Here is a 144179-nt window from a genome sequence, read left to right as displayed (position 1 = left end):
TTTCCCAAGAAAACTCAATGGGCTTTTAGGAGGCTGAAAAGTAGGTTGGGCCTGAAACGTGCGGAACAGCTCACGGCCCGGCAGCAGGCCGAAATAGACCTCGGCCCATGATTGTGCCAATCAAATCATGGGCTTATAACAGGCCAAAATTGTCTTGGTCCTTGTTTGTCCCAATCAGATTATCGGCTGTGAGCAGGCCGGATGCAAACGGGGCCGTAGTTAGGCCCAACTATATGACGGGCTTTTAACAGGCCGAAATATATATAGGGCCGAAATGTTAAACGGGCCTTTAACAGGCCGAAACTAATATCAGGCCAAATTACTAAATGGCCCTTTATCAAGTGGGCCCAAAAGCATAGCGTCCAGTTGACGGGCCGAATCTGATATCGGCCATAATTTAGCTCAAAGCCTCTCAAAGGGCCGGACCTGATTTGGGCCGTAATTTGGCCCAGAACATGGTAGGCTTTTAATGGGCCGGATCTCATATGGGCCTTTATTAGGGACGGAACGTGGCAGGCTGTTAATGGACCGGATCAAATATGGGCCGGCATTTGGCCCAAAACATGGCAGCCTGTTAATGGGCTGGCCTACTAGTGTCATCAAAATCTTTTGGGCCTTCAGCTGGGCCGGCCCATTATGGTCGGCGGAATCTCATGGGCCTTTAGCTGGGCCGGCCCATTATGGTCCGCAAAGTCTTGGGGCCTTTAGCTGGGCCGGCCCATTATGGCCCGCAAAATCTTGCGGGCCTTTAGCTGGGGCGGCCCATTACGGCCCGCAAAAACTTGTGGGCCTTTAGCTGGGCCGGCCCATTATGGCCCGCAAAATCTCGTGGGCCTTTTGCTGGGCCGGCCCATTATGGACCGCAAAATCTTGTGGGCCTTTAGTTGGGCCGACCCATTTAAACTTTATGGGCCACTTTTGGGCCGGTCCATGTGTCAACATTTCATAAGCGCATCTCGCCCATTGGATGAGTGACACCTGTGCCAACGGGGAGCTGACGCGTGTTTCCCCCAGCCAATGATGATTTTACACGTGGAAAATCCCCATTGGTCCGGGCTGTTAACGGGTTATCGGATCCAAAACCGGACCCGATAGCTTAACGGCGTTCCGTTACGATGGATGCCACGTGTCGGTCACCCTTGACGAAAGCACTTCTGTGACGCGCGATTTATCGTCATGGAAGTGGACACTTCTGTGATGATAATTTTGGTAATGTCATGGAACACTTCTACGACAGCACAGGTATGACTATCTTGATTCTGTCATAAAATCGTCATGGATGTACATACATGACAAAAAATGCGACCTACTGTGACAAACAGCTATCATCACGGATATTTTTTTGTAGTGAATATGTCATTCACATATACTTATTAGAAAGGCTGTAATGCTCCCACTCACTTTCTTGTAAATACAGGCTTCACCGCAAGTCTGTATAAAACTATATGCTTTGATCAACTCATCAAAGCGTATATTCCAACTCCGAGATGCTTGCACCAGTCCATAGATGGATCGCTGGAGCTTTGCACACTTTGTTAGCACCTTTAGGATCGACAAAACCTTCTGGTTGCATCATATACAACTCTTCTTTAAGAAATCTATTTAAGGAATGCAGGTTTGACATCCATTTGCCAAATTTCATAAAATGTGGCAACTGCTAACATGATTCAGACAGACTTTTAAGCTTCGATACAAGTGAGAAAATCTCATTGTAGTCAACACCTTGAACTTGTCGAAAACCTTTTGCGACAATTCGAGCTTTGTAGATAGTAACACTACTATCAGTGTCCTCCTCTTGAAGATCCATTTATTCTGAATGGCTTGCCGATCATTGGACAAGTCCACCAAAGTCCATACTTTGTTCTCATATATGGATCCTATCTCAGATTTCACGGCCTCAAGCCATTTTGCGGAATCTGGGCCCATCATCACTTCCTCATAGTTTGTAGGTTCGTCATGGTCTAGTAACATGACTTCCAGAACCGGATTACCGTACCACTCTGGTGCGGACCGTACTCTGGTTGACCTACGAGGTTCGGTAGTAACTTGATCTGAAGTTTCATGATCATCATCATTAACTTCCTCACTAATTGGTGCAGGCATCACTGGAACTGATTTCTGTGATGAACTACTTTCCAATTCGGGAGAAGGTACACTTGCCTCATCAAGTTCTATTTTCCTCCCACTCACTTCTTTCGAGAGAAACTCCTTCTCTAGAAAGGATCCATTCTTAGCAACAAAGATATTGCCTTTGGATCTGTGATAGAAGGTGTACCCAACATTCTCTTTTGGGTATCCTATGAAGACGCACTTCTCCGATTTGGGTTTGATCTTATCAGGTTGAATTTTTTTCACATAAGTATTGCAACCTCAAACTTTAAGAAATGACAACTTAGGTTTATTGCCAAACCATAGTTCATACGGTGTCATCTCAACGGATTTAGACGATGCCCTATTTAATGCGAATGTAGCTGTCTCTAATGAATAACCCCAAAACGATAGTGGTAAATCGGTAAGAGACATCATAGATTGCACTATATCCAATAAAGTATGGTTATGAAGTTCAGACACACCATTATGCTGTGGTGTTCCAGGTGGCATGAGTTTGTGAAACTATTCCACATTGTTTTAATTGAAGGAAAAACTCGTAACTCAAATATTTGCCTCTGCGATCAGATCGTAGAAACTTTATTTTCTTGTTACGATGATTCTCTACTTCACTCTGAAAATCTTTGAACTTTTCAAGTGTTTCAGACCTGTGTTTCATCAAGTAGATATACACATATCTGCTCAAATCATCTGTGAAGGTCAGAAAACAATGATACCCGCCGTGAGCCTCAACACTCATTGGGCCGCATACATCGGTATGTATTATTTCCAATAAGTCAGTGGCTCGCTCCATTGTTTCGGAGAACGGAGTCTTAGTCATCTTGCCCATGAGGCATGGTTCGCAAGCATCAAGTGATTCCAAAAGCCCATCAGCATTGAGTTTCTTCATGCGCTTTACATCAATATGACCTAAACGACAGTGCCACAAATATGTTGCACTATCATTATCAATTTTGCATCTTCTGGCATCAATATTATGAATATGTGTATCAACACGATCGAGATTCAATAAACCATTTATTTTGAGTGTATGACCATAGAAGGTTTTATTCATATAAACAGAACAACAATTATTCTTTGACATAAATGAATAACCATATTGCAATAAACATGATCTAATCATATTCATGCTCAACGCAAACACCAAATAACATTTATTTTAGGTTCAACACTAATCCCGAAGGTAAAGGGAGTGTGCGATGGTGATCTTATCATCCTTGGAATCATTTCCAACACACATCGTCACCTCGCCCTTAACTAGTCTCTGTTTATTTTGCAACTCTTGTTTCGAGTTACTACTCTTAGCAACTGAACTAGTATCAAATACCGAGGGGTTGCTATAAACACTAGTAAAGTACACATCAATAACATGTATATCAAATATACCTTTGTTCACTTTTCCATCCTTCTTATCCGCCAAGTATCTAGGGGTAGTTCCACTTCCAGTGGCCATTTTCTTTGCAGTAGAAGCACTCAGTTTCAGGCTTGAGTCTAGCTTTGGGTTTCTTCATGGGAGTGACATCTTGTTTGTCATTATTTTCTTGAAGTTCCCTTTCTATTCCTTTACCCTTTTCTTGAAACTAGTGGTCTTGTAAACCATCAACATTTGATGCTTTTTTTTTCTGATTTCTACCTTCGCCGATTTCAGCATCGCGAAGAGCTCGGGAATTACTTTCGTCATCCCTTGCATATTATAGTTCATCACGAAGTTCTAGTAACTTGGTGATAGTGACTAGAGAACTTTGTCAATTACTATCTTATCTGGAAGATTAACTCACACTTGATTCAAGCAATTGTAGTACCCAGACAATCTGAGCACATGCTCACTAGTTGAGCTATTCTCCTCCATCTTGTAGGCAAAGTACTGTCAGAGGCATCATACCTCTCGACACGGGCATGAGTATGAAATACCAATTTCAACTCTTGGAACATCTTATATGCTCCATGGCATTCAAAACATTTTTGAAGTCCCGGTTCTAAGCTGTAAAGCATGGAGCACTTAAACTATCAAGTATTCATCATACCAAGCTTTGTCCAACGTTCATAATGTCTGCATCTGCTCCTGCAACAGGTCTATCACCTAGCGGTGCATCAAGGACATAATTCTTCTGTGCAGCAATGAGGATAATCCTCAGATCATGGACCAAGTCCGCATCATTGCTACTATCATCTTTCAACTTATTTTTCTCTAGGAACATATCAAAAATAAACGGGGAGCTACATCACGAGCTATTGATCTACAACATAGTTATGCAAATACTATCAGGACTAAGTTCATGATAAATTGAAGTTCAATTAATCATATTACTTAAGAACTCCCACTTAGATAGACATCCCTCTAATCTTCTAAGTGATCACGTGATCCAAATCAACTAAACCATGCCCGATCATCACGTGAGATGGAGTAGTTTTCAATGGTGAACATCACTATGTTGATCATATCTATTATATGATTCACGCTCGACCTTTCGGTCTTAGTGTTCCGAGGCCATATCTGCATATGCTAGGCTCGTCAAGTTTAACCCGAGTATTCTGCGTGTGCGAAACTGGCTTGCACCCGTTATATGTGATCATAGATCTTATCACACCCGATCATCACGTGGTGTCTCGGCATGAAGAACTGTCGCAATGGTGCATACTCAGGGAGAACACTTATACCTTGAAATTTTAGTAAGGGAACATCTTATAAAGCTACCGCCGAACTAAGCAAAATAAGATGTATAAAAGATAAACATCACATGCAAATAAAATATGTGACATGATATGGCCATCTTCATCTTGTGCTTTTGATCTCCATCTCCAAAGTACTGTCATGATCTCCATTGTTACCGGCATGACACCATGATCTCCATCATCTTGATCTTTTATCAACATGTCGTCACATGGTCGTCTCACCAGCTATTGCTTTTGCAACTATTGCTATCGCATAGCGATAAAGTAAAGCAATTACATGGCACTTGCATCTTATGCAATAAAGAGACAACCATAAGGCTCCTTCCAGTTGCCGATAACTTTAACAAAAACATGATCATCTCATACAACAATTTATATCTCATCACGTCTTGACCATATCACATCACAACATGCCCTGCAAAAACAAGTTAGACGTCCTCTACTTTGTTGTTGCAAGTTTTACGTGGCTGCTACGGGCTGAGCAAGAACTGTTCTTACCTACGCATCAAAACCACAATGGTTTTTCGTCAAGTATGTGTTGTTTTAACCTTCAACAAGGACCGGGCGTAGTCACACTCGATACAGCTAAAGTTGGAGAAACTGACACCCGCCAGCCACCTGTGTGCAAAGCACGTCGGTAGAACCAGTCTCGCATAAGCGTACGCGTAATGTCGGTCCGGGCCGCTTCATCCAACAATACCGCTGAATCAAAGTATGACATGCTGGTAAGCAGTATGACTATTATCGCCCACAACTCTTTGTGTTCTACTCGTGCATATAACATCTACGCATAAACCTGGCTCAGATGCCACTGTTGCGGAACGCAGTAATTTCAAAAAAATTCCTACGATCACGCAAGATCTTTGTGATGCATAGCAACAGGAGGAGAGAGTGTTGTCTATGTACCCTCGTAGACTGTAAGCGGAAGCGTCAAGTGACGCAGTTGATGTAGTCGAACGTCTTCGCGATCCAACTGATCAAGTACCGAAAGCACGACACCTCCGCGATCTGCACACGTTCAGCTCGGTGACGTCCCTCGTACTCTTGATCCAGTTGAGGCCGAGGGAGAGTTCCGTCAGCACGACAGCGTGGTGACAGTGATGATGATGTTACCGGCGTAGGGCTTCACCTAAGCACTACGACGATATGACCGAGGTGTGTAACTGTGGAGGGGGGCACCACACACGGCTAAGAAATCAAATTGTGTGTCTATGGGGTGCCCCCTGGCCACGTATATAAAGGATGGAGGGAGGAGGAGGCCGACCCTCATAGGGCGCGCCCAAAGTGTGGATTCCACCTCCCACATGGAATAAGAAAAGGGGAAGGGAGAAGGAGAAGGAAGGAAGGGGGCGCCCCCTTTCCCTAGTCCAATTCGGACCAATCCATGGGGAAGGGGCGCAGCCACCCTTGAGGCCTTTCTGTCCTTTCCCGTATGGCCCATTAAGGCCCAATACGAATTCCCGTAACTCTCCGGTACTCCGAAAAATACCCGAATCACTCGGAACCTTTCCGATGTCCTAATATAGCCTTCCAATATAATGATCTGTACGTCTCGACCATTTCGAGACTCCTCGTCATGTCCATGATCTCATCCGGGACTCCGAACTATCTTCGGTCATCAAATCACATAACTCTTTAATACAAATCGTCATCAAACGTTAAGCATGCGGACCCTACAGGTTCGAGAACTATTTAGACATGACCAAGACACATCTCTGGTCAATAACCAATAGGGGAACCTGGATGCTCATATTGGCTCCTACATATTCTATGAAGATGTTTATCGGTCAAACCGCATAACAACATATGTTGTTCCCTTTGTCATCAGTATGTTACTTGCCCGAGATTCGATCGTCGGTGTTACCATACCTAGTTCAATCTCGTTACCGGCAAGTCTCTTTACTCGTTTCATAATGCATCATCCCGCAACTAAGTCATTAGTCACATTGCTTGCAAGGCTTATAGTGATGTGCATAACCGAGAGGGCCCAGAGATACCTCTCCGACAATCGGAGTGACAAATCCTAATCTTGATCTATGCCAACTCAACAAAAATCATCGGAGACACCTGTAGAGCATCTTTATAATCACCCAGTTACGTTGTGACGTTTGATAGCACACAAAGTGTTCCTTTGGTATTCGGGAGTTGCATAATCTCATAGTCATAGGAACATGTATAAGTCATGAAGAAAGCAGTAGCAATGAAACTGTAACGATCATAATGCTAAGCTAACGAATGGGTCTTGTCCATCACATCATTCTCCTAATGATGTGATCCCGTTCATCAAATGACAACACATGTCTATGGCTAGGAAACTTAACCATCTTTGATTAACGAGCTAGTCAAGTAGAGGCATAGTAGGGACATTTTGTTTGTCTATGTATTCACACATGTACTAAGTTTCCGGTTAATACAATTCTAGCATGAATAATAAACATTTATCATGATATAAGGAAATATAAATAACAACTTTATTATTGCCTCTAGGGCATATTTCCTTCAGTCTCCCACTTGCACTAGAGTCAATAATCTAGTTCACATCACCATGTGATTTAACACCAATAGTTCACATCATCATGTGATATAACACTCTATAGTTCACATCGCCATGTGACCAATACCCAAAGGGTTTACTAGAGTCAATAATCTAGTTCACATCGCCATGTGATTAACACCCAAACAGTACTAAGGTGTGATCATGTTTTGCTTGTGAGAGAGGTTTAGACAATGGGTCTGCCACATTCAGATCCTTATGTATTTTGCAAATTTCTATGTCTACAATGCTCCGCACGGAGCTACTCTAGCTAAATGCTCCCACTTTCAATATGTATGCAGATCGAGACTCAGAGTCATCCAGATCGGTGTCAAAGCTTGCATCGAGGTAACTCTTTATGACGAACTCTTTATCACCTCCATAATCGAGAAATATTTCTTTAGTCCTCTAAGGATAATTTTGACCAATGCCCAGTGATCTACTCCTAGATCACTATTGTACTCCCTTGCCAAACTCAGGGCAGGGTATACAATAGGTCTGGTACATAGCATGACATACTTTATAGAACCTATGGCTGAGGCATCGGGAATGACTTTCATTCTCTCTCTATCTTCTGCCGTGGTCGGGCTTTTAGTCTTACTCAACTTCACACCTTGCACCACATGCAAGAACTCCTTCTTTGACTGTTCTATTTTGAACCACTTCAAAAACCTGTCAAGGTATGTACTAATTGAAAAAACTTATCAAGCGTCTTGATCTATCTCTATAGATCTTGATGCCCAATATGTAAGCAGCTTCACCGAGGTCCTTCTTTGAAAAACTCCTTTCAAACACTCCTTTATGCTTTCCAGAAAAATTCTACATCATTTCCGATCAACAATATGTCATTCACATATACTTATCAGAAAGGCTGTAGTGCTCCCACTCACTTTCTTGTAAATACAGGCTTCACTGCAAGTCTGTATAAAACTATATGCTTTCATCAACTCATCAAACCGTATATTCCAACTCCGAGATGCTTGCACCAGTCCATAGCTGGATCGGGAGTCGCATAATCTCATAGTCATATGAACATGTATAAGTCATGAAGAAAGAAGTAGCAATGAAACTGTAATGATCATAATGCTAAGCTAACGAATGGGTCTTGTCCATCACATCATTCTCCTAATGATGTGATCCCGTTCATCAAATGACAACACATGTCTATGGCTAGGAAACTTAACCATCTTTGATTAACGAGCTAGTCAAGTAGAGGCATACTAGGGACATTCTGTTTGTCTATGTATTCACACATGTACTAATTTTCCGGTTAATACAATTCTAGCATGAATAATAAACATTTATCATGATATAAGGAAATATAAATAACAACTTTATTATTGCCTCTAGGGCATATTTCCTTCAAATGCAACAAACACAAGAAACACACGGTAACAACAAAATACATGGAGGGCTTCTGGAGCATCGGTCTCGGGTCGTCACAACACTCCCCCACTTACAAAAGATCTCACCCCGAGATCTGAGGATGGCACCGGAGAGAAGCGGAAGAGGAAGAGGTAAAACAAAGTTGCTTCTTTGACAAACGAGTAAAACCAAAGAACCTTAAAGTTTGCAAGGGCATGAAAAGAACACAAGGGACAAGAAAGAATTTGAAGACCAGTCAGGTGTAAACGAGATAGACAACGAATGAGAAGGATAGAATTTGAGCAGCACTCCAATTGAAAATAGAAGGAATAGAACATGAACTTCGCAAAATTAAAGCACTTGAGACTCCGGTTAAAAGAGGAATGATAGACACAACACTCCGGTGAAATGGATAAGCAATAAAAGAACATGACCTTGACAAAACAAGATGATGGGTCGAAGAGAGCAACATCGCAATGCCTCCAGAAGAAATGAAAGAATGGAATGGAATGAACGGAGGAAAACAAGATCTTGAAAGAGCACGCTTACAGGAAATGCTAGAACGGAGTTGTTGGATTATCGACAACGAAAGGATATGTTGTGGGCTTACGGAAAACATCTCAAAATTATGAGGTGACAACCTACCACTCACGGGAAAAAAGATTTGATTGTGACCAACAAAGGGATTAAAACTTCTTTCTCCAAGAGGATAAAGAGAAAACTCAAATCAGAGATACGCACCACAAATAGCAGCATTCCCAATGGAAGGCTTTAGGTGAAATATAACCCAAGATAACTCCAACAAAGAAATTGTTGGGTTGAAAAGATCTCATGAACGAAGAAAAAATGACGGGTTTAAATATCTCATTCTTAATAACTTGTGAATCATGAAACACGAAAGGAAATTGTCAAGAATGACATATCACCATCTCAAAAGATAAGGTAGACAGAATTGCACTTCAAAATGCAAGAAGAAGAATACTTGAACTCCTCAAAACAAAACATGTGTTGAGCACCATGTTTAACTTTGAGTATAGCTTGGCAGATCATAACTTCGAGAGAAATCTTGAAGAACAATTGAAGAATGAAAGGAATCCTTGACGAACCACCATGTAGAGCCTCCATGAAGAACTCCGGTAATAAAAGGATGATAGAAAGAAAGAGAAGTTGAAAACACAAGGTGAAGCCTTGCACTGATTTAGATGGAGCTCCGCGATGATATAACCGAGAAAACTTGGAACTCCGGAAAAAAGGAAAAGATGAAACACTAGAACCGAGAATTACTTCATCATGAATAAACTCCGAATAAGGAATTAAATCACCATGAGGTGCAAGAATAAGGATTATGTTATGCTTATCCTTCACTAATTTAAATTGATGAGAAGCAACAGATTTGGCATACTACTTATTCTCGTTGAGAAGGGAGAGATATAGCGCAAACTTGGAGAAGGTCTTCAACGAACCACCGGTAGGATTTGGGAAGAATGAATGAATTGATATGAAAACAAAGGAAGAGGAATCTTGAACGAACCACCGTAAGGATTTGAAAACGAACAAAGAAAAGAGCCCGAATCACCAGGATGCATTAGAGAGCGAATGAAGATACTTGAGTTAATTTAATGCAAGAGAACGAGGAGATGACAAGCTGACTAGAGAATACTTGAACGATGCACCGGAAGAATATGGAGACGAACAAAGAGGCATGAATTGAGAAGAATTGCGGAAATGAAGTTGAAAGATGAGAATGAAGAAATCTTCTGAAATGATGGCCTTTGGATGATCAAGAAATGAAAACAACTCCTGAAATGCTCCGGATGGGTATGAAAAGAATTCTTGATGATTGGAATAATTTGAAAGGATGGCATCAAGCTAGAACCACAAACTTCAAGAGAGTGGACCAAGATTTAGGAAAAATTCTTCTTCGGTCTTCGAATGTTGAGAATGACGATGAGAAACACCACCATGAATTGTTGAGGCACTCCGGAATGAAGAATAGAAAGGTTGAACCAACGATGAAAAGAATTTGAAAGATCTTGGAGAAAGACATATGACTGATGATAATTCATTCTTACGTCAAACTTTGAAAAGAGAATTTGAGAATAACTCCAAAAAAACTAGAAGAGTCACGTAAGATCCTGGGAAAAGACCTGTGGGTTAGGGCCCACTCAAAAGAAACACCGTTGGAAATGTTGCTTGAAAGAGAGATTGCACCCGTTGAATTAAATGGCTTGAATTAGATAGTAACTTCAAAATAGCTTGAATGGATTAAGAATGGAAGCACGAATCTTTTGAGATATCTTCAGCACTCTAGAACAAATGAATAGCGAGAGGTGGATGATTAAGAGGTGCACCGGCATGGGAAAGCATTTGAAACTATGAAAGGGATATGATCAACACTGAAAGCTTGAATTGAATCCACCAGAGAAGAAAAAAGAACGAAGAATGATGAACTTGAAACTCCAGACCATCTTCATGATCATTGCCGGATAAGAACATTGAAGGAAAGAATGAAGAAAATTCACATCCATAAGATGGATACTTGATTAAGAAATCTGAGTCCTTAAAGAAAAAGGGTGGGAGGGCGGGAAAAACAAAGGCAACTTGGGATGGATGAAACGGGCACCAGTTGGAAAAGAATTGACATGACAATCTGGATGATCAAGAAGAATTAGCACTCCCATAGAAATATGAGAACACAGCTTAGGAAAGGTATGGAATCCACATTTGACATTTAAGCAACTCGAATACCACAACTCAAAACAAACAAAGGATTTGGCTTGCAGAATAAGCCGGAAACAAACATATGATAGAGATTTCGCCCAAAGTATTCGTGATGAGGTCCCATGGGCACGATGTACAGCGGGCATCATGAATGACAAACGAGACGTCCCCGAATCAGCATAGCCAAAGATTCTTTAAGATGCCTCGCGACCACTATAAATCGATCGTGGAAAACGAACCACTAGACGTTGGACCCCAATCTCAAATCATAAATCTGTGGAAAAGAAATCCTAGGTCACTACTTGAATTCCCACCTATGAACTCCCGAAACTTTATGATTATGCAATCTGGTGTTGGGGATACAGGGAGGCACAAATATCTCACACAACTAACAAGCCCTACGCTCCAACTGTATCCATCCGTCAACACATAACCAAGAAAACCTCGGAAATCGTGTACCTTAGACCTTCAAAAACATCCGGTATACTAGCTGTGGCAATACATCTGATCGCTCTCCCCAGTATTGGGTGTCGTCAAACTACTCTCACCACAAAGATTATAGAAGCATTTTCGATGTCGGCAACCTCTGGTATTCCAAAACTGAAACGATAAGCACCGTGACAAAAACACCTTGGAGCTCAACTCCCCGGGACACTGCCACAACCCCTAAATGTCAGGAGGCACCAAGACAGAATCCCATCACAATGATATCGCAATGATCCAACAATACCCGCGTGATCCTAAATTTTTTTGAGTGATCTATCATTGTAATCGTGTGCAAGTTAAATAATAAAGTTAGTTTGAGTTTTTACTTTTGTTACTTTCATGTTGCAAATAAAGAAAAGTAATAAGAAAAGAAAAAGAGAAAGAACGCAAATAAAAGAAAGGAAATAAATCAATAAGATCATATACTAATCCTATGGTAGGTGATAGCACCACATAAGGAAAGTATAAGTATGAAATTTTATTAGAGATTGACAAACATAGCATTAGTCAATGATGCAACTCATGAAAGAATTAATAAGGGAAGAGAAGGTTCACATATAAATATACAATCCTAGAAATCTTTTGTGATTGTGAGCCCTCATCAAAATATTATATGCCAAAATTGTTGACGTTGGACAAGGAAGACAACGTAATGGTTTATGTTTGTTTATATTCACATAGAAGTCATATTGTCATAGATCCTTCAACATGTGGTGCTTGCCCCTTATCTTTGCTAGCCAAAAAATTCCGCACTAATTAGAGATACTACTTGTGCATCCAAAAACCCTTAAAGCCAAATCCTTTTCACGTGTCCACCATACCTACCTAGGGATTGAGCAAGATCCCTCAAGTAAGTTGTCATCGGTGCAAAAAGGCAACAAAAATTGCTTCTAAAAGTGTGAGATTGTTTAGTGTAAGAGAAAATTGAGCGTTGCACGAACTTGGATGACAAAGAATAAAAGCGACAAACTGCATAATAAAGGTTGTCATCTTAAGGGGCATTGTAACGAGACGTTCTTTTGCACTAAGGGATTGAGCATACAAACAAATAAGCGCATGGAAACCTCTGCTTCCCTCTGCGAAGGGCCTATCTTTTACTTTTATGTATTTACTTTTATGCAAAGAGTCAAAGTTTTCCTTCTATTCCTTTTATTTTTCTCTTTTGGCAAGCATCATGTGGTGAGGAAAGATCTAGGCACATATGTCCAGTTGAATATAGATAGCATGAGTTATTATTGTTGACATCACCCTTGAGGTGAGTATGTTGGGAGGCGAAACTATAAGCCCCTATCTTTCTATGTGTCCGGTTGAAACGTTTTGCTCATGCGTACGCGGTGAGTGTTAGCAATCATAGAAGACTATATGATGGTTGAGTATGTGGACTTTCCTAAAGGCTCCGACACGTGACCCTTCCTGAAAAGATGATGAATTGTAGTTGCAAAGTTGGCTGAGAACATATTTTGTTAGTTTCTAATAGAGTTTTTGCTTTATACTTTGATTGTGTGATGAACTATTACTTATTCATGGGAAGTGTATGATAAAAGTTCTATGATAAAAATTTTATGTTTAAATTTGTTGCTGTTATAAGAATCAACATGATGCTTCTATGTCCGTATTTTTTTATCGACACCTCTCTCTCAAAGCATGTGGACTTGTTTTTTGATTTCGGTTTTCGCTTGAGGACAAGCGAGGTCTAAGCTTGGGGGAGTTGATACGTCCATTTTGCATCATGTTTTCTTACTATTATTTACAAAGTTTTTATCCATAATAATGCTTTTTGGAGTAATTCTAATGCCTTTTCTCTCATAATTTGCAAGGCATACACCAAGAGGGAGAATTCCGGCAGCTGGAAATCTGGACCTGAGAAAGCTACGTCAGGTCACCTATTCTGCACAACTCCAAACAAGCTGAAACTTTACGGAGATTTTTTATGGAATGTATAAGAATTATTGGAGCCAATAAATACCAGAGGGGGGCCACCAGGTGGGCACCACCCACCTGGGCGCGGCAGGCAGCCCAGGCGCGCCCTGGTGGGTTGTAGCCCCCTCGGCCCACCTCCGGTGCCCATCTTCTGGTATATAAGTCATTTTTACCTAGAAAAATAAGGAGAAGACTTTCGGGGCGGAGTGTCGCCGTCTCAAGGCGGAACTAGGGCAGGAGCACTTTTGCCCTCCGGCGGAGCGATTCTGCCGGGGGAACTTCCCTCCAGGAGGGGGAAATCATCGTCATCATCATCACCTACTACTTTCCCATCTTGGGGAGGGTAATCTCCATCAACATCTTCAACAGCACCATCTCATCTCAAACCCTAGTTCATATCTTGTATTCAATCTTGTTACCGGAACTATAGATTGGTGCCTGTAGGTGACTAGTAGTGTTGATTACATCTTGTAGTTGATTACTATATGGTTTATTTGGTGGAAGATTATATGTTCGGATCCATGATGCTATTTAGTACTGCTCTGATCATGAGCATGTTTATTATTTCACTACTAGGGAAAACCTTATACACAAAATCTTAGCAGCAGCGTGGATTAAAAACAAACGCTACTGCTAATTAGCAGCAGCGAGCTCCAGGAAACCGCGCTACTAACACCCCGATAGCAGTAGCGCTCTAGGTGAAACAAGCGCTACTACTATAATTGCTACGGCGTTACCTCCAGGCTAGGTATAGTAGTAGCACCCTTCCCCTGGACGCGCTACTGCTAAAGTACTCAGTAGCAGCGTTTTTCTTCAAAACTCGCTGCTGCTAAGTATCACCGCAACTAATTAAGTTTTGTCCCATACTGCTAAGCGAACAAGGTGTTTACCACCTTAAATATGTTACTTCTCAAACTATCTCGAGCACTAGGTCTTCATTGAACTATATGTGTAGGATTTGTGGCTGCAATATGAATCCTCACCTGTACCTATACAGGTACGATGAGGATTCATGTTGACAATTTAGATTCTACACAAAAAGATCAATGATGACCAATGTATATTTTTCATGTTTTTTCATGCTTAGACTTATAGCGTTTTTCCAGGACAAAGCGGTACTGATATTGGGATAAACAAAACAAATAACTGCTTCCTTTAGCAGTAGCTTTTTTTCTAAAATGCGCTATAGCTAAATTAGCTGTAGCGCGTTTCCTTAAGAGCGCTACTGCTAGTTCGACTTAACCACCCGCGGGCTCAAAATTTTGCTAACTCCTCCTTCCCCCCTGTTCCCCTACTCATCTGTCGCCGCCGCTCGAGCCCGAGCCTGCCCTCACCGCCGCCGCCCGAGGCCACCCTCAACCTCACCGCCGCCGCCTGCCGCCGCTCTCGACCTCACCGTCGCCGCCCTCGACCTCACCGCCGCCGCCCGAGCCCGCCCAGGACCGCCGCCTCCCGATCCCAAGCCCGCCCTCGCCGCCCCTACCTCCGTCGCCGAGCACCTCCACGCCACCGTCTCTCCCCTCTCTGTGTAAGTCCCCACCCCTCCCCCACCCCCTCTCCCTCTGCTTAGTTAGTAGATGTTTTTTAGTAGTAGTAGATGTTAATTTAGGGTTCATAGATACTGATTTTTAGTAGTATTAGATGTTAATTAGTAGTAGTGATGGTACTAGTTAACTAGGGCAGTATGGTTAATAGTAGATGTTTTTTACTATTGTATAATGTAGTTTTTTTTTACTGTTTTTAGTAAGTGTTTAAAATAATTAGTAAGTAAATTAATAAACTAGTTGAACTAGTTTAGTTTTAGTTGAACTAGTTTAGTAAGTAAATTAATAAACTAGTTGAATTAATAGAACTAATGTATTTTTATTAAGGAAATTAATATAACTAATTGAACTACTTTATTTTTAGAAAGAACTAGTTTTTTTCTATTTATAGTAAGTTTATACTTAGTAAGAACTAGTTGAATTAATAGAACTAGTTGAACATGTCATATTTGTTGTTATTTTTTTAGTTTAAGCAATTATTCGGGATGTATTAGTGATAACTTATAGGGTTTTTGTTTTTGCAGAAATCAAGGAGCCCCTCCATCATCCCCGCCGTCGTCCCCGTCACGGACCCCCTCCGACCTCGAGGTGAGACCAGCCAAATCTCCATGTCAATATGAGTCCTATAAGATATGATGTAGATAAAAACATGTATATCTTGTGTTGCTCAAATAGGATATGTGGTTGCCCAAGTGGCCGGTCATGTTCAGGTTACACCTTCGAGTGGCCTATGTTTTGCCGGAGTGTTGATTAATTTCCGTTCCGGCAAATTTCAGGCGCTCGATATGTCCTGTTTTAGCAAAGGTCATGCCGGAATTTTCTGTGAATTTTGGCATGACTTGTGCTAGAATATGTAGGAAATATCGAGTGGTCTGGATTTTCTAGAAAGATAATTAAACAATATTCGGGTTGACTTTAAGTCTGTCGAGGCCGAAGAATCCCGACCGGGGGGTCGTTTCTCCTTCTTCTCCGGGTGCTAGACAATTTGGTTCAAGAAAAGACTCGACAGACCGATAGTCAACCCATGATGAATAATAATGTTCTAATTTAGTTTTTGTGTACATATATTTAATTGTACAAGTTTAATCTTTGAATTATCAACATAGGAAATGTCGTACTCAGACGACGAAAGTCTCCCGGGGGAGTGCGACTGGTGCCACGACGACCGAGGTCAGTGCGACAGGTTTGTTGACCTGGACGAAGATCGGTGCTTCAGCATTAAGATCGAGGAGACCTTCGATGTTGAAACGGTACGCAATGACGACAAGTGTTTTTTCGTAATTAAGCACTACTTCAACTATTTCAACGTGTACTTTTCATCTTTTGCAATTCGACTAGCTTATCCCATGCTATGCAAGACGCTATGTCTTGGAGAGGATGGGTTTTGAAGACCATGAAAGTATGGAAACAAAGAAAATTCACCTAAGGACACATCATGGTATGGATTTTGAAGTAAATCTGTACAATTCTGAAAGCGTAACCCATTTTGGTTGCAAGAATTGGGAAGCACTTTGCGAGATGTATGGTTTTTATGAGGGTATGCTTGTCACCATGGATCTTGGTGATCCTAACACCGCCGAAGACAATTTGGACATTTGGGTCCTTGTTGATACGCTTCCAATCCTTCCCCTATGTGAGCTTCTCAAACATAGTTATTAAGTAATTTATATTGTTTATTTCAAAATAGTTGACAGCTTATTTCCATTGATAGCTTACTTTCATTCTTCAAAGAATGTGCAGAAGATGGTAGACAGAACCAACTACACCGAAGGCTCTAAGTTAACTTATCAGGAGAAAAGTCATCTGGTCGCATATTGTACTGATCTTGAGAATTACAATGCCTTTTATCGAACTCCTCCAAATTATGGTGAATACGTGCCACTAGTGCACGTGTTGAACCACTATAACTTCCATGAGATATCCTGGTAAGATTTTTACTATTACGACATCCGTGCATCTTTTGCATACTTCTAAAACTGAACTACATTTCTAACTATGAAGTTATTACTATGTTTTTCAACAGAAAATCCCAATGGATTGTGTGCCTCATTTGATGTATCAGAATGGTCGCCTTGATGTTTTGAACATACAGCCAGGTCATCCTACGAGTCTCACCTGTCCATATCGGATTTCCAAAACCGGTGAACACATGGTAATCAAAGAATGGAAAAAATGTATGGACAATCATAAGGAGGTTCTTGGAAGCGTTGTGCGAAAGGCAAGAATTGGAGACAGGATAATCTCCATTCTCCATAATGGAGAGTCAGGGGCTATCTTGTTTTATGCTATTTTACCTAGGAGAAGGTAGTAGGTCCTAGCTAATACTCATGATCATGTGCTAAAGGTACTAGGTCCTAAGATAATGTAGTAGGTCCTATGAGGTACAATATGTTTATGAGAGTTGATGATGATGAGTAGTTGTGATTATGTCTAGTGACCAACTTGTATGTGATGTCTCATTGATGAAAACGATGATCATGAGGAGGTGTTATGTGACAATGATGTATTATGATGATAAGTTGTTAATGATATGATGATGATGATATATTATATCATTGGGTGAAAGAACCGTGGATTAGTTTCAAGTGGATGTCCATCCACTTGAAACTAGTCCACGGTTCTTTCTCCCAGTGATGTAATAACTCATTATGATGTAAAATCATTATCTAAATTGCTGCGGTATGAAAACTTGTATAAAGGTGTATGAATACAACATGAAATAAAAAAGAAATACATAATAATAGTAGCAGCGCGTTCTAGGAGAAGCGCTGCTACTAATTACCACTAGCGCTCATACCACAAAGCGCTGCTACTAAGTCGATGTAGCAGTAGCGCGGTCCAACCCACGCTACTGCTAACCTTTAGCTGTAGCGCCTTACTAGTAGCGCCACACCCCGCGCTACTGATAGGCTTTAAACACGCGCTACTACTAGGGTTTTCCCTAGTAGTGTTTGTGAGTAGTCACTTTCGTTCTTGAGGTCACGGGATAAATCATGTTGCAAGTAATCATGTGAATTTGATTTGTGTTCGATATTTTGATGGCATGTATGTTGTGATTCCCTTAGTGGTGTCATCTGAACGTCGACTACATGACACTTCACCATATTTGTGCCTAAGGGAATGCATTGTGGAGTAGTAAATAGATGGTGAGTTGCGAGAGTGACAGAATCTTAAACCCCAGTTTATGCGCTATTCCGTAAGGGACCGATTGGACCCAAAAGTTTAATGCTATGGTTAGAATTTATTCTTAATACTTTTCTCGTAGTTGCGGATGCTTGCGGGAGGGTTAATCATAAGTAGCAGGTTTGTTCAAGTAAGAACGGCACCTAAGCTTGCAAGGTGTGAAATTGAGTCAGACTCAATGCCCGACCACTGCAGAAGATAGAGAGAAAATGAAAGTCATTCCCCATGCCTCAGCCATAGGTTCTATCATGTATGTCAGCCATAGGTCTAGTTCCAAGCAGAGCGTCGTGGCGGGATCTACGTGTGAAGTGGAGTACATAGCTACTTCAGAAGCAGCAAATGAAGGAGTCTGGATGAGGGAGTTCATATCCAATCTAGGTGTAATACCTAGTGCATCGGGTCCAATGAATTTTTTTGTGACAATACTGGAGCAATTGGCTTAGCGAAGGAATCCATATTTCACAAGAGAACCAAACACATCAAGAGACGCTTCAACTCCATCCGTGATCAAGTCAAGGAGGGAGACATAGAGATTTGCAAAATACATACGGATCTGAATGTAGCAGACCCGTTGACTAAGCCTCTTCCACGAGCAAAACATGATCAGCACCAAGACTCCATGGGTGTTAGAATCATTACAATGTAATCTAGATTATTGGCTCTAGTGCAAATGGGAGACTAAAGGAAATATGCCCTAGAGGCAATAATAAAGTTGTTATTTTATATTTCCTTATTCATGATAAATGTTTATTATTCATGCTAGAATTGTATTGATCGGAAACCCAAATATGTGTGAATACATAGACAAACACTGTGTCCCTAGTGAGCCTCTACTTTACTAGCTCGTTGATCAAAGATGCATAAGGATTCCTAACCATGGACATGAGTTGTCATTTGATAACGGGATCAGATCATTAGGAGAATTATGTGATGGACAAGACACATCCGTTAGCTTAGCATATTGACCGTTCAGTTTTACTGCTATTGCTTTCTTCATGTCAAATACATATTCCTTCGACTATGAGATTATGCAACTCCCGGATACCGGTGGAATACTATCAAACGTCACAACGCAATTGGGTGATTATAAAGATGCTCTACAGGTATCTCCGAAGGTGTTTGTTGGGTTGGCATAGATCGAGATTAGGATTTGTCACTCCGAGTATCGGAGAGGTATCTCTAGGCCCTCTCGGTAATGCACGTCATAAGAAGCCTTGCAAGCAAAGTGACTAATGAGTTAGTTACAGGATGATGTATTACGGAACGAGTAAAGAGACTTGCCGGTAACGAGATTTAACTAGGTATGTAGATACCGACGATCGAATCTCGGGCAAGTAACATACCGATGGACAAAGGGAATAACGTATGTTGTCATAATAGTTTGACTGATAAAGATCTTCGTAGAATATGTAGGAGCCAATATGAGCATCCAGGTTCCACTATTGGTTATTGGCCGGAGAGGTGCCTCGGTCATGTCTACATAGTTCTCGAACCCGTAGGGTCCGCATGCTTAACGTTCGATGACGATATTGTATTATATGAGTTAAGTGATTGGTGACCGAATGTTGTTCGGAGTCCCGGATGAGATCACGGATATGACGAGGAGTCTCGAAATGGTCAAGAGGTAAAGATTGATATATAGGACGATAGTATTCGGACACCGGAAGTGTTCCAGATTGTATCGGGTATCTATCGGAGTACCGGAGGGGTTACCGAAACCCCCATGGGAGGTAGGGCCATATGGGCCATAAGAGGGGAGCACACCAGCCCACAAGGGCTGGCACGTCCCCCCTTGGCATGTGGCCGATTTGGAGAAGGAACAAGGGGGGTTCGCCCCCCTTCCTTTCTCTCTTCCCCCTTCCTTTCTTCTCCGGTGGAAAAAGGAAAGGGGGGCGCCACTTGGGGAAACCCCAAGTAGGATTCACATCCTACTTGGGGTGCCCCCTGGCTGCCTCTCCTCCCCTCCCACCTATATATATGTGGGGAGGGGGTGCCTAGAACACACAACATCAATTGTTAGCCGTGTGCGGCGCCCCCCTCCATAATTTACACACCCGGTCATATTCTCGCGGTGCTTAGGCGAAGCCCTGCGCGGATCACTTCACCATCACCGTCACCACGCCATTGTGCTGATGAAACTCATCTACTACCTCGACACTTTGCTAGATCAAGAAGGCGAGTGACGTCACCGAGCTGAACGTGTGCAGAACTCGGAGGTGCCGTACGTTCGGTACTCGATCGGTGGAGCGCGAAGAAAGTTTGACTACATCAACCGCGTTGTGAAACGCTTCCGCTTACGGTCTACAAGGGTACATGGACACACTCTCCCCCTCATTGCTATGCATCTCCATGGATAGATCATTGCGTGTGTGTAGAATTTTTTTGTTTTCCATGCAACGTTTCCCAACACAGGAAACCGCAAGCTGCAGGACAGTATGTATTGTGCCCGGCTTGACAACGGGGGCGAAGGTGTCGTTGAAGTCCATTCCAGCGTGTTGCTGGAAACCACGAACTACCCAACGAGCCTTGTACCCCTCAAGGGTACTGTCAGGATGCGTCTTGTGGAGAAAGACCCACTTCCCGCTAATGATATTAGCATGACAGGGACATGGGACAAGCTGCCATGTGCAGTTGCACTGCAGCGCATCAAACTCCTCTTGCATAGCGGCGAGCCAGTTAGGGTCGCAAAGGGCAGCACAGGCGGACGACGAAACCGGTGATGGAGAGGACGTCGAAGCCGCGTGGAGGTACTGCTTGGAACGGTACCGGCTGCTCGAATGGAGGACCCCGGTGCGGGCCCGAGTCGTGACCCTGAGCGGAGGTGCCGTGGCGGGCGACTGTTTGGTAGGCACGTAAAGAGGTGCCGTGCCATGCCATGCCGTGAAGATGTGCGCAGACCCGACAAGGCTGATGAGGGAGGGTCCGGTGTGGAGGCCCGGGAGGCCGCACCCGAGGCTACCGAGGCGGGGACCGTGTCCAAGGCCTCGTCCGAGGCTGCTGAAGCCGTGTCCGAGGGAGACGAGCTCGCCGTGGCAGTGGGGGAGGCGGCTGCTTGGCTACCGAGTCTGAAGACGGCGTCGGGGAGCCATGAGAGGTCCGCGGGCGCCCTCTATGGGGCCGCAGCAACATCGCTGAAGACCCGCCAAGGGGAGGCGGTGGTGACGATGTCGGTCTGTCAGCGGATGGTACCTGCTGAAAAGAGAACACTTTCTTGTCAAAGTACACGTGTCTCGAGGTTATCACATGGTGAGAGACATGATCATAGCACCGGTAGCCCTTGGTATTGGATGGCTAATCGAGGAAGATGCATGGGAGCGACCGCGGAGCGAGCTTGTGCGGGGCGGTGGATGCGATGCTAGGATTACAGAGACACCGAAAGACTCGAAGTCCATCGTAGGATGGAGGAGTGCCGAAGAGCAAATGGTGCGGTGCATAATTCTAGCGAGTGCGAAATGGCCGGATTTGATCAAGACAGATGTCGTGGCAAGTGCATTTGGCCAGAAACGGGGTGGTACGTTGGCATGAAATAAGAGGGTGCGAACGCAATTGTTTAGAGTGCGGAGGACCTATTCAGCCCACTTGTTTTGTTGCGAGGTGTATGCACATGTTAGATGAAATATGGTATCATGTGTGGTGAGTAAATTTCGAATGACAAGATTATCAAACTCTTTCCTATTGTCCATTCAAAATACAAGAATGGGATGCCCAAAGTGCGTGGTGACATATGAGTAAAAAGTTGAAAGAGTGAAAATAACATCAGATTTTTGCCGAAGAGTAAAAGTCCACACATAATGAGAAAAGTTGTCTAAAATGACAAGGTAATAAAGATAGATTGAATTACTTGCAAGGAGAGAAGTCCAAATATCGCTATGAATTAACTGAAATGGTTATGAAGCAACTGTGGAAGATATGCTAAAGGGAAGACGAACGTGTTTGCCGACACGACAAGAATTACAAGTGTGTTCGGCGACCTTATTACAAGTGAAAGAATATGAAGAAATGTGGTGGGCTTGGGATGACCCAAACGAGCATGCCAGAGGTCCACACCGGTGGAGAGGGCGTGGTGGTTGAGGATGGTGGGTTAACCGGGTAGAGCTCGTCAGGGTTGTCTGATGCGAACGTCGACAGAAACTCGATGCGCAAATAATTTTCTCAATCTTTCATGGTACAGTGTCACCTGAAACGACGTGGTGCTCGGGACCTTGTAGATGCAATCACCACGGAAATAATGCACACACCCGAGAGAAGAAGTACGTGGACGATCTTCAGCAGACCAGCGGAAATTGAATTTCTAGAATCAATCTCACATCAAAATCACAAAGCCTCAAGAGCTATTAAACTATCAAACGGCTTCTCGAAGATACCCCGAGTTCCCGATCTGGTCATCTCTGGAAAATAACCTAAAACAAAACGCTGTTCTCGTACATGGCCGATCTGGCCTTTAGTAATGCTCGCAGGCACGTGGGCTAAACCAAGTTTGTTTCCGAGATCGGCTGCGACCTAGACCAGAAAAATACTAGTAGGACTCTCTCTCCTCTATCTTAACTAATCACTTAATTAACTAATTTAAAAATCCGGCAAGTTGATGACAAAATGCCAAAACAAACTAGGACGTGAGTCGATGGCGCCCGTGCGCTCGTACGCGGGAGCGAGCGCTCTCCCATATAAAGAAGAACATTCCGCACGCCAACTCCCACCTGCATTTATTAGGGGATTAAAAACTTTAAAACTTGTAACTTTTGATTAGAATGTCAAAATTCAAATCCGTTTTCACCGTTGGGTTTCTCGCGACGAGTTCTTCAAAACTAGGGTTCGACGAACCTTTTTTTCCGAGCAACTTTGTGTGCTATAAAGGCAACTTTAGTGCTATAAAAAAGCAACTCTTTTTTCCCAGTATGACTACCTATCAACAGAGGATCCTTATAAGTCAGTTACCATGACTATCATTTGACTAGTTTCACCTCTAAATCTCCTACCATAAAGACAACTCCAACATGGATCACCAAAACGGCCCAAATATCAGAATCGGCCTCTCTAGACACTTTTAAGCATCCAATGAATCCAACTACTATCAGGCATGTAAAAAAGGTCTACTGCCCCATATGAGCTCCTTGCAGTAAAAAATAACATGCATCCTCTATGCAAAAGTAAAAAAGATGCAGCAACTTTGCTATGATTTCAGACAACTCATATAAAATTTGAAGCAACTAGTATCATACAGTAAAAGAGGGGTTGTTGCCCCATCAGCTCCTTGCAGTAATATCAGGCAACCCTTGTGCAAAAAAAGAACCACAAAAACAACAAGTAGAGACATATATAGGTGGCACAAATGCATATATATTATCTAACATAGGCAACTATAATGTGATTCCTGGGAAACTATTTAAAAAACAAAAATATGTTCCAGACATTTTTATGCTACTATTGATGTGAACTGAGTAGCTCCATATATATTCTGATGCAACTTAATCTACTAATACTGTATTTTTTGTAGAATTACTTCCTATCCACCTCTCTTCGCCCGTTCCGGTTGCCTTCCTTCTTCATCTTCATTGTTTCATCAAAAAAAAAATGAAAAAACCACGGGTACCTCCTGTTGATCCACCATTTCACCCTGTGAAGCATCAGGTTGAGCGGCCCTTTTACTTGTAACTCAATAAAAAAATAAAAAATGCAAAACCGTTCTAGGAAAAAAACAAGCAACTGCCCTAGCAAAACCAAGCAATTATCCTAGCAAAACCAAGCACCTCCCCTAGCATCTACTTTAGGCAGAGAAAAAAATGTATGAGTAACTTGAATAGCCTTTTATGAAGAAATATGTCCTAGCAAAACCAAGCAACTCCCCTCTCATCCACCTTCTCGTATGTTGTAGGAGAAGATAAAAGCAACTCAATTACAAATAAACGCAAAAAGTGGGAAACTGTTGAAGCAGAAACAAGAAAATGTCCCTGGCACTACTACTTAGATTGTCTATTTTAGGCAGAAAAAACATATGAGTAAGTTTAATAACCTTTGTGGACAACTATCTTACCCCCTCCCCCATGTAACTTCTCATCTGTTCTAGCAAGAATCCAAACTGAAGGAAATATGCCCTAGAGGCAATAATAAAGTTGTTATTTTATATTTCCTTATTCATGATAAAGGTTTATTATTCATGCTAGAATTGTATTGACCGGAAACCTAAATACATGTGTGAATACATAAACCAATACTGTGTCCCTAAGCCTCTACTAGCCTAGCTCGTTGATCAAAGATGGTTAAGGTTTCCTAACCATGGACATGTGTTGTCATTGATAACGGGATCACATCATTAGGAGAATGATGTGATGGACATGACCCATCCGTTAGCTTAGCATTATGATCGTTCAGTTTATTGCTATTGCTTTCTTCATGTCAAATACATATTCCTTCGAGTATGAGATTACGCAACTCCCGGATACCAGAGGAATACCTTGTGTGCTATCAAACGTCACAACATAACTGGGTGATCATAAAGATGCTCTACAAGTATCTCCGAAGGTGTTTGTTGAGTTGGCATAGATCAAGATTTGGATTTGTCACTCCGAGTATCAGAGAGGTATTTCTGGGCCCTCTCGATAATACACATCATAAGAAGCCTTGCAAGCAAACTGACTAAATGAGTTAGTTATAGGATGACGTATTACGGAACAAGTAAAGAGACTTGCTGGTAACGAGATTGAACTAGGTATGAAGATACCGACGATCGTATCTCGGGCAAGTAACATACCGATGGACAAAGGGAATTACGTATGTTGTCACAATGGTTCGACCGATAAAGATCTTCGTAGAATATGTAGGAGACAATATGGGCATCCAGGTTCCACTATTAGTTATTGACCGAAGAGGTGTCTGGGTCATGTGTACATAGTTCTCGAACCCGTAGGGTCCGCATGCTTAACGTTCGTTGACGATAAGTATTATATGATTTATGTGATTTGGTGACCGAATGTTGTTCGGTGTCCCCGATGATATTACGGACATGACGAGGAGTCTCGAAATGGTCGAGAGGTAAAGAATGATATATAGGACGATGGTATTCGGACACCGGAAGTGTTTTGGAGGGTACCAGGTACTTATCGGGTCACGGGAAAGGAGTTTCGGGCACCCCCAGCAAAGATATGGGCCTTATGGGCCAAGAGAGGGAACACACCAGCCCACAAGGGGCTGGTGCGCCCCTATACAGGCCCGCCCTATGAGGAGGAGAATGAAAGAGGGGAGGGAAAGGAAAGTGTGGAGTAGGACTCCCCCTTCCTTCCCTCTCCCCCCTCTTTCCTTCTCCCTTCTTCTTACAAGGAAAGTGGGGCGCAGGGTGAGGCAGCAGCCCTAGGGCTGCCACCAGGTCTCTTGGGGCACCCTAGGGGCTGCCTCCTCGCCTCCCACCTATATATACATGGGTAGGGGGCGCCACAAAAGGACATAACATTGTCTTAGCCGTGTGCGGCGCCCCCGTCCACCGTTTACTCCCTCGATCATATTTTCGTAGTGGTTAGGTGAAGCCTTGCGGAGATCACTTCACCATCACCGTCACCACACCGTAGTGCTGACGGAACTCATCTACTACCACGACATCTTGCTGGATCAAGAAGGCGAGGGATGTCACCGAGCTGAACGTGTGCTGAACGCGGAGGTGTCGTGCGTTCGGTACATGATCGGTTGAAGCACGAAGAAGTTTGACTACATCAACCACATTGAGAAACGCTTCCGCTTATGGTCTACGATGGTACGTAGACACACTCTCCCCCCTTGTTGCTATGAATCTCCATGGATAGATCATTGCGTGTGCGTAGAAAATTTATGTTTTCCATGCAACATTTCCCAAGAGTGGCATTGTGGGATGAAGTGGCCCGGACCAACCTTACATGTCCACTCACATGAGACCGGTTCCAACGGTATACATGCAACTAGTTTTGCATAAAGGTGGCTAGCAGGTGTCTATTTCTCCTACTTAGAGGACGACTAACTTGTTTTTGCAGGGTATGTTGTGATGTGATATGGTCAAGACATGATGTGATATACGTTATTGTATCAGACGATCATGTTTTGTAAGTTATCGACAACCGGCATGAGCCTTATGGTTGTCTCTTTATTGTATGAAATGCAAACGCCATGTAATTGCTTTACTTTATCACTATGCATTAGCGATAGTTGTAGAAGAAATAGTTGGCGAGACAACCATGATGCAACAATGGAGATCAAGGTGTCGAGCCGGTGACGATGGAGATATGACGATGCTTTGGAGAAGGAGATCAAAAGCACAAGATGATGATGGCCATATCATATCACATATTTTGATTGCATGTGGTGCTTATCTTTTATGCATCTTATTTTGCTTAGTAAGGCGGTAGCATTATAAGATGCTCCCTTCACTAAATTTCAAGGTAAAAGTGTTCTCCCTGAGTATGCACCGTTGCTACAGTTCGTCGTGTTGAGACACCATGTGATGACCGGGTGTGATAGACTATACGTTCACATACAACGGGTGCAAGACAGTTTTGCACATGCGGAATACTTGGGTAAAACTTGATGAGCCTAGCATGTACAGATATGGCCTCGGAACACTGGAGACCGAAAGGTTGAACGTGAGTCATATAGTAGATATGATCAACATAGAGATGTTCACCACTGATGACTACCCCATCTCACATGATGATCGGACATGGGTTAGTTGATTTGGATCACGTATCACTGAGATGACTCGAGGGATGTCTATTTAAGTGGGAGTTCTTAAGTAATTTGATTAATTGGACTTAATTTATCATGAACTTAGTCCTGATAGTATTTGTATATCTATGTTGTAGATCAATAGCTCGCGATATAGCTCCTATATATTTTTGATATGTTTCTAGAGAAAAGTTGAAAGATGATAGTAGCAATGATGCGGACTGAGTCCGTTATATGAGGATTATCCTCATTGCTGCACAGAAGAATTATGTCCTTGATGCACCGCTAGGTGACAGACCTATTGCAGGAGCAGATGCAGATGTTATGAATGTTTGACAAGCTTGGTATGATGACTACTTGATAGTTTAGTGCGCCATGCTTTACATCTTAGAATCGGGACTTGAAAAATGTTTCGAACGCCATTGAGCATATGAGATGTTCCAAGAGTTGAAATTTGTATTTTAGACTCATGCCCATGTCGAGAGGTATGAGACATCTGACAAGTACTTTGCCTACAAGATGGAGGAGAATAGCTCAGCCAGTGAGCATGTACTCAGAATTTCTGGGTACTACAATCGCTTGAATCAAGTGGGAGTTAATCTTCCAGATAAGATAGTGATTGGCAGAGTTCTCTAGTCACTATCACCAAGCTACTAGAACTTCATGATGAACTGTAATATGCAAGGGATGATGAAAACAATTCCCAAGCTCTTCGCGATGCTGAAATCGACGAAGATAGAAATCAAGAAAGAGCATCAAGTGTTGATGGTTAACAAAACCACTAGTTTCAAGAGAAAGGGCAAGGGACAGTGATGCGTCTCCAACGTATCTATATTTTTTTATTGTTCCATGCTATTATATTATCTATTTTGGATGTTTTAATGCATTAATATGCTATTTTATATTATTTTTGGGACTAACCTATTAACCCAGAGCCCAGTGCCAATTTCTGTTTTTTCCTTGTTTTAGAGTTTCGCAGAAAAGGAATACCAAACGGAATGAAACCATCGCGATGATTTTTCTTGGACCAGAAGATACCTAGGAGACTTGGAGATCAGGTCGGAGGAGCCACGAGGCGGCCAGAAGGGTGGAGGGCGCTCCCAGGGGGGTAGGGCACGCCCCCCTGTCTTGTGGGCCCCCCGTGACTCTCCTGACATAATTCCTTCGCCATATATTCACATATATTTCCAAACCACCAGAAGTATACACGAAAACACTTTTCCACCGCCGCAATATTCTGTTCCCATGAGATCCCATCTAGGGACCTTTTCCGCACTACAAAAAAAGACACATCCGTGACATTTTGGGCCGAACAATTTTTTTTCCTATCATGCTTAAGACACTTCTATGATGATGATTGTGACAAAACCCGGTATCATCATAGATGTGGTGGGCTCCTACTTCTATGACAAAAAATCATGATAGAAAATGGGCTTTTCGTCCTGGGCGGGCCGGAGACGCAGCTGCACGACATTCTTTGGGCCGTCCATGATGGAAAAACCATGGTAGAAGCGAGGGCGAGGAAAATATCGGGGAGTTCCCGGTTACGGTGGGTGGTCGGGGGCCGAGCGATGCGTGTTTCTCTCGTACACGTACGCGCATGGGTGCGAGGCGTTGGGCTCTAACTGAACCCGAGCAAGGTGTTCGCCTACTGAACCCAAGCGATTGCACTGCAGGCTACGCGTTAATGAACCCGAGCAATCGATCGATGGCTGTTAACTGAACCCGATCGAGCGATTCCTTCGCTACTGCTGCTAACTGAAGCCGATCGAACCTGCTTCCTCTTGATGAACAGTGAGCGTTGTTGGCGGGGTTTGGATGAACAGTTCCCGGTGAGGGGTTGGATGAATAGGACCGCGTGGTAGTAGAGGCCGTTGCCGCTGGATGAACAGGACCCCGATCGATCGAGCTGGTTGGGGTGGATGAACAGGACCCCGTGGAGGGTTGGTTGAACAGTAGCCGGTGGAGGGCTAAATGAATAGTAGCCCATGGAGGGGTGGTTGAACAGGACCCCGTCGAGAGGGCTGGTTGAACAGTAGCCGGTGGAGGAGCGGTGGAGGCTGGATGAACATGACCCCATGGATGAACAGTCACAGGTGGAGTGTCAGAGTAAATGACCACGGGTAGCCTCATCAGCCTTCCCTGGTATTTCAAGACATCAGGGCCAGTTGCGCCCCTCAAGCATCAAAGGCAAAGGGCCGCCTTCTTGGGGCCGGCTGGTCCAAGCGGCTGGCTGTTAGAAGGCGGCGAGATCTAGAGGATGGCCCTGAAGCGGGCCGACTCGTAGCAGGCGGCCGCCAGAGCGGCTGACTCCTACCAGGCGGCCCCCTCGCACCCTCAAAGTCTGCGCCCACATAAACACGACGAGACGGGGCGTGGCTACAGTGCAGCCTGCCAGCCCCAAATCCGAGGATGATCGTGGCTACAGTTCAGCGTACCTGGCGGACATCCCTCGCCCGACGCGGCACTGTTGCCATGCTACCCGTGACATCATCCGTGGCAGGGGAAGCCATGCTCCCATGACGGCCTGTCTGTATGGCCCGCAGGCGGCGGGCCCCACTTGTCCGTGAGAAGCCAGAAGGCGGCGGGCCTTGACCAGATGGCTTAGGGGGGGACTCCTAGCAGGCAGCCCTCCCCCTTCCTTGGAGTTTGCGCGCCATTAACAAGAAGAGACGGGGAATGGCTACAGTGAACGCCCACCAGGCGGCGGGACTGTAGCCACATCCACCCCGACAAAGCATACATCATCAGTGGCATGGCTATAGTGCTAAGCAGCCGACAAGACCCACCAGCGGCGGGCGCGACCGGTCTGCCAAGTACAAGACAGCCGGCGGGACCCACCAGGCGGCGGGCCCCAGCTGCCGGTGGAGAAGCCGGCCACCAAAGACACTGACAGCCGGGACCTACACCCGGCCTGATTACCGTTGTACCCCTGGGGGTAGGCCTATATAAACCCCCAGGGCACCCATGCAAAGGGTTCAGCCCTTGAGAAATCACCCACACCTCATAGAGAGAGGAGTAGAGCAAGCCTTGCCCTTCTTCCTCCTCTAGCAAAACAGCTCAAGGAGCAACTTGTAGCTACTTGTCGATCTAGTGATCATGCGGAGACCCCACAGAGCAGGACTAGGGGTGTTATCTCCTAGGGGAGCCCCGTACCTGGGTAAAGTGCGCCGGCGTTCGTGTCTACGCCTCACCCCGTTTCCAGGCACCGGCGACGTCTTACTAGCTCCCACCATGATAAGCCATCCTTTGGCATATGTCGCACCAAACCCCCGACATTTGGCACCCACCGTGGGGCTAGGTGCACCGTCGTCCGAAGATCTGTTCTGGACGGGAACCTTGTTCCTTCCCGGCGAGCGCAGCCAGCCCGACACGCCAGATGGCGTTTGCGCCAATGCGCTGCATGGCACTGAAGCCGCCTGCGTGGCGAGCAGCCTCGCTGACCTTGTCGGTGAGATCCGCCTCTCCGTTGAGCCCGTGCCCGACACAGGAGCAGTCAGCTCCGAGAGCTGCCTCATCGACCTCCTTGGCAAGCTTCTCATCACCAACGAGCTTGCCTCCGACCTGGAGTCGATCGGCTCCACCGACCCGATGCTTGTCGACTCCGACACGGCATCACTCGACGCCTTCCCCACAAACGTGATAGTCATCGACGACCCGCTCCCTCGCGCGGACAGTGGTGGCAGCACCGTCACGGAGGTGCTGGTCATCAGTCATGGCGGAGCCTCCGACGGGGCCGCCCACGACCCGCTGCAAGCGACGCTGCGGGACCTATCCACACCCATCGCGGAAGACGTCAATGCCGAGACGCTAGAAGCCTGCCGCGTCTCCCTCGCCGAGAGCGCCAAGAAGCTGGCTACCATGAAATGCCTCTCCAAAGCCTACCAGCGCGAGATCGTCCGCGCTGTCGGCGGCACGCGGGCTGCTGGCGAGCCTAGCCGACTAGGCGCCGTCCGACAGCGCGGCGCAGTCATTGCCAGCATGTTCGGGGCAGACCGCCCTGTCTATGCCACGCCCACGGAGAAGATACGAGCTGCCCAGGCGACAACAGACGAGTTGGACCACCTTGAGGGTGATGAGCGTCGCTGCATGATGGAGCGTATGCAGCAGCTCCTCGACGCGGACGCCGCGCAGCAAGAAGCCGGCCGCCACGTAGTGGAACCCGGCGCACACGCCGAGAACCCTCCCCCCGCCGAGACCAAGGAGCGACCTCCCGGACGCCGACTTCAGGCGACGCCCGTGACCGAAGAGACAAAGAGCCGGCTACGAGGCGCAGCCGGACGCGCATCACCATCGAGCGCGACCAAGACGTCCGCCCACGAGCCATGGAGCAGCGGAACGATCGTCCGCCTCCTCCTCCTTCTCCTCGGAAGGAGAGGTATGCCTCCCCGCCGCCTGTTGAGCACCCGACGCTCAGCGGCCGGCTGGGCCGCCGTGAAGGAATTGGAGAAAATGACGCCCGCCACCGGATCGACCGACTAAATCGCTCCCTGGCGCTAGAAGAAGAAGATGCAATCGACCCGCCTTGTTTCGGCCCCCGCATCCGCGACGAGCCCTTCCCCAAAGGGTTCTCGCTCCCAAGAGACACGCCCAAGTACAACGGCTTCGTGAAGCCGGAGGACTGGCTGGTGGACAACTCCACCGCAGTCAACATAGCCAATGGCAACAAAGCGCGTTGCCGTGAAGTACGTCCCGCTCATGCTTCAGGGCACGGCCCGAACTTGGCTGAACAGCCTCAAGCCCTACATCGTTAACAGCTGGGTAGATTTCACCGAAGTCTTCATCCGCAACTTCACCAGCACCTACAAGCGGCTGCCCAAGCCCCGCCAAATTTCTTTGTGCGTCCAAGGCCCTACCGAATCCACTCGCGACTACCTGACGCGATGGGCCGAGCTGCGCAACTCCTGCGAAGGGGTGCACGAGGTGAAAGCCATAGAATACTTCACCGCCGGGTGCAGAGAAGGCACCCTACTCAAGCACCAACTCCTCTGCGACGAGCCGGCCACACTCGACGAGTTGCTGATCATAGCAGACAAGTATGCTACTGCCGACTCCTCCATGAAGTCGGAGCTTCGGTGGATGCTTCCGGGAGAGTGCTCCCTCCGGCTCCTCGTACGCCGGCTGGTGATAACAGTCGGCGCCAGCAGCAGTATGACAACAAGCGCAAAGCCCCGCAGCCGCCTTCTACTAGTCGGAAGGTGGCAACAGTTGAGAACCAGCAGCCGGAGGGGCAGCCCTTACCCAAGCGTCAGAAGGGCGGTAAGCCGGCTTGGTTGCCCGCCTTCTCCTATGAGCAAACCCTTGATGCACCTTGCAAGTTCCACAGCGGCGCGAAGCCGTCTAACCACATCACTCGAAAGTGCCACTGGCTCAGTCAAATCTCCAAAGGTGAGGGACTGCTGCCTCCTCCGCCTGCTGGCCAGCCGCCGCCACCTCCCCAGCAGCCGGCGGCCTGCCCAGCAGTCGGAGCCATCCAAGATGAATTCCCTGAAGAGCACGGAGCCTACGTCGTCTTCACCATCCTGGCGGATGACAAGCACAACCGACGACAACAGCACCGAGAGGTGAATGCTGTCGCCTCAGAAGCGCCAGAATTCATGCACTGGTCCGAGAAGTCCATCAGTTGGAGCCGAGCCGATCACCCGGAAATAATGCCTTCTCCGGGTTCCTATGCCTTGGTGTTGGATGCCACCTTTGCAACAGAGAGGCGAGCTGATCATTTCTCCCGAGTTCTGATAGACGGCGGTAGCAGCATCAACATCCTATACCGCGACACTATGGAGAAGTTGTGCATCAAGGAGAAGCATCTTCAACCCAGTCGGACTGTCTTCCATGGCATCGTGCCCAGCCTTTCCTGCTTACCAGTCGGCAAGATCAAGATAGATGTCCTTTTCGGAGACAAGGATCACTTCCACCGCGAAGTAATTTGGTTCGAGGTGGTTGACCTGGAGAGCCCTTATCACGCGCTCCTAGGCCGGCCAGCTCTGGCCAAGTTCATGGCAGTGCCACACTATGCCTACCTCAAGATGAAGATGCCAGGAACCAAGGGCATTATCATCGTGTCTGGAGACTACAAGAAGTCGGCCACCTGTGCTGTAGCCAGCAGCCGGCTGGCCGAGTCCCTTGTGATTGCTGCCGAGAAGAAGCTCCTGGACCGGGTGGTGGCCATGGCCAGCAAGCAGCCGGACCTGTCCCCAGATCCCAAAGAGTCAGAGACCCAGGGCTCCTTCCAGCTGGCCAAAGAAACCAAGAAGATTCCCCTGGACCCGAACCACCCGGAGAAGTTTGCTGTCATAGGCGCTCACCTCAACAGCAAATAGGAAGGCGAGCTCATCGATTTCCTCCGTGAGAATCGGGACATCTTTGCATGGTCTCTCAAGGACATGCTGGGTGTTTTGACGGATTTCGCCGAGCACAAGCTACATGTCCGAGCAGATGCCAAACCAGTCAAACAACCCTTCCGCCGCCTGTCAGAGGAGAAGAGAAGAATTGTTGGTGAAGAGATAGCCCGGCTCCTAGCAGCCGGCTTCATTATGGAAGTGTTCTTTCCAGAGTGGCTTGCCAACCCAGTCCTTGTATTGAAGAAGAACAACAAATGGCGCATGTGTATCAATTATACCAGCCTCAACAAAGCTTGCCCCAAAGATCCGTTTGCCTTGCCTCGGATTGACCAAGTGATATACTCCACAGCCGGATGCGAGCTGTTGAGTTTTTTGGATGCTTACTCAGGGTACCACCAGATCAAATTGAACCCGGCCGACCGCCTGAAGACCGCCTTCATGACACCATTCGGAGCCTTCTGCTACCTAACCATAACATTCGGCTTGAGAAATGCCGGTGCCACATTTCAGCATTGCATGCAGAAGTGCCTCCTCAAGCAACTCGACAGGAACACCCACGTCTATGTAGACGATATTGTGGTGAAGACCGAGAAGCGCGGCACACTCTTGGAAGATCTCAAGGAAACTTTTGGCAATATGCGCCGGTTTCAGATCAAGCTCAACCCAGAAAAGTGCGTCTTTGGGGTACCACCCGGCCAACTTCTTGGCTTCCTGGTCTCAGAGCGCGGCATTGAGTGCAACCCTGTGAAGATCAAAGCCATCGAGAGGATGGAGAGGCCCACCCGACTGCGAGACGTCCAGAAGTTCACCGGCTGCTTGGCATCCATCAACCGCTTCATCAGTCGGCTGGGCGAGAAGGCTCTTCCTCTATACCAACTCATGAAGAAAACCAATCACTTTGAGTGGAATGACAAGGCGGACGAAGCTTTTCTCTAGCTAAAGAAGATGTTGACCACACCGCCTGTTCTGGCTGCTAAGGAGCCCATGCTCCTCTACATCGCCGCCACCAGTCGGGTGGTCAGCACAGTCACAGTGGTGGAGCGCAAAGAAGATGGCAAAGCACTGCCAGTCCAGAGGCCTGTGTACTACTTAAGCGAGGTGCTGTCAGCCTCCAAGCAGAATTACCCACACTACCGGAAGATGTGCTACGGCATGCACTTTGCCGCCAAGAAGCTCAAGCCATACTTTTAAGAGCACCCCATCCCGGCTGTCTACACGGCTCCGCTGGCCAAGATCATTGGAAGCCGAGATGCATCAGGCTGAGTGGCCAAATGGGCCATTGAGTTGGCCCCCTATACCATCTTCTACAAGCCTCGCACCACCATCAAGTACCTGCCGCCAGCGCCGGATTCCACCCATTGGGATGGCTCAAAGATGCGCACCGGTCTGGGAGCTGGCATCGTCCTTACCTCTCCCAAAGGCGACAAGCTCAGATATACATTGCAAATTCACTTTGCCGCCTCCAACAATGTGGCCGAGTACGAGGCACTCGTACACGGACTCCGGCTGGCCAAAGAGCTCGGCATCCGCCGGATCTTGTGCTATGGCGACTTGGACTTGGTGGTCCAACAGTCGTCTAGTGACTGGGATGCCAAGGATACAAACATGGCAAGCTACCGCTTCCTCGTCCAGCAACTCAGCGGATATTTTGAAGGGTGCGAGTTCCTTCACGTGCCATGAAATGACAACGAGCAAGCAGATGCCCTGGCACTGATCGGCTCCACCCGGCAAGCCATTCCAGCCGGCATTTCCCTTCAATGCCTCCGCAAGCCATCTATCAAGCCTTCGCCGGAATCAGAGTCCATCTCCGTGCCGGCTGCTCCCGGAACAGTAGGATCCGACTCGGGGGCTGCAGCAGTCGGCCCGGGGACTTCGGCAGGCGGCTCGGGGACTGCAGCAATCGCACCCAGCCTGGGGACTTCAGAACCTGGCCTGGGGGCTGCGGCAGTCGACCCGGGGACTTCAACGACACAGCAGGCGGCGGCCGACTCCAACCCGCCACCTCCCAACCCAACCACCCTAGTCACAGTGGCAGTACTGACTGTGGTAGAAGTCGCATCACCATCATGGGCGCAGCCCATCCTCAACTTTCTAGTGAACAGAGAGCTGCCGGCTGATGAGATCTTGGCCCGACAAGTTTAGCGCCGAGCAAGAGCCTACACCATAGTAAGCAAAGAGCTTGTCAGACGCAGCGTGACTGGCGTTTTCCAGCGCTGCGTAGAACAAGAGAGGGCCAAGCAATCCTCAAAGACATCCACCAAGGCGAGTGCGGCCAGTGCGCGGCCTCCAGATCCCTTGTCACCAAAGCCTTCCGCCATGGTTTCTTCTGGCCGACTGCTTTGGAAGACGCCAAGGACTTGGTCAAGCATTGCAAGGGATGCCAGAAATTCAGCTCCAAGCAACATCTGTCGGCTTCTGCACTCAAGACCACCCCCCTTATATGGCCCTTTGCCATTTGGGGGCTGAACATGGTGGGACCATTCAAGACAGCACGCGGTGGCATGACTCATTTGCTTGTCGCCGTGGACAAGTTCACCAAGTGGATTGAAGCAAAGCCAATCAAGAAGCTCAACGGTCCGACTGCTCTGAATTTCATCGCAGACATCACCGTCCGGTACGGCATACCACACAGCATCATCACCGACAACGGCACAAACTTTGCCAAAGGTGCCTTGGCCCGTTTCTTTGCAACGCAGGGCATCCGACTGGACTTAGTGTCCGTTCCCATCCGCAGTCAAACGGCCAAGTCGAAAGAGAAAATAGCCTCATTTTGTCCAGCATCAAGCCCCAACTGATCATGCCTCTAGAGCATTCGGCCGGCTGTTGGATCGACGAGCTGCCGACCGTCCTCTATAATCTGCGCACCACTCCAAACAAGTCAACCAGCTTCACGCCTTTCTTCCTCGTGTACGGGGCCGAGGCTGTCATCCCAACTGACATTGAGTTCGACTCACCTCCTGTCACAATGTACACGGAGGCGGAAGCGAAGGAAGCATGAGAAGACGGTGTCATTCTGCTGGAAGAGGGCCGGCTGTTGGCACTCAGTCGGTTCGCCATCTACCAGCAGTCTCCGCCGTTAGCACAGTCGGAAGGTCAAGCCAAGATCTTTCCAAGAGGGCGACCTTGTGCTCCGACTGATCTAGCGAACAGCGGGCCAGCACAAGCTCTCGGCCCCTTGGGAAGGCCCCTTCATCATCAGCAAAGCCTTGGGCAACGACTCCTACTATTTGATTGACGCACAGAAGCCCAAGGCACGCAAGAGAGATGACTCTAGCAAGGAATCATAGCGCCCATGGAATGCAAATCTCCTTCGGAGATTTTACAGTTGATGCAGTATGTACCACGCTATCTTTTGTATTAAGTGCTAAGACATCGGGTCCCTCGAGGAGCACTCGGGGGCTACCCTTTTTATCTATATGATAAGCTCTATGCCTATGAATGTGTTATTTCATTCTTTTGCCTGGGTGTAACGCCCCGGATCCGATGCGCCAGGTGTCTGCCAGTTATTCGCCGTCCTTGCCTTGTCATCTGCTTGCGTGTTGCATTTTTGTTCTTGTCATGCATCCCATATCATGTCATCATGTGCATTGCATTTGCATACGTGTTCGTCTCATGCATCCGAGCATTTTCCCCGTTGTCCGTTTTGCAATCCGGCACTCCCACCTCCTCCGGCGCACCCCTCTTGTTTCTTTTCGTGAGCGGGTGTTGATCGTTCTCGGAATGGACCGAGTCTTGCCAAGTGGCCTTGGTATACCACCGGTAGACCACCTGTCAAGTTTCGTTCCATTTGGAGGTCGTTTGGTACTCCAACGGTTAACCGGGCATCCGCAAAGTCCGTTCGTGTGTTGCAGCAAAACCCCCTTCAAACAGCCCCAAAAACCCCTCTAAGTCTCCACCATGCTCTCGGTCGTTCGATCACGATCGCGTGGGCGAAAACCGCACCCCGTTTGGACTCTCCTAGCTCCCTCTGCCTATATATTTGCACCTCCCCCCCGAAATTTCGCGGTACAAACCCTAGCTCCTTCCACCTCGCGCCACCGGACAAAGATCCCCGCCGCCGGACATGTCCACGCCGCCGCTCTCAACCATTCCCGGCGTGCCATGTGGCACCCGCCGCCGTTCTCCGCCGCCGGCCCGCGAGCCCGCAGCGGGCCCGCGAGGCCCATCCGCCGCTGCTCGCGCGCCCCTGTTCCGCTCGACCTGGATCGGGAGGAGCCGGTCCCGAGCTTCCTCCGGCCCCCGCCGTTTCTTCGTCTTCGCCGGACCCCGCCGCCGGCGACGAACTCCGGCGTCCAGGCCAGGCCTCGCCGCCCCTCTCCTTCCCGTTCTTCTTCCGCCTCGCCCTCTTCTTCCTCCCCCTTTTCCTCATGACGTCTCTCTCCCGCACGGATTCACACGAGCTCGCCGCCGCTGCTCGGATCTCGTCGCCGGAGCCCCTCCGACCTCCTCCCGTGGCCGGATCCGGCACCGCGCCGCCCGGATCCGTCCATTCCCGCCGCCCCGCGCTGTTTCTCCCCTGGCTCACCGTCCAAGGCTCGCCGGAAGCGCCGCCGGCGCACCCTCCCTCGCATGCGCGTGCGTGTGAGCGCCCGCTCGGGCTGGGCCTTGTGCCCGCGTGGGCCCCGCAAACCCAGGCCCAGCCGCGGCCAGCGGCCGGCCCAGCCAGCTCCGCCTCTGCCCGGCCTGCCTCCTCAACCGACCGGCCCAAGTGGCCCAACGTGAGCACCCCCTTTTTTCTCAGCGCATGTGTGACTCACGGCCGTCTGTTTTTTTTTCTTCTGAAAATCGGCCAAGTCCCTGAATTTTGACAGTATGTGTGCTTGTTCAACTATGTGTAACATCACGTGTGCTGCTCCGATTCATGCATATTATATATTAAAATGTTCATCATGAGGTGCTCTTAATTTTGTTCCATTATGGCATGCTTGTTCGAGTCCATCTTGATGCCCAAACCATCGTTGCAAGAATGCTATATGATGTTAACTGCTGTTACTTATCAGAACTTGGTGATTTGTTATTTTTGTTGCATTTAATCTGTGCATCTCATGAGTATGAGCTCTACAGGTGTTTTTTTGTATGCCATGCCATCTTTCCAATGGTGTATGCCATGTATTTTTTGTGATCTCTTTGGTGACTAGCACAAGCATGCAAACTAGGCTTCGTAATGTTTCTGATTTCAGGGACTTAGTAATTTCTCTGTCTTTGTCTGCTGTTATTTTGTTGCCATGTAAACTTGATGCTACAGAGAGATCCATGCATATTTTGGAGATCTTCAGTAAGGATGTTTTGTAGATATTGTTGTAATTGATCCAGTCCTGCGCTTGTTTGCAATTATGGAGTTCCATAGCATGACACAATCTTGCTCTACTTTTGCTATAAAATGTTCCTGGCAGATTGTTTACGTGTTATTCAATTTTGCCAAGCTTATTGTACTTGTTTCATACATGCTATGTACTTGCTCTTGCCATGGATAGATTCATAAACATTCCATCTTGCTGTAGGTATGCTTGTTTTGTCATGCGTCGCTTTGTGGTGAGTGCATCAAGCTCACCGAAATGCCTTCATATTATAGTTTCTGCCATGCTCTGTTTTCTGTTAAGTCTGAAACCTGTTAACGAAACTTGCTCTTTTACATGGTTGCCATCATATCTTCTGGTCCTTTTTGGCTTATGGTCAGTAAGAGACTTTTGTTATATGCATTTATTAAATTCATGTCATGCCTTGTTTTGCCATGTTAAGGTTCTGTAGCATGTTGATTTCGTGCTCTGAACATTGCTACCGCATGTTATTTCTGTCATGCCCAGTAATTTCTGCCAAGTCCGTGAACCTATTATTATTTGTAATTTTGCCATGTCCTTTTGAGCATGTTCTAGTGATTTCTGGAGATAGCTCAGTGTCCATGTTTTGTTGTGCTTTACCTATACATCATGTCCATGCCTTTTGTTTTCGTGCCGAGCTGCTGTAGCATATTGTTTTGATGCTTGCTAATTGCATAGTTGCTGTTTTGTGCAGTTTGTTGCTATGTCTTGATTGGAGTGTATGTGTTGCACCGTTGCTCCGTTTTGAGCATACTCTATATGAAACTTGCTTAGTTTTGCATGCAGTCTCATATTATCATGTTGCATCCTTGTTTTGAGGTGTTTGCTTGATGGTTGTATGCATTTTGCATCAATGCCATGTTTAACTTGTTTTGCTCATATCTTCTAGGCCGTAGCTCCGAATCAAATGATCTTTATATGTAACTTGACTAGAATTTCGTGTAGATCATCATGGTGCTTTTTAACCTGTTGTTTAACAACTTCAACTTATTGCTTGTTCAGTTCTGGACCAATTTCGAAATTTGCATATGAGGACTTACCAGAATTGTTATGTGTTGTTTCCGGCCTCATTTAAACTTGCCTTGATGTGTTGTTCTTGTATGCATCATCTCTTGCCGTGTGTAGCTACATATAGCCTTGTCATGCATCATTCTTGATTGAGCATCATGCCTTGTTCATGTGTGGTGTGTTTACCTTGTTGTGTGCTTCTTCTCGATAGTTCCCGTGTCGTTGCGATCGTGAGGATTCGTTCGTCTTCGTGGCTTCATCCTCTTCATGGATTCGTTCTTCTTCCTAGCGGGATTTCAGGCAAGATGACCGTCACCTTGGATCTCATTACTATCATTGCTATGCTAGTTACTTCGTTCTATCGCTATGCTGCGCTACCTATTCACTTGCTCTTCAAGCCTCCCAAATTGCCATGAACCTCTAACCTTTGTCACCATTCCTAGCAAACCGTTGTTTGGCTATGTTACCGCTTTGCTCAGCCCCTCTTATAGCGTTGCTAGTTGCAGGTGAAGATGAAGATTGCTCCATGTTGGATTATGTTTATGTTGGGATATCACAATATCTCTTATATTTTTTAATGCATCTATATACTTGGTAAAGGGTGGAAGGCTCGGCCTTATGCCTGGTGTTTTGTTCCACTCTTGCCGCCCTAGTTTCCGTCATACCGGTGTTATGTTCCTGGATTTTGCGTTCCTTACACGGTTGAGTGATTTATGGGACCCCCTTGACAGTTCGCTTTGAATAAAACTCCTCCTGCAAGGCCCAACCTTGGTTTTACCTTTTGCCTCACCACCACCTACTTTTCCCTTGGGAGTCGCTCTCTCGAGGGTCATCTTTATTTAGCCCCCCTGGGCCAATGCTTGTCTAAGTGTTGGTCCGAACTAGAGCCCCTTGCAGAGCCACCTCGAGGAAGCTTGAGGGCTGGTTTTAGTTGTACGGATTGCTCATCCGGTGTTGCCCTGAGAACGAGATATGTGCAGCTCCTATCGGGATGTCGGCGCATCGGGCGGTCTTGCTGGACTTGTTTTACCATTGTCGAAATGTCTTGTAACCGGGATTCCGAGACTGATCGGGTCTTCCCTAGAGAAGGAATATCCTTCGTTGACCGTGAGAGCTTATAATGGGCTAAGTTGGGACACCCCTGCAGGGTATTATCTTTCGAAAGCCGTGCCCGCGGTTATGTGGCAGATGGGAATTTTGTTAATATCTGGTTGTAGAGAACTTGACACTTGACCTTAATTAAAACGCATCAACCGCGTGTGTAGCCGTGATGGTCTCTTCTCGGCGGACTCCGGGAAGTGAACGCGGTTTCTGGGTTATGTTTGACGTAAGTAGGAGTTCAGGATCACTTCTTGATCATTGCTAGCTCACGACCGTTCCTTTGCTTCTCTCCTCGCTCTCATATGCGTAAGTTAGCCACCATACATGCTTAGTCGCTGCTGCAACCTCACCACTTATCCTTTCCATACCCTTTAAGCTTTGCTAGTCTTGATACCCATGGTAATGGGATTGCTGAGTCCTCGTGGCTCACAGATTACTACAACACCACTTGCAGGTACAGGTTTTGCGATGATCTTGACGCGAGAGCGATGTTTACCTGTTTTGGAGTTCTTCTTCTGCTTCGATCAGGGGATAGGCTCCAGGTCGGCAGCCTGGGCTAGCAGGGTGGATGTCGTTGGAGTTTCTGTTTGTGTTTCATCCGTAGTCGGATGTTGATCTCATGTATGATGTATTGATGTATTCTTGCGGCATTTGTATGCCTTGTATGTATCCCCAAATATTATGTAATGTTGATGTAATGATATCCACCTTGCAAAAGCGTCTTCAAGATGCGCTTCTATCCTTGGTGGGACCTTCGTGTTCCTTTAGGATAGGGTCGCATCCTGGGCGTGACAAGTTGGTATCAGAGTCTCGACCGACCCTAGGAGCCCCCCTTGATTGATCGCGTAGTTTGGCCGTTGTTGAGTCTAGAAGAAATAAATTTCTGAGTCTAGCTATATCGGAGAGTAGGAATTCTTTTTACTCCTCTGCCCCTTCGTCGCTCTGGTGAGAAATCTTGACGTAGGTGTTTTGAACTATTCCTGTTCCCTTTCAAATTTTCTTAGGATCACGTGGTTAGTTTTCGTTCGTTGTCCATCCTTTTTCAATCCGGCGCATTTCTCTTCGAGTGTTTTGGTCCTCGTCATCTTTTGCGAGATCAGTCCTCAGTTATTTCTCTTCCGATGTTGTTTCCTTGTCCGGAGTTGTCCTTGTTTCCCAACCGCCCACCCTTCTTCTTCTCGGACTCGGAGTCTGTAATTGAGTATCCATTCTACTCGTGCGAAATCTTTGCATTCTCTCCTCAATTATTTCAACCGATGCTTTTCCCTTCAAAGCTATTCGTCGTTTTCCCCTTCCAAGTTGCCGTTGTTTTCCCGCCCTCCCACCCTTTTATTCCCGGAGTCTGAGCCGCTATTCAAGTATCTATTTCATTCGTGCGGAGTATCTTCAGTCTTTCCTCAATTAGTTCAACCGGTGAATTCTTGTCAAGTTCATCACTGATTCATCTTGTTTTCTTCTCCGGTGGATTCAATTCCAATTTTTTTCGGTAGTGATTATATTCTTTTCCTTGGATCAAGTGTTTCCCATTGCTCGTTCCCCCCTCGTCATTTAATCGTTCTAGAGTGATGAAGACGTCTCAAGAGATTTGTTTGTGTTCGAATTAATTCGAGGTTATCACCTCATTCAAATATCTCAATTGTTCCGGTGCATCATTTCCCTTTCAACAATCCTTTTTCAACGGTGTTTTCTTTTCAATGGGCCCTAACCCACAGGTCTTTTCCCAGGATCTTACCTGACTCGTCTAATTTTCCTGGAGTTATTCTCAAATCCTTTTCGAAGTTTGACGTAAGTATGAATTTCATCAGTCAGACGCTTTCCAATTTCAAATTATTTTCATTGTTGGCTCAACCTCTTCGCTTTTCATTCTCCCGGAGTATGTCAACAAGTTTGGTGTTCTTTCTCGTCGTCATTCTCAACATTTGAAGTCCGAGGAAGAGTTTCTTTTAAATCTTGGCCGTTCTCTCGGAGATTCGCGGTGCTAGCTCGATGTTATCCTATCAAATTGTTACAAGTCGTGCAATTATTTTCACCCATCCGGAGTATTTCAGGAGTTGTTTTCCGTCTCAATTATCCGGAGGCCATCTGTTCAGAAGATTTCTTCGTCCCAAGTTTTCTAATCCGTTCTCCGGTCATTCTATATTCATGCCTTTTCGTTCGTCTCCATATTCTTCCGGTGCTTTGCTCTTTAATTAGTTTGCGATCTCTTCGTTCTCTTGTCTCTAGATTCCCTCAAGTATCTTCGTGCTTTTCTAATTCTTTTCGGTGAGTCGTCCTCCTTCGTCAGTCAATTTTTGAATTCTAACGGTGGTTCGTTCAAGATTCTTTCTGTTGTTATCATATCAATTAACTCGTTCTTTCCAAATCCTACCGGTGGTTCATGAAGACTTTTGCAAGTTTTGCGCTATATCTTCCCCTTAATCTTTCCAACGAGATTAAGTAGTATGCGAAATCCATTGCCAGTCATCAATTTATTTGATGAAGGATAAGCATACAATAAATCTTATTCTTATTTCCTCTAAGTGATTAATCCCCTTCTTCGGAGTTTGTTCTTGATGAATAAATTCTGGTTCAAAGTGTTTTCATCTTTTCTTTTCCGGAGTTCAATTTCCTCTGCCATTTCGTCGGAACCTCCATCTAAATCATCGCAAGGATTTGAATCTTATCCCTTTCATCCTTCAATTTTTCTCGGCATTCTTTTGGTACCGGAGTTCTTACGGTGGTTCATCATGATTTAATTCATTCCTCAAGTGTTCATCAAGATTCTTATCGAAGGAGCTCAAGTACCTTTCCTTCTTGCTTTTCTAAGTGCAATTAAACCTCCGTATTCTTTGAAGTGGAGTTTTGCATTCCTTCGTTCTTCTCAGCTATCCAATCATTTCCGTTTGTGGCCGGTTATCACCTTGTGATTTTGAGATGTTATCCATAAGTCCACAACAAGCTTATTCTTTTCATTGTTGATTTTCTCAACAATTCCGGTCAATGTTTCCTTATTTCTTGAGCTTTTGCTTCTTGTCTCATTCAACATTCCTCTTTTTCTTCTCGGGTATTCTCGACTTTGTTCATCCTCTCTCTTTTGTTCTTATTTCACCTCATCCCTTTTTTTCCTTCCGTCTCGGTCCTAAGATCTCGGGACGAGATCTCTTGTTAGTGGAGGAGTGTTGTAACGCCCCGGATCCGATGCGCCAGGTGTCTGCCAGTTATTCGCCGTCCTTGCCTTGTCATCTGCTTGCTTGTTGCATTTTTGTTCTTGTCATGCATCCCATATCATGTCATCATGTGCATTGCATTTGCATACGTGTAAGTCTCATGCATCCGAGCATTTTCCCCGTTGTCCGTTTTGCAATCCGGCACTCCCACCTCCTCCGGCGCATCCCTCTTGTTTCTTTTCGTGAGCAGGTGTTGATCGTTCTCGGAATGGACAGAGTCTTGCCAAGTGGCCTTGGCATACCACTGGTAGACCACCTGTGAAGTTTCGTTCCATTTGGAGGTCGTTTGGTACTCCAACAGTTAACTAGGCATCCGCAAAGTCCATTCGTGTGTTGCAGCAAAACCCCCTTCAAACAGCCCCAAAAACCACTCTAAGTCTCCGCCATGCTCTCGGTCGTTCGATCACGATCGCGTGGGCGAAAACCGCACCCCGTTTGGACTCTCCTAGCTCCCTCTGCCTATATATTTGCACCTCCCCCCCGAAATTTCGCGGTACAAACCCTAGCTCCTTCCACCTCGCGCCACCGGACAAAGATCCCCGCCGCCGGACATGTCCGCGCCGCCGCTCTCGACCAATCCGGGCGTGCCATGTGGCACCCGCCGCCGTTCTCCGCCGCCGGCCCGCGAGCCCGCAGCGGGCCCGCGAGGCCCATCTGCCGCCGCTCGCGCGCCCCTGTTCCGCTCGATCTGGATCGGGAGGAGCCGGTCCCGAGCTTCCTCCGGCCCCCGCCGTTTCGTCGTCTTCGCCGGACCCCGCCGCCGGCGACGAACTCCGGCGTCCAGGCCAGGCCTCGCCGCCCCTCTCCTTCCCGTTCTTCTTCCGCCTCGCCCTCTTCTTCCTCCCCCTTTTCCTCATGACCTCTCTCTCCCGCTGGGATTCACAGGAGCTCGCCGCCGCCGCTCGGATCTCGTCGCCGGAGCCCCTCCGACCTCCTCCCGTGGCCGGATCCGGCACCGCGCCGCCCGGATCCGTCCATTCCCGCCGCCCCGCGCCGTTTCTCCCCTGGCTCGCCGTCCAAGGCTCGTCGGAAGCGCCGCCGGCGCACCCTCCCTCGCCTGCGCGTGCGTGTGAGCGCCCGCTCGGGCTGGGCCTTGTGCCCGCGTGGGCCCCGCAAACCTAGGCCCAGCCGCGGCCAGCGGCCGGCCCAGCCAGCTCCGCCTCTGCCCGGCCTGCCTCCTCAACCGACCGGCCCAAGTGGCCCAACGTGAGCACCCCCCTTTTTTTCAGCGCATGTGCGACTTATAGCTAAGTCACGCCCGTCTGTTTTTTTCTTCTGAAAATCGGCTAAGTCCCTGAATTTTGACAGTGTGTGTGCTTGTTCAACTGTGTGTAACATCACGTGTGTTGCTCCGATTCATGAATATTATATATCAAAATGTTCATCATGAGGTGCTCTTCATTTTGTTCCATTGTGGCATGCTTGTTTGAGTCCATCTTGATGCCCAAACCATCGTTGCAAGAGTGCTATATGATGTTAACTGCTGTTACTTATCAGAACTTGGTGATTTGTTATTTTTGTTGCATTTAATCTGTGCATCTCATGAGTATGAGGTCTACAGGTGTTTTGTTCTATGCCATGCCATCTTTTCAGTGGTGTATGCCATGTATTTTTTGTGATCTCTGTGGTGACTAGCATAAGCATGCAAACTAGGCTTCGTAATGTTTCTGATTTCAGGGACTTCGTAATTTTCAAAGTCTTTGTCTGCTGTTATTTTGTTGCCATGTAAACTTGATGCTACAGAGAGATCCATGCATATTTTGGAGATGTTTAGTAAGTATGTTTTGTAGATATTGTTGTAATTGATCCATTCCAGCCCTTCTTTGCAATTATGGATTTCCATAGCATGCCTCAATCTTGCTCTACTTTTGCTAAAAATGTTCCTGGCAGATTGTTTACGTGTTATTCAATTTTGCCAAGCTTATTGTACTTGTTTCATACATGCTATGTACTTGCTCTTGCCATGGATAGATTCATAAACATTCCATCTTGCTGTAAGTATGCTTGTTTTGTCATGCGTCGCTTTGTGGTGAGTGCATCAAGCTCACCAACATGCCTTCATATTATAGTTTCTGCCATGCTCTGTTTTCTGTCAAGTCTGAAACCTGGTAACGAAACTTGCTAAGTTTACATGGTTGCCATCATATCTTCTGGTCCTTTTTGGCTTATGGTCAGTAAGAGACTTTTGTTATATGCATTTAGCAGATTCATGCCATGCCTTGTATTGCCATGTGAAGGTATTTTAGCATGTTGATTTCGTGCTCTGAACATTGCTACCTGATGATATTTCTCTGAACCTGTTATTATTTGCAATCTTGCCATGTCCTTTTGAGCATGTTCTAGCGATTTCTGGAGATAGCTCAGTGTTCATGTTTTGTTGTGTTTTACCTGTACATCATGTACATGGCTTTTGTTTTCGTTTTGAGCTGCTGTAGCATATTGTTTTGATGCTTGCTAGTTGCATAGTTGCTGTTCTGGGCAGTTTGTTGCTATGTCTGGATTGGAGTGTATGTGTTGCACCGTTGCTCCGTTTTGAGCATGCTCTATATGAAACTTGCTTAGTTTTGCATGTAGTCCCATATTATCATGTTGCATCCTTGTTTTGAGGTGTTTGCTTGATGGTTGTATGCATTTTGCATCAATGCCATGTTTAACTTGTTTTGCTCATATCTTTTAGGCCGTAGCTCCGAATCAAATGATCTTTATATGTAACTTGACTAGAATTTCGTGTAGATCATCATGGTGCTTTTTAACCTGCTGTTTAACAACTTCAACTTATTGCTTGTTCAGTTCTGGACCAATTTCGAAATTTGCATATGAGGACTTACCGGAATTGTTATGTGTTGTTTCCGGCCTCATTTAAACTTGCCTTGATGTGTTGTTCTTGTATGCATCGGCTCTTGCCATGTGTAGCTACATATAGCCTTGTCATGCATCATTCTTGATTGAGCATCATGCCTTGTTCATGTGTGGTGTGTTTACCTTGTTGTGTGCTTCTTCTCGATAGTTCCCGTGTCGTTGCGATCGTGAGGATTCGTTCGTCTTCTTGGCTTCATCTTCTTCATGGATTCGTTCTTCTTCCTAGCGGGATTTTAGGCAAGATGACCGTCACCTTGGATCTCATTACTATCATTGCTATGCTAGTTGCTTCGTTCTATCGCTATGCTGCGCTACCTATTCACTTGCTCTTCAAGCCTCCCAAATTGCCATGAACCTCTAACCTTTGTCACCCTTCCTAGCAAACCGTTGTTTGGCTATGTTACCGCTTTGCTCAGCCCCTCTTATAGCGTTGCTAGTTGCAGGTGAAGATGAAGATTGCTCCATGTTGGATTATGTTTATGTTGGGATATCACAATATCTCTTATATTTTTTAATGCATCTATATACTTGGTAAAGGGTGGACGGCTCGGCCTTATGCCTGGTGTTTTGTTCCACTCTTGCCGCCCTAGTTTCCGTCATACCGGTGTTATGTTCCTGGATTTTGCGTTCCTTACACGGTTGGGTGATTTATGGGACCCCCTTGACAGTTCGCTTTGAATAAAACTCCTCCAGCAAGGCCCAACCTTGGTTTTACCTTTTGCCTCACCACCACCTATTTTTCCCTTGGGAGTCGCTCTCTCGAGGGTCATCTTTATTTAGCCCCCCCGGGCCAATGCTTGTCTAAGTGTTGGTCTGAACTAGAGCCCCTTGCAGCGCCACCTCGGGGAAGCTTGAGGGCTGGTTTTAGTTGTACGGATTGCTCATCCGGTGTTACCCTGAGAACGAGATATGTGCAGCTCCTATCGGGATGTCGGCGCATCGGGCGGTCTTGCTGGACTTGTTTTACCATTGTCGAAATGTCTTGTAACCGGGATTCCGAGACTGATCGGGTCTTCCCGGGAGAAGGAATATCCTTCATTGACCGTGAGAGCTTATAATGGGCTAAGTTGGGACACCCCTGCAGGGTATTATCTTTCGAAAGCCGTGCCCGCGGTTATGTGGCAGATGGGAATTTTGTTAATATCCGGTTGTAGAGAACTTGACACTTGACCTTAATTAAAACGCACCAACCGCGTGTGTAGCCATGATGGTCTCTTCTCGGCGGAGTCCGGGAAGTGAACACGGTTTCTGGGTTATGTTTGACGTAAGTAGGAGTTCAGGATCACTTCTTGATCATTGCTAGCTCACGACCGTTCCTTTGCTTCTCTCCTCGCTCTCATATGCGTAAGTTAGCCACCATACATGCTTAGTCGCTGCTGAAACCTCACCACTTGTTCTTTCCATACCCTTTAAGCTTTGCTAGTCTTGATACCCATGGTAATGGGATTGTTGAGTCCTCGTGGCTCACAGATTACTACAACACCACTTGCAGGTACATGTTTTGCGATGATCTTGACGCGAGAGCGATGTTTACCTGTTTTGGAGTTCTTCTTCTGCTTCGATCAGGGGATAGGTTCCAGGTCGGCAGCCTGGGCTAGCAGGGTGGATGTCGTTGGAGTTTCTGTTTGTGTTTCATCCGTAGTCGGATGTTGATCTCATGTATGATGTATTGATGTATTCTTGCGGCATTTGTATGCCTTGTATGTATCCCCAAATATTATGTAATGTTGATGTAATGATATCCACCTTGCAAAAGCGTCTTCAAGATGCGCGTCTATCCTTGGTGGGCCTTCGTGCTCCTTTAGGATAGGGTCGCATCTTGGGCGTGACACTGGGGGCTTGCCACCTTGTACTATGTCGGTGCTACCTGTAGTCGGACAAGTAATGTGCCAGCATCTAAGCCCTCTCTTGCCACAAGCCGCAATTCGCAGAGCGACTGTTCGGCTGGCAAGAGCTAAAGGCAAGAAACGATGCCCACATGAAAAATGGCTAAGGACCAAAGCACTCACATAGGCCAAGCCGGCTCCTCGCCCCGCCGACCGGCTGCTGATCAGCCGGCCGGCCGGCTTCCTACTTAGCTAACTATGTTCTAATCGGCAAAGTACTTGCTGTAACGCCCACGATGCGGCTATATCTCCCATGTGTCGAGGCACGACTTAGAGGCATAACCGCATTGTAGGTATTGTCACAAGAAGGGTCATCTTCACACAATCCCATGTAATGAACAAGAATGGGATAAAGAGAGTTGGCTTACAATCGCCACTTCACACAATACATAAATAAATTCATACATCATCCAAAATACACACATGGACCGACTACAGTCAAATCCAAATGAAAAGAAGATAACCCCAGAAGCTAGATCCCCGATCGTCCCAACTGGGCTCCACTACTGATCATTAGGAAACGAAACATAGTAACAACCAAGGTCCTCGTTGAACTCCCACTTGAGCTCGGTTGCGTCACCTGCACGGGTATCCTCGGCACCTACAACTGTTTTGGTAGAATCTGTGAGTCACGAGGACTCAGCAATCTCACACCCGCGAGATCAAGACTATTTAAGCTTGTAGGTAGGGAAGATGTAATGTGGTGGAGCTGCGGCAAGCACTAAGCATATATGGTGGCTAAAATACGCAAATGAGAGCGAGAAGAGAAGCAACACATCGGTCGAGAACCTAGAAGTGATCCTGAAACTACTTACGTTCACGTATAACCCAAACCGTGTTCACTTCCCGGACTCGGCCGAAAAGGGACCATCACGGCTACACACGCGGTTAATGTTTTTTTAATTAAGTCAAGTGTCAAGTTCTCTACAACCGGACATCAACAAATTCCCATCTGCCTCACAACCGCAGGCACGGCTTTCGAAAGATAATACCCTGCAGGGGTGTCCCAACTTATTCTTTCTCCCGGGAAGACCCGATCAGTCTCGGAATCCCGGTTACAAGACATTTCGAAATGGTAAAACAAGACCAGCAAAGCAGCCCGATGTGCCGACAAATCCTGATAGGAGTCGCACGTATCTCGTTCTCAGGGCACACCGGATGGCCAAGACGTCGGGTTGGCATAGACCCTGGTTGCCCAGGGGGTGCCGGACATCGCCCAGGTTGGGCCAGCACTCGGAGGAGCACTGGCCCGGGGGTTAAAATAAAGATGATCCTCGGGCTCGCGAAAACCGAAGGGAAAAAGGCTTAGCTGGCAAATGGTAAAACCAAGGTTGGGCCTTGCTGGAGGAGTTTTATTCAAAGCGAACTGTCAAGGGGGTCCCATAAATTCCCAACCGCGTAAGGAACGCAAAATCAAGGAACATAACACCGGTATGACGGAAACTGGGGCGGCACAAGTGGAACAAAACACCAGGCATAAGGCCGAGCCTTCCACCCTTTATGAAGTATATAGATGCATTAATTAAATAAGAGATATTGTGATATCTCAAAATATCCATGTTCCAACATGGAACCAACTCCATCTTCACCTGCAACTAGCAACGCTATAAGAAGGGCTGAGCAAAAGCGATAACTTAGCCAAACAACGGTTTGCTAGGAAAGGATGGTTAGAGGCTTGACATGGCAATATGGGAGGCATGATAGAAAAGTGGTAGGTAGCGCAAGCATAGCGATAGAGCGAACAACTAGCAAAGCAAAGATAGAAGTGATATCGAGGGTATGGTCATCTTGCCTGCAATGTTCTCGGAGTTGTCGAAAGCTTGATATTCGTTAGCATACACAACAGGTTCCTCGTTCATGTACTCGTCTCCCGGCTCTACCCAAAGCAAGAACACAAGCAATGGAACCACAATCAATCATGGTGCAATGCACAAGCAACATGATGCAATACATGGCATGATATGCGAGATGTGTTATGCAATGCATATGCGTGCTCCGGAAGGAAAATGATGAACAAGGCATCAACTTGGCATACCAAGTATGCCGCTGGAAAGATGAGATGATTTCGGTTGAAATCGATATAAAGATCACCGGAAACGGACGCACGGTTTGCAAATGACAAGCAAAACAAGATACGATGCAAACTGCTGAAAACAGCAGCATGGCCACTTAGAAGCAAGGTTTAAGTATGCTACAGCACACAAACATGAGAACAAAAAACATGGCAGTGAAGTACATGTGAAGCTCTACAAAACATTAACTTTGAGCTACTGCTATAACTCGCTAGAACAGGTTCAAACAAGAATGGAAAAAGTGCAAAAGATATCAGCTTCACAGACTTGGTGAAAATACTGAACATGGCTTAAACAGCATCAGGTAGCAATGTTTCGAGCAAGCAATCAACATGCTACAGGAACACATCATAGCAAAATAAGGCATGACATGAATCTACTAAATGCATTGAACAAAAGTCCCTTACTTATCATGAGACAAAATGGCAGAGAAGATATAATAGTGCCCATGTAAACATAGCAAGTTTTATTAACGGTTTCAGACTTGACAGAAAAACAGATCATGGCATAAACAGAATTATGAAGGCATATTTGCGAGCTCAAACCACTCATCACAAAGCATTGCATGACAAAACAAGCATACCAACAGCAAGATGACATGTTCATGAAGCTAACCATGGCAAGAGAAAGTTCATAGCATGCATGGATCACTAGCAACATCCATGGCAAAATTGATTAACATGTTAAGATTCTGCTAGGAACATTTTATAGCAAAAGTAGAGCAAGAACAAGACATGCTAGAGCACTCCGTAATTGCAAGTAGTGGCATGGATGGATAGAGCATAACCACATGTTCAAAAAATCCTTACTGAAGTATCTAAAAAAAGCATGGATCTCACTGTAGCATCAAGTTTACATGGCATCAAAAAACAGCAGGTAAAGGACTTGGCAAAATCCTGAGTCCCTGAAAACAGCAATATTGTGGAGGCTACTATGCATGCTTGTGTTAGTCGCCACATAGATCACAAAAATACATGGAAAGGACCTCTGTAAAGATGGCATGACATAGTTCAAAACACATGTATATCTCATGCTCATAGGCCGTACACACAAAATGCAATGAAAAAGACAAATCACCAAGTTCTGTTAACAGACAGCAGTTTACATCCTATAGCACTCTTGCAACGATGATTAAGGCATCAAGATGAACTCAAACAAGCATGGAACAATAGAACAAAATGAAGAGCATCTCAGGGTGAACATTTTGATATATGATGCACGCAAAACGGAGCAGTGTGCGAAGAGATATGACATGATGAATAGGAGCACATGATGTGAGAATTTCGGGAATTAGAAGAAAACGGGGTCAACCTCAGAATTAGTGTTCTTCGTGCACGCGAACCGAGGCGGGGCGGGGAACGCCGGCGACGATGCGGTGGTGGCCGGATCTTGAGGAGGAGGTCGCCGGCGGGGACGGGGGTGCCGGATCCGGGCGGCGCCGGCCCGGATCTGGCCGGAGCTTGAGCCGGCGGCGATGGGTGAGGCGCGGGGCGGTCGGGCGCCGGTGCGGGGCGGTCGGCGGCGGGGTCGGCGAGGCGAGGTGGTGGCCGGAGCGATGGGCGGCGGGGGGGCCGGCGGCGGGGTCGACGAGGCGAGGCGGGCGGACGCGGGGGCCTGGGAGGCGGCGCGGGCGGCGGCAGCGTTGTACCAAGGCCACTTGGCAAATCTCGGTTCATTCCAAGAACCTTTAACACCCGCTCACGAAAAGATACAAGAGGGGTGCGCCGGTGCATGTGGGCGTGTCGGATTGCAAAATGGACAACGGGAAAATGCTCGGATGCATGAGACGAACACGTATGAAAATGCGATGCACATGATGACATGGAATGAAATGCATGACATGAACAAAATGCAAAACGAAGACAAAAACCCAACCACGGAGGGAATATCATAACACATAGCCGAAAATGGCAAGAGTTGGAGTTACAAATATGGCAAGTTACATCCGGGGTGTTACAACACTCCAGCACTACGAGAGGATCTCGTCCCGAGATCTAGGACTAAAAGAACTCCGGATATTCAGAACGGAGGTGATCCTCACGCTCCCAGGTGGCTTCTCGGTCGGAATGGTGTGACCACTTCACTTTCAGGAATTTGATTGACTTGTTGCGAGTCTTGCGCTCAGTTTCTTCAAGAATAGCAACGGGGTGCTCATGATAAGATAGATATTCTTGGAGGTCAATATCTTCGAAGTTGATAGTACGCTCAGGCATCTTGAAGCACTTGCGAAGCTGTGACACGTGGAACACATCATGCACATTCGCGAAGTTGGAGGGAAGCTCAAGTTGATAGGCGAGGTCGCCTCTTTTGCCAATGATCTTGAAGGGACCTACATATCTAGGGGCAAGCTTCCCTTTGATACTGAAGCGACGAGTGCCTTTCATTGGAGAGACGCGGAGGTAGACATGGTCTCCGATTTCAAAAGCCACATCACGGTGCTTGTCATCATAATAGCTCTTCTGGCGCGATTGCGTGGCTTTGAGATTCTCACGAATGACTTTGCACATTTCTTCGGCTTCTGTGATCAAGTCGTTGTCAAGAAGTTGGCGTTCACCTGTCTCGGACCAATTGAGAGGAGTACGACACTTCCTGCCATAGAGAATTTCGAATGGGGCCTTGCCCGCACTTGCTTGGAAGCTGTTGTTGTAGGAGAACTCGGCATATGGAAGACAATCTTCCCACTTCATACCAAAGGAAATGACGCAAGCCCTGAGCATATCTTCAAGGATTTAATTGACTCGCTCGACTTGGCCACTAGTTTGAGGATGGAAAGCTGTGCTGAAGCGAATGTTGGTGCCCATGGCCTTCTAGAAGGAGTCCCTGAACTTAGAGGTGAAAATGCTTCCACGATCTGAAGAAATCAATTGTGGAGTACTGTGCAAGGAGACAATCCTGGAGGTGTATAGCTCCGCCAACTGAGCTGCTGTGATAGATTCTTTGATTGGAAGGAAATGAGCCACTTTTGTAAGCTTGTCAATGACAACGAAGATAGCATCATTTCCACGCTTGGACTTGGGAAATCCAGTAACGAAATCCATCTCGATATGGTCAAACTTCCATTCTGGAATAGCAAGAGGTTGGAGGAGACCAGCTGGTCATTGATGTTCTGCTTTCACCCTTCTGCAGACATCACATTCATTCACGAATTGAGCAATTTCTCGCTTCATTCGAGTCCACCAATACGACTGCTTGAGGTCATGGTACATCTTCGTACTTCCAGGATGAATGGATAGAAAGGAATTGTGTGCGTCGTTCATAATGACTTCTCTTAGATCACCTTTAGGAACCACAATTCGATCCTCGAAGAAAAGAGTATCTTTGTCATCAATGTGGAAGCACTTGTATTTGGGGAGGCCCTTGGCAATACCATGTTTCACCTTCTTCACCATGGTGTCAAGGAGTTGTGCCTCACGAATTTGGTCTTCCAAAGTTGGAGTGACTTGAAGGTTGGCAAGAAAACCTTGAGGAACAACTTGGAGATTGAGTTTGCGGAAAGCTTCACAGAGATCCGGTTGAAATGGCTTGAGAATTAAGCTGTTGCAATAAGCCTTTCTGCTCAGAGCATCTGCAATCACATTGGCCTTGCCTGGAGTATATTCAATACTTGGATTGTACTCTTGAATCATTTCGACCCATCGAGTTTGCCTGAGGTTGAGGTTGGGTTGAGTGAAGATATACTTGAGACTCTTGTGATCGGTGAGGATGTCCACTTTCCTTCCCAACAAGAGATGTCTCCATGTTATTAATGCATGGACAACTGCCGCCAACTCAAGATCGTGAGTGGGGTAGTTCTTTTCGTTGGACTTCAACTGACAAGAGGTATAGGCCACAACTTTTTTCTCTTGCATTAACACAGCACCGAGACCTTGAAGAGAAGCATCACAGAAAACTTTGAATGGCTTGGATTCGTCAGGAGGAGTTAAGACAAGAGCTGAGACAAGCTTCTCTTTGAGGGTGTTGAAAGCAACGTCACACTCAGGAGTCCAGACATACTTGACATGCTTCTGGAGGAGGTTGGAAAGAGGCTTTGCAATCTTAGAGAAGTTCTCAACGAATCTTCGGCAGTAGCTTGCAAGACCAAGGAAACTGCGGAGCGGCTTGACATTTTGAGGTGGTTCCCAATTCACAATTGCAGACACCTTCTCGGGATTAACAACGATGCCCTTGGCGGAGATGATGTGACCAAGGTAAAGAACTTCATCAAGCCAAAACTCACATTTGGAAAACTTCGCATAGAATTGATACTCTCTGAGCTTGTCGAGCACCAATCGCAAATGTTAGGCATGATCCTTCTTATTCTTGGAGAAGACCAAGATATCATCGAGATACACCAGGATGAATTCATTGGTGTAGGGGTTGAAGATGAAGTTCATCATTCGAGAGAATGTTGGAGTAGCATTGACAAGGCCGAAAGACATGACAGTATATTCATAAGAACCAACACTTGTTCTGAATGCTGTCTTGGGAATATCTTGTTCACGAATGCGAATCTGATGATAACCCATATGAAGGTCAAGATTGGAGAACACCTTTGCGTCTTTAAGTTGCTCGAATAGCTCATTGATGTTGGGAAGTGGATACTTGTTCTGGATTGTCTTCTTGTTTAATGGACGGTAGTCGACACAAAGTCAATCCGTGCCAACCTTCTTCTAGACAAAAAGAACTCCACAACCCCATGGAGATGAACTCGGTCTGATCAAACCCAGCCGCTCTTGTTCATCGAGCTGTTTCTTCAATTCCTTCAGCTCCTTGGGCCCAAGCTTGTATGGACGCTTGCAAACGGGTTCAGTACCAGGCTCAAGATCGATAACGAACTCAACTGGCCGGTGAGGAGGCATACCCGGAAGCTCTTCTGGAAAGACTTCTTGGTACTCACAAACGACTGGAATTTGAGAAATAGCATCCAACTCGCCCTTCTCATTGAGACAAAACAACCGAATGGTTTCGTCACGAGCGGCATAGATGATCACATCCTCAGAAGAGTGTGTCAATAGAATCTCCCTGGCAGCACAATCAAGTTGAGCTTTGTGCTTAGAAAGCCAGTCCATCCCAAGAATTAGATCAATATCTGAGTCGCGAAGAACCATTGGAGAGGACAGAAATTTATAGTTGCCCAACTTGATGGAAACATCCGGAGCCATCATTTTGGTGTTCATGAATAAACCCGGAGAGGAAACCGCTATCGGCTTAGGCAGATCAACATTATGCAAATCGTGCATGGATGCAAAAGGCTTTGATATGAATGAAATAGATGCACCCGTATCAAATAAAACTTTTGTAGGAATATCATTAACTGGAAGATTACCCATTATCACATCAGTAAGTTCCTCCGCTTGCACTGCATTCATCATGTTCACCTTAGCATGCTTGGGATTATGCTTGACCACTGCATTGCTTGAAGATCTCACAGGAGGAGGAGGCGGAAGGCGCCTTTGGTTGAAGCACTTGTTCGCATAGTGACCTTTCTGCTGACATTTGTTGCAAGTCACCTCTGAGAGCGGACGATGATAAAGAGCACTTGGCCTTGGAGCTTGATTCTGAGACTTGTTCTGATAGCCTGGGTTGGGTGGGTGGGAAGATCCATGGCCACCTTTGTTCTTCTGCTGGTAAGGCTGACGAAACGGAGGAGGAGGAAGCCAAAATTTCTGTTGCTTAGCTGCCACTTGAGAGGAAGAAGAAGATTGAACTGCATCCCTGATTCCCTTCTTAGAAGCCTCACACTTGAGCTGAGCACCTTCTTGCTTGAGGGCCATGTTATAGAATTTATCAAACTGAGTAGGCTCAACAAGAACGAGAGCTAACTATAGATCCTCTCTAAGACCACCTCTGAAGTGATAGATCATGCTCTTTTCATCAGGAACATCTTGTTTAGCGAAGCGAGCAAGTTTCTGAAACTGGATGTTGTATTGATACACGGACATGTTGTCTTGCTTGAGATTGCAGAACTCCTCACGCTTGCTCTCAACAACACTGGTGGGAATGTGGTGAGCTTTAAAGTCCCGACAGAAGTCAGTCCAAGTAATCACTCGACCTCCTCTGGAATCTTTGTATTGTTGATACCAATCAGCAGCTTGGTCCTTGAGTTGAAAGGAAGCGAACTTGACGTAGTCCTCAGGCCTGACATTGCTACATTCAAAATGCTTGTTGATGTCCACGAGCCAATCATCGGCGTCTGTGGCCTCGGCACAGTAGCTGAAAGACTTCGGCTGATCTGCAAGGAACTGGTTGAGGGTAGCGAACTGAGGCTGATGGTTGAACTGCCCTTGACCTTGATTCCCTTGGTTGCCTTGGCCTTGGTTGCGCTCTTGCATGAGCTGAATCAGCATCTGAGCGTTGGCGTTTGTGGCTGCCATCAAAGCTTGCCATGCCTCCGGAGGCGGAGGTGGAGGTGGAGGGTTCGCTTGACTCCCATCATTGCGTTTCGGATTCTGACGCGTTGGCGGAGCCATCCTGAAGAGGGTGACAACCGTTAGCATCTTGATAGATAGATAGACAAGTTGAATCAACGGATAGAAATTGCAACATATAGTCTTCACAACAAACATTCGAACAAGGATGAACGAATGAATTCCAAAGCTAACATCACACGTCCATTAAAGTGAGAAGCCACTTGATAAGAGATTGATGAGAAAAGAACGAAGGTACGACTAGAACAAATAAGTGGTAAGGATTACCCAATCACAAACCAAATATCTGCGGGAAGAAATGCTAAGAGCTAGTTGACTCCCACCTATAAACTCCCGAAACTTTCTGGTTATGCAATCTGGTGTCGGGGATACAGGGGACACAATATATCTCACCCAAACTAACAATCCCTAGATCCAGCTGTATCCATCCATCAACACATAACCAAGAAAACTTCGGGAATCGTGTACCTCAACCTTCGAAAAGCATCCGTTATACGAGTTATGGCAATACTCCCGAACTCCCGCCCCAGTACTGGTTGGCATCGAGGTGATCTCACCAACAACTGCATAAAAGAGATTTTCGATGTCGGCGAAACTTAGGTAGTCCAGAACTGCAACGATAAAATTGTGACGACAACACCTCGGAGCTCAACTCCCCGGGACACTGCCACAACCCCTAAATGTCAGGAGGCACCAAGAACAATGTTCTCATCACAAGACTATCGGAACGATCCCAAGATACCCGCATGATCCTAAATTTTTTTACTGAAATTTGAGGAGAGGAAAGTCAAAACATCTACGTCAGCAGACCTCACCAGAGTGACGAAGGGACTGAGAGTAAAAGGAATCCTACTCTCCGATATATATATAATCCTAAGACTCAAAACATTTTTGTTCTAGACTCAACAACGCCAGCGATTCGATCAAGCAGGGGGCTCCTAAGTCGGGGATGGCTCTGATTACCAACTTGTAACGCCCGCGATGCGGCTATATCTCCCACCTGTCGAGGCACGACTTAGAGGCATAACCGCATTGTAGGTATTGTCGCAAGAAGGGTCATCTTCACACAATCCCATGTAATGAACAAGAATGGGATAAAGAGAGTTGGCTTACAATCGCCACTTCACACAATACATAAATAAATTCATACATCATCCAAAATACACACATAGACCGACTACGGTCAAATCCAAATGAAAAGAAGATAACCCCAAAAGCTAGATCCCCGATCGTCCCAACTGGGCTCCACTACTGATCATCAAGAAACAAAACATAGTAACGACCAAGGTCCTCGTCGAACTCCCACTTGAGCTCGGTTGCGTCACCTGCACGGGTATCCTCGGCACCTGCAATTGTTTTGGTAGAATCTGTGAGTCACGAGGACTCAGCAATCTCACACCCGCGAGATCAAGACTATTTAAGCTTGTAGGTAGGGAAGATGTAATGTGGTGGAGCTGCGGCAAGTACTAAGCATATATGGTGGCTAACATACGCAAATGAGAGCGAGAAGAGAAGCAACGCATCGGTCGAGAAGCTAGAAGTGATCAAGAAGTGATCCTGAAACTACTTACGTTCATGCATAACCCAAACCGTGTTCACTTCCCGGACTCCGCCGAAAAGAGACCATCACGGCTACACACGCGGTTAATGTTTTTTTAATTAAGTCAAGTGTCAAGTTCTCTACAACCGGACATCAACAAATTCCCATCTGCCTCATAACCGCGGGCACGGCTTTCGAAAGATAATACCCTGCAGGGGTGTCCCAACTTAGCCCATCACAAGCTCTCATGGTCAATGATGGATATTCCTTCTCCCGGGAAGACCCGATCAGTCTCGGAATCCCGGTTACAAGACATTTCGAAATGGTAAAACAAGACCACCAAAGCCGCCCGATGTGCCGACAAATCCCGATAGGAGTCGCACGTATCTCGTTCTCAGGGCACACCAGATGGGCAAGACGTCGGGTTGGCATAGACCCTGGTTGGGCGCCGGACATCGCCCAAGTTGGGCCAGCACTCGGAGGAGCACTGGCCAGGGGGTTAAAATAAAGATGACCCTCGGGCTCGCGAAAACCCAAGGGAAAAAGGCTTAGGTGGCAAATGGTAAAACCAAGGTTGGGCCTTGCTCGAGGAGTTTTATTCAAAGCGAACTATCAAGGGGGTCCCGTAAATCCCCAACCGCGTAAGGAACGCAAAATCAAGGAACATAACACCGGTATGACGGAAACTGGGGCGGCAAGAGTGGAACAAAACACCAGGCATAAGGCCGAGCCTTCCACCATTTACCAAGTATATAGATGCATTAATTAAATAAGAGATATTGTGATATCCCAAAATATCCATGTTCCAACATGGAACCAACTCCATCTTCACCTGCAACTAGCAACACTATAAGAAGGGCTGAGCAAAAGCGGTAACTTAGCCAAACAACGGTTTGCTAGGAAAAGATGGTTAGAGGCTTGACATGGCAATATGGGAGGCATGATAGACAAGTGGTAGGTAGCGCAAGCATAGCGATAGAGCGAACAACTAGCAAAGCAAAGATAGAAGTGATATCGAGGGTATGGTCATCTTGCCTGCAATGTTCTCGGAGTTGTCGAAAGCTTGATCCTCGTTAGTATACTCAACAGGTTCCTCGTTCATGTACTCATCTCCCGGCTCTACCCAAAATAATAACACAAGCAATGGAACCACAATCAATCACGGTGCAATGCACAAGCAACATGATGCAATACATGGCATGATATGCGAGGTGTGTTATGCAATGCATATGCATGCTCCGGAAGGAAAATGATGAACAAGGCATCAACTTGGCAAACCAAGTATGCCTCTAGAAAGATGAGATGATTTCGGTTGAAATCGATATAAAGATCACCGGAAACGGACGCACGGTTTGCAAATGACAAGCAAAACAAGATGCAAACTGCTGAAAACAGCAGCATGGCCACTTAGAAGCAAGGTTTAAGTAATCTACAGCACCCAAACATGAGAACTAAAAACATGGCAGTCAAGTACATGTGAAGCTCTACAAAACATTAACACTGAGCTACTGCTATAACTCGCTAGAACAGGTTCAAACAAGCATGGCAAAAGTGCAAAAGATATCAGCTTCACAGACTTGGTGAAAATACTGTACATGGCTTAAACAGCATCAGGTAGCAATGTTTTGAGCAAGCAATCAACATGCTACAGGAACATATCATCGCACAAAAAGGCATGGCATGGATCTACTAAATTCAAAGAACAAAAGTCCCTTACTGATCATGAGCCAAAAAGGCACAGAAGATATAATAGCGCCCATGTAAACATAGCAAGATTTATTAACGGTTTCAGACTTGGCAGAAAAACAGATCATGGCATAAACAGAATTATGAAGGCATCTTTGCGAGCTCAAACCACTCATCACAAAGCATTGCATGACAAAACAAGCATACCAACAGCAAGATGACATGTTCATGAAGCTAACCATGGCAAGAGCAAGTTCATAGCATGCATGGATCACTAGCAACATCCATGGCAAAATTGATTAACATGTTAACATTCTGCCAGGAACATTTTATAGCAAAAGTAGAGCAAGAACAAGACATGATAGAGCACTCCATAATTGCAAGAAGTGGCATGGATGGATAGAGCATGACCACATGTTCAAAACATCCTTACTGAAGTATCTCAAAAATAGCATGGATCTCACTGTAGCATCCAGTTTACATGGCATCAAAATAACAGCAGGTAAAGGACTTGGCAAAATCCTAAGTCCCTGAAAACAGCAACATTGTGGAGGCTACTATGCATGCTTGTGTTTGTTACCACATAGATCAAAAAATTACATGGCAAGCACCTCAGTAAAGATGGCATGACATAGTTCAAAACACATGTAGATCTCATGCTCATATGTTGCACACACAAAATGCAATGAAAAAGACAAATCACCAAGTTCTGTTAATAGACAGCAGTTTACATCATATAGCACTCTTGCAACGATTATTAAGGCATCAAGATGAACTCACACAAGAATGGCACAATGTAAGAAAATGAAGAGCATCGCAGGATGAACATTCTGATATATCACGCACGCAAAATGGAGCAGTGTGCAGAGAGATATGACATGATGAATAGGAGCACATGATGTGAGAATTTCGGGACACAAGAAAACGGGGTCAACCTCAGATCTAGGGTTCTTCATGCACGCGAACCGAGGCGGGTCTGGGCTCGCTGGACATGATGCGGTGGTGGCTAGATCTTGAGGAGGAGGTCGCCGGCGGGGACGGGGGTGCCGGATCCGGGCGGCGCCGGCCCAGATCTGGTCGGAGCTTGAGCTGGCGGCGACGGGCGAGGCGCGGGGCGCCGGTGCGGGGCTACCGGCGGCGAGGTCGGCGAGGTGAGGCGGTGGCCGGAGCGATGGGCGGCGGGGCGGCCGGCGGCGGGGTCAACGAGGCGAGGCGGGCGGACGCGCGGGCCGGGAGGCGGCGCGGGCGGCGGCGGACGGGCCCTCGGGGGCCGGCCTCGGGCCCGGCGGGCTTTGGTGGCGGCGGGCGGCGAGGAGCCACATGTCGCCCCCGGATTGGCGCGAGCGGTGGCGGCGATTTCGTTCGCTGGGGTCGGACGAGTCCGGCGGCGGAGAGGGGTGAGGCTAGGGTTTCGGGACCCGGGATTTCGGAGGAGTGCACATATTTATAGGTAGAGGTAGCTAGGAGACTCCAAATGAGGAGCGGTTTTCGCCCACACGATCGTGATCCAACGACGGAGAGCATGGAGGGGGTTTAGATGGGTTATTGGGCTGTTTTGGAGGGTGTTGGGCTGCAACACACAAGAGGCCTTTGCGGTTACCCGGTTAACCGTTGGAGCATCAAACGGCCTCCAAATGGAACAAAACTTGACAGGTGGTCTACCGGTGGTGTACCAAGGCCACTTGGCAAATCTCGGTTCATTCCAAGAACCTTTAACACCTGCTCACGAAAAGGTACAAGAGGGGTGCGCCGGTGCATGTGGGAGTGTCGGATTGCTAAATGGACAACGGGGAAAATGCTCGGATGCATGAGACGAACACGTATGCAAATGCGATGCACATGATGACATGGAATGAAATGCATGACATGAACGAAATGCAAAACGAAGACAAAAACCCAACCACGGAGGGAATATCATAACACATAGCCGAAAATGGCAAGATTTGGAGTTACAAATATGGCAAGTTACATCCGGGGTGTTACACTTGCCCTCCCACTTGACTAAGTACTTGACCCAGCCACAGTCCGCAGAGCGGCTATCTGACTGGCAAGACGGCAACCATTGGAGGGCGGCAAAGGAAAAAGGCCAAAGAATGGAAAGCAAGAAAAGTCGGAACTCGGCAAAAGCACAACTTGTGCGAGCATTAATTTACATATCAAACAACCCTTTGCCAGCATTCAACAAAGTTTGAATACACCCCCAGTGGGTGGAACTATGCAAATTTAACAAGTTTTTGTTCGAAGAGACTACAAAGAAGGAAAAGTTAAGGTAAAATTGGCCGCCTAGGCCAAGGGAGCAGCAGGCGGGTCTGGTAGGCTAGTGGAGTTAGCAACGCCGGCTGGTGGAGTCGCCGGCTGGCGAGTCTCGGCTTGGTCGTCTTCAGCCGCACATGGCTCGTTGTTCGAGACACAGTCGAGCTGAGGCTGGCCGTCCGCTCCGTCCTCTGGCGCGTCTTCTTCACCATCCTCGCTCTCCTCGCCCTCACCTTCGTCGCTGGAGGCAATCTCCTCCATTGAGTCTTTGCCATTAGCCGGGTTTAGCCCAAACCAGTTGGGCGGCAGCTCGGCACCCTCCTCGTCCAGCTCAGGGATGAAGTTGTCGGTGTTGGTGTACTCGATGATCGTCGCTGCATGCTGAGTGAGCTTAGCTGCCACCACCGCCAACTGCTCGGTGGCCTCCTGCCGGAAGGTGGCCATCTAGTCGAGGTTTAGCCCGGGATACCAGGCCTTGACGAATTCCAAGGCCCGGCGTGCACCCGCCCGGGCCGAGGAGCCCTTCCACGCCTCAAGGCGGCGAACTGCCACTTCCAGCCAGTCGGCAGTCCGTCTGGGAGTGCGCGGACTGTTGGCTTCTGGCCAGAGGGCGGACAACACCTGGGCTCGGACGTGTTGTACGCGGCGCAACATTCGATGAGCCGGTTGAAGACGCACTTGGATGGCGAGAAGCTGCTCGTTGAGGGTCCGGGGCGCGTCAGGCGCGATTTCCGTGCCTTCACTCCTCCGCTCTTTGCGGCATGCCTGATGGCCTGACTGGCGGCAACGGAGTAGCCAGGGAAGAAATCTACGCAAGAAGAAAGCGTTAGAAGCTAGAAGCCGACTCCCGCAGCAGTCGGCGGCTGATCAAAGGAAAAGACAACTCACCGTTGATCATGTCCTCGATCTAACTATAGCCGGTGGTCAGAGCTTTCTCTTTTTCGGCCTAGCTCGAGCGCTCAGTCTCGAACTCGGCCAAAAGGCTGGTCTCGTTTTCCTCCGCCTTCTTAAGGGACGTCTTCTGAAGGTCCGCCTGGTCAGCCAGCTCCTTGGCCAGGCGGTCGCGCTCCTCAGCCGCCTTGCTACACTCCGCCTCCTTGGCACGCAGCGCGGTTTGGGCTTCACCCAGTTGCTGCCGCAAGGCGGCGTTGGCTCGAATCAACAATCAACAAGAAGAAATGTAGATGCCGGGAGATCCAGCCCAACTGCTCAGCAGTCGGCCCGAATCTCGGGGACTACACCCAACGGGTGCGCTGGCTCGTCCCCGCTAGAGAAAGAAGACGGAGTGCTCACTCTGGCTGTCGGACAGGTCGGCGGTTCACTTGGTCAGCTCCCGGATTTGGGAGTTGAAGGCGGCCGCGCGGATGTTGTGGTAATTCTGCAACGAAGACAATAGAAGAAAAGGAAAAGTCAGCACTCAGAACTTACCTTTAAGTTCCAAGCTGCCTGCTCAGCAGCAGGCCCGGAACTCGGGGGCTACACCCAGTGGGTGCGCTGGCGTGCCCCCATGGAAGATTGCAACAATTAAAAACAAAGCAAAGGAGCGTACCCAGACGGCGGCTCGCGTCGACAAGAATGACTTTGTATATTGCTGGAGGGCGGTGAGGGAGTCCTAGACTAAGGGGTCCTCGGGTGTCTAGCCTGTTAGCCATGGGCCGGACTGATGTGCCATGTAGATGTGAAGACCGAAGACCCTCTACGTGTCCGGATGGGACTCTCCTTGGCGATCAATTATGTAGATTCCTTTGTATGTAACCGACTCCATGTAACCCTAGATCTCTCCGGTGTCTATTTAAACCGGAGAGAGTCCGGATAGGCGGACACACATTATCATAACCATAAGCTAGCTTCTAGGGTTTAGCCTCTACGATCTCGTGGTAGATCAACTCTTGTAATACTCATATTCATCAAGATCAATCAAGCAGGAAGTAGCGTATTACCTCCATAGAGAGGGCCCGAACCTGGGTAAACATCGTGTCCCCTGTCTCCTGTTACCATCGACCTTAGACGCACAGTTCGGGACCCCCTACCCAAGATCCGCCGGTTTTGACACCGACATTGGTGCTTTCATTGAGAGTTCCACTGTGCCGTCGATAAAGGGCTCGATGTCCCCTTCGATCGTCCATGATGAAATTGTCCAAGGGGAAACTTTCCTCCCCGGAAAGATCTTCGTATTCGGCGGCTTCGTACTACGGGCCAATTCGCTTGGCCATCTGGAGCAGATCGATAGCTATGCCCCTCGGGAGCTTCAACTATGTCGCGGACATCCGTGGAGACTTGATCTTCGACGGATTTGAGACCACGGTGACCACTCCCCTTTACCCCGATGAGCACGGCTTAAACCTGCCACCAGGCCGCATCCAGGAGATAGCTCCTGAGACAACCCCGGCCCTAGATCCGGAACAGATCGAGCCCTCCGAAGATGGGAAGCTCAGCCCCGTCACGGAAGCTACCAATTCCGCGGTGTTGGAGCCGCACACAGATCCTACTTCGCATGATATATGTACCTCCGGAACCCCGGACTCGGCTCTGACGACGAGCTCCGAACCCTGCGAGCCTGCAGATACTGAGCTCGATCGGTTATCGATCCTTAAGTTCAGCGCCGCAGACGTTTTCCAACACTCGCCCATGGGCGACGTACTAAAATCACTAAAAAGCCTATCCCTGGCAGGCGATTCGCCGCCGAACTATGTACGGTTCGAATTCACGGTAGATGAAGGAGAATTTTGCTTCCCACCCGCCACCCACTTCATAGCCACTATCGAAGACCCAATCAACAGGATTGACCCCGGCTCCGAAGACATCAACGGTATGGACGACGATGAGGGGCAAGGCCAGAGCTCGCTATCCACTAGACGCGGGGCAGCCACTTCTTGGTATGACGTATGTATGGTAGACACACCCAACAAAAACAACACCAGCACCGGAGAAGATAACACCCCGGACACTAGAGACCCTGTTGAGGAAGGATCCGAACAGGAGGAACAGGAAGGCGGGTAAGATAGCCCTGACGAACATGCCATATATGGAGACTCGGATGATAGCAATTACCTCCCACTCTCCGAGGAGGAGGAGACCCTCTGCAACAAGGGTTTCATCGTGCCTGAGGAACCTCTCGAGCAGGAGCGCTTTAAACGCCGACTAATGGCCACCGCAAGGAGCCTAAGAAAAAAGTAGCTGCAGCTTCAAGCGAGCCAAGATTTGCTCAATGATAGATGGACCGAGGTCCTGGCCGCCGAAGAATATGGCCTTAACGGCCCAGACGAAAGCCACCCCAAGTGTAGTTGGCTCCCTCAATACGACGGCGAGGCGCTGGAGCCCACACCACCATCGCACAATGCGGCAGGCCGACCACAGTTCGGTCCGGATCAAGCAGCAGCCCAAGTAGAACACCATACCACCCCACTCGACCGTCAAGGCAAGAGCAAAATAGCTTGGGTGCACACTCGCGACACTCAACAAAACCTGGAGGGCAGAAAAGGACACGCAAGATCGATGTACAGATCACGAGGACATGCCCCGACCAACGACGACGGTCACCTATTCGGATGCCACAGACTTGACCGCGCCGGTCTGAAAGCCACATACGGACACCACCGGAGGTGCTCCATAGTGTGGCCCAACACAGAGGAGCCGCACACCCTCTCTGCTTCACCGACGAGGTAATGGAACATGAATTTCTAGACGGGTTTAAACCCATTAACATCGAATCATACGATGGAACAACAGACCCCGCGATATGGATTAAGGACTTCCTCCTCCATATTCACATGGCTCGAGGAACCTTCACGCCGTCAAATACCTACCTCTCAAGCTCAAAGGGCCAGCGTGGTACTGGCTAAACAGTTTGCCAGAAAATTCTATCGGCAGCTGGGAAGATTTGGAAGACGCCTTTCGAGACAACTTCCAAGGAACATATGTCCGGCCCCTAGACGCTGTTGACTTAAGTCATATCGTCCAGCAGCCCGGCGAGTCAGCCAGGGAGCTCTGGACTAGGTTCTTAGTCAAAAAGAACCAAATTGTCGACTGTCCGGACGCGGAGGCCCTCGTGGCCTTCAAACACAGCATCCGGGATGAATGGCTAGCATGTCACCTCGGCCAGGGAGCACCCAAGTCCATGACATCCCTTACCGCTCTAATGACTCGCTTTTGTGCGGGAGAAGACAACTGGCTTGCTCATAAAAGCAATAACGCCAGCGACCCGGGCACTTCCGAAATCCGGGACGGCAATGGCAAGCCACGACGAACTGAACAAAATAGTCGCTATAACAATGAAAGTTCATGCGACACTGCGGTCAACGCAGGATTCAACAATCCAAAACCCGGTCAACGGAAGAAGCCACTAAATGCAAATCAAGACGGACCATCCACCCTTGACAGGATATTGGACCGACCTTGCCAGATTCACAGTCATCCTGATAAGCCCGCTAATCATACCAACAGAAGCTGTTGGGTCTTCAAGCAGGCAGGCAAGCTCAACTCCGAACACAAGGGGAGGAGGCCGCCAGGCGATAAAGATGATGGAGCAGCTCACCAGCTGAACACCAGGGGCGAGAAACAATTCCCTTCCGACGTTCAACGACTCCTGGAACGGAAATAACAGTTCGGCTTCTGTCGCCCACCCCTTATACCAGCAAGGTTCACACCGCACGTACATCACTACGCACTCAAGATACCATGGGCATCGACAGAAGCACAATAAGGACAACCCTAAAAGCACCCCCGTAACTTTTTTTACCTATTTTTATGTATTTCTTTCTTTATTATCTTTTAAGAAATAGGTGACGAAAAGGACAGCAGCCACAACGGACTCTATCGGAGTTCGGATTCGTATACTCACCTAAGGGGCTACTCCCGTTAAGGATTCCCCCACCCCCGAGGACGGGCGATGCAGACATGCGACAGGAGGTCCAAAATAACCTTTTGTAGACCGCACTTTTTGGGCCTGTATTATGCCCCTTTACCTCCGTCCCCTACCCTGTGCATGTCAAGTAGCCGGGTTTGCGGTTTGTTTATACATATAAATTTATCATTGGCATATTGCTCTGCTCCCAGTAAAACTTTATCCGAACTAATCTTTAATACCCTCTCAACTATGAGTACGGCCTTAACGGCCGCTCTACATACGCACCTCGGCATTATCTGCCAGGGGCTCAGTATGGGAACAAATGAGTTGCCAGCAAAAGTCCGAACAGCTCTATAGCGTACTTCGGCGTCACGAGTTTTGGCCTTATATGCATCAGCTCCGAATCATGTCTTGGGTCAATGGTTGGGTTGCCCGGCTCCTGTGCTTGCTACCCTACGTTCCGCTCTATCGGCTAGGGTAGTAAAGGGAGAACTACTGCGATTGTGCCCTGGCTTAGACCGGATGAGCACCTCAGTAGAGAAAGCCGAAAACCGATTGTCATGATGCTGCGTGAGCTGGTCAACCACTCGATGACTTTTTGCAATCTGTCGTGATTCTTCCATGTAATACGAAGGACCTCCTTGTTAGGTCATATATGTAACGCACCACATCGGAATAAGTCGTACGCATACCAGGGGCTATGTCGTAGCCCCAACTATAAAACTCCTATGGCTAAGTGAAAGTGTTAATGCCCTATAGTCCGATTGCCTGGTTCGCCGCATTGTCACCTCCTTTATGGACCAAGACGTTGGGTCAAGAGTGATTACATGCATTTTCCGAACACCCCCGTACTTCCTACGAGGGGGCTGAAGCCGACGACTGGAAAACTTTCAGATTGTATTAAAACGGCCGCACAGGAGGAGCACACACTTTCGAGCAAAACATAAAAATATATTACTTATAAAATTGTCTTTTACAACTCTAATGCACCTCACTCGAACATTATGTTCTTTGAGCATTGACCCTCTATCTGATATGCGGCTTCCAGGACGTCTTCAAAATAATGCTCTGGCTAGTCCTGGCCCTTGGGCGGACTCTTCACCGCAACATCGATGGCCTTCATCTTCACGCAGAATGTCTTGACTCGGGCAAAAGCCATCCGTGCACCTTCAATGCACGCCGACCGCTTCACAGCGTTAATCCGCGGCACTACGTCAACAAGATGCCGCACCAAACCAAAGTAACTCTTTGGAATAGGCTCATTCAGCCACAACCGGATTATGAGGTTCTTCATGGCGTCGCCGGATATCCTATGAAGTTTGGCCCATTGGAACATCTGCTCATTCAGCAGCAGGGTGCGCTTCGATGCGCCAAATTGTGACCAGAAAAGCTTCTCCGTTGCACACCCCTCTTGCGCTTGATAGAAATGTGTCGCATCAGAAGAACTCTTCGGCAAGTCTAAAAATTCAGCCGGAGAACTCCAGACCTGGTTCAGCTGAGCATAGTCCGGATCGCCAAATTTACTCTGAAGTAAAAAGGGCTTACCGGCCGCTATCTCCTTAGCCTGCCGAATCTCCTCACGAGCTGCTGGCTTAACAAGCTCAGCCGTTTTGGCTTCACTTTCCTTCTCAAGGTATTCACAGCGGTTGGCAGCATTCTTCAATTCAAGCGCTAGTGCGGATATTTGCTCCTCATTTCGGCGCCGAGCTACTTGTTCGGCTCTCAGATCAGCCGATGCCTTTTCGGCAGCCGCATCACTGCACCGGGCCAGCTCCTTGGCCCAGGCTAGCTCCGCCCGAAGAGCTTCAACGGCGGTAGCACCATCTGCATTCATGCACATTTTTCTATAAAACTCTCTTCTGTGCCAGGCCTCAATTACAACCAAATTGGTGTAAAGAATGCTCGAAGTACATCCCTTGCGAGTCGTCAAGACGCCTGTTGATCAGTGCAATGTCATCCCCCGCAATATCCAGCTTTCGCTACAGTTCGGCCACTTCCGCATTCTGGGTAGCCGCCGGGGAGGAGACAACATGTTTTAAAATTAAATCAAGGTTAGTACCTAAGGATATCATTTTTGATCCTCCGATCGCCTCCTTCGGCACGCAATCCGAGTCTTAGGGGCTACTGCATATACAATAGGTGCATTCTGTCAATAAAATTCAATTGGCAAAACTACATCACAAACCTCGAAGCCTCTTCGAAGGCTCGTAAAGGCCTCGTGCAATCCGCTTTTCATGGACAGAACCTTTTCGACCACCGTGGCCATCAAGGCACGGTGCTCCTGTGAAATGGATGCTTGTCGCAGCAAGCCCGTCAGCAGTTCCGGAGCCCCAGGGTCTTCGGACACCACCGCCGGAGTATGGCATTCCTTTGAAGGAATTCGCTTCCTCTCCTCCAGAATTGTTCTCGGCCGTAAACCGGATAGCGCGGGGCCGTCATTCTTGACTTCCGAACCCTGACGGACAGAGACACCACCCTCGGGTGATGCCTTCTTCGTCCCCCTGCACTGCTTGTCGATTGGGAGGAGCCCTCCGGGACGATACCTCAGGATCATCCGCCCTGTGAGGCGAGGAAGCCGGAGATGGCGAGCCGCTCTCCATCATCTCCGGAAGAAGGTCCCCCGAGGAGGAGGGCAGTTGAGAAACACCAGGCGTTAACTTGTGAGGATGTACATACATTGGTCGATTACTTCATTAATAGGAAAGGGATGAGGTACGTTTAAAGTGCCCCGCTTCACATACGGTTTGGCCAGAGGTTTGTCCTCATCATAAAGTTCTGTGGCAACATCACTTGCCCGACCCGAGCCACCCGTCGATGGCGTTTTTCCTCTCTTGGAAGGCTTCCCCTCCTAATCTTCGGAAGCGGCCCCCTTCTTGCCATGGGGGGTCTCCGCTGTATCTTTGCCCCCGGGCAAAGAGGTTTCAGTTTTCCCGAACACGGCGTCTAATTTATCCCCGGAGCCGAGAGTACCTCTGGTCTCCTTGTTCTCGCTCTCCCCTGTAGACACCTGGCACGGTGTCGGAGTCAGCATTCTCGTCAGCAGCGCGGTCGCAGAGTCTTCGGGAAGGGGCGCCGGACACCAGATTGGCACCACTCTCTTTATCCAGTCCTAAAGTGAGACGGATTATTCAGTATCTGGTCAGAACAGGCTTGAATGGAAGATACGCGGAGAGCAAATACTTACCTCAGTATCTGAATGATTGCAGTCAAGGCCAACATCTTCGGTGGTGTCTGGCCATTCACTACAAAAAAAAAGACACATCCGTGACATTATGGGCCGAACGAATTTTTTTCTGTCATACTTATGACACTTCTATGACGATAATTGTGACAAAACCCGATATCATCATAGATGTGGTGGGCTCCTACTTCTATGACAAAAAATCATGACAAAAAAGAGGCTTTTCATCCTGGGCGAGCCGGAGACGCAGCTGCATGACATTCTTTGGGGCGTCCTTGACGGAAAAAACCGTGGTAGAAGCGAGGGCGAGGAAAATTTCGGTGAGTTCCCGGTTACGGTGGGAGGTCGGGGGCCGAGCGATGCGTGTTTCCCTCATACACGTACGCGCGTGTGTGCGAGGCGTTGGCTCTAACTGAACCCGAGCGAGGCGTTCGGCTCTAACTGAACCCGAGCGATTGCACTGCAGGCTACGCGTTACGGAACCCGAGCGATCGATCGATGGCTGTTAACTGAACCCGATCGAGCGATTTCTTCGCTACTGCTGCCAACTGAAGCTAATCGATGCTGCCTCTCGATGAACAGTGAGCGTTGCGGGGGGGGTGGATGAACAGTGAGCGGTGGGGGTGGATGAACAGGACCCCGTGGCCTTGCCTCTGGATGAACAGGACCCCGATTGATCGAGCCGGTTGGGGCTGGATGAACAGGACCACGTGGAGGGCTGGATGAACAGGACGACCCCATTGAGGGCTGCATGAACAGTAGACGGTGGAGGGGTGGATGGACAGTAGCCCGTGGAGGGGTGGTTGAACAGGAGCCCGTGGAGAGGGGTGGTTGAACAGTAGCTGGCAGAGTAGCGCGCGGTGGAGGCTGGATGAACAGGAGCCCGTGGATGAACAGTCGCAAGTGGAGGCTGGAGGAGGTCGACGGTGGATGAACAGTAGCACGTGGAGGCTGGAGGAGGTCGATGGTGGAGATGAATAGTATCCCCTGGAGTCCCGTTTTGCGGTACGCCACACCCCTCCCGATGAACAGGACCCCCGTTTCGACCGTAGCGCTCCAACACAAGTCCGTTTCATCCGTTTTGCGGTACGCCACACCCCTCCCGATCAACAGGACCCCTATTTCGACCGTAGGAGGTTCGTTTCCTCCGTTTTGCGGTACGCCAGACCCCTCCCGATGAACAGGATCCCGTTTCGAACATGGCCGGTCGAACACAAGGCCGTTTCCTCCGTTCTATGGTACGCTAGGCCTCGTTTCCATCGCCTGTTCCGTCCAAGCCGGTTGGCTCCCACGCGTTCCATTGCCTCCCGATGAACACGACGCATTCCGTTGCCTCCTCTTGAACACGACGCATTTCGTTGCTTCCCCATGAACACGACGACGACGCAGTTTCTCCGTTCTGACCCAGCCATGTACACGAGCCCTGGCCGTACGTATGCGCGCGTAGGCATTCGAGACCCCGCCCGTATGTACGTACGTGGCCGTATTTACTTTCTTGCACCCTGGCCGTTGTACGTACGTGTACACGCTACGTGCGCACCTCTACTACTACACGTGCACGCCTCTACATCGACCAGTATGTACGTACACGTTCGCGACCAGAATGACAACGCTACGTATGCTTCGACCAGGTGGGTCCCGACTGTCAGGCACTTCCTTGCGTGCGAAGATGTAGCTGGTGGGTCCCAGCAGTCAGGGGGGCGAATTGTTTTTTTGCCCGGACGCACTTCCTTGCGTGCGAAGATGTAGCTGGTGGGTCCCAGCAGTCAGGGGGCGAATCATTTTTTTGCCCGTAATATGGATGCACTTCCTTGCGTGCAAAGATGTAGCTGGTAGGTCCCAGCAGTCAGGGGGGGAACGTTTTTTTCGCGAAATACGGTGGCCCGTCCGGTGGGTCCCCACTGTTAGGTGGAGGAATAATTATTTTGCGCGTAATAAGGAGGCACTTCCTTGCGGCTGCCGTGGACCCAGCTGTCAGCCTCTCCACGTATAGTACTCTTCCAATGGAAGTCGGTCGTTGACCACGTTGACCACGCCACGCTGACAGCCGCACGGGGGTGGACGACGGCGAGGCCTAGGAAGGGGACGACGCGGAGCCAGGGAAGACCCGATAGTGGATGCCCACGCGGAGAGGAGTACGAGGGTCCACTGGTTCGGCTGCGGTGTGAGGCTGCCGTCGCCGCAGAATAACAGGCGGTGTGGGTGAGTAGAGGGATGGCCTGGCCAGCGGTGGGAGTAGTAGGAGGTGGTGAGGCCTCCGCGGCATCACAGCCGGCCACGGGAGGCAGGAGCATGCGGCACGACCGGCGCTGCTTTGGGCAGCTGGAGCAAGAAGACCAGAGGTTGAAGAAGCACTACGGCCGTTGGATGGACATCGTACGGTCACTGGAGCTAGAATCGTTCATATTGACTAAAGTTGACAAAGGCCTCCGTCCCAGTCAACTTAGTAGGCCCACAAGTCAGCCTCCCACCATGGTGGGTCCCAGCTAGCAGGGGGAGTATTCATTTTTTATGCGTAACAAGGAGGCACTTCCGGTGGGTCCGAGCTGACAACGGGGGGGATGTTTTTTTCATGAAATACGGTGGCCCGTCTGGTGGGTCCCAGCAGTCAGGGGGAAATGTTTTTTTCGCGAAATACCGTGGCCCGTCCGGTGGGTCCCAGCAATCAGGGGGGAAACATTTTTTCGCGAAATACTAGTGGCCCGTCCGGTGGGTCCCTGCTGTCAGGTGGAGGAATAATCATTTTCCGCGTAATAAGGGGGCACTTCCTTGCGGCTGCCGTGGACCCAGCTGTCAGCCTCTCCATGTATAGTACTCTTCCGATGGAATTCGGTCGTTGACCACATTGACCACGCCGCGCCGAGAGCACCACGGCGATGGACGACGGTGAGGCCAAGGAAGGGGACGACGCGGCAGTGGATGCTCACGCGGAGAGGAGTACGAGGGTTCACTGGTTCGGCTGCGCTGCCGTCGCCGCAGAATAACAGGGGGTGTGGGTGAGTGGAGTGGAGGGATGGCCTGGCCAGCGGTGGGAGTAGTATGGGGGCGGTCAGGCCTCTGCGACAGCACAGCCGGCCACGGGAGGCAGGAGCAGGCGGCACGACCGGCGCTGCTTTGGGCGGCTGGAGCAAGAAGACCAGAGGTTGAAGAAGCACTACTTCCGTTGGATGGACATCGTCCGGTCAGTCGAGCTAGAATCGTGCATATTGACTAAGTTGACAAAGCCCTCCGTCGCCGTCAACTTAGTAGGCCCACTATACTGGGTCCCAGCTAGCAGGGGAGTATTCATTTTTTTGTGCGTAATAAGGAGGCACTTCCTTGCGTGCGATGATATAGCTGGTGGGTCCGAGCTGTCAGCGGCAGTAACGTTTTTTTCACGAAATACAGAGGCCCTTTCGGTGGGTCCCAGATGTCAGGTGGAGGAATCATTATTTTGCGCGTAATAAGGAGGCATTTCCTTGCGTGCGGCCGTGGACCCAGCTGTCAGCCTCTCCACGTACAGTCCACTTCATATGCATGTCGGTCGTTGACCACGTTGACAACGCCACGCCGAGAACACCAGGGCGGTGGACGACGGCGAGGCCTAGGAAGGGAACGACACGGAGCCAGGGAAGACTCGGCAGTTGTTTCCCATGCGGAGGGGAGTACGACTGTACGAGGGTTTACTGATTCGTCTGCCGTCGCCAGAGAATAACAGCAGGTGTGGGTGAGTAGAGGGATGGCTAGGCTAGCGATGGGAGTACGGTGGGGCGGTGAGGCCTACGCGGCAGCACAGCCGGCCGCGGGGAGGAGGGAGCAGGCAGTCCCGCCGGCGCTTGTTTGAGCGGCTAGAGCAGGAAGAGCAGAGATTGAAGAAGCACGACGGCCGTTGGATGGACATCCAACAGTCACTGCTTGTGCGTCAACCTTTTTTTAGGAAAGCCTCAAATCTGTGGAAAACAGCATACAGGCCATCTGCCATTATTTCTAATAATTAACAGCTCATTTGCTAATTCTTACGTATTTTTGGAGCCCATATTCTTTTTGTTAGCATTACAGCCCATATTGTGGCCACGGTTAAAAAATTATATGAAATTTTGCATATGTCGGTGCGGTCTGAACTGTTTTTAATCCCGAAATTTCGACTCACATCCAGACTGATTTTAAAAATAAATGTATATCAATATAAAATCCAATAAATTGTGCACGCATAAAAATCAATGCAATTTAAAATCTCAAAATAAAAAAATATATTTGAAACTAATTGCCAGTTTGATGTGTTTTCAAAATGTACAGCCCATTTCTCATTACTGATAGGCCATTTTCTCGGCCAGCCGAATGATGCTCTCCTCCTCTTGAAAGATTTGCAGCCCAACAGGCCTCCTAAAGCGACTTACTTGACAAATCACAAAAAAACTGGGCTAGCCATTTTCAGAAAGAAAAAAAAAACTACTGGGCTGGTCTGTGGTAAACATAAAAGAAAAGGCTGTCTAGACAGGCCAGAGTGTCCCGCATAGCCCAGTTGACACCCTGCTTCCGTCTGAATTTTTTTAGATAAATGCCACTCCAATTATGGCGATTCATAAAAATGCCACTACAATTTCCAAACTTTGAAAAATGCCAATGCAATTTTTGCAAACTTTGAAAAACGCCACTGCAGTTTGCAAACTTTGAAATATGCCACTCCAGACTTCGAAAAATGCCACTAGAAATGGCATGAAATGGCATTTTTCAAAGTTAGGAAATTGCAGTGCCATTTCTCGGAAACACCAGATTTGGAGTGGCATTTATCAAATTAACCCAAAACAAAAATAACTGGGCGAGCTGCTGGGTCTCTGGTGTCAGCCGCTCGTTGTGCAATTCTCTCATTTATTGACTACATTGACAATGGCATGGGACCCAGATGTCAGAAATCCACTAGGAGGAGCCATTTTTTATTGGCTTGAAATAAGGAGCCACTTGCTTGCGTACTGCCATGACCTTGCCGGGTCCCTGCTGTCATCCTCTCCACGTACAATCATCTCCTAATTGTGTACGCGTCAACTTGGTAGGCCCACAAGTCAGCCTCTAAACCCGTGGAGGACAAATACAACCCATTTAAAAAAATAACAGCCCATTCCATACGTTCAAACGGAAAGTTCAACATTCAGAGCAAAGTAACAGGTCTGATCCACATATAGAGTACTGAACTTCCACGTTGACAACCATCATAGCCAAGTTAACTATCTACTCCTACTAATACTCTAGTAGCGTACAAGTACTAACTTACTCTTAGCTAACTAGACGATGCCGGCCGCCATCTGCGGTACACGCTAAACGCCGGCACCGGCGTCCTGCGCCTCGCCTCGGACTTGCCAGAGGTGCGATAGGGCGCGTTGCTCGCGCGCGTTGGCCCTTTCCATGCCGTCGTGGTCCACCGAAGCTTCGGCTTCCAAGCGGGAAACCCACTTGACGAGCTGGTAGTTAAAATCGGCGTCGCGAACGTGTGCGTGCCCAACAGCCTCCAAGGCTATTTGCCGGGCGCCGGCCTCCACATAGTCGGCCTAGTTGCGGGTGGTCTGCTCGTGACTCAGAGCGTCGGTGTGCTGCTGCTCCATGTCCCGCTGGCGGCGCAAATCAGCGATACGCTACTCCTCCGCCTGGCGGTCGCGCTCCAACAACTCCTGCTCCTCCGCCAGGAGGTCGCGCTCCACCAAGTCCTCGATCTCCGCATTGCCATCTAAAGACAGATAGAATGCCTCCTCCCTCCGTCTGCCTTCTGGTGAAAAACCGAACACTAGTTCCGGCGGTGACCACCTCCGGCATCGCCTACCGCAGACTGGCGGGGGTATGGCGGACGTGGCGAGTGACGTCTGGCCGGTGGGGGCTTATGAGGATATGGCGAGTTGGGTCACGGTGCCACCAGAGAAGGCCGGGAAACAGTACTTATAGGCAGAAGGTAGCGCGACGGTCATCGGAATTCAATGCATGGCGATCCTGTCCCGTCCCGTCTGGGTCACACGCCGGCATGGCGGTCAAACGAGTGCACTCGAATCATCTCCCTCCTTGTCAATAATAATTTCATGGATTTAAAAAGCCCACAACAATTAAAGTGCATCTTTTTGTGCATCAGTTAGCTGCCTTAATTATGGCCGGCTGCATGCAGGCACTCAGAATCGCTCGCAGCCAGTACGCGGAGCATCATGCAACGAGTCGCAGCCGAGGGCACGCATGCAACCACTTAAATCGCTGGAATTAATTAGGCTTAAACTTCTGCGTGCCGTTAATTATTGCCATGCCTTGGTCTTGCTGCTTTGATCACGGGACTAATAAACCCGGACGGAGGGAGTACCTTGGTTGGTGAGAGGTTTGAATTAAGCCCTGCAAACCAGAAATGAGGTACTAGTACGTGCGTGATCCGCTATTTATTCGTGTAGGATCGAGTAGGTCGTTTCTTGAATTGAGCCCTGCAAACCGGAAAGGAGGTAGTACGTGCGTGATCCGCTATTTATCCATGTAGGATCGAGTATGTAGGATAGTGTAGCTTGTCAGTTTCTTCAGAGGTAGGCATTTTTATTCAAAAAACTGCCACTTCGGATCTTGCGTCACAAATAAAACTGCCAGGAGCGCATTAGTAGGCTAGTTAGTGATCGATCAGTAACTTGTAAACACTGAGCGAGCAGAAATAAGTAACTATTAATGCACCTCAATGGTTCGCAGATCATATACAAATATGTAGCTCGAAAAGCAAAGATCAGCCACTTCGGATCTTGCGTCGCAACTAAAACTAACTAGTACGATTCCCATACATAAGATCAACACGTTAATGCATCTCAATGATTCACAGATCATATACAAATATGTAGCTCCAAAATCAAAGATCTAGAAAAAACATCTGTTCTTCCTACTAACATGGAGCTTCTCTTGGCCAAGATTCAGTACAGACTGAAAGACAAATTTGTTTGTGAAGTCTACAATTCCTCTTGCAAACGTAAGTGGTTTCACCAACAGCTGGAACCATGAGAATGAACCACACATGATGGAGGAACATCCACTGCAATATGATTTGGTCTTCTCTCGATCACACCGCGAGACTATTTTCGGAATACAAACTTTAACTTAGGCAAAATGATGCCCATTGTATAATCAGACCAAAGCAATGAAGCACCTAGTGTTGGCCAATAAATAGTACATTACTACTTTTCTACAGTCCATGAAGTGACTATCCAATCTTTCTGTGTCTATTTTCAAATGGCACTGCATGCAATGACTATACTATTCTCTTGTGCAGTTCAACCAAAATAGCGGACACTTTGTTTGTTTGCCAAATAGCAATGGGCAGACATCTCTGTCTGCACAAATATCAAGCAGCTAGTAAACATATACCACACCTTGTATTTTCGGTTTAAACATGTCTCTTCCGCTTAGCATCTGTCATGTTCTGCACTGGACAATCTGATACAGTTATGTTTTGCCCTGGAAAATTTCATACTGAATTGATTTGCTGGTTCAGAGCAGAAATATAGCGCCTATTCTTCATCAGACCAAGGATATCCATGTTCGCAGTGATGGAAGAGGTGAAATTGATACAACCGAAATTGAGAATCCAATCATTGAATCCTGTCCTGCACCTCCAATGTAGGTCCACCCTGCCAATAAATTCACATGCAAACCACTAGTATTACTATCTAATGACAGTACAAAAAGAGTAGCAAGATAGTAGCAAACCATGTACCTTCGTAATGAACAACTCATAGTGCCACCAATTGGATATAAAGGTTTGGAAGAAAACATGCTCCTAATGTTGAACTAGTTGGAATTTTTGTGCAGTTCCACTAAAATCGAGCATCCCTGTTTGCATAGATATTGAAACTGTGATTACTGTAAAAACGACACTAGTTGAAGCATAGACTCACAAATATAAGAATTCCAATTTCTTAATGGAAAAGGTAGCAAGACTGTTTCTAACCACCTGTTTGAAGGAATAAATAAGGCAACAACGGCTGATGTCAGAAAGGCATATATAGTTATTTTTGAAAGAATGATCAACTCGTGACCTTTCCTCTTCTTTTAAGCATATTTTGTGCAGTTCAACTAAAATAAAATGCCATCACCGCCTTGACAATTTAGTGACACTGTACAAAAGGAAATGACTTAACATTACATCATGATGTCAGGTATGTAGTCGACAGGCATTAGAGACAAACATACAGACCTCCTCCGATAACATAATGAACATTAATTTTAACAAAGGTGTGACTAGCTTTACCGGGATAATGTGAGTGAACTCTACACCATCTGTTCCTTAATATAATACGTTTTCGTGGTTAAATTTAAAGTACCCAAACGTCTAGTATTTAGAAAAACAGGTAGTAGTTTTCTTGAGCACATATCTGGGAATGCTTGCCACACTTTATTTATGTCCATACGCTAATGCAACACCATTCGAATACTACAAATATACACTAATCCAGTGGCTAGTGCAACAGTAGAGTAGTTAGTTTATTACAGGGTACAGTACAATGGTTTTACTAAACAAATTTCAATAAACTCTAGCACTGGAAGATTTCTATAAGAATTAACAATACAAAATATAAAGGTAACAAGTTTCAGCATTGGTATACTAGCTGTGCATGAGCATTAAACCAAAAACAAAAGTCTGAAGGTAACTAGCATTATTAACTAATGACAGTATAAAAAAATTGCAAACCATGTACCTCCAAGGTAAATATCATTTCGAACTCGGGGGGACCTTAAAAATTGCTATCCCAATCTTGATAATCGATCAAACATAAAAACTTGATCGAACGAATCAAGAGAACAGCCGGAGGAGGAGGTACCCATTCTTGACCTTTCCTCTTGTCTTCATAATTTTTGTGCAGTTTAACCAAAATAAAATGACATAAGCGCCTTGGTATTTTGGTGACACTGTACAAAAAAATTAACTTATCTCATGAAAGTGAGGTATGTAATCTATAAGCATTAAAAGTGCAAAAATCTGAAGGTAGTAACAAGTTTCATCGTTGGTATACTGGCTGTGCAACAACATTAGAATGCCTTTGCTGAAAAATCTTTAATGCATCCACAATCAACAGCTAAACCTGAAGTAATCCAGTGACATTAAATGGCATTGCTTAAATTTATCGGTGGCATTAGACTGAGAGCGACATTAGTTAAATGTGGCATCACTTTAGCAGTAGCATTGCTTGACTTGACTGCTGGCGTTATACTAACAGCAAAAAAGTGGCAATAAGAGCATGAGAGGCCCATTTGGACAGTGGGCGTGCCAGTACGATGTACCTCCACGGACGCAGAGTGGTGAGGGAGGTATGGTTGCCCATAGCAACAAATATCCAGGCAGCATATGTGTATTACGTCCCATTTTTGTTCTCTTTAGCCACCTTTTTCCTATGTGAGGACAACAAACCGATCGACCTGGTCATTCTCTATTGCGTTGTCATGCCTTCCTACCCTTCTTCAACCAACAAACACGAGACTCGTTCCTTAGCTACTGATTTTCGCCTTTTCAACCTAGATGCGGGTTCGATGCCTACTCTCTTGGATAGTACAGTCTCCCTTCCTTTCCTTATTCAACCCAGACATGGATTAGTCTGCATGAAGTAGGGTTTGCTTTAATAGTGCAAATTATGGTTTTCGTCTGCGTGGCCAGCAGAGCAGAGGATAGCAAATTGGGAAGATGGTGGAGTGGAAAAACATCCACATGCAACGACGTGGCAGATGGGGCAATAGAACAAGGGTATGGTTCGCAAAGAGGTAGCATACCTGAGGGTCGGCGGGAAGTGGCTTCGCTCGTGGTCGTTGTCCTCCGCACACACTACGGCAGCGAGCTTGGGGACGGAGGCCATCCCGCGCGGGCACTAGGTCTGAGAGGACAGCCTTGTCGTCAGTGCGTGACCTCGCTCGCCGACGACGAGTGCGTCAACGCTGCACGTCCATTTCTTCCCCGGGGGATCTATGACCACCGGTGAGGAGAGAGAGAGAGGCCATCTTTTTTAGATCTGGAGAGAGGGTGATAGTGTGAGAAGCAAGTGGGCAGCCCTAGCAAGAAAGCGCTGAAGCTCCAGCCTATATATCTTTTTATACTACTAGTACTGGAGGTGGAGTAGTGGTAGAGTAGTTTATATTTTCTCTGTGTACAGTACCAGTTAGTCGTGCTTCAAAACTGAATGGCACGCCATTAAACAAATAAAGGTCGATAACTAATGGGGCACCTCGGGCCAACGCGGACAGATCGCATTTTGCACGAGAAATTACACACCATGTTTCGTTGACATGTGGTCCCATTCCAACATATCAGTGAGACGACGGCGAGTCCTTTTCTACTACCTCCGTCTGGGATTATACGTCCCATGGGCACCGCATGCGCGTACCAGATTTACAGGACCGGTTGTAATTAGTGTGCAGATTTCTCGCTGGTGTCAGTTGGTGCTACGTTTCCTTATTGGCCGAATTTAATTCGAGCCCCCTCAAAAAAAATTTAACTCGAGCATGGGGCCAGGCTGCATGCGAGCGCTCGGCGCGAGGCTGCATGCGGAAACGTTCTCTTAATCGACGCATAAGCCAGTGCATGCCTACTTTAAGTGGGCCTGGCTATATCTCTCATTGGTGCAGGCAGACAGCGTTGGTCGCGCAATTAACTTTTTTCTGTAACTGAACCCAATTCAAGTGCGTCTTGGTACATGCGCTTCGGTCGGGCGGACTAATATACCCGGACGGAGGTAGTACTAGTATTTCCGAACGGACGTGTAGGCCGGTTCGCCTCTTCGTGTACCGTGGCAAACTGGCAACCGTCCACCGACTCTTCGCCTTTCCCCCTAGATTTGGAACTGCTGTCGCACGCTCTTCCTCTCCCTCCTCCATTTTCCTTCAGCCCTTCACCCTTCCTTCTGCCATTGTTCGATCGTCTTCTCCATGGAGGGAACAGGCCGGAAACGACCCCGTTATTCTTGCCCCGATCTGAAAGATGACGTGGTGGAGGAACTCATTGATCGGTGCGACGTCATCACCTCGGCTAGCATGGAAGGTTCGTTCAAGACCATTCTCGACTCAACTAATAACATGGTTACAAGGAACCCAAGAGTCAAGGAGTGGTTTGATCTCCCCTATCTTCTTCGCCGTGACCCTGATGACTGGCGCGGGGACGACGGAGGCCTCGCCTTGTGCAAGTTGATGCCGCTTGATAATGATACGTTTGATGTTAAGATGCCATCGCTTGAGGGTAAGGCTTGGGCAGGTGCAAATGGAGATTGGGTTGTTTACATTGGGTCCAACTGCGAGTGGGAACTTGTGAATGTGTACACTCGTGACCGGGGTCCACTTCCAAAAATCTCAGCAGACTGCCCAGAGGTTGAGCACACCGGTATTGTACGCACGTTCAAATACGATCATGGTGACTGTCTTCTATGGAAGATAGCAATTTCTCGAGTTCCCAACCGCTCTTGGAATTACAAGAACTATGAAGTTGTTGCTATCTTCGACAAGCTTGTTGCCGTCTTTCGTGGTTCGACTAGATGGATATTGCTCAAAAATCAGTTTCTGTACACGGATGAGTACTGTGATGCAATTCAATACGAGGGCCTTGTGTTTGCTTCCACCACCCATGGCACTGTTTTTGCATGGGATCCTCGTAGTTTCGGTACGTTTGTCTTCCACCGTAATTATAATTGTTTCATCCACATGCATGTGGGTTAGCAAGTTTCCCTTGACTAATTAACCTTCTTCTTGTGTTTCCAAGGTCCCGTGAACATTCCACCACCTATACTTGAAAATTTTTATAACCAAGGGGGAGATGACGATGGTAATGATCACGAGCATGAGGATGAGCAGCGCCCATATACTCTGTGGCGCCTGGCAACTAATTCCGATGGATCACCTCTTCTTGTGTGTATACAGCCCACTGATGATGCTACTACTAAGGAAACAGGTGTAGTCTCCCATGGTCGCACTCTCCGGACCTATTCCAACACCCGTTGCATGGTATTCGGGATGGGTACTAGTGTGCTAGGGCCAACACCTTCTCCCTGGTACAGAATTGATAGTCTTGGAGAAAACTCGCTCTTCCTTGGACAAAACTATCCAATGATGGTGAAAGGCGATCCAATTGCTGTTGACATAACGTTACTACCATTTATGAGAAGCAATTGTGTCTATACCTCGGACATTTGAGTGGTTCCCTACCCTGGTACTGATATATTAGGCCACTTCAGCCTGGATGATCAGTCCTGCGTTGGTCTCGAGATCGACAATGGATGGCCCGTCCCAGAGAATCACTTGTGGTTCAAAGCAAGCGTTTCCAACGCTGAGGAATGGTTGAGTTGAAGTTCATTTCATTGCTTGTTATTTGTTGTGTGATGAAAACTTTAGTATTTATAATGTATCCTCATTGTCGATGTGGGTTGATGACCTGTTGTATGTAATAAAATGATATGCCTGTGACAAACTTACTAAATTTATGAATGGCTTTCGAGTCGCTTCTCTGAGTGAGTGGTGCGATGAGGCAAAAATATATTTTCCGAATACATAATTGTACGTGCATTGCAACAGGTTATCGGATGAGGCCAATCAACAATAGTAGTACACTATTTGTACTAGCTTCACATGCTTCACGCGTCGGGCGGGTGTTTTTACTGTAGCCATATGTTAATGTGTTCGCTGTACGTAACCAGCACCTCAAATCCTCGATACTAGTACTATATAAGTAGTAGGAGTAGTAGGGTGGCATGGGCCAGAACAACCATTCACATCCAGGAGTATGGCACACGCCACCACCATGATATCCATCTGACACCATATTTCTTGGAGTCCGTGCTAGAGGAACCTCTTCAACCTCGTCGTTTCTCTAAGTTCAGCCATCGCGCGGCGGGCAAGGTGGGGGTTTGCCGATAGTCGTTTTCCTCAACTGCGGTCCCACTTGTAAAGCCAACTCCGACGCACGACCCCAAACGGACCTCCGTTTTGCACGAACTCCAACGATAATTTTGACTAGAAAAGCAAGACCAAAGAAAACAAGAACCACAAGAATCCATTTTACTAGAAGATATCCAACTTCCATAACTGCTCCTGTAAGTTGGATTAGTGCCTTCTCGATGCATTCATTGTTGATCTGCGGAGGCTCGATCTTGCGTGCTTCTTTCTTCTTCGAGTGTAAGGAAGTAGACGTTGCTTCCTCGCATCTAGTCTCATGTCTAGCCTCTATTCTAGTAGGAGTATCAACAAGTGCACTAGTCTCATCTCTAGCCTCTATGCTAGCTAAAAGTGCTAGAACATCTACTAAATTGCGCTCTATCGATATATGGATGTACTCTTCTTCCCAATACCAAAACTTGCATCCATTCTAGTACACAATAAAAAATTCAAGTTAGCACAACTAGTCTAATCCGAGAGCACAACCAAAGATTTGGTCGGGTTCTTCCTCCTTTTGCCGACACGTGGGACATCCAGCATCCAAGTCGTGTCATGCAAGAAAATACAGTGATAGTTGAAGCCACGTGATGTGCATATTGGGTTAAACTATAAATAGAATCTTACTACTCTTGAGTAACTCCAAAATCAGACACCGAAGATCTTTATTGGATTTGTTTTTCATCACCAGCACGTCGAGGTGAAAGATTTGCAGGTTCAGTGGGTCCTCTTGCGTTTTCACTGACATGTGGGACCGCATGTGAGCAAACAGACGATGGGCTCCGCGCGTCCGCTGGCTTGCTGAGAAGAGAGATAGAGGAGGGTTGAGCACGGACTCCAGGAAATTTGTTCTACGTACCTCGATATAGTGGGGTGGCATGGGCCATAACTAGCATTCACGTCTAGCAGTACGGCACACACCACCCACACGAGTCCCATCCGACACCAATTTTCTTGGAGTCCGTGCTACAGCCATCTCTTCTCCCTCTTGTTTTCTCAGCCATCGCGCGGTGGGCGGGGTGGGGGTTTGCCGATAGTCGGTTTGCTCAACTGCGGTCCCACTTGTAAGTGAAAATGCAACACCGCACGCATTCCCCCTTGAGCGGCGTGCCGGACCAACCGTGTGGGGTGCCACGCGAACACGGCAGGCTTTTCCTTTTGAACTCATAACTGGTAAAATTTAGTTCTGTTCCATGGCGCGACCGATAGATAGAAAATAACGATTTTGCCTAGAGTAATGAGAAGTTTGGTTCTGGCGCCGTTCATGCATGGAGTACGTACGAAAAATATGAAGTTCATGCGAAAGGTAATATAATTACTAGTAGTACCATATACTACTACATGGATTTGACGGAAAGATAAAAATACATACGGATCCATCAACGACATCCTCACGCCCTAGTGCGCCGGGTCACCAACCGACGTGTGAGGAGCAGCGGCGTTGGCGGCGAGCTCAATGTGCTTCTGAACAATGCCGTCCAAGGTTGCCCTGCGGTCCAAGAAGGCCAACGTCCTATCGTCCTCCTCTTGCATGTAGTAGTCCTTGTGGACGATTTGCGCGTAGATGTGGGTGATTATGTCGATGGTGTCTTGCTGCGCCAGGCGCTGCGCGGCAAGCGCGACCTCGACGTGGACAGTCTCCGGCGCGACGGCGGGCAGTCGCAGGGCCACCAGTGCGTCGAAGAGGTTGTCACCATAGTGGCCGTTGAGGGTGGCGGGCATCGCAGAGCCTGGGCCCGTCGGCTGGAGGCATACGTCAAAGTCGTCCGCGAGCTTCTTGATGATGGTGAACTTGTCGAGGAAACCGACGAGGACCTCGTCGAACAAGGAGACGAAGCTGTCGTCCAAGCGGCCCCTTGCCCTGGCAGCCTCAAGCAATACCTGGAGACGTTCCTTGGTGCCGGGCCGCAGGCCGGCGTCATGGACCATCTGGCACAGCCGGCTGATGCTCGCGCTCATTGCCTCCATAGGTCTAGCTTAGCTTCTAGTCAACTGATCTTGCGATTCGAGTGATCACTCTTGCCCTTGGTTAGCGTGCGTAGGTGCGTAGGATTTCGTACTACTCCTCGGCCCTCTACTGCACCTGCCTTTGGCTGTAGGATAGGTGGGCCAGCCACCCCTTGGGCCCACGTGTCATTCACCCAAATGCAGTTGCAGTAAGTCAATGAAGCTGCGTCCCCCTTCGTGCCAGTGCAGTATAGTCATCTCACCGGACCTCTAGTTGGGGCCAAATGAGAGAAGTTTGATGTTTACTAGTTTATTGGTCCCCTTTGCATTTTGCGCCAAGTTTTGACCTTTGATTCAACTAATAAAATGTTAATGCATGTAAACAAAAATGTTGTGTAAGTCACCTTACGAAAACCAAATAATCCCAAAACACTTAGGCACGGTGCATTAACTCCCTCCTCGTTTCTTATTTCGTGACATATCAACCAATGAGAGATGTGGGCCGTCCATGCTTTCAATGACTTAAGACTACCAAACATGACATGCAGTGTTTAGTTCATTGCATGTAATCCTATTAGTTAGCAAAAAGACATTAAGTTCTCTCGCCGATAGGAATAAAACAATACACCATGTATTTATTTACAGAGGGAGTTGTACATTTTTTGTGACATGCATTACTAGATATTGCTAGTCAAATACTAAAATCCAGATGGACGTGGTAGTACTCCTAAATCCAGACGGTGGTGCTACTAGTACTAGTAGTAGTACTACCAATGTAGTAGGAGTACTAGCACTGTACTACCCGTTGGTCAAATTATTACGTGCTGCTCCTCACAGTGAAGTGACAAGACCCAGCATCGGAGATGACACCTGAGTATAGGCGCCGTGTTCGGCATACCATAGTCAGCCTCACCGTCTGTAGTCACTATCATCATGGCTGTAGAGCTAGCCTGCTTAGAACTAGCCCTGTTCGACATAATTTCCCGTGCGTAGATGCCCGTGCATTGCACGGAACACCAAGATTGGGGGTGGACGGCGCCGGCAGCGGCCATCGCGCCAGATTTTTCCACGGCCTTCTAGATGTGGTGGGGAGGAGATAAGGCTGATTGTGAGAGACAAGGCGTTGTTTGTAAATAGGGAACAAGTGCGGGCATCTTTTTGCAAAAATGGAGAAGTTTGGTTTGTATGCGTCAGATCTAGATCCGACGGCTATTGGTGAAAGATGGGAGGCACAACATCATCATCAACTCAGGACCTGTTTGATTCGCAGGATTTTGAAAACGCAGGAATAGGACACAGCAATATTACAAGTTTCAAACTGATATTACAAATGTTAGGAGTAATGCTGCACCTACAAAGAGGGAATTACTAGGAAGTTTACGTAAGAACTTTCGTTACTTTAGGTGGATGCAGCATTATCGTACAAACTAAAATCCACCGCCCTGACAAGTCACTAATGGGCAAATAAGTTTTCGAGTCTCTGGCCACTTGATGTTTCAAAAACAAGTTCATCTTCTGTGGAGACTTTGTCATTTAGGCTTAGACGCTTGCGGTGATCAGCACGCCATTCATTGTTGCGCCAGAGAACGCCAAACCTCATTACCTTGAGCACACTTGCCTCCAGAACAAAGAACCTGGCCAATTTAATCTCAGATGTCCTGCCTCGGTAGTCGATCAAATCAATTTCTGTAAGATGGAGATCAAGGCATTCGATGAGATTGTTATAGTGCAGCACATTTTTCACTTTTGGGTCTTTTTTTATCTGCAAAAGAAGAGAACATATTAGAGCAGCTGGCTGTATAAGATTGTCGTGTCATAAGAGGTACCAATATCATTCGCTCATACGATAGGGTTGGCTGGCTAGTGATATTTTTTCACTCTCTCTCTCTCTCTCTCTCTCTGTTTCCTCTCATTTAACTAGGAGCACGTGAAGAGCTTGGGCATTTGTTGCCTTCCACTAGGTGGCCGATGCCATATTTCGCAAAAGTATGCCACACAATACGCATCGATGTCAAATCAAAAGATTTTGGCACCGCTCTCGCGATGTGAGAGAGTTGGCACCGCTGTGCACACAGACCCACATGGATAAACAAATCAATCGAACCAACTACACCAGCCTCTCACTCTCCCAAACAAGTGTTTTTTTATTGCCTCAGTCCTCTCTCCCTCCCACGCAGTGTTTTTTCATTGCGTGAGTTAATTTGGCACCGGAGCAAAGTAGGTGATCCGGGTTGGGGCACCAGGTGAGCAATGGAGGGGCATTGATGCCAAATGCATCACAAGTGAATTTGGCACGTGTTTTGGCCTACATAGCCCACTTTTGTACTCCCTCCGTCCCAAAATTCTTGTCTTAAATTTGTCTAAATACGGATGTATCTAGTTACATTTTAGTGTTAGATACATCTGTATCTAAACAAATGTAAGACAAGAATTTTGGGACGGAGGGAATACTACCTCGTATTTAGTATAAAATTTTGACCATAGATTTACCTAAGAAAATGCCAATGCATGTCACTAAAAATTACACCATTTGAAATTATGTTCAAATACGAATTGAACGATATACTCCCTCCTTTCCAGTTTATAGGGCTCAATTCAAAAATCTCACCAACCAAGGTAGATGGTGAGTGGTGGAATATTTTTGGTAGTTTGCAAAAGCACCTAATTAATGCTCTTGTTTTCCTCAAAAAATTATGTTTATCAATGCATTAATTGCAATGCATGCATGCATAAAGTACATGCATTGGTCAATTTTCTCTTAATAATTGCATGCAATGATTTAATGCACCTTGGAATCTGAACATGTGATGGGGAATAACTAAATTGAGCCTTACAAAACGGAAAAACTAAAATTTTGAGATAAGCCCTATAAACCGGAAAGGAGGGAGTAGTTCTTAGTGACATGCATTAACATTTTTTCAGTTAAATCTATGGTCAAATTTTGATACTACAAAATTGGGAGAGTAAACCAGGACGGAGGTAGTACTTGCTCTTAGGGTAACCATAGAGTTACTGGAGTAGTCTAAGTTACTTTCCACTATGACTAGCCTAGGCTACTATAGTAGTACAGCATAAAAACGATGCAGGTGATCACGTGAGAAAAAAATACTAAAAACATTTCTTTCGGTGGAGTGCGTAGATGCAGTTTTGAACACTACACTTGTCATCGTAATTTGGGAAAATTATGAAAAAATTGAGCTACGTTGTGATTACCGTTTACTAATAGGAAAGAAGTTTCACCTCGATGAGTAGCTTCTCCGTGCACAGAAAGCATGTAAGGAATCCAACAACTTGATCCAGATTGGGGCCGATAGATTTTAGTGCCAATATCTTCACTGTGCGCATGGACTGGGTCAAGCTTGTGGGAATCATTTTCTGGAAGACGGTCGTAAATACATCAAGAAGAAATTTAAAGATGTGAATTTCAAGAAGACGGCGAAGAAGATGAGTGCTGTACCTGAACGATTACGGATCCAATAAAGAGTTCAGAGAATTTGGCAGACGAGTACACCAACGCTGTGAATTTTGGCGCGTCAATGACCCTAATTTTTGTTGGACCTTCTAGATCCGATACAAGCAATCTCTCAAGGAAAGGCGCATTCTCAATGACCATAACGTGGAACAGCTGGAGTGATCTCTTGCCAATTGATGTCTTGTGGCTGGGCCAGCAAGACACATAAATCCATCGGAGATTCGTCGAGGCGATGTGGAGGCTAATGAACCCGTGGATCTGCTCAAGACAAAGGTACTTGAGCGCAGTACAGCTGCGGAGCAGGTGCTCCATAGCCTTCTTCGAGATGACAACGTCGAAGAGGTGGAGCTGCTTGAGTTGAGGGATAAGAAGGGCGGGCGCGGCATTAATCTGGGGAAGATAGCAGGAGCTGAAGCTGGCGCCGCGCAGCGTTGGCATGTGGTGGAGCGCGGATGGCGGCAGAGAGCGACATCGTCCAGCTTCAAAGCTGAGCTCCTCGAGCTGATCTAGGGCGGGGGATAAGAACCACTCGTCGAACTAGGGTTGGGCCTTGCAGTTGGTACTGAACATGCGGATGTCAAGGCGTCTGGCTGGCCCAGGGTGCGATGAAAGGATCTTGGAGACTGTGGCCATGCGTTTGCAATCCCCGTCGCAGAGGCAGCTATCGACGGCGAGTTTGAGGGGGACGCGGCGCTAGAGGGGACGCCACCGCCGGGAGAGCAGGGCGGTCCGCCTGGCAGATTTGGTGGGGAGGAGGCCGATGATGACGAGCAGCATGTCGTCAGGGAGGCTGCTGATGAAGTCTAGGCTCGCCGGATGCGGTTTTGGCTCGAGCCGCCTCCGCTTGTTGGCTACCTCACCGTCCATCTCAATCGGCGGCGACGCCGGTGTACACGTGTGCTGGTGTGTGTTGTGTGCTGGATGTGCGCGAGTGTGTCCTTCTGTGCATGCCGCCGTGCAGTGGTGAATTGTGTGCGAGTGCGTCCTTCATGCGCAAGAAGTGTGTCCTCAATGCACCCTCAATTTACTAGCGTGCGGGGTGCTACCCCGAGTGGTTTCAACTTTGTTTACTTCACCGCTTGTCAGATGGGCCTCTAGTTTACTTATTTTCACCCACTGCCACATGGGCCAGCACACGAAGATACAGAACACGAGCTGACACGGCAGCATGTGGACTGGTTTACCGGTCAACTAAACAATATACGGAGCTATACGCTGACACAGTGAGCGTATAATCCGTCGGTATAGAGAGTTCGAGTGAGAGGGGAGGCCTGTGAGAGATAGTAGAGAGAGAAAGAGCTACTCCGTCCGTTCGATATTGTAGTTCCAACATTTCTTTAAGTCAAACTTTTGAAACTTTGACCAAGTTTATAAAGAAATTACTTATATCTACAATACCAAAGATAAATGATAGTATAAAGTAAGTACATGTTGTGATGAATCTAATGATCGTTCCAGATGTAAATGTTTTTCTCCAAATATACCTGGTCAAACTTTTCTGAGGTTTGACTTTTCGAAACATCCATATGCTTATGGACGTGACAGAGTCCCTAACTAAAGAGAGAGAGAGAGAGAGAGAAATAGAAAGAGTGAGTGAAAAAAGTGTGTGTGCGTGTGTGAAAGAGACATGGACAACACACGACAAAAGTAGAGAAAAAGCATGCGTGTCTTATGCAAACATATCACACATGCATCTTTGACAACGGAGGCAAGGTGAGGAGATAGTGTGTGGTTGTTTGGAAGTGAGAGAGCGAGACCCCTAGGACGTGGCCAAGAGGGGTCTGACAAACAAGGGAGAGAGGTCGAGAGAGACGTACGGAGAAAATGCAGACATGGGGAGGACAGAGTGTATGTTTGTCATAGAGAGATCCCTTGGAGATCATGATGGGACTACATGGGTGGGAGATCGAGTGACAAGGTGTGTGCGCGATAGAAGATGCCCCGAGAGATATCGAGATAGACGTATGGATGGAAGGAGACAATACATGTCTTCCTCATGGCTAGTAAGAGATAATCATACTTAGGAGGGGGGGGAGTGCTTGCGCCTATGATGGAGTGAGGGATTATGGTACTTAGGGGGGTGCGTGTCACATGGAGAGAGAACAAGGGCGGAGAGTGTTGGATGGGTCTATATGTATAGCGCGAGCGAGACATGTGTATGTGTGAACCAGGGAGATATAAGGTCATTTTGGCTTGCGTCCTGAGCATCTTTTGCCTGGCTTGGGGTTGTGGCTGGATTTCATGCACGCTTGTTTGGTTGCTACCCTGTGAAAAAGAAAGCCCGCCTGGCCTGGATTCCCTCGCACTTTAATTAGCCTGGCTGGACTCCAGATACTGCAAGTAGCCTGGCCCAGGCGACCGATTTCGAACGCCTGGTTGTGCCTGGTCGTGCGGCCACGAGGCTAACAGCAACCTGGATGGATATTAGCATTAAATAATTGCTGCATGGATTGATTGATGGGACGTTGATGCCTTGCCTGGCCCGGGCACGAACCAAACGCGTCAGCACCACAGAAGCCTGGCAGGCAGAAATATTTTACATCTCACGCCCACACCAGGCAGTACTGGCCATCAAGGCATGAGGGTCAGGTCACGAACCAAACTGACCAATGAAGTTTGAGAGAGATTGAGGAGCCCCGATAAGGCTGAGTGGTGCGTCAGATAGCTGAAAGGGGGAAAGAGATATTCCATCCACTTGATAATGCAGTGCATGTAAATTTTTTAGAAGTCAAACTTTGGAAACTTTGATCAGGTTTATGCAAATGTTATTTATATCTACAATACCAAAGATACATCATACAAAACTACATCTCATGGTGAATCTAATGGTATATGTTTGCCGTTCTAGATGTAATTTTTTTTCTCCACGTACATGGTCAAACTTTGTGATGTTTGAATTTTCAGTAAATCTATATGCTATGGACCGAGGAGAGTGCCTAAGTCGAGACAGATCAAGTGCATGTGAAGGAGAATGAGTAAGTGTGCAAAAAGAGTATGTGTGTGAAAGAGAAAGTGACAACAAACGATAAATTAGAGAGAGAGTGTGTTTTTTCATTTCTTATGCGAACATATCACGCATGCATCTCCGAGATAGAAAAGCGAGGCGAGGAGATACACGAAGATAGCTAGTGTGTGATTGTTTGCAACGGAGAGAGACACCCCTGTAGCACATGTCCAATAGAGGTTTGGCTAACAAGGAAGAAAGGTCGAGAGGGACACATGGAGGACATGGACGCATGGGGAGGGAGAGAGGGTGTGTTTGTGATAGAGAGAACTCCTCGAGATCGTGAGGGGACTATATGGGTGGGAGATCGAGGGAGGTGCGTGCGCGATAGAAAGATGCCCCGAGAGAAATCGAGATAGACCATGCACATGTTTGTGATGGAGACTAAGATTAGCTAGTCATATACATATAGGGGGGACTGCACGTGCCTACAGTTGAGTGAGAGACCATCATATTTGGCTAGCTAGGCATGAGATTGTGTGTGTGTGCGTGTGAGATGGAGAGAGAACGAGGGAGAGAGATAGAGTTTTAGATGGGCCTATCGAGTGCGAGTGAGATATGCATGTGTATGTGTGACCCAGGTGGATGGAGAGTTTGAGAGAGGGGGGGAAGAGCTCCGAGATGACAGAGTGGTGCGTGAGAGAGTTACGGGCAACGAGCAAAGGAATTTGTGTGCGTACGATGAGTGCACCCAAGATATCTAGCTTGGACTAGCTAGAGTATCATACATAGTGTGCGAGAGAGACCTATAGATGGTGTATATATGCATGCGAACTAGAAAGACCCCCCCCACACACACACAAAGAGAGAGAGAGATGGAGAGAAAGGGAGAGGGACCAACAAGGTTGTTGTGTCGGATGCGTGCGAAAGAATTGAAGATTGTCGGAGAGAGAGAGAGAGAGAGAGAGAGGGAGAGAGAGAGAACAGGAGTCCGGGAGAGGGGGAGGTCGCGTTTTATGCATCAAAGACTGATATAAACCATGTTTCGATATAAAGTTGCATTCAAATATTTAAATTGGAGAACATGTTGTCTGCAATCCACACGTGAACGGATATATGCGTATATCCAACAACTTCATTAATTTGACTTTCAACATGTTCATGGAGTACTATAATACTGTACAACATGCTACTCGATTGAGGTGTTCAATTTTGGATTTAGTTCACTATTTTGACCTAGTGAACGAGCTATGTCACTGAATCGAGATATTTCATTTTGGGTTTGATTCGTGTTTTTGAGTGGGTCAACTATTTGTCATATAGTAAATCACTAGCAACGAGCATCTAAAAACACATTACTCCCGAGCATCATCTCTCCATCTAAAAAAGAAGTGGCAAGCTAATATTTCAAAATTTTATTCGAATCGACTTGGTAAGGTAGACGTGGATGCCCGTTCTCCCAAAATTTGAACGAACCGTTAAACATCCTCTGCTCGGTGGAATTCGCCCGAGCAAATAAATGGGAGACGCGAAATTACCGTCCTATGTGGGACACGCATCAATTGGCCCGTTGTACATCAAGGGTAGGTTCGTAACTTCATCCAAGCGCGCCTTCTCCTCGGCCGAAATGACATGTACCGAATAATTCATAAACCATGGTCAGTAGAACATGCTCTCCTCGCCCGAAATAGCTAGCGCCCACTATTTCAAAACACGCTCTCCTCGCCCGAAATCGCTCGCGCCCACTATAGTTCAAAACACGCCCTCCTCGCCCGAAATCGCTCCCGCCCACTATTTGGGGAGAAGCAAAGTTACTCTACTATCCCCGACCCTCAGTACACAGACCCAAGCCGAGAAGCCTAAAGGCAGGGGTAGAACTGTAACTCCCCCTCACACTTCAGACAAATGCGTCTGTAAGACATGGTTCCACTCCCCTCCCAATTCCCCCCTCCCCCGCCCCCCATTCATAACTCGTGGGCGCTAAATCACCTTCTCCCCGGGAAGCTCCCTTCTCCCGAGCTGCGAAACCTCAGCCCCTCCTCCATGGCGCCCCCACCGCACCAATTTCACAGCCGCCCTCCTCCCTAAGGCCGGAGACGCTGTCCATTTGCCGTCATGCACTGTCCCGTGTGCCTCTTACTCCGTGCTGCTGGACCTACCTCGACGACGGCCGCGTGAATCGTATCGGAGCCGATTCACCCCCGCCGTTGTTCACAGCACCGGAGCGGCTCCAACTTCGGATCCGTCCAGAGTCCCGGCGCTGCTTCCCTGTAGCCGTCGACCGTCGCGACATCGCTGTTTCCCTGCCGCCGATCGCCACCGCAACCGCGCCGGCCTCACCGACTGGGCAGCTAGACCTGCCTACTTCACCATGCATCAGTTGTCTGAATTTTTATTCTGGGCCAATCGATTCCCAATGGGAAGCAGCACCCCTCGAGGCGGCGGAGCTCCTAGGCCGCCGGTTGGCTGGTGTCTAACGTAAGGGTGCGGGGCCGCAAGTTCGCCGCAGAAACAGTGCTTAGATGGCTATCTTTTAGAGTTGTGTGGGTTGAAGGTACTGCCGCCGCCGGATCTGGATGACGGGGAGTCTTTGTGGATTGGCCCGGGGGCGGCGCAACCACGTCAGTGCGGTGGGGCGGGCAGCGGGGTTTTGGCCGGGGCCACGGACGACGGAGGCAGGCTGCTCTGCCGTTGGTCGCTGGCTCTTCGGGGAAGATTCCGAACAGTGTCATCCGGGAGGCACAAGACGGCCATCAAGCCATCCGGCGTAGATCGTACAGTACCAAAATAAAATAAAATCGTGTGACCCCAATTTAGTCTTCAGTCAAGAGATGTGTGACCACTCTCGTACCTTGTTGTTGATCTCTTAGTGTATTTCTTCAGCTCAAAGAGATATGTCGTTCTTAACATTATGCGTTATCTGCATCTTCAGACACACCGTCTTCCGACTCACCGCAGCTGCTCCAACAAGGGAAGCATACACCAGAAGGGAGCTATAGTCCCCACTCAACAATTCCCTGCATCGCCCGACATGGGCAGCCACAACAACTGCAGGGCCATCGACAAGTCAGCATATGATGCTCACTCCTATGGATGGCATCCAGATAGGTTGTACCCTCATCTTACTTGTGTGCAACATTTATGGCTTTGTTATTCATCTAAGCATGGAAAATAGATAATCGCATTTCACTGTATATTCATGCTGATCTCTTACGGGTCTTGTTCAGGAGATAACGTTGTTCCATAGTTCAGCTAAGATACTTGTTCTTTAGGTAACGCTGTTCCATAGTTATCATCCATCAGCCAATGCTATCCCACAGGCTGGTGATTATAGTATTATACCACTTCTAGTATTACCTATGTTGTTCTTTAATACTTTTGTGTGCCATCTAGTTAATCTCGAGTACAAACAATACATATTCTGTAGCTTTCATCTGTGTTCTCCCTTTAGTTTATGAGACCTATTGCTTCTAGTTAACCCCAATCCTACTATTTATGTCGTCTCCTACAGGCACTCATTACATAAATCTAACTACTAGTTGTCTTCCATGCATGTCAGATATAATTGCACACACTGATATATCCACAAGAACCTCACGGAGCAATGTAAAGGCCGATAAACTTGATGTCAATGATACCCAATATGATGGAACATGTAAAGGCAGTTCTTCAGAAGACTTGCAGAAAGATGATGAATCCTCTTCACCCCACAAGGTCCTTGCTCTAACTTGGCCTGTGATATGGGTACAACATGCATATAATGTCCTGGAGTCTATCTACTCTGTTGAATGCCATGTGCTTAGCATGCTGATCATGCATGTAAATATGTCATGCCTTCCTGTTTTTCAGTACCTATTCCATTCATGATAACATGTTTTCATATTCATGTACTGTCATTCTACTCTATCGCAATGCCATCTGCTTAATTTGGACATCATGCTTCTGAATATCTTATACATTGTTATTCATCAGTATGTACTTCATCCGTCTACCATACCATGTTTTTTTACATTGAAGTGTTGTTCTAGTGCTCTGTTGCAATGCCATCTTAGTTTCCCAGTCATACACGTGTATGTTGTCTTAGTTATTTCTGTACATATTCCGCTAGCATACAGTTTTACATTAAACTAGTGTTTTTTTGCTGTGTGGTCCTGTCGTATCCCTAGCTCTTACACCATACTCCCACCGTCCGGATCACATGTTGCCGAAATGGATAAAAAAGGATGTATCTAGAACTGAAATACGCCTAGACCCATCCATATTTTTTCCGGATGGAGGGAATACATGTCAATATGTCATGCCTTTCTATTCTTCAGTACCTATTCCATCTCTCTGCTATAGCATGTTTTATAAATAAAGCACCATTCTTCTATACAAGGCATGCAAGGGGAAGATGACTATGTTAGAAACTGAAGGGTTACAAAAAAGGCCTTTCCAAAAGATCCAAATGCCAGGAGATAATAAACCAACTCCAGTTTTTATAGATACTGCTCCAGCACAGAGAAACCCAACTCCTACTGATAATAAGCAGATTCCAGTGGCCAAAGAACTAGTCCGCTCCAGTCCAGCAAAAATATGTCAACTCCATTCTAAGAAGCGTGTGTGTATCCTTGCATCATGAAATTTTATAGCATGCTGATCATATTTTCTACATGTTTCTTACCCATCTCTCTTTTAGAAAATAAGCTTAACAGATAGAAGAATTTCTGCACTGGTATCATATGCGAGGAAAGATTCTTGGAGGAATTCTCTATGCTCCAATGCAGATGTAAGTACCTGTTGTATATCACTATATTTTTACATCAGCATGTATTTTGTTAATCAGCGTGAATCCAACCTTTATCTGATCTAAATTTACTTGTAGCAAAACGTATGATTAAAGGCCACAATGTTGATTTTTGTAAGGAAAACTGCCTGGTAGTTTTGCATCCTGAGCTGCATGAGTGTACTATCTCATATCAGTGGGTTTGAATACTTTGGTTCTGCAGTGGGTTTTTAGTGTTTTTTTACTGTGTTGTCCTGTCGTATCCCTAGCTCTTACATCATACTCCCTCCGTCCGGATTACATGTCGCAGAAATGGATAAAACTGGATGTATCTAGAACTGAAATAAGCCTAGACCCATCCATTTATTTCCGGATGGAGGGAATACATGTCAATATGTCATGCCTTTCTATTCTTCGGTACCTACTCCATCTCTGTTGTAGCATGTTTTATAACTGAATCACCATTCTTCTATATAAGGCACGCAAGGGGAAGACGACTATGGTAGAATCTGAAGGGTTACAAACCAGGTCTTTGCAAAAGATCCAAACGGCAGGAGATAATAAACCAACTCCATTTTTCATAGATACTGCTCCAGCATAGAGAAACCCAACTCCCACTGATAATAAGCAGATTCCAGTGGCCAAAGAACTAGTCTGCTCTAGTCCAGCAAAAGAATGTCAACTCCATTCTAAGAAGCGTGTGCGTATCCTCGCATCATGAAATTTTATAGCATTCTGATCATATTTTCTACATGTTTGTTACCCATCTCTCTTTTAGAAAATAAGGTTAAACGATAGAAGACTTCCTCCATTGGGATCGTATTCGAGGAAAATATCTTGCGGGAATTCTCTGTGCTCCAATGCTGATGTAAGTACCTGTTATATATCACTATATTTTTAAATCATCATGTATTTTGTTAATCGGCGTGAATCTAACCTTTATCTGATCTAAAATTGCCTGGTAGTTTTGCATACTGAGCTACATGAGTGTACTATCTCATATCACGCACATTACTGAATTGTAGTGCTTCTCTGGTTGCCCATTCATTCATTGTGTCAATGTTGCTTTCGTATTACCTTACCTGGCTGATGATAGTTGTGCCATATTTTGTTAATTTGGTGTAGGCTAGTTGCCCAAATGTTCGTTGTGTCAATGTTGCTTTCCTATTATCTGACTTGGCCAATGATACCAATGCTAGTGTGTTAATTTTGTGCACGCTGCTGAACATAAGAAGACAAACTCTGAAAACAGCAAGGCAACCCCATTGTTTCTTTCCAGTAAATCTAGGCCAGGTAATATGGCAATAACTCATGATTAATCTGTTTGGTTCCCGTCCTAATTATGTTATGATGCAGTGGTCGAGACACTCTCCACTATCAATAATACAAGCCTGCCAAAAGCACCATCTGAATCTGTTCAGTATCCTCTGTCTCGAATGTAACGGAATAAATGTATGTTTGTGAACTAATTAATGGCTGGAGCAATGATGGAAATGGTGGATGAATCAGAGGTGCAGAGTCGTGCGACACAACAACTGATCAATGTTTTCAGAGACTGTGTAGCAAAGCAGCAAGAACTTGCCCACATGCTTATGGGCGTCATCTGTGCTAAGGTTGCAGATTGTGACGTTGTAGACGGTTAGGTTCTGCTCATTTATTTGCACTGGCATCAATCTTTGATTTCCCAGTGGATGTAATTTCCTGTAATATATGCTGGATGTGCAACGTTATTCCCTGTATGCCGTACCTTTGCTTGATCGGTTTTGGTCCTGTGCATAATTTCTCATCGTAATGGGCTCAAATTATCTAATTTGGCCTAAAGACATGTACGAACTTTAGTGGGCCCATTAAGTTAACGGGCCGTTACTAGGCCGAATGTTAATGGTCGGCCCTCTTACCTCCCGGGTCGTTAACAGGCCGACATCGAAGCGGGCAACAGGTGGGCCCAATTTATTTCACGGGTCGTTAACAGGTCGTTACTAAGTTTGGGCTACATATGGCCCAACTATACTGTAGGCCTTTAGAAGGCCGAAAGAGACAGCGGGCTTGTACTGGACCATGAAGAGCATGGGCCGCTAAGAGGTCGAAAGTCAGGTCGTATTGTAAATGGCCCAACTGTGTTGTGGGCCTTTAGCAGGCCGAAAGAGAAACTGGGCTGGTATTGTACCATGCAGGGCATGGGCCGTTAAAAGGCTAAAACTAAGGTCCGACTACAAATGGCCAACTCATTTATGGTCCGTTAACAGGCCGAAAGGCACACAGGGCCGGGAATTGTCCCAACACTTAAATGGGTCGCTAAAAGGCCAAAATTCACGTCCGACTACAAATGGCCCAATTGATTTGTGGGCCGTCAACAGGCTGAAAGTGACACCGCGCCGGAAATTGGCCCAACACTTAAATGGGCCGCTAAAAGGCCGAAACTCAGGTCCGACTACAAATGGCCCATCAGATTTATGGGCCGTCAACAGGCTGAAAGAGACACCGGGCCAGAAATTAGCCCAACATTTAAATGGGTCGCTAAAAGGCCAAAAGATATACATCCTGAAAATTGGCCCATCCATTGAATGGGCCGTTAATAGGCTGAAATCTCATCGGGCCGATATTGAGCCCAAATATATAGCAGGCTGTTAACGGGCTTGAACTAACGATGGGCTGCAGTGGTGTCAAATCTTTAACGGGCCGTTGACGGGCCGAATTGGCACATCTCGTATGGGCCGTGGGCTTAAATGGACCTGACACAAGTAGGCCTTATATGGGCCGGCCTGCTAATTTTTACTGGGCCGACCTTTTTCACCGGAATGGGCCACTGTTGGACCGTGCCACGTGTCGACCTATCATAGGCGCCTCCTGTCCAATGAGTGGATGACATCTCTCCCAACGGTGAGGCAACACGTGTTTCCTGCGGCCAATGATGATTTTACACGTGGAAAATCCCCATTGGTGCGGGCTGTTAACGGGTTATCGGATCCAAAACCGGACCCGATAGCTTAACGGCGTTCCATTACGGTGGATGCCACGTGTCGGTCACCCTTGACGAAAGCACTCTTGTGACGCGCGATTTATCGTCATGGAAGTGGACACTTCCATGATGATAATTTTGGTAATGTCATGGAACACTTCTACGACAGCACAGGTATGACTATCTTGATTCTGTCATAAAATCGTCATGGATGTACATGCATGACAAAAAAGTGACCTACTGTGACAAACACGTATCATCACGGAAGTGTATTTTTTCTAGTGATTGCCCTCGTTCCCCAAAGTATAACTTCCACATTCCTTCGTGCGTGGTGCCAAAGAAGTGCTGAAGAGTCCACCTCCCTTCTTGATTAAACTCCCACATACGGAGAGGCCGCCACTGACATGGCAAGGTCCGGAGGACTAACATTACTTGAACGACATTCACAAGGTCGAGGCCCTTCTCGATAAGGCTTCGGAGGCGATTCTGCAGAGTCTGCACGTCATTAGCGGATCCCCAGTCCAATACCTTATTGATCCACGAAGCAAGCTGGATGGGTGGGCCGGGTCAGAACGCGGGCGTAGCCGCCCACCTGGAGCCACGTGGCTCGCTGATATAAAACCACCCCTGCTGCCATAGGTCAGAGGACTCGGCGAAAGACCCGTCAAACCATACCGCACTGGCAAGCTTGCCTATTGTGGCGCTCCCGCATTCGGCCTGCTCCTCCTCTGTCACCCGCGACCTCACGTCAAAGGTCTTGACCCACAAACCAAAGTGCGGAGGAGTTCGGAGAAAGGCCTCACACATAACGATAAATGTCGAGACAAGAAGAATGGAGTCCGGGGCTAGATCGTGAAAATCAAGTCCATAGTAAAACATGAGCCCCGGGACGAAGGGGTGAAGCGCGAACCCTAACCCATGAAGGAAGTGGGCCACAAATACCACCCTCTCACCGGATCTAGGTATAACCTGTCCTACTGTTGGGAGCCGACGAAGAACCTCTGGGGTCAGATACCTCACCGCGCGGAGCTTCGTGACATCCTCCTCCGTGATGGAAGAAGCCACCCACCGGCCTGAACGGCTGGATCCGGACATGATTGGGGCTGGTGGTGATTGGAACTCGAGGGTTAGAAGTCGAGGTGGCTGGGGTTGAGGAAGAAGCAAGCGCAAAGGAAAAAGACGGGTTTGGGCCCCTATTTAAAGACCCTGAATATCGAGCGTCTCCCCCTGGGTCTCGAGACTTACCTATCTCCGAAGAGTTGTACCCGGGGGACGATTGGGTTACCCATGCTCGCGTTGATAAAAATCCCGTGAATAAGGGAGACACGATCTCTGCTTTGATAAGACGTGCCAGTAAAACCGCATCCTGAGACGTGGGGTGGCGAGCTAGCCCAACAATTCGGATCAATAACCGGGGTGGCGTGATGTCATAAACAATTGTCAGCAGGTTGGGATCGAGAAATATTATATTCTCTGCAATAGCATACATAGGTCCGGACATACTTACTACATCCGAAGACTATTCTAGAGTTCGGAGGAAGGGAACCCGCCTTGCAATGCCGAAGACAAATCTGCGCGTCGGACTCCACGTCATTGAAGCCAGGAACAGGGGCTACTGAGGGAGTCCTGGACTAAGGGGTCCTCGGGTGTCCGGCCTGTTAGCTATGGGCCGGACTGATGGGCCATGAAGATGTGAAGACCGAAGACCCTCTACGTGTCCGGATGGGACTCTTGGCGTGGGAGGCAAGCTTGGCGATCAATTATGTTGATTCCTTTTTATGTAACCGACTCCATGTAACCCTAGATCTCTCCGGTGTCTATATAAATCGGAGAGAGTCTGGATAGGCGGACACACATTATCATAACCATAGGCTAGCTTCTAGGGTTTGGCCTCTATGACCTCGTGGTAGATCAACTCTTGTAATACTCATATTCATCAAGATCAATCAAGCAGGAAGTAGGGTATTACCTCCATAGAGAGGGCCCGAACCTGGGTAAACATCGTGTCCCCTGTCTCCTGTTACCATCGACCTTAGACGCACAGTTCGGGACCCCTACCCGAGATCCGCCGGTTTTGACACCGACAGGCGGTGCTTTGGGCCTGAAGCTGGGCCTGGACATCCTGCGCAGCCTTGTTCAGCACGCTCGTCCCGCCCCCAGGCATCCATTCTGGTAGGACAGCGCTGGTGGCTTCTGCATCTGGGGCCGACGAGCTTGTGGCCTCGATCTCCTACGGCCGTGGCGCTAAGGTCGCCCTTGCTGCTCACCGGTGCACAGGGGTATGGGCCACTGGAGTCGCCCCCACCACCAGCTCGCCACCGACTGGCGGCACTTGGGGCGCCTTAGACTGACTGGTCTGAGCGTCGGCAGTCGGCATGGGCGGAGTCGCTTCTGCCTCCATAATGACGGGGTCTCCCCCTCCCCTCTCCATGACCGGCTGGTCATTGCCGGCTCTTCCAGTCGGCGCCTGGGTGTCCGGTGCCGGCGGCACGGAACGCCGTGGGATGACAAGTTGCGGGGCCCAGCCGCGTGCTGCTTCCTCCGCCTGTGCCTTGGCGGCTGCGTCCACCTGGGCTTTTGTCGCGGCGTCCGCCTGGGCCTTAGCCACGGTGTCGGCTTCGGCCTTGGCCACCGCATCCACGTCCTCCTGCGTCGCCTTGGCCGCGTCCGCCTTCTCCTTCTCCTGCTCTTCGTGCACCTCCCGCGCATTCCGCTCTTTCGCTGCCTGGAGCTCGGCGCGCGGGTCTACGCGGTGGGTGTTGATGGAGCCCTCCGCCGTCCCGATCACGGACGCGGAGTCAGACCGCTCAAGAGAGAGCGGGGCCCTGTTCAAAGCAAGATAAGAAGAACTCAGAAAAAGTTTGCAAGAAAGACGAAAAAGCACAAAGGATAGCAAACACTTACGCAGATACCATCGGCGGTTGTTTCTGGGCCTTCTGGAACCGGGCCGCCTTTGCGGCGGCCTTCGCCTGCCAGGTCGCTGTGGCCGTGATTTTGGCCTTCTTCGGCCGGCTGCCGAACAACAGCGCGCCGGCTCGGCCCTTTGGTGCGCCGCCTGGTGCAGACGGCGCAGCTGAGGAGCTCGCGCCCACCTTGTCAGCGACCGGCGGGCGGCATGGCTCGATCTCCTCCTCGTCGTCTGGCCATTCATCGAGGCCGCCTCCTACTCTGGAGCCGCCTGCTCCGCCACCGCCGCCTGTGGCGTCATCTTCTTCCAAGGCGGCCACCCCCATGTCGGGGTCGTCCGCATCGCTCACTGACCGGTCCGGCAGGTACTCATGGCCCTGCTCCAGGGCATCAGCCGCCGACTGGGTCGTAAAGATCTACATCATGGCCGACTGGTCAGACGGCAGAGCAGAATCCGGTGAGTAAAGAGAAAAAGAGGGGAGTTAGGCACTTACCGCAGGCGGCGGGCGCATGCAGGAATACGGCAGCTTGTCGAACTGCCACTCCTCCTCCGAGAGTTTGCAGTTCGAGATATGGTTCACCAGCCGGGCCACCTCCGTGCCCGGCATCTCTTTGGTGCTCATCCGGCACGGGTCTCCACGCCCGCTCATCTGGCTGATCATATGAGTCCGGCCTTGAAGAGGGAGCACCCGGCGCACCATGAAGGCGGTCAGCGGGTCCGACCACTTGAGATCCTCCGACTCCGTCATCACCTTGAGCCGGGCGATGGCGGCAGTGGAGGCGGCCGATAGCATCTTCGGCTTGAAGGTCCAGTATGTGCGGGTTTCAGTTGGCGGGCCGGCTGTATAAGCCGGCAGGTTGACGAAGTCGGTCGTCGGGTGGACGTTCTTGACATAAAAGTAAGATTTCTGCCACAGCTTGACCGACTGCGTCAAGCTGATGGCCGGGAAGCAGTTGCCGGCACCCGGGCGTCGCACCGCGATGAAGGCTTCGCACTAGGCCGCGTTCCCCTTGACGGCGGTGCCGAGCTTGGTGTAGAAGAACTCCCACTAGAGCTCGAGGGTGGGGAGAACGCCAAGATAACCCTTGCATAGAGTGATGAAAGGCAGACAACAGCACCACCGTGTTCAGTGTGAGGTGGTGCGGCTAAAGGCGATAGAATTGGAGGAAGGAACGGAAGAAGCCGCTAGCCGGCTGGCCGAAGCCATGAAGGAAATGTGACCGGAAGACGACGCGTTCGCCGTCTTCCAGCGCCGGCGTGATCTCCTTGTTCGGCGGGACGCGCACCTCTACATAGCCCGCGCCGGGCAGCTGCCGCGTTTGGCGAAGGAAGGAGAGGTGGTCGTCGTGGACGTTTGAGCCATCCTAGTCGTCGGCCCGCTCGCGCGCCATGAGGGCTCGAGACGACGGAGGCGCGGCGCAGTGTTGAACGCGCAAGACCACAGCGGAGCGATGACGCTGCGGGGAAGACGGGCTCGGCGACGATGGGCTGCGGGAGCACTCCGGCAAGATGCGGGGGTGCGGCGGTAGCAGGAAAGGAAAGAAAGGAGGAGGGAGACGAGGGCGCGCGTGCGTCTGCCGCCCCCTCCTCCCCCTACTTATAGCCTAGGCGGCGAAGACGAGGGGGGCGAGAACGTGGGAGGTCGTGGGATTAACTGCGCCCGCATTTACCGTGCAGTAACGACGTGTAGTTACTACGCCACGGAATCCTAACCGACGCCTCGGCCGCAGCTTATCCGCGTGCTCACCGAGGCACAGTAGTGGCGGGTCCCAGCCTGCAGTGACGTCCCACCACGTGAGTGGGCTGGCCGGCTGGCCCGGTCGACTGGCGCCGCATGGCACGCGGGTAGTGAGCGGCAGGCCTGGTGCCCGGCAAGCACGACGCCTGCCTCCCGCCTCGATGTTTCAAAAATCACCAGGCGGCCCGCCTGGTCGCGGCCGACTCCTAGGTGTCGGCACTGCAGAAGACGGATGAATGACCACTCGGAGTAGGAAGCTGCTGAGGCTTCTCGCCCCTTCAGCCGCGGTGCCTCACCAACTTTGGGGACTACTGTCGGAGTAAATGACCACGGGTAGCCTCATCAGCTTCCCCTGGTATTTCAAGACATCGGGGCCAGCTGTGCCCCTCAAGCATCAAAGGCAATGGGCCGCCTTCTTGGGGCCGGCTGGTCCAACCGGCTGGCTGTTAGAAGGCGGCGAGATCTAGAGGACAGCCATGAAGCGGGCCGACTCCTAGCAGGCGGCCGCCAGAGCGGCCGACTCCTAGCAGGCGCCCCCCTCACACCCTCAAATTCTGCGCCCACATAAACACCACGAGACGGGGCATGGCTACAGTGCAGCCTGCCACCCCCAAATCCGGGGCTGAGCGTGGCTACAGTGCAGCGTACCTGGCAGACATCCCTCGCCGGCGCGACACTATTGCCACGCTACCCGTGACATCATCCGTGGCAGGGGAAGCCATGCTCCCACGACGGCCTGTGTGTATGGCCCGTAGGCGGCGGGCCCCACCTGTCCGTGAGAAGCTAGAAGGCTGCGGGCCTTGACCAGTCGGCTCAGGGGGGCCGACTCCTAGCAGGCAGCCGTCCCCCTTCCTTGGAGTTTGCGCGCCATGAACCAGAAGAGACGGGGAATGGCTACAGTGAACGCCCACTAGGCGGCGGGACTGTAGCCACGTCCACCCCGACAAAGCATACATCATCACTGGCACGGCTACAGTGCTAAGCAACTAGCAAGACCCACTAGCGGCAGGCGCGGCCGGTCGGCCAAGTACAAGACAGCCGCCGGGACCCACCAGGCGGCGGGCCTCAGCTGCCGGCGGAGAAGCCGGCCACCAGAGACACTGACAGCCAGGACCTACACCCGGCCTGATTACCGTTGTACCCCTGGGGGGTAGTGCAAAGGGTTCAGCCCCTGAGAAATCACTCGCACCACGTAGAGAGAGGAGTAGAGCAAGCCTTGCCCTTCTTCCTCCTCTAGCAAAACAGCTCAAGGAGCAACTTGTAGCTACTTCTCGATCTAGTGATCATGCAGAGACCCCGCAGAGCAGGACTAGCGGTGTTATCTCCTAGGAGAGCCCTGAACCTGGGTAAAGTGCGTCGGCGTTCATATCTACGCCTCATCCCGTTTCCAGGCACCGGCGATGTCTTACTAGCTCCCACAATGATAAGCCATCCTTTGGCATATGTCGCACCAAACCCCCGGCATGGAGGCTGGAGGAGGTCGACGGGGATGAACAGTAGCCTGTGGAGGCTAGAGGAGGTCGACGGTGGATGAACAGTAGCCCGTGTAGGCAGTCAACGGTGGATATGAACAGTATCCCGTGGAGTCCCGTTTTGCGGTGCGCCACACCCGTCCCGATGAATAGGACCCCCGTTTCGACCGTCGCGCTCCAACACAAGTCTGTTTCCTCCATTTTGCGGTACGCCACACCCCTCCCGATCAACAAGACCCTGTTTCGACCGTAGGAGGTCCAAGAGAAGTCTGTTTCCTCCGCTTTGCGGTACGCCAGACCCCTCCCGATGAACATGATCCCATTTTGACCGTGGCTGGTCGAACGCAAGGCCGTTTCCTCCGTTCTGCGGTACGCTGATGACCCACAAGTGTAGGGGATCTATCATAGTCCTTTCGATAAGTAACAGTGTCGAACCCAACGAGGAGCAGAAGGAAATGACAAGCGGTTTTCAGTAAGGTATTCTCTGCAAGCACTGAAATTATCGATAACAGATAGTTTTGTGATAAGGTAATTGGTAACGAGCAACAAGTAACAAAAGTAAATAAGGTGTAGCAAGGTGGCCCAATCCTTTTTGTAGCAAAGGACAAGCCTGGACAATTTCTTATATGAAGGAAAACGCTCCCGAGGACACATGGGAATTATCGTCAAGCTAGCTTTCATCACGCTCATATGATTCGCGTTCGGTACTTTGATAATTTGATATGTGGGTGGACCGGTGCTTGGGTGCTGCCCTTACTTGGACAAGCATCCCACTTATGATTAACTCCTATTGCAAGCATCCGCAACTAGAAAAGAAGTATTAAGGTAAACCTAACCATAGCATGAAACATATGGATCCAAATCAGCCCCTTACGAAGCAACGCCTAAACTGGGGTTTAAGCTTCTGTCACTCTAGCAACCCATCATCTACTTATTACTTCCCAATGCCTTCCTCTAGGCCCAAACAATGGTGAAGTGTCATGTAGTTGACGTTCCCATAACACCACTAGAGGAGAGATAACATACATCTCATCAAAATATCGAACAAATACCAAATTCACATGGCTACTAATAACAAGACTTCTCCCATGTCCTCAGGAACAAACGTAGCTACTCACAAATCATATTCATGTTCATAATCAGAGGGGTATTAATATGCATTAAGGATCTGAACATATAATCTTCCACCGAATAAACCAATTAGCATCAACTGCAAGGAGTAATCAACACTACTAGCAACCTACAGGTACGAATCTGAGGCTTTAGGACAAAGATTTGATACAAGAGATGAACTACGGTTTGAGAGGAGATGGTGCTGGTGAAGGTGTTGATGGAGATTGCCCCCCTCCCGATGAGCGGATCAATGGTGATGACAATGGTGATGATTTCCCTCTCTCGGAGGGAAGTTTCCCCGGCAGAACAGCTCCGCCGGAGCCCTAGATTTGTTCCGCCAAGGTTCCGCCTCGTGGCGGCGGTGATTCGTCCCGCAAGCTTGCTTATGATTTTTTTCCAGGGTAAAAGACTTCATATAGCAAAAGATGGACACCGGAGGCCTGCCAACGGGCCCACGAGGCAGGGGCGCACCTAGGGGGTAGGGCGCGCCCCCACCCTCGTGGGCAGGGTGTGGGCCCCCTCTGGTATTTTCTTTGCTCAGTATTTCTTATAAATTCCAAAAATAACTTCCGTGGAGTTTCAGGACTTTTGGAGTTGTGCAGAATAGGTCTCTAATATTTGCTCCTTTTCCAGTCCAGAATTCCAGCTGCCGGCATTGTCCCTCTTCGTGTAAACCTTGTAAAATAAGAGAGAAAAGGCATAAGTATTTTGACATACTGTGTAATAACAACCCATAATGCAATAAATATCAATATCAAAGCATGATGCAAAATGGACGTATCAACTCCCCCAAGCTTAGACCTCTCTTGTCCTCAAGCGAAAGCCCAAATTAAAAAATATGTCCACATGTTTAGAGATAGAGGTGTCGATAAAAATAAAATACGGACATGAGGGCATCATGATCATTCTTATAACAGCAACATATATGAATATTGTCATATGAATTCTTATGATAAAGTAACAATCTATTCACAATGCCAAGTATGAATCAGAAACATTATTGAAAACTGACAAACTATAATCTCGGTCATTGAAGCAATTGCAATTTATCATAACATCGGAAAGAGTCTGTATAAAAGCTTTTCAGCAAGTCCACATACTCAACTATCATTTAGTCTTAAACAATTGCAAACACTCACGCAATACTTGTGGTTACGGAATTTTAATCGGACACAGAGAAAGATAGGGGCTTATGGTGTTGCCTCCCAACTTCTTACCTCAAGGGTAATGTCAACTATAATAGCTCATTCTAACTTACATCCAATTGGATATATATATCATGATCGTTCCAACACAATGTGCTTGCCAAAGGATAAAATGTAAAAAGGAAAGCTGAAGATCACCATGACTCTTGCATAAGGTAGGAGATAAAAGTAAAAGATAGGCCCTTCGCAGAGGGAAGCAGAGGTTGTCATGTGCTTTTAAGGGTGGATGCACAAAATCTTAATGTAGAAGAACGTCACTTTATATTGCCACTTGTGATATAGACCTTTATTATGAAGTCCGTCGCTTTTATTGCTTCTACATCACAAGATCATATAAAGCTTATTTTCTCCCACACTAATAAATCATACATATTTCGAGAGCAATTTTTATTGCTTGCACAATGACAACTTACTTGAAGGATCTTACTCAATCCATAGGTAGATATGGTGGACTCTCATGGCAAAACTGGGTTTAAGGGTATTTGGAAGCACAAGTAGTATCTCTACTTGGTGCAAAGAATTGGCTAGCATGAGGGGGGAAGGCAAGCTCAACATGTTGGGTGATCCATGACAATATACTTTTTCTCAGATATAAGAAAACATAACCCATTACGTTGTCTTCCTTGTCCAACATCAACTCTTTAGCATGTCATATTTTAATGAGTGCTCACAATCATAAAAGATGTCCAAGATAGTACATTTATATGTGAAACCTCTCTTTCTTTATTACTTCCTATTAATTGCAACGATGACCAAAACTATGTTTGTCAACTCTCAACAACCTTTAGTCATCATACTCTTATATGTGAAGTCATTACTATCCATAAGATAAATATGATCTCTTTATTTCTTTTTATTTCTTTCTCTTTCTTATTATTCTCCCAAGATCATAGCAAGATAATCAAGCCCTTGACTCAACACTAATCTTTATTATATATAGCTCACGGACTCGATTACATAGAAGGATCATCAAGCAAAACTCAAAACTATATCATACTAAAACTTTATTCTACTAGACCAAGATATTACCAAAAGGATCGAACTAAGAAAAACGGTAAAGATAGGAGTGTGATGGTGATACGATACCAGGGCACCTCCCCCAAGCTTGGCAGTTGCCAAGGGGAGTGCCCATACCCATGTGATTATGTCTCTTTCTTCGGAGGTGGAGAAGATGGTGGTGATGATGGATAGTCGCACATCAAGCGTAAGAGATCCTCCAACTTGCGAATGATGCCCTTGAGTGCGACGATGTGCTCCTTCAACAAAATATTTTCACTTGTGAGATACTTGTTTTGTATACGAGCTAACTCAATCATCTTGAAAGCTTCAATCTCAGTCGGGGTAAAGAGAGGTGGAAGGATGTCTTCTTCTTGTGCTGCCGGAGCTTGATCCTCCATGGCCTTCTTGATCCCATCATCCTTGTTGATCTCCCCGGGTTGTTCTCTCTTCAGCTCTATCTTCATTAGCCAAGCATCATTGCCCTGATCGTCGGAGGAGGGGAACGACATGATGCCTGTCCTTCACGACTCTGACAGAAAACAGCTCGAAACGAAAACAGAGGATAATTGCGTGATACGGTGGTCAAAACCTTCGGGAGATTATATAATGAATTTTTACCGACCGAAAGAGGTATCGTGCAAGAAAATGGAGTCCAGAGAGCGCACGGGGTGCCCACAAGGCAGGGGGCACACCCAGGGGGGTAGGGCGCGCCCTCCACCCTCGTGGAAGCCTCGTGTCCTTCCCGGACTGCTTCTTATTTTCCTATTTTCTTAAATATTCCAAAACGGAGAAAAATTGCCATTAGAACTGTTTTGGAGTCGGTTTACTTACCGTACCATATACCTATTCCTTTTCGGAGTCTGAAACGTTCTAGAAAGTGTCCCTTATGTATTCCACCGGGGTTACGGTTTCGATAACATTAGTTTCAACATTTATGGGATTACCTGAGATATAATGTTTAATTCTTTGACCGTTCACCACCTTCGGATTTGTGCCTTCGAAGTTATTGATTTTTATGGCACTGGAACGATAGACCTCCTCGATAACGTAAGGACCTTCCCATTTAGAGAGAAGTTTTCCTTCAAAAAATCTTAAACGAGAGTTGAATAGCAAAACATAATCTCCTACATTAAACTCACGCTTTTGTATCCTTTTGTCATGCCATCTTTTAACTTTTTCTTTAAACAGTTTGGCATTCTCATAAGCCTGGGTTCTCCATTCATCAAGTGAACTAAGCTCAAATAACCTCTTCTCACCGGCAAGTTTGAAATCATAGTTGAGCTCTTTAATAGCGCAATATGCCTTACGTTCAAGTTCGAGAGGTAAGTGACATGCTTTTCCATAAACCATTTTATATGGAGACATACCCATAGGATTTTTATATGCAGTTCTATAAGCCCATAATGCATCATCAAGTTTCTTGGACCAATTCTTTCTAGATCTATATACAGTCTTTTGCAAAATTAATTTAAGCTCTCTATTACTCAATTCTACTTGACCACTAGACTGTGGATGGTAAGGAGATGCAATCCTATGATTAACGTCATACTTAGCAAGCATTTTACGGAAAGCACCATGAATAAAATGTGAACCACCATCAGTCATTAAGTATCCAGGGACTCCAAACCTCAGAAAAACAACTTCTTTAAGCATCTTAATAGAAGTGTCATGATCAGCACTACTAGTTGGAATAGCTTCTACCCACTTAGTAACGTAATCAACAGCAACTAAAATATGTGTATAGCCATTAGAGGCAGGAAACAGTCCCATATAATCAAAGCCCCAAACATCAAATGGTTCAATAACAAGTGAATAATTCATAGGCATTTCATGACATCTACTAATGTTACCAATTCTTTGACATTCATCACAAGACAGGACAAACTTACGAGCATCCTTGAAGAGAGTAGGCCAATAAAAACCGGATTGCAATACCTTGTGTGCAGTTCCATCTCCAGCGTGGTGTCCTCCATAAGCCTCGGAGTGACACTTGCGTAGGATCTGTTCCTGTTCATGCTCAAGTACACAACATCTAATAACACCATCTACTCCTTCTTTATAAAGGTGTGGGTCATCCCAGAAGTAATGTCTTAAATCATAGAAAAACTTTTTCTTTTGCTGGTATGTGAAACTAGGTGGTATAAATTTAGCAACAATGTAATTAGCGTAATCATCATACCATGGAGCAGTACGAGAAGCATTTATGACAGCTAATTGTTCATCAGGAAAGCTATCATCAATAGGTAGTGGGTCATCAAGAACATTCTCTAACCTAGAGAAGTTATCTGCAATGGGGTTCTCAGCTCCCTTTCTATTAATAATATGCAAATCAAATTCTTGTAGTAGGAGAACCCATCTAATTAATCTAGGTTTAGCATCTTTCTTTTCCATAAGATATTTAATAGCAGCATGGTCAGTGTGAATAGTTACTTTAGAATCGACAATATAAGGTCTGAACTTATCACAAGCAAATACAACTGCTAAAAATTCTTTTTCAGTAGTAGCATAATTTCTCTGGGCACTGTCTAGAGTTTTACTAGCATATTGAATAACATTTAATTTCTTATCAACTCTTTGCCCTAGAACAGCACCTAAAGCATAATCGGAAGCATCACACATAAATTCAAAGGGTAAATTCCAATCAGGTGGCTGAACGATAGGTGCAGAAATCAAAGCTTTCTTAAGTATTTCAAATGCTTCTACACAATCATCATCAAAGACAAAAGGTATATCTTTTTGAAATAGATTAGTCAGAGGCTGAGAAATTTTTGAGAAGTCCTTAATGAACCTCCTATAAAAATTGGCATGACCGAGGAAACTTCTTATACCTTTGATGTCCTTAGGGCACGACATCTTTTCAATAGCATCAACCTTAGCTTTATCAACTTCAATACCTCTTTCAGAAATTTTATGCCCCAAGACAATGCCTTGATTAACTATAAAGTGGCACTTCTCCAAATTCAAGACAAGATTTGTTTCTTCACATCTCTGCAAAACTCGATCGAGGTTGCTCAAGTAATCATCAAAAGAGGATCCATAAACGGAGAAATCATCCATGAAAACCTCACAAATCTTTTCACAAAAATAAGAGAATATAGCCATCATGCATCGTTGAAAGGTAGCAGGTGCATTACATAAACCAAAAGGCATACGTCTATAAGGAAAAGTACCGAAAGGGCAAGTAAAAGTGGTCTTTTCTTGATCATCGGCTAATACAGGTATTTGAGAAAAACCAGAATAGCCATCTAGAAAGCAAAAATGTGTATGTTTGGACAATCTTTCTAGCATTTGATCAATAAAAGGCAAGGGGTAATGATCTTTTTTAGTAGCTTTATTTAATTTGCGGAAATCAATTACCATCCTATAACCTATAATAATTCTTTGCAGGATCAATTCATCTTTATCATTAGGAACGACAGTAATGCCTCCCTTTTTAGGGACACAATGGACAGGACTTACCCACTGACTATTAGCTACGGGATAGATTATACCTGCCTCCAGAAGCTTTAGTATTTCTTTTCTTACCACTTCTTTCATCTAAGGATTCAGCCGTCGTTGGTGATCAATAAATGGTTTGGCGTCTTTCTCCAAATTTATTTTGTGTTGACATAGAGTGACTAATGCCCTTAAGATCATCAAGAGTATATCCAATAGCAGCACGGTGCTTCGTCAGAGTTTTCAATAATTTCTCTTCCTCCTTCTCTGAAAGGTTAGCACTAATAATAATAGGATATATTTTCTTTTCATCAAGATAAGCATATTTGAGAGTATTAGGTAATGGTTTAATCTCAAACACGGGATCACCCTTGGGTGGAGGAGGATCCCCTAGGATTTCAACAGGTGAGTTGTGTTTCAGAATGGGTCCCTGTTTAAAGAATACTTCATCTATTTCCCTTCTTTCATTCATAAACATATCATGTTCATGGTCTAGCAAATATTGTTCTAAAGGATCATTAGGAGGCACAACAATAGAAGCAAGACCAATAATTTCATCTTTACTAGGCAATTCCTCGTCACGGGGTTGTCTACGAAATTTAGCAAAGTTAAACTCATGAGACATATCACCCAGACCAATACTAACAATATCCTTTTCGCAGTTTATCCTAGCATTAACAGTGTTCAAGAAGGGTCAACCGAATATATTGGACAAAATCTATCTTGTGGGGAACCAAGAACAAGAAAATCAGCAGGGTATTTAACCTTCCCACACAAGACTTCGACATCTCTAACAATCCCAATCGGTGATATAGTATCTCTATTGGCAAGCTTAATTCTAACATCAATATCTTCTATCTCAGCGGGTGCAATATCATGCATAATTTCTTCGTATAAGGAATGAGGTATAGCACTAGCACTAGCACCCACATCACATAAGCCATGATAACAATGATATCCTATTTTAACAGAAATAACAGGCTTGCCTACAACCGGTCGATGTTTATCTTTAGCACCAGGTTTAGCAATTCTAGCAGCTTCATCACAGAAGTAGATAACATGCCCATCAATATTATCAGCCAAGATATCTTTAACCATAGCAATATTAGGTTCAACTTTAATTTGCTCAGGGGGTTTGGGTGTCCTAATATTACGTTTGTTGACAACAGTTAAAGGTTTAGCATGATCCTTTATTCTAACAGGGAAAGGTGGTTTCTCAACATAAGTAGTAGGAACAATAGGATCATTATAAGTGATAGTATTTTCTTCAACTTTAATAGGTTCAACTACTTTTACTTCTATGGGAGGATGATATTTAAACCAATTATCCTTAGGGAGATCAACATGAGTAGCAAATGATTCACAGAAAGAAGCTACTATCTTAGAGTCAAGTCCATATTTAGTGCTAAACATACGGAAAACATCGGTATCCTTAAAAGATTTAACACAATCAAACTTAGGTGTTATACCTGACTCCTTACCTTCATCGAGATCCCAATCTTCGGAGTTGCGTTGAATTCTTTCCAATAAATCCCATTTGAATTCAATAGTCTTCATCATAAAAGAACCAGTACAGGAAGTATCGAGCATGGAGCGATTATTGTTAGAAAGCCGAGCATAAATTTTTTGAATAATCATTTCTCTTGAGAGCTCATGATTGGGGCATGAATATAACATTGACTTAAGCCTCCCCAAGCTTGAGCGATGCTTTCTCCTTCGCGAGGCCAAAAATTATATATATAATTACGATCACGATGAACAAGATGCATAGGATAAAACTTCTGATGAAATTCCAATTTCAATCATATGTACTTCCATGATCCCATATCATCGCATAGCCTATACCATGTCAATGCATCTCCCTTCAAAGATAAAGGTAAGACCTTCTTCTTGATAACATCATCGGGCATACCTGCAAGCTTAAATAATCCACAAACTTCATCCACATAGATTAGGTGCAAATCGGGATGTAATGTGCCATCTCCTGTAAAGGGATTAGCTAGAAGTTTCTCTACCATACCCGAAGGAATTTCAAAGTAAACATTTTCAGTAGGTTGAGTAGGTTGAGGAGCAACTCTTTGCTCTACTGGAAGGGGTGAAGATGCCCCGAACAAGTCCCTCAAAGGATTACTTTCCATAGTAACAAGTGACAGTAAATTTCAGCACACTATATAAATTTTTCCTTACCAATTTCCACTTACCAAAGGCGCTTCACTCCCTGGCAACGGCGCCAGAAAAGAGTCTTGATGACCCACAAGTGTAGGGGATCTATCGTAGTCCTTTCGATAAGAGTGTCGAACCCAACGAGGAGCAGAAGGAAATGACAAGCAATTTTCAGTAAGGTATTCTCTGCAAGCACTGAAATTATCGATAACAGATAGTTTTGTGATAAGGTAATTGGTAAGGAGCAACAAATAACAAAAGTAAATAAGGTGTAGCAAGGTGGCCCAATCCTTTTTGTAGCAAAGGACAAGCCTGGACAATTTCTTATATGAAGGAAAACGCTCCCGAGGACACACGGGAATTATCGTCAAGCTAGCTTTCATCATGCTCATATGATTCGCGTTCGGTACTTTGATAATTTGATATGTGGGTGGACCGGTGCTTGGGTGCTGCCCTTACTTGTACAAGCATCCCACTTATGATTAACTCCTATTGCAAGCATCCGCAACTAGAAAAGAAGTATTAAGGTAAACCTAACCATAGCATGAAACATATGGATCCAAATCAGCCCCTTACGAAGCAACGCATAAACTGGGGTTTAAGCTTCTGTCACTCTAGCAACCCATCATCTACTTATTACTTCCCAATGCCTTCCTCTAGGCCCAAACAATGGTGAAGTGTCATGTAGTCGACGTTCACATAACACCACTAGAGGAGAGATAACATACATCTCATCAAAATATCGAAAAAATACCAAATTCACATGGCTACTAATAACAAGACTTCTCCCATGTCCTCAGGAACAAACGTAGCTACTCAAAAATCATATTCATGTTCATAATCAAAGGGGTATTAATATGCATGAAGGATCTGAACATATAATCTTCCACCGAATAAACCAATTAGCATCAACTACAAGGAGTAATCAACACTACTAGCAACCTACAGGTACCAATCTGAGGCTTTGGGACAAAGATTTGATACAAGAGATGAACTACGGTTTGAGAGGAGATGGTGCTGGTGAAGATGTTGATGGAGATTGCCCCCCTCCCGATGAGAGGATCAATGGTGATGACGATGGTGATGATTTCCCCTCTCGGAGGGAAGTTTCCCCGGCAGAACAGCTCCGCCAGAGCCCTAGATTGGTTCCGCCAAGCTTCCGCCTCGTGGCGGTGGTGTTTCGTCCTGCAAGCTTGCTTATGATTTTTTCCAGGGTAAAAGACTTCATATAGCAAAAGATGGACACCGGAGGCCTGCCAACGGGCCCACGAGGCAGGGGGCGCACCTAGGGGGTAGGGCGCGCCCCCACCCTCGTGGCTAAGGTGTGGGCCCCCTCTGGTATTTTCTTCGCTCAGTATTTCTTATAAATTCCAAAAATAACTTCCGTGGAGTTTCAGGACTTTTGGAGTTGTGCAGAATAGGTCTCTAATATTTGCTCCTTTTCCAGTCCAGAATTCCAGCTGCCGGCATTCTCCCTCTTCGTGTAAACCTTGTAAAATAAGAGAGAAAAGGCATAAGTATTGTGACATAATGTGTAATAACATCCCATAATGCAATAAATATCAATATCAAAGCATGATGCAAAATGGACGTATCATACGCCAGGCCTCGTTTCAACCGGCTGTTCCGTCCAACCCGGTTGGCTCCCGATGAACACGACGTATTCCGTTGCCTCCTGATGAACACGACGCATTCCGTTGCCTCCCCATGAACACGATGACACAGTTTCTCCATTCCAACCCATCCATGTACACGAGACCTAGCCGTACGTATGCACGAGTAGGCGTTCGAGATCCCGCCCGTATGTACGTACGTGGCCGTATTTACTTTCTTGCACCCTGGTCATTGTACGTATGTGTACACGATAATAACGGGACTGTGTGACATGCTACGTGCGCGCCTCTACTACAAGATGTGCCCTTCCTTACATGGTCACGATTCATTGCTGCAACCTGCAGACAGATTGATCGACCAGTATGTACGTACACGTTCGCGACGAGAATGACAACGCTACGTACGCTTCGACCAGGTGGGTCCTGACTATCAGGCACTTCCTTGCATGCGAAGATGTAGCTGGTGGGTCCCAGCAGTCAGGGGGGAAACGTTTTTTTTGCAAAATACGGTAGCCCGTCCGGTGGGTCCCTGCTGTCAGGTGGAGGAATAATTATTTTGTGCGTAATAAGGAGGCACTTCCTTACTGCTGCCATGGACCCAGCTGTCAGCCTCTCCACGTACAGTACTCTTCCGATGGAAGTTGTTCCTTGACCATGTTGACCACGCCGTGCCGAGAGCACTAGGGCGGTGGACGATGGCAAGGCCTAGGAAGGGGACGACGCAGAGCCGGGGAAGACGTGGCAGTGGAAGCCCACGTGGAGAGGAGTACGAGGGTTCACTGGTTCGGCTGCGGTGTGAGGCTGCCGTCGCCGCAGAGCCTGACCAGCGGTGGGAGTAGTAGGGCGCGGTGAGGCCTCCGCGGCATCACAGCCGGCCACGGGAGGCAGGAGCACGCGGCACGACCGGCGCTGGTTTGGGCGGCTGGAGCAAGAAGACCAGAGGTTGAAGAAGCACTACGGCCGTTGGATGGACACATCCTACAGTCATTGGAGCTGAAATCGTTCATATTAACTACGTTGACAAAGCCCTCTGTCACCATCAACTTAGTAGGCCCACAAGTCAGCCTCCCACTATGGTGGGTCCCAGCTAGTAGGGGGAGTATTCATGTTTTGGTGTCTAATAAGGAGGCACATCCTTGCGTGCGAAGATATAGCTGGTGGGTCCGAGCTGACAGCGGGGGGAATGTTTTTTACGAAATACAGGGGCCCTTCCTGTGGGTCCCAGCTGTCAGGTGGAGGAATCATTATTTTGTGTGTAATAAGGAGGCATTTCCTTGGGTGGGTCCCTACTGTCAACCTCTTCCGATGGCTGTTGTTTGTTGACCATGTTGACCTCGCCGCGCTGAGAGCACAAACACGATGGACGAGGGCGAGGCCCAGGAAGGGAATGACCCGGGGCCAGCGAAGCCACCACAGCGGATGCCCATGCTAAGGGGAGTACGAGCGCTGACTGGTCCGCTGCCGGGTGAGGCTGACGTCGCCAGAAAATAACAGGATGTGCGGGTGGGTAGAGGGATGGCCTGGCGGCAGCACAGCCAGCCACGGGAGGAGGGAGCAGGAAGTCCTGCCGGCGCTGGTTTGGGCTGCTGGAGCAGGAACATCAGAGATTGAAGAAGCACGGAGGCCGTTGGATGTACATCCAACAGTCACTGCTCTGTATTGACTAAGTTGACATAGCCTTGCGTACGCGTAAAAAATATTTTAGGACAGCGTCATCGTCAACCTAGTAGGCCCAGAAGTCAGCCTCCAAATCCGTGGAAAACAGCATATAGTCCATTAGCCATTATTTTCAATATTTACAGCCCATTTGCTAATTCTTAAGGATATTTGAAGCCCATATTATTTTTATTAGCATTACAGACCATATATTCTGGGCACTGCTAAAAAATTCAACAAAATTTTGCATATTTCGGTGGGGTCCGAACTCTTTTAATCAAGAAATTTGGAGTCATGTTAAAAATAATTTTTAAAAAATTATATCAAAATAAAATTCAAAAAACAATTCTCCACAAAAAATGAATGAAATTTAAAATCTTAACTAGCAAGATGCCCGTGCGTTTCATGGAACATGAAGTGCATTTGTATGAGTAGTTTATCTTGTGGGAGAAAAGGATCAACGAGGGAAGGCCGTATCAGCAAATGTGGAGAGGAGTGCGGGTAAATTGTCATAGTTTCCTTCTTATCCGTTAGATATAGATCGGATGACCTATATTGCAGGATGGCAGGCACACCATCATCACCAACTCTGTTTTTTATAAGAGTGGAGAGTAGAGAAATCCGGAAAAATGATATTTTAATGTAATTGCCGGTTGGCTTTGGTTTAAAAATTTACAGCCCATTTCTTACAACATATAGCCCATTTTCAGGGGAAGCCCATTTCTTACTACTTACATCCCTCGTCGTCTTGAAAGATTTGCAGCCCAGCAGGGCTGAGAAAAGCAAGTAGGCCTCGGTTTTGGTATTCTCCAAAAAAACTGGGCTAGCTATTTTCAGAAAGAAAAAAGATATCAACTGGGCTCGTCATGTGCTTAAATAAAGCGTAAGCGTGGGCTAGACGGGCCACAGCCCCCACACAGCGCGTAGTTGAGCTCCGTCTCTGAAACAAAAAAACAACTGGGCGAGCTGCTGGGTCCCTGGTGTTATCCGCTCATTGTGTATTTTTCTCATTTATTGACTACACTGACAATGGCGTGGGACCTGGTTGTCAAACAATTAGGAGGAAGTATTTTTTGGCTTGTACTAATAATGAGGCACCTGCTTGCGTAATGCAATGACCCTGGTGGGCCCCTACTGTCAGCCTCTCCACGTACAGTCATCTCCTGATTCCTCTTGGTTGTTGACCATGTTGACAACGCCAGACGATGGCGGGCATAGCGAGCGAACCAAGGCAGAGAACGACGGCGAGGCCTCGGACGGGAACGAATAGCAGCCGTGGAAGATGCGGCAGTGTAGTGGCAGGTGGAGGGGAGTACGAGGGCAACAACATGCAACTCAAGCTTACAAACGGTACAAAAAGCCCAAGGATTAATTGTTCATCAAATTTAGACAAAACCCAGATTGAACATGGCAGTAACATCTAACCCAACTACTCTTTTTCGCAGTCACAAACAAATGGATCGGTCGGATCCATAAAATCAACATCCTGTGCAAAAAAATAATTTAGGATGACTACAATTTGTTGAAATAGAAGCCGAGCACGTTTAGAAGCCCATTTGTCCACGTGAAACTTCTTTTTTGCTGTTCAACGTGTCTGTCCGTGAGAAATCTCTTGCTGTAAAACTTAAGCCTCATGGACAATAGTAACCTCGCATTCAACTGGAGGAATGTGACAAAGCTTCTGTTTGCCTGGTTGGATGCATATCCTTCCATCGTTATTGTCCTCAAACGAATGTCATGAGAACTGAAAAAATCCTGGTGCTTATTACGCCACCGATTGGTTATACATTTTTCTCCCTGTGGTTGCAGTGCCTAAGTAGACATGAAGATTTGAAAACAGTGAAGGTCTGAAAAAAGAGTATGTCGAAAGAGCAAAAGCTGAATGGTTAATTCTAGTACAATATATACGGTCTTTCAATGTGCATGAAATCATCACCTTTATATATAAATTCTCCAGAGACCGAAAGCATCACAGCAAGCCAATAATTGTTGGTATTCTGGGAATAGGGGTCCCCAAACTTGCCTGCCTGTGGCCCATGGCGTGCCACAGTGAGCGGGCCCGTACGACCCATCTTCATCAACAAGGCATTCGAGACCCTCCCGAGGGGCCAAGCCTCGCGAGGCGGACGGCACAAGACCTCCTCGGGAGCGGCCTCACCTGGTTGGCTCGCGAGGGGGGGCAGAGATCAAAGCAAGGCGAACCTCGCGAGGTTCTCGTGACGTGAGCCATGATGATCGAGACGAGGCGGGCACCAGCGCGCACAGCGTACTCGTTTCCTCTTTGGTGCTAAGGCGGCAAGCGCAGGCGTGGAGTACCGAGGCATCAAGCAAAGGTTTCCATATCAGTGCAACAAGACCAAGACTGGAAGGACGGCAAGGCGGAGGTCACCATGGAGCCCGGGCGGCGTCACCACCAGAGCCTTTTGCAGGCGAAGACCGCTTTTGTCAGGATAAGCTGTACTAGATGTTCCCCTTCAAACTTGGCCGTTGTGGGATCCCTTCCCGCTCATTATTTGGGAAGAGGACCAGGGCCCCTATAAATAGGACTAGCCACCACAGAGAGGAGGGGGGATCAAACCCTTCCACCAGTTCACCAAGCACAAGAACACCTCACCTCAGGAGGCTGTTCTTCCCCTTGTACTGTTCATCCATATCCCAAGAGGCAATCCACCACCACCACACTGGATTAGGGTATTACACCACAACGGTGGCCCGAACCTGTATAAATCTTGTGTCCCTTGTGTTGCGAGTTCGTTGAGTTAGCCCTTGAGATCGCAGCAAAACTAGGACACGGATCGGTAGGAGGGGAGATCTCCGCGCGCACCCCAGAGTTCGAACCTTGAGGGTTTTTCCGGAACCCGAGATCCGACATTTGGCGCGCCAGGTAGGGGTGCGCCGGAGCTCTTCTTCCACCAGCGGATCTACTCGTCGATCCTTCGGCGCTCCGCGGCTCCGATGTCCGGCGACTCGAGAGCCAATACCGACCGCTGGGCGGCCTAGCCGGCCCGGGCGGCACCATCCACCCAAGAAGACCTCAACCCCGCGCCTCAGGCAGCACGCGCACCGCCAAACACCGCGGGGCATGGGTGGCGTGGCCACTCACCTTCTGCTCTTACTCCACGACAAGTACGAGCGGCCACGAGGGCCGCAAGCCACGCTGCCGCCACGGCGCCGCACACCCGGCGAGAGCAGGCGAACATGAGGGCCGCGCTCACAGTGGCTCGAGGGCTGCTACAATGTCGGTTGATGGAGAGCAGTCGGGATGCTTTGCTGGAGCGCATCGCTACGCTCTTGGACGCCGCGGCTTCAGGAGCACCGCCCTTCTGCACTCCGCTCACACCACAAGCCGCGGCCGGGTCCCATGGCAGACCGCGCCGCGTTCGCGTACCCATGGGTGCACCACCAGGCTTCGTCAACACTGGCGCCACCAACGGAGCTATATGCCCGCTCGCACCCGCGCCACCTCCGCTGGGCGTGGGCGCGAGCGCCGCCACCTACGGTCCGGATGGGATGTAGCCCTACTATCCTCAAGGCGGCACGCTAGGACGGGCGACATGGAGCGTGGGGCACTACAGCAAGGTCTTCGAGGCGGCGGCCCCGGAGGCCTACGTGCCCCACATGATGGACCAGGAGTACATGCTAGGGGATGACCCCGGCTCGTTCGTCGAGTCGGGCTGGGAGGAGGAGGCACTGGAAGCCGGCACCTTTCGGGATCCATCCGGAGGCCTCACTGTTGGTGTCAAAACCGGCGAATCTCGGGTAGGGGGTCCCGAACTGTGCGTCTAAGGCTAATGGTAATAGGAGGCGGGGGACACAATGTTTACCCAGGTTCGGGCCCTCTCGATGGAGGTAATACCCTACTTCCTGCTTGATTGATCTTGATGATATGAGTATTACAAGAGTTGATCTACCACGAGATCGTAGAGGCTAAACCCTAGAAGCTAGCCTATGATTATGATTGTTGTTGTCCTACAGACTAAACCCTCCGGTTTATATAGACACCGGAAGGGGGCTAGGGTTACACAGAGTCGGTTACAGAGAAGGAGATCTACATATCCGAGTTGCCAAGCTTACCTTCCACGGAAAGGAGACTCCCATCCGGACACGGGACGAAGTCTTCAATGTTGTATCTTCATAGTCCAACAGTCCGGCCAAAGTATATAGTCCGGCTGTCCGAGGACCCCCTAATCCAGGACTCCCTTAGTAGCCCCTGAACCAGGCTTCAATGACGATGAGTCCGGCGCGCATATTGTCTTCGGCATTGCAAGGCGGGTTCTTCTCCAAAATCAGAGTACCTGTTGTAACGAGTAGTGTCCGGCTTCCCATTAATGTTGCACTCCTCGGCTTCTGTACCTTAATAATGGCAATCTCCACATGTCGAGCGAATGCGAGAAGTCAGGGCATTTTTACATTTGCCACCCTGACCATGTAAGTAAATCGTCTATTAAAGAGACGGGGATCCTCAGATCCAAATCACACCATCTTCCCCAAGCGAGGAATCACCAGAGCACGCCCGAAAAAACCATCCCATCATGGCGGGCCACCACAGCTCCTCCTCTCGCTCCCGCAACGTTAAGCCAGGTGGTTGGGTGAAGTGTACTATATCCCACGGCCGATTGGTGGAGTTGCAGACCCAGGGTTTCTTCCGCCTGCCTACCTTGTCCCCGTCCGAGCCGGACTAGCCACCTATGATGGCGGGGAGCAAGCAGAGAGTTTCACAACCCATCCAGGGGGGAGCGAGTATGCCTTGTCCCTCACTTGCTGAGGGGCCTCGGATTTCCAATCCATCCATTCCTCCGCGGGCTCCTAGAGTACTACGGCCTCCAGCTGCATAACTTTACCCCCGCCTCCATACTGCATATCGCAGGTTATGTCGCCCTGTGTGAGCTATTTCTGGGCTGCGAAGCTCATCTCGAGCTATGGAAGAGGCTATTCTGCCTCGTCCCTCACAATCAGGAGGGATCGATATATCAAGTGGCCGGAGCCGAAATATGGCGCATCGCCGGGACTGGATACCTGTCCGGCACTCCGAGAAGGCGTCCGAAGACTGGCCTTCGGAGTGGTTTTATCTAGAGGACGTCCCCCTTCCGGACCCTATCCGGATGTGTCTTCCTGAGTTTACCAATGATCCGTTGAAGAAACGCCGCAGCTGGCGCCCCCGGAGCCCCCAGGAGGAAGATAACAGAGAGGTCCTTTATCTGATGGGCAGGATAAAAACACTGGCCAAATCCGGATTGACAATAATTGAGGTTATGTCAATCTACATAATGCGGGGGGTGCAGCCACTTCAGTATCGGGGAAAACCCATGTGGCACTTCAATGGAGAAGACGACGCCACCCGCTGCGGTCGTAAAGGTCCGGACTCCGCCACCGCTCTGGCGAAAATATTATCCGATTCGTATAAAGGAGAAGAAGAGGAGTTTATCCGTATTAAGCCATAGGATGGATTTTCCATGTACAACCCCCAAGCTGGGTGAGCCGCTATCTTCTACTCAACTCCATTCATTCCCGCATTCTTCATCACAAATATTTATCTTGCTAATTCATAGCAGGAACTGCGAAAAGCTGCGAGGGAGGCGTTTAATGCCTTCAACTCGGGAGAAGCGTACATCCAGGCTGCTTGAGGTGGGCTTGCTAGAGCCACAGACCAGTATTTAAAGGATATACGGGTAAGAAAAATCTGATAATTATGTTTATCAGTAGCCCCTGAGACTTAAAACAGTTGGCACAACTGATTTAAGGATCATTGTATGCCTAGGTTCTTACAGAGAAGAATACCCATTTGTCTCAAGAGCTGGAGGAGTGCAAAGCCCAGCTAAGGGACACAGTTGCCGAAATGGAGGAATCCAAGAAGGCCTCTTCTGGTAATACTTGTCTTGATCAATAAGAATGTAATAACATGTACCAGTTAGTATTCGGCATGCTCGCAAATCTAATAATAGATTCTGCTGGCAATCCCAGAGTGAATCTGGAGATAGTACCAGGGGGTGAGCAACATGCTCAATGACAGTTAGAGGCTGGCGAGCGAGTGCTTACATGGGTTATTCGAGAGAAAAATGATCTCCAGGATGCCCATATCCGGCTAGGCGTTGAACTAAAAGATGTTCAGGCCCAGCTAGCTGACTCCGTGAAGGAGAATAAGAGGCTTCGACGCGGCATTTTTAGTAAGTGCTCGAACGAACCTTTATACATTTCGGCGAAGAAACGGGCTAACAGAGTTATGTCTGTAGGTATGCTGACAGGTCGCCCTGAAGAGGAGATGCCCGGATCCACAGGCGATCTGCTACAAGAGCTTTCACAGTTGCATGAACAAGTTCGGCAAGTGATGCGGGGTATTGCCCAAGCCTTGTGGCCATCCGCCTCCCTGCCAGGTGGCATGGGAGAGCTTGTAGAGATGCTCAAGGGAGCCTGGCGGCGCTTCCGGTTATGGAAGATATCGGCCTGCCGACAAGGTGCGAGGAAAGCCTGGGATATGGTGAAGACACGATACACCAAGGTTGATCTGAATCACATGGCGCAGGTCGGACCTGTAGGGTCAGATGGGAATGAAATTCCCGTAAGTCTGGTATATGACCAGGTAGGATTAGCCACAAAGTATTCCCAACAGGATTGTAGGCTAGACAGCCTGTTGGATGGTATAGAAGAAGAATTTAGCCAGCCTATAAGACTGTGTACTTCAATGGACATATTTTGTCCCTAGCCGGAATGTAAATCATTTGTCATGGCGGACCTTTTCTCTTCAACCTCCGGACCCGACAGTCCGAAGTGTATCCGAATACCCGCTCAGTCATGTAAACCGGGTTACGCGTGGAAACCAGGCGTATGGGTCATAAATGCTTGAACAGACAAGTACCCAACTAGTTATGTTATATTACATGGATAGTAAGAAACATCTTCCAGGGAGAATAGTTCTGTTAAGGGTTCCTTTCCCTGGGTACGCATGCGTGAATGTGCATGTCCGAACTGCGAACAAAGACGCAGGACATAAAACATCTGGGGGCTTATGTTGTAATAGGTAAGAAAACATCTTTTGTTCACCGACCGAATATTCCCTTAAGAACGCTAGCTTTCGGCTTCACCCAGTCTGAGGTACACATCCGGCTGACCCAGCAGTAACAATCGCAGAGGTGCTCCCCTTATGCCCTAGCCGAATTAACGGGAACGTAGGGCATAAACACAAGAGCCAGGCAACCCAGCTTGGCCAAAACTTAAGTCATATCGATGCATATAATGGCGAAGAAAAGGCACATATGGAAAAGTGCCACATACGTAGTGGGCATGAAGCCCGGAAGATAATTATATTAAGCTTCTGTATAAGAAGCCCCTAGGTATATTGAGTGCGAATAGCGCGGCAGGAGTGTGTAGTCGAAGCACACTTGAAGCTTTTCAGGCTATAAAAAAGGAAGAAAGAAAGAAAGAAAGGGAGAAAGAGAATATAACTTAAAAAAGAAAGACGGAGGTAAGGAGACGAACACAGAGTTCTGCACTAGGCGTAGAATCTTCGGAGTCTGGCCGCGTTCCATGGGTTCGGCTCAAGTCGATTATCTGATGCATCACGTAGACGGTACGCTCCTCCGGTGAGAACTTCATCAATGGTGAAGGGACCCTCCCACTTGGGCTTGAGCTTGTCCTTTTTCTTCTCCAGTAGGCGTAGTACGAGTTCGCCGACGTTATAAGTTTTGGCCCGTACTTCCCTGCTTTGATACCTTCGAGCCTGTTGCCGATAGGAATGGGCTTTTGCGACGTCGCGCTCCTCCTCTAGGGCATCTAAACTGTCCTGCCGATCCAGCTCGGCCTCTCTCTCTTCGTACATGCGCACTCGAGGTGAGTCATGAATGATGTCGCAGGGCAATACCGCCTCTGCGTCGTACACCATAAAAAATGGTGTGTATCCGGTAGTGCGGTTCGGCGTCGTCCGCAGCCCCCATAGTACGGAGTCGAGCTCCTCGACCCAGTGCGTATCTGATTCCTTCAAGGATCGCAATAGTCTGGGTTTGATGCCGCTCATAATAAGACCATTTTCTCGTTCGACTTGATCGTTTGTTTGGGGGTGATAGACGGAGGCATAATCGAGCTTAATGCCCATGTTGCCGCACCAAGTTTTCACCTTGTCGGCTGTGAAGTTGGAGCCGTTATCGGTGATGATGCTGTGGGGGACACCATAACGGTGTACGACCCCGGATATGAAGTCTATCACTAGTCCGGATTCGGCAGTTTTAACTGGTTTGGCTTCTATCCATTTGGTGAATTTATCCACCATGCCCAACAAGTATTTTTTCTTATGGCTTCCTCCTTTAAGGGGTCCGACCATATCAAGCCCCCAGACCGCAAAGGGCCAAGTTATGGGGATTGTTTGGAGAGCGGTAGGTGGCATATGGCTTTGATATGCAAAAAGCTGGCAAACGACGCAATGTTGGACGAGGTCCTGTGCGTCTGCTCGGGCTGTTGGCTAGTAGAAACCTGTACGGAAGGCTTTGCTTACAAGGGCCCGAGCTGCGGCATGGTGGCCGCCGAGTCCAGCATGAATTTTGGCCAACATCTGCCGCCCTTCCTCTTCGGAGATGCACCTTTGGAGCACTCCGGTCGCGCTTTTCTTATAAAGCTGTCCCTCATGAACCTTGTAGGCTTTGGAGCGCCGCACAATGCAGCATGCCTCATTTTGGTCCTCTGGGAGTTCTTGCCTATTTAGGTAGGCTACGTAGGGTTCTGTCCACGGGGCGATGACAGCCATGATCACATGGGCCGAAGGTGTTATTTCGGCGGCGGAGCCTCCGATTACGTCAGAGTGTTCGGGGTCAGGGGTAGTGTTCGGATCCGGACTGGTATTGTCGGTCTCTCCTTCCCACACCACGGATGGCTTAAACAGCCTTTCGAAAAAGATATTAGGTGGGACGGGGTCGCGCTTAGCGCTGTTGCGGGCGAGGATATCCGCCGCTTGATTGTTTTCTCGGACCACATGGTGGAATTCGAGCCCCTCGAACCGAGCTGACATTTTGAGGATGGCATTGCGGTAAGCCGCCATTTTTGGGTGCTTGGTGTCACAGCCCTAGAATTGCTTGTAGTTAGTTGCATGAAAGCATTCATGTCATCATGTCTAATTCAAATGAATTTGAATTGGGGATGACCAAACCCTAGCACCAAATGAATTCAACTAGGTTCAAAATAAAAATATTTTCATTAAACCCAAAATGCCCTTCAAAAATGTTCATTATTTATGGAAAAAGGTTAAAACCTTTACCAGAGGTCATGCACATTTTTCCAAGGCATTTATGGTCTTTGAAATTAATTCAAACATATTTGAATTGGAGCTATTTAAATTCTACATACATTTTAGGTGCTCCAAAAAGGTTGGAAATTGTTATGGGTCACTGGAATAATTCAGACAGCACCCCTAATTATTTCCAGGATTTTATAAAATGGTTTAGTATTTTACTAAATCAAAACAAAACAAATTAAACTAGAAAACAGAAACAATTAAGTAAGAGAGAGAGAAGGCCACTGGGCCCCTCACTTGGACATACCTAGCGCCCCACCACGGCCCAGGAGCTGGCCCAGCCCACCAGAGCCGCCACCGTCTCCCACCTCGCGCCAGAAGGACGCCAGAGGGACGCCGGGCGTGTGGTCGCCGTGCGCGAGGCCACCTCCTGCTTCCGCCGCTTCTGGACGCCTCCACGAGTGCCACGGCACCTCCCCGACCCCCTCTCACTTCTCCCTCACTCGCTACACTTCCTCCCCTCCCCTGTCTCTCTCCCCGCAGCACCACCGAACGGAGCCGTCGCCACCGTCGCCGTTGCCGTGGCCACCGGCCACCCCTCACCCCGCCGATGAGTCCACGAGCTCCGCCTCGACGCCTTGAAGCTCCCCCTCAACGCGAGCATCGCCGGACGCCCTGTCGCCTCGCCATCGACCCGTCGTCTCCGCGCACGGCCGTGCATCGCCGCCGCCAAATTCCGACGCCGTCCGTGCCTCCCCGAGCTCGCCGAGAACCTCTTCATGACCGCGGTGAGCACCCGGTCATTTCCCCCCTAACCCTGCTCCCCGTTTGGTTGCCGTAGCACCGTTCCCCACGAGCACCGTAGCACGCCGCCGCGCGAGCTCGACGCCAGCATCACTCCGGTGACCATTTGGTCACGCGCGGTGCCTAACACACTCACCGCACCTCATAGCGTCTCGCTAGTGCATCCATTCACCCACTAGCACGCTACAGCAGCAAAACCACCGACGCCCGAACTCCGGCCGCCGCATTCGTGCTCGCCGCCGTCGACTTAGACCACCCCAGCTCCTCCCGCTTGGCCTACTAGATGCGCGCGATCCCCAGCTACGCGTAGGACCAAACTGCGGTCGATTTGGTCGACCGTGGGCAAATCCCGAGCCCCTCCGCCGTCCCGGGTTTCACCGGCGACGAGCCGTGGACCAAGTCCGGCGGGTTTGACCCTGCTTGACCGGGGTTTGACTTCCCCCCTGACCCACTGACGTGTGGGGCCAGCCCCTGTTAAAAGTTAGTTTAGTTTAAAACCTAAACTTAATTAGGCACTGAGAGACTGACAGGCAGGTCCCACGGGTCAGGTTTGACCCTGGCCAGCCGTTGACTCGCTGACGCAGTGATGACGTCAGGCTGACGCAGTATTACATTTTCTGGATTTATTTTTAATCAGGAAATTCCAGGAAATAGTATAAACTTCTAAAAATCATATAAAATCAACCGTAGCTCAGAATGAAATAATTTATATATGAAAAATTATCAGAAAAATGCAATCTATCCATCTGTATCATTTTCATGCATGTCAAACTAAGTTATACCTGCTGTATAGGTGAAAACATGATAATGCACTATTTGAATTCATAGTTTGAATTTGAATTTGAACCTTGAGTTCAAATCAACCCAAACCTTTCTGTTGCTAGTTGCATTAGGCCAAATCACGTCATATTGCCATGTCATGATCATGCATCATATTGTGCATTGCATTGATTGTGTTCTTCCTTGTTTGCCGGTGATTGTCCCCTCTCGATAGCCGTGATTCCGATGATGAGTTCGATGACACCGATGAAGAACTATAATATCTTCAGAAGTGCCAGGCAAGCATAACCCCTTGTTCATTCCGATACAATCCCACTCTCTCGCTCCTGCTCTCTTTACTGCATTAGGACAGCAACGATTCAACTGTTACATGCTGCGGTAGTTGAACCCCTTATCCTCTGCATGACCTGTCATTGCCACAGTAAATAGATGAAACCCACTAGCATGAGTAGGAGTTGTTTGAGCCCTGATGTGCCTACTCATTCATGCCTGTTTGTCATGCCTGCTACTGCTTAGAGTTGAGTCGGGTCTGATTCATCGGGGATGAATTGGAATGGTGATGAACATGTCCTACTGTGTGTGAGCTAAGTGTGTGAACACGATTTGGTAAAGGTAGCGGTGAGAGGCCATGTAGGAGTACATGGTGGGTTGTCTCATTGAAGCCGTCCTCAGGAACTGAGTTCTGTGTTTGTGATCCATGATACAGTTACTACCACACATTGGGCCCGAAACCAATGGACCCTCTCGGCTTCTTAATCACCCTTGTCCTCTGTCCAGGAGTTGCAAGTAGTTTCTGGTGTTTGTAGTATGCTGGAGGACGTGGACAGCGCTGACCGGAGGGGTGGGCTGTGATGCGGTAGGCACGTGGCACGGTGTACCGGGCGCCCGTTTGGTGTCTCGGGAACCCTGCACACATGGTTCGGGGCCGTATGTGGAAACCTCGGCCGGACTCCCTGCGGATGGAACCTGAATAGGCGATAAACCTGGACTAGAGACTTGAGTGTTTAGGTAGGCTGTGGCCGACTCCCTCGCCAGGCTTCCGCTTGAAGGTTGCCGAGGTACACGACGTGTACATGGTGGTAAGTGGCGAGAGCGTGTGTGACGAAGTACACCCCTGCAGGGTTAATATGATCTATTCGAATAGCCGTGTCCGCGGAAATGGACTTCTGGGTTGCCTATAACAGTTCATAGACAAGTGAAAGTGAATACTCTAAAATGCGCAAGATAAGCATGAGTGCTATGGATGGCGTTCTCGTAGGGAGATGGGAGCGGGTCCATAGTGGAGTATTGATTTGGTGAATATGTGGACTCGTGTGCGCCACCTCAAAAGAGTTGCTTGCAGTCGTAGTTAGGATAGCCACCGAGTCAAAGATGGCTTGCTGCAGTTAAACTCCACCACCCCCTTTGTTGATACCGATGCATATTTAGATAGTTCTGATGTAAGTCTTGCTGAGTACATTTGTACTCATGTTTGCTTATTTTATGTTTTGCAGAGAGACGTCAGTCTCGCTAGTAGTTCCGTGTGGACTTCGACGTTTAGCTTGATACCTCAGCTACGATCTTGTGCTCTCGGCAGGATCTAGTAAATAGTCAGGCTTCTCAGCCTTTTCCATTTGTAGATGTCTGTACTCAGACATGTTGAGCTTCCGCATGTGCTTTGACTTGTATGCTCTGAATGTTGGGTCATGAGACCCATGTTTGTAATATCTGGCTCTTCGGAGCCTAATGAATAAATACTTTGAGTCGTAGAGTCTTGTTGTGATGCCATGTTGTACTTGCACATATCGAGCATATTGTGTGTATGATTGAAATGCTTGGTATGTGTGGGATCCGACAATCTAGTTGTCTATCCTTAGCAGCCTCTCTTATGGGGAGATGTAGTCTAGTGCCTCCTTGAGCCATAGTAGTCCGCTACAGCCCGGTTCACCGGAGTCCTGCTAGCCCAGCACTACTGCTCCGGAACACTTGACCGGCCGGCATGTGATTCACTTCGTTCCTGTGTCTGTCCCTTCGGGGAAATGTCACGCGGTGACATCCGGAGTCCTGCCTAGCCTGCTACAGCCCGGGTTCCCGGAGTCCTGTTAGCCCAGTGCTACAGCCCGGATTCGCACGCTGCTGACCGACATGTTCGATGTTGATTCATGTATGCCTGTCCCCATACGTTAGTGCCGCTTTGGGTTCACGACTAGCCATGTCGGCCCGGGTTCTCTGTCATATGGATGCTAGCGACATTGTCATATACGCGAGCCAAAAGGCGCAAACGGTCCCGGGCCATGGTAAGGCGACACCCGTGGGAGTACCGTGCGTGAGGCCGCAAAGTGATATGAGGTGTTACAGGCTAGATCGGTGTGACTTGGAATCGGGGTCCCGACAGCGTTGGTATCAGAGCCTGACTGCCTGTAGGTTTACGAAGCCAAACTGGTCGAAGTTGAGTCTAGAAATGCTTTAGTTATATAAGGGAATTGATTGTGGAAGGGAACGTAAGGCTCTTTTTACTCCTTTACCTTATGCCCTTCTGATCTGAGTCACCCTCTTCTCTTCTACGGGGATTAAGAACTAGGCTTCTCATCTTTCTACCAGGATCACGTGTTACTAATCCGTAGAATCTTAGGATTGATGGATTTAAGCCCCAGTTCAGTTTCTACTACTTCCGTGTGTTCATAGTTGGTCTCGGAACCTTGATATTGTGCTTCTAAGTGGTTATGCCACCATTTTTGCAGGATGTCTCAAATCCTTTGAGCATTTACAGCCGTTATGCTGTCCAAGTCATCCCAGGTTTCTAAATAGTCCGATGCATTTGCAATCCCTTCTTTCCGTTCTCGATGTTTCTTTGGGCCAGATTAACCACACTAATCGTTCAGTTGAGGTACTCTGTTGCCTTGACATATATGTTGGAGTTATTATTATGACCCTAGGTGTCTTGGAGGACCACTTAGTAATCTAGCAATGCTTGCATCCCCAGTGTGATGATTCTGGCCATTATTTTCGAAAGCATCCCGTGATGCCATTTAGTTAGTAGGCATTCTATTCCTGGGTTTAAACCCGAGATCCACTCCACTCACCTCCTGTTGATAGTATTTGCTAGCTCCTTTAGTATATTAGTAACCTTTGTGATAGTCTTCGAGGTCCGTGGTATATCGTTCTTCCAAATACCATGAACCATTCATGGCAGAAGTTCTTTTAACCAAAAGATCACAACCAGGGCGCTCTTGAGGAGTACTCCATTCATATTGTGACTCTGCCAGTCCTCCCTCCTCTGCATGGGTTATCCGGAAGAAATATGTTGAAATTGTTCGACATACTAATCCATGCATCCACAACATAGAAAACATATGTTCCTTTGGGTTGTCCCTCTTTAGTTATTTTTTGGCCCTCGTCTATCAATTGATAGTCAGGAGTAAACGTGCATTTGTGTTATCGATGCCTATTATTCTTGTGGTCTGTCAAGCCATTCTAATCCGGAATGACTAGGAGAAACAAACTCCAGTACCTCGTCCATCTCTGGGATTGGGTCAAAGTAGTTGTATTCCGCAGATCAAATGCCTAACCAGCTTTTGTTCTGTTCTACCTTCGAGTATTACCCCCTTTATGTCGAGAATATTGTAGGAATTGCACCATCTCTCACGAATTCTTAACGCAGTGATACTTCTCGCCATCATTGCTCATTCCTCAGTTCCGTGTCGTCACGACCGAAATGCCGACAGGTGAACTATGATGTGTGAAATCTATACTCCTAGCAACTCCGTTGCTTGGTAGTTAAAGGACAATAATTTCATCCTTAGCGTGTTGGTTACTGAATCACATCCTAAGGTTGATCGTGCTACCCAGTCATTATTTCTGGTGCACTTTTCGATCAATGAGTTAGGATAGTGTCAGTCCTTGCTTATTCGGTCATATCGTCTTGCTCTGAAAAGCAAGATCGTTCTCGAGCTTAGTAACATATCAGTGGTTCGTGATGTTCCGAATATCTTCTCGGAAGTGTCACCAGGTTGCCACCTGACCGCTATGTTGAGTTCGTGATCAAGTGGGTCTCTTGTAAACCACCCCTTCTCCAAGAATCCGTGCTGGATACCCCTGAGCTAGTTGGTTAAGCAAAACAACAACTTGGAGAGTTGGAAGATAAAAGCTTATCTGACTTAGTTTATCACTAAGGGATGTCTTTTTGTGTGTGTTGAAGATAGATGATATCTTCATCGATTGGTCCATGTGATCAGTTGTTGGACCTATTCTCACATTAAGACTTTGATTTGAGTATGGGCTATCATCAAGTCAAATCAGAACCAACGATGTTCATAATGTTGTCTTACTCGTGGTTGATCCCTTGAGCATACACCATTATATCTTTTGGGTCTGACCAATGCTATCACTTGTTCACATAATTATGGAATTCCATCTCCATGGAAACCTGGATGAAATGTTGTTGAGCCCATCAGCAACACTGCTACCTTCTCCATGATTCGTATTGAACATCCAGCTAGTATTGGAAACTTTATAAGCATTATCTTCATGATCCGTTCATGAATCATATGTTGGATGAAAGAAGTGACTTACCCTGATTCATGTGCATTAGATGCAAGTTGCCGCCGTGAATTCGAGAAAGTTGTTTTGCTTCCTCTGGAATCATCCCAAGTCAGTCATGCATATGTGCGAAGTATACCGTGGTTTGGAGACTTGCAACCTTCATTCTATATGTATCCTTAGCACACCAAGCCACTAACTGACTTGTTTAAGGAAAAGGAGTTCCTTCATAAGAGCTAATTTGGACTTATGAAAGAACTTCGATATCCTCGTTGATGGTTCCCAACCAGAACTCGGTAGTGTTTCATTGTAAGACTACCATGTGGGCATGCTTGTCTGGGACAACGTGTTCACATGTTTGCAGCAGAACCAGCTCATGTTTTGGAGCTTACTACCGTAGTCCATCTCCCGAGAATCTTGCAACGTCTTCTCGTCGATTTGTGTTGCAAACCTTAATTTTCTTTCTAGACTTGATGAGTCTGGAATATACTGAAACCAACTAGATCTGAATCTCAGGCAGATATGATGGTTGGAACATTTCCCAAGAATTATAATATTGCCCTCTCGATAACCGGTAAAGTGGATGTCGTGGCCAACACATCCAGCCGGAAGGCCTATTATTGAAGTATCTTGATTGAGGAAGTTGGCCACCTCCCCATAAGGATTTCTTAGGATTATTCCGCTAGTTATTCCCTATGGATTCCTGCGCACCCGAAGTCCGACCTACTACTTGATGTTCAAGATACCAAACCACATCTAATGGGTTACGCTAGAACATCAAGGAGAACATTAGAAGCGGAGTTCTAAATGTCTCTCGGTCGATCATCCAGATTTTGGTCCCTTGGCTTCGCTAAGGTGAAATCTGAGAAAGTGTTGTCCTCCTTTGCACCTGCATCCTCCATCACCGTTCATCATGGTAGTATGATGTGTTGCCAGGATCCTCGACATGGATGTTGGTAACACCTTGATGTATATGGAAATGCTCAAGTTCTTGAAAGCACGCTCAGTCACTCGGTTATATCCTTGGTATCAACTGGAATATGCCTTCCATTTGCCGAGTTGTTCTATAACCATAGTTTCCTTTCCAAATTGAGTGTGCCATTCTTTTGAATTCTTTCGAACGATCGATTGTGATTGCTTAGGCTGGCATAAAGAGTTTCAATGATATTTATATCAAAAGTAATTCTTTTTGCCACTTCAGGGAATATTTCTACGAGCCACCTTCCCTAAGGTGCCTCGTTATGGAGTCATGGCAATTATCTCCTCGCTACTTTGAAACCATGCACCGTCTTATTCAGCGTGGAATTGTGTTTATCAACTTGAATCTTCGTTCTGTGTTTCACTTCATCCCTCTCTCGATGTATGTGTTGAGTCTCAGCTCAAGAGATACTCAACGTCGCATTCCGTGAGTTGATCGTGAGTTGCTCGATCTTTAAGGAGATCGATTTCTATAGAGTTTTTCCCTTGTCGTCATAGTGTTGGATGAAGATCTCGAAAGCAAAGACATCAACATTAATTGAAGCAACGGATCAACATCTTCGCGAAGAGCAATTGGATCATGAAGATGGTGTTAGCTTGTGTCCCTCTGTCTTCTTACCTCACGTCTTGAATCTCGGGACGAGATTCTTGTTTAGTGGGGGTGAGTTGTCACAGCCCTAGAATTGCTTGTAGTTAGTTGCATGAAAGCATTCATGTCATCATGTCTAATTCAAATGAATTTGAATTGGGGATGACCAAACCCTAGCACCAAATGAATTCAACTAGGTTCAAAATAAAAATATTTTCATTAAACCCAAAATGCCCTTCAAAAATGTTCATTATTTATGGAAAAAGGTTAAAACCTTTACCAGAGGTCATGCACATTTTTCCAAGGCATTTATGGTCTTTGAAATTAATTCAAACAAATTTGAATTGGAGCTATTTAAATGCTACATACATTTTAGGTGCTCCAAAAATGTTGGAAATTGTTATGGGTCACTGGAATAATTCAGACAGCACCCCTAATTATTTCCAGGATTTTATAAAATGGTTTAGTATTTTACTAAATCAAAACAAAACAAATTAAACTAGAAAACAGAAACAATTAAGTAAGAGAGAGAGAAGGCCACTGGGCCCCTCACCTGGACATACCTGGCGCCCCACCACGGCCCAGGAGCTGGCCCAGCCCACCAGAGCCGCCACCGTCTCCCACCTCGCGCCAGAAGGACGCCAGAGGGACGCCGGGCGTGTGGTCGCCGCGCGCGAGGCCACCTCCTGCTTCCGCCGCTTCTGGACGCCTCCACGAGTGCCAAGGCACCTCCCCGACCCCCTCTCACTTCTCCCTCACTCGCTGCACTTCCTCCCCTCCCCTGTCTCTCTCCCCGCAGCACCACCGAACGGAGCCGTCGCCACCGTCGCCGTTGCCGTGGCCACCGGCCACCCCTCGCCCCGCCGATGAGTCCACGAGCTCCGCCTCGACGCCTTGAAGCTCCCCCTCAACGCGAGCATCGCCGGACGCCCTGTCGCCTCGCCATCGACCCATCGTCTCCGCGCACGGCCGTGCATCGCCGCCGCCAAATTCCGACGCCGTCCGTGCCTCCCCGAGCTCGCCGAGAACCTCTTCGTGACCGCGGTGAGCACCCGGTCATTTCCCCCTAACCCTGCTCCCCGTTTGGTTGCCGTAGCACCGTTCCCCACGAGCACCGTAGCACGCCGCCGCGCGAGCTCGACGCCAGCATCACTCCGGTGACCATTTGGTCACGCGCGGTGCCTAACACACTCACCGCACCTCGTAGCATCTCGCTAGTGCATCCATTCACCCACTAGCACGCTACAGCAGCAAAACCACCGACGCCCGAACTCCGGCCGCCGCATTCGTGCTCGCCGCCGTCGACTTAGACCACCCCAGCTCCTCCCGCTTGGCCTACTAGATGCGCGCGAGCCCCAGCTACGCGTAGGACCAAACCGCGGTCGATTTGGTCGACCGTGGGCAAATCCCGAGCCCCTCCGCCGTCCCGGGTTTCACCGGCGACGAGCCGTGGACCAAGTCCGGCGGGTTTGACCCTGCTTGACCGGGGTTTGACTTCCCCCCTGACCCACTGACGTGTGGGGCCAGCCCTTGTTAAAAGTTAGTTTAGTTTAAAACCTAAACTTAATTAGGCACTGAGAGACTGACAGGCAGGTCCCACGGGTCAGGTTTGACCCTGGCCAGCCGTTGACTCGCTGACGCAGTGATGACGTCAGGCTGACGCAGTATTACATTTTCTGGATTTATTTTTAATCAGGAAATTCCAGGAAATAGTATAAGCTTCTAAAAATCATATAAAATCAACCGTAGCTCAGAATGAAATAATTTATATATGAAAAATTATCAGAAAAATGCAATCTATCCATCTGTATCATTTTCATGCATGTCAAACTAAGTTATACCTGCTGTATAGGTGAAAACATGATAATGCACTATTTGAATTCATAGTTTGAATTTGAATTTGAACCTTGAGTTCAAATCAACCCAAACCTTTCTGTTGCTAGTTGCATTAGGCCAAATCACGTCATATTGCCATGTCATGATCATGCATCATATTGTGCATTGCATTGATTGTGTTCTTCCTTGTTTGTCGGTGATTGTCCCCTCTCGATAGCCGTGATTCCGACGATGAGTTCGATGACACCGATGAAGAACTATAATATCTTCAGAAGTGCCAGGCAAGCATAAGCCCTTGTTCATTCCGATACAATCCCACTCTCTCGATCCTGCTCTCTTTACTGCATTAGGACAGCAACGATTCAACTGTTACATGCTGCGGTAGTTGAACCCCTTATCCTCTGCATGACCTGTCATTGCCACAGTAAATAGATGAAACCCACTAGCATGAGTAGGAGTTGTTTGAGCCCTGATGTGCCTACTCATTCATGCCTGTTTGTCATGCCTGCTACTGCTTAGAGTTGAGTTGGGTCTGATTCATCGGGGATGAATTGGAATGGTGATGAACATGTCCTACTGTGTGTGAGCTAAGTGTGTGAACACGATTTGGTAAAGGTAGCGGTGAGAGGCCATGTAGGAGTACATGGTGGGTTGTCTCATTGAAGCCGTCCTCAGGAACTGAGTTCTGTGTTTGTGATCCATGATACAGTTACTACCACGCATTGGGCCCGAAACCAATGGACCCTCTCGGCTTCTTAATCACCCTTGTCCTCTGTCCAGGAGTTGCAAGTAGTTTCTGGTGTTTGTAGTATGCTGGAGGCCGTGGACAGCGCTGACTGGAGGGGTGGGCTGTGATGCGGTAGGCACGTGGCACGGTGTACCGGGCGCCCGTTTGGTGTCTCGGGAACCCTGCACACCTCGTTCAGGGCCGTATGTGGAAACCTCGGCCGGACTCCCTGCGGATGGAACCTGAATAGGCGATAAACCTGGACTAGAGACTTGAGTGTTTAGGTAGGCTGTGGCCGACTCCCTCGCCAGGCTTCCGCTTGAAGGTTGCCGAGGTACACGACGTGTACATGGTGGTAAGTGGCGAGAGCGTGTGTGACGAAGTACACGCCTGCAGGGTTAATATGATCTATTCGAATAGCCGTGTCCGCGGAAATGGACTTCTGGGTTGCCTATAACAGTTCATAGACAAGTGAAAGTGAATACTCTAAAATGCGCAAGATAAGCGTGAGTGCTATGGATGGCGTTCTCGTAGGGAGACGGGAGCGGGTCCATAGTGGAGTATTGATTTGGTGAATATGTGGACTCGTGTGCGCCACCTCAAAAGAGTTGCTTGCAGTCGTAGTTAGGATAGCCACCGAGTCAAAGCTGGCTTGCTGCAGTTAAACTCCACCACCCCCTTTGTTGATACCGATGCATATGTAGATAGTTCTGATGTAAGTCTTGCTGAGTACATTTGTACTCACGTTTGCTTATTTTATGTTTTGCAGAGAGACGTCAGTCTCGCTAGTAGTTCCGTGTGGACTTTGACGTTTAGCTTGATACCTCAGCTACGATCTTGTGCCCTCGGCAGGATCTAGTAAATAGTCAGGCTTCTCAGCCTTTTCCATTTGTAGATGTCTGTACTCAGACATGTTGAGCTTCCGCATGTGCTTTGACTTGTATGCTCTGAATGTTGGGTCATGAGACCCATGTTTGTAATATCTGGCTCTTCGGAGCCTAATGAATAAATACTTTGAGTCGTAGAGTCTTGTTGTGATGCCATGTTGTACTTGCACATATCGAGCATATTGTGTGTATGATTGAAATGCTTGGTATGTGTGGGATCCGACAATCTAGTTGTCTATCCTTAGCAGCCTCTCTTATGGGGAGATGTAGTCTAGTGCCTCCTTGAGCCATAGTAGTCCGCTACAGCCCGGTTCACTGGAGTCCTGCTAGCCCAGCACTACTGCTCCGGAACACTTGACCGGCCGGCATGTGATTCACTTCGTTCCTGTGTCTGTCCCTTCGGGGAAATGTCACGCGGTGACATCCGGAGTCCTGCCTAGCCTGCTACAGCCTGGGTTCCCGGAGTCCTGTTAGCCCAGTGCTACAGCCCGGATTCGCACGCTGCTGACCGACATGTTCGATGTTGATTCATGTATGCCTGTCCCCATACGTTAGTGCCGCTTTGGGTTCACGACTAGCCATGTCGGCCCGGGTTCTCTGTCATATGGATGCTAGCGACATTGTCATATACGCGAGCCAAAAGGCGCAAACGGTCCCGGGCCATGGTAAGGCGACACCCGTGGGAGTACCGTGCGTGAGGCCGCAAAGTGATATGAGGTGTTACAGGCTAGATCAGTGTGACTTGGAATCGGGGTCCCGACACTTGGCATCAAAGTCTCCATTTATTTGAGATATTGCGAGGTTCGAATCCCCACGCACTTCTAGGCGTTGAATGCCCACGGAGACTGCCATCCGAAGACCATGCAATAGAGCCTCGTATTCGGCTGCATTGTTGGAGTCTATGTATAATATTTGTAGTACGTATTGGACTGTATCCCCTGTGGGGGATGTTAGGACAACGCCTGCTCCCAGACCCGCCAGCATCCTAGAACCGTCAAACTGCATGATCCAATGGGAGTAGGCGCCGTACTCTTTAGGGAGTTCGGCTTCTGTCCATTCGGCGACGAAGTCAGACAGTACTTGCGACTTAATGGCTCGCCGTGGTTTGTATATGATGTCGAACGGGAGGAGCTCGATAGCCCACTTAGCAATCCGGCCCGTGGCATCACGGTTATTTATTATATCGTTGAGTGGTACTTCAGAGGCCACCGTGATTGAACACTCTTGAAAGTAGTGTTGTAGTTTCCGGGATGCCATGAAGACCGTGTATGCTATCTTTTGATAATGTGGGTACCGTGATTTGCATGGTGTGAGGACGGTGGATACGTAGTATACCGGCTTTTGAAGCGGGAACTTATGTCCGTCCTCCTCTCGTTCGACGACGAGCAGTGCGCCAACAACTTGGTGCGTTGCAACTATATATAACAGCATGGGTTCGCCGATGTTTGGTGCGGATAGGATTGGGTTGCTGGCCAAGAGGGCCTTTATTACTTCCAGTCCGGCCGTGGCCGCATCCGTCCACTCGAAGTGTTCGGTGCGTCGAAGAAGGCGATAGAGAGGTAGTGCCTTTTCTCCCAATGGGGCGATAAAGCGGCTTAAGACAGCCACGCATCCAGTTAATTTCTGGATTTGCTTGAGGTCCGTTGGGGTAGCCAACTGTGACAAGGCCCGAATTTTAGCCGGATTTGCTTCAATTCCTCTATTGGAAACGATGAAACCCAGGAGCTTTCCGGCAGGAACGCCGAAAACGCATTTTTCAGGATTGAGCTTGATGTCATATGTTCGGAGATGGTCGAACGTAAGCCTCAGGTCGTCTATTAAAGACTCGACGTGTCTGGTTTTGATGACTACGTCGTCGACGTATGCCTCCACTGTTTTGCCGATTTGTGTTTCCAGGCATGTCTGAATCATGCGTTGATAGGTTGCACCGGCATTTTTGAGCCTGAAAGGCATGGTGTTAAAACAGAAGGGACCGTATGGAGTTATGAATGCCATTGCTGCTTGATCGGACTCCGCCATCTTGATTTGATGGTATCCGGAGTATGCGTCGAGGAAGCACAATGAGTCGTGTCCTCCAGTGGCATCGATTATTTGATCGATGCGAGGGAGAGGGAAGGGATCCTTTGGGCAAGCCTTATTGAGGTCCTTGAAGTCGACGCATAGGCGCCAGGATTTGTCCTTCTTTGGTACCATCACCAGGTTTGCTAGCCAGTCCGGGTGTTTTATTTCTCTGATGAATCCATCTTCGAGTAAGTTGGCTAGCTCCTCCCCCATGGCTTGTCGTTTAGGTTCTGAAAAGCGCCGTAGTGTCTGCTTGACCGGCTTGTATCCCTTTAGTATATTAAGGCTATGCTCGGCTAGCCTGCGTGGGATCCCTGGCATATCTGAGAAGTGCCAGGCAAAGATGTCCCGATTCTCGCGTAAGAACGCCCGCAGTGCAGCGTCGATTGTGGGGTCCAGTTGTGCCCCAATGGTTGCTATTTTTGTAGAGTCCGTTGGGTGGACTTGGAATTTGACGATTTCGTCCGCTGGCTTGAAAGAGGTGGATTTGGATCGTTTGGCGAGTATCACATCGTCCCTATCCACTGTGGAGCATAGTGCAGTTAATTCTTCGGCCGCTAGGGCTTTGCATAATGCCTCAAGGGCGACGGCGGCGGTTTTGTTTTCGGCGCGGACTGCTATGTCCAGGTCGCTGGCTAGAGTGATGATTCCGTTGGGCCCGGGCATCTTGAGCTTCATGTACCCATAATGGGGTATGGCTTGGAAGCTCGCGAATCCATCCCGCCCTAAAAGGGCGTGGTATCCACTATTGAACGGGGCCACTTGGAATGTTATCTCCTCGGACCTGTAATTTTCCGGCGTGCCGAATACCACATCAAGGGTGATTTTTCCCGCACATCGCGCCTCCCGACTAGGGATAATCCCTTGGAAGGTAGTGCTGCTTTGCTCAGTGTGGCCTTTCTCTATTTCCATCTTGTCGAGAGTTTCCTCGTAAATGAGGTTTGATCCACTGCCGCCGTCCATGAGAACTTTAGTAAGCCAAAAGCCGTCCACAATTGGACTAAGGACCAAAGCGGCTGGAGCTCGGATTGTTCGGAATGGCGGTTCGTCACTGGCATTAAAGGTTATAGCCGTGTTGTTCCAGGGATTTGTTGCTGCAACGTGGCAGATTTCGGCGAGGCTGCGGAGCGCTCTCTTGCGCCCCTTATTTGAGGCGAAAGTCCCGAAGACTGTCAATACTGTATTGTTGCTTTCTACGGGATGATGCTCTGCGGTATCGTTGATGAGGAGATCCTCGCCGCTCTTGGCCACTTGCCGAAGTATCCAACATGCTCTAAGGCTGTGTGTTGGTATGGTATCCGGTGTGGTGTGAATTTTGCATGGCCCATTGAGCCATCCCTCCAATACAGTTCCGCGCCCTGTAGTGGGCTTTGATTTCTTTGTGATTGGATCGGGTGACTTGCGAGAGTGCACCCTTTTAGTTCGGACGAGGGGTTTATTGAGGGCCGGTGGATCCCAGAATTTTGCTTGGGTTTTCCAAGCGCTTTCCATCACACAGTACTTCTGTACTATGGCCGCCAAGTCAGCAAAGTGCACTATGTCACGGCGACTTATGGCGTTAAGGATTCCCTTGTCCATGCAATTTTTGCAAAATAACGAAATTGTGTCTTCCTCGCGACAGTCCTTCACCTTGTTCATTACAAGGAGGAATCTGGCCCAAAAGTGATGTACTGTCTCTTGGGACTCTTGTCTAATGTGGGAAAGATCGCTTGTATCTGGGAGGGTGGGTAGATTTAAGTCCGATCCCTGACCTGATCTAAGACTCAGGGGCTGAGGAGCTTCCGAACTTGGCAGTTCAGGCTTTGGGATGTTGCCCAATTTTTTTGGCCCGCTGTCTGATTCTAAGTTTGGAGCTTGGGTAATGTCCTCCCACAGACTGGTATCCGGCTCGGAGAGCTCGGGAATCCGGACATAGTTCGTCCTCAAAATAGAGGAAGAATCGCTGCATTGCTCCTCCACCACCGCTATCTGATGGGTGACCAGCGGAGAGTTAATCTCTCTTTGGTCGGGTTTAAGCCCGATCCGACCATAGTCTGTAGCGACTCCCAGGGCGGCGATGCGATCCAACAGCTCGTTCAAGGACGAAAGCTCCATTGGATCCATCCGCTCGGCATATTCCGAGCTGACGTGGAGGTTGTTTTCGATGACCCGAGAAGTCATCATCGGCGCGGTGGCCGAACGGGCGGTCATGACGAAGCCGCCTAGTCGAAGAGTTTGGCCTAAAGCCAGAGCTCCCCCAGAGGTGATGTTGTCCTTGATAACAAGGCGAGCCATCAAACCTTACCGTGACGACACAGTGGAACTTTCAATGAAAGCACCAATGTCGGTGTCAAAACCGGCGGATCTTGGGTAGGGGGTCCCGAACTGTGCGTATAAGGCTAATGGTAACAGGAGGCGGGGGACACAATGTTTACCCAGGTTCGGGCCCTCTCGATGGAGGTAATACCCTACTTCCTCCTTGATTGATCTTGATGATATGAGTATTACAAGAGTTGATCTAGCATTAGATTGTAGAGGCTAAACCCTAGAAGCTAGCCTATGATTATGATTATTGTTGTCCTACGGACTAAACCCTCCGGTTTATATAGACACCGGAGGGGGCTAGGGTTACACAGAGTCGGTTACAGAGAAGGAGATCTACATATACGAATTGCCAAGCTTGCCTTCCACGCAAAGGAGAGTCCCATCCGGACACGCGACGAAGTCTTCAATCTTGTATCTTCATAGTCCAATAGTCCGGCCAAAGTATATAGTCCGGCTGTCCGAGGACCCCCTAATCCAGGACTCCCTCACTCACCAACCGCGCTGACGACAACGACTACAGGGTACCACTACTTCCACAAGGCCAGGCTTATGCTAACCATGGTGCGCAGGAGGATCAGGTCGCCACAGCGAACGGCGGCCCCAGCTCGACGGCCTTCCTTCCGTCAGGGGGAGCGCACTGGGGCTGCAGGAGAGGGGTCGGGAGCTGGACCCCTCCCCGCGCCGCACGAAGCAAGGCGTCCCCCGGAGGTAGGCCCTCTGCCGGTGACGTGCTAGAAAGCCTACCCCCGGCAGAGGACCAGTGGTCGCCGAGGACGCCGCTGGCGTCCCCTTTGCCCCTTTGGTGTCGTCCTGGTTGCCGGTCGCCCCCAATGGTGGTCGAGGGCGGTGCAAGGTGGGGCCCTCGTCTGGCAATATGAAGTAAGGCTCATGCCTGTGAAGATCACTGCCCGTGACACTCTCACGTAATAATGAGTGGGGGTGTACATGCCCCGGAGTCTCCGGAGAGCTGCCGTCGGGCCTCGGGGGCTCCCTTCCATGCCTAGTGGCAGCACTTAGCTCCGCGCTGGTGAGAAGACTTGAAGACAAGAAGACTAGACTAGGTGCCGGATGCAGCCATTTGCTTTGGATCCCTTTTCTGTAGCCTTGCCTTCTGGATTTGGATTTAAGTTGAAGTTGAATTTTCGTTGATGCGCGCGGGGGGTGCCTTTTCTCGTTCGAGCGATTTCTTGCTATCTTGTTCTTGCCTTATTCCAAGACTCGCACTCGCTGCCTCCCCCTTGCAGGCCCCCCGCGAGCGGGGCTGGGCGCAGCATACGCACCACGCGCGGCGAT

This window comes from Triticum aestivum, chromosome 5D, assembly GCF_018294505.1.
Source record: "Triticum aestivum cultivar Chinese Spring chromosome 5D, IWGSC CS RefSeq v2.1, whole genome shotgun sequence".
Classification (NCBI taxonomy): domain Eukaryota; kingdom Viridiplantae; phylum Streptophyta; class Magnoliopsida; order Poales; family Poaceae; genus Triticum; species Triticum aestivum.
This window is presented reverse-complemented; position numbering follows the sequence as displayed.